The sequence below is a fragment of the Euleptes europaea genome, chromosome 15 (genome assembly GCF_029931775.1).
Source record: "Euleptes europaea isolate rEulEur1 chromosome 15, rEulEur1.hap1, whole genome shotgun sequence".
In the NCBI taxonomy this organism is placed as follows: domain Eukaryota; kingdom Metazoa; phylum Chordata; class Lepidosauria; order Squamata; family Sphaerodactylidae; genus Euleptes; species Euleptes europaea.
Window position 1 is genome coordinate 47,576,327 of NC_079326.1, and position 126,302 is coordinate 47,702,628.

The 126,302-nt window shown below is 47.1% G+C and overlaps 2 protein-coding genes across 2 annotated transcripts; both read left to right on the forward strand.

Annotated features, from left to right (window-relative positions):
• The first annotated feature begins 7,051 nt into the window (after positions 1-7,051).
• PLEKHM3 (pleckstrin homology domain containing M3) lies at positions 7,052-72,627 on the forward strand. The gene is made up of 7 exons (XM_056861503.1): positions 7,052-7,650; positions 14,065-14,991; positions 29,325-29,470; positions 38,933-39,126; positions 48,640-48,703; positions 58,764-58,921; positions 72,450-72,627. Exons 1-7 carry the CDS (start codon positions 7,053-7,055, stop codon positions 72,625-72,627), a joined length of 2,265 nt encoding a protein of 754 aa, XP_056717481.1. The 5' UTR covers position 7,052.
• Positions 72,628-110,822: 38,195 nt separating this feature from the next.
• On the forward strand, positions 110,823-112,589 carry FZD5 (frizzled class receptor 5). The gene has a single exon (XM_056861134.1). The coding sequence runs from the start codon at positions 110,823-110,825 to the stop codon at positions 112,557-112,559; it is 1,737 nt and encodes a 578-aa protein (XP_056717112.1). The 3' UTR covers positions 112,560-112,589.
• The last annotated feature ends 13,713 nt before the right edge of the window (positions 112,590-126,302 follow it).

Sequence of the window (126,302 nt, forward strand, 5' to 3'; positions counted from 1 at the left end):
ATTGAAGGCTTGGTTTTATGTCCTTGCAGGTTAATTTCTCCCCGTAAAAGTCTCACTGAATTTGTAACTATGGTTGCTTTGGAAGGCGGATTCAACGGCATTATACCCCACTGAAGTTGCTCCCCTCCACAACCCCTCCCCTCCTCACCCCTAAAATCTCCAGGCATTTCCTAACCTGGAGCTGGCAACTGCAGTTTCTGGGCAGTTGTGGAGCATGCCTTCCTCCTACTGTGGGAGTCTGAAATGTCCCTTGAAATCCTGTTCTTGAGGAATTGGGGACCCTAGGAACAGGATGTTGGGGCATTTCAGGCTGACACAAGATGGGGAGAGGCGGGAAAACCACACCTCGCAAGCAGAAGTCTTAGGCCTTTCATGCATGGCTGTTTCCCTCACAGTCACCCCTGCAACGACTTCGGGTCTTTGTTTTGATTATGCATGCTGATTCCGACCATCAGAGGTCGCCTCGCTCTCCCCCTGCGTTTCCCTGCATTTTTCCCATGTTTTGAGGGACCTGTTTTATCTCAAATTTGAAAAAGCGGGCAAGACGCGGGGAAACGTAGGGAGAGAGCAAGGCGACCTCTGACTGTTGGAGACGGCATGCATAATCAAAACAGGGTCCCGAATTCATTGGAGGGCTGACCGCGAGGGAAACAGCCATGCATAAAAGGCCTTTGCAACCGTGGAAGTGCTAGTCAGGACCCCAGCCGTTGTGTGAGTTCCACCCTGACCCCTCGTACACGTCTAAGTAGCAAATTGCACACTCAGCTGCCAATCCGGATGCATTCAGCTGGGGCTGGATTTGGCCAGGGGCTAAATATTTATGGCATGGGCAGTAACTAGGGTTGCCAACCTCCGGGTACTTGTAATTTTGTTATGAATACACTGTATTGATTAATTATTAGTGTGCTGTTATTTTGATTATCTCTCAGTACAGCACCAGGTGATTGTTATTTTGGTTTGCAACCTCCAGGTACTAGCTGGATATCTCCTGCTATTACAACTGATTTCCAGCCAATAGAGATCAGTTCACCTGGAGAAAATGGCTGCTTTGGCCATTAGACTCTATGGCATTCAAGTCCCTCCCCTCTCCAAACCCCACCCTCCTCAGGTTCAGCCCCAAAAAATCTCCAGGTATTTCCCAACCTGGAACTGGAAACCCTAGCAGTAACTTCAATGGAAGTGTGTTTACAATTCTTGCACGGTCCTTTCATTTCTGCAGTGATGTTCCTTCTTGTTAGGGAAAGGCAACTGGCAGTTTCCAACAGCTACGTTGGGAATGGTGGGGGTAGCATGGGAGGAACGCTGCTTAAAAGCCAGCCCCCTTTCTGGTAAGCGATAAATTTCAAGAAAGCCAAGAAGGTAATGTAACCTTCCCCCCTGCAATTGCTTCTGAGCATTGCTGTGCTTGTAGGCTTACTTAGGATGACAACATACAGGCCGCTGTGGAAAGGTCGCCGCTCCACATGACTTCCCCGGTGAGTCAGCGTGAGATGCTTTGCGCTGAGCCGTTTTGTCTTGCTGTAACTCCAGGCCAGCTGGAGCAGCTTCAAATCTGGAAGTCATCGTGAAGGAAGCAGGAAGTGATGCAAACTGCTAATCACTGGTGGTGGTTTCCACCCAGGAGGGATGTGGACACTGGGAAATAGTGAGAAAGCTAGCTTAGATACGTGGTCAGGTCTTAGATCTGTGCATGTGGTGTCTCGGCATCCGGGAGAGGTACCTTTTATATTGAGCAGAGGCTGGACAAGCACTTGTCAGGGATGCTCTAGGCTGATCCTGCATTAAGCAGGGGGTTGGACTAGATGGCCTGTATGGCCCGTTCCAACTCCATGATTCTAATTTCTGTGGTATATTTTCTGTTGGGAGCATTCCTTCTTGGTTTACTTCAGGACAGATTTGCTGCCTCCATGGAGCTTAGCTGAATATTGGGTTCACTGTGTGTATATGTAGGGGGCATCCAAGTCCCCCCCCCCCCAATAATGGCCGCATGATCAGAAAGGCATATTTGTGCTGGCCATGTGAATTTTTAAATAGATAACAGCGAAGTAACCAGGATCAGTCAGTATTAGTACTTGGTTGGGAGACTGGGTCACCATAAGTGAGTTTTAACTTGACTTATTATTCATCCAAACAAAAGAAGGCCAAAAAATGGTTTAATCAGCTGTATTGGTACAGATATAAGCCTACCCGGCCCTAGACTTTTTCTCTGTCCATCATAATTGCAGGAATTTGGCAATAGTAGTAGTAGAAGAAGAGTTGGTTTTTATATGGCAACTTTCTCTATCACTTAAGAGAGAATCAAACCGACCTACAATCACCTTCCCCTCCCCACAACAGACACCCTATGAGGCAGGTGGGGCTGAGAGAGCTCTAAGATAACTTTGACAAGCCCAAGGTCACCCAGCTGGCTTCATGTGCTAGGAGTGGGGAAACAAATCCAGTTCACAGATTAGCCTCCGTCGCTCATGTGGAGGAGTGGGGAATCAAACCCTCTTCTCCAAATCAGACTGCACTGCTCCAAGCCACCTCTCTTAACCACTACACCATGCTGTCTCTCTAGTGATTTTGGCATTTGTTTGTCAGCCTCCTGTTTTCTTGGAAGAAAATGGATTGTTCACCTTTTCAGAATCTGTCTTCTGTAAGATTTGGTCATTGGGATTCTCTGCATCATGGTGACAGAGCGACTTTGCTATTGCGCCATGATGCTGAGTCACCACTTTATGATCTGGAGCTGTCACATTTCTTCTGGCTATAAAATCGTTTTGGACAAACTTGAATGAATGGATGAGTGATGCAGGGGAACTGGAACAGAATTTTGTAACAGGATCAGGGGGATACCTACCAACCAAAGCGCCAGCTAATGCAAAAGGGTTGAATTGATTTAACTTTTAAAAGATGGCACTAATTTAATTGCTTGCTTAAATTTGTGGGAGTAAAATGGAGCGTCTCTGTGCAGCTACTTCAGTTACTGGTATTTGTTTGATCAGCATACATTGTTTATTGACTGGAAAAAAACATGTCGGGTGCCTTTCCTCCGTTGCAGGAAGAAAAAAGATTGTTTGTCACAGTTTCATTGGTACCAGAAGCTTTTCACAGGCAGCAGTTGAAACAGAAGCATTACAAATCAGGCGTGCAACCCGCGAGCGTGGATTTTCAGCATGGATTTATCAGCTGTGCTGACTGATGAATATGCTTCTCCGGAAGATAGTTGGCCTGTACCGTAAGGGATCTCTCAGATCCTGGAAGCAAAAAGACAATTTGTTCTAAAGAAAAAAAGAAATAGCAGATGCAGCTATTTAGATTTTGCCGTCCCTTTGTATTTCCAAGTGGTCCCAGTGTGCAACCTTAAAAAAAAAACCTCATTGGTTTCCTGCCCTCTTTTTCCATGAGCTTGTGAAATGTTCAGGGCGTACTCTTCCCCTCTCATGTCTCATGACTTACCGTATACTGCATCAGACCCTTGGTCCATCAAGGTCAGTATTGTCTACTAGCAGCTAGTGGGGCCTCATGCTGAGGTCCTTCATGTCACCCACAACCTGGTCCTTACAGGATATGCTGGGGATGGAACCTGGGACCTTTTTAGGGTTGCCAGCCTCCAGTTGAGGCCTGGAGATCCCCCAGAATTATAATTGCTCTCTATGTGACAGAGATCAGTTCCCTTGGAAAAAATGGTTGCAGAGAAGGAGAAGTTGGTTTTTATATGCCGACTTTCTTTACCACTTAAGGAAGAATCAAACCGGCTTACAATCACCTTCCCTTCCCCACAACAGGCACCTTGTGAGGTAGGTGGGGCTGAGAGAGTTTCGGAGAGGACTGTGACTGGCCCAAGGTCACCCTGCTGGCTTCATGTGGATGAGTGGGGAATCAAACCCGGTTCACCAGGTTAGAGTCCGCCGCTTATTTGGAGGAGAACTTGAACCAGCCACACTCTCTCAGCCTAAACTGCTTTACAGGGATGTTGTGACAGGGGAGGTGAGAACCTCGTTCACAGCACTGAACTCCTTGGAGGACAGTAAGGATGCCAGGTCCCCCCTGGCCACCAGTGGGGATGGGGGGGGTAGGCATGCCAGATCCAGGTTGGGAAATTCCTGGAGATTTGGGGATGGAACCTGGGATGGACAGAGACCTCAGTGGGGTATAAGGCCACGGAGTCCACCCCCTAAGAATCCATTTTATCCAGGAGAACTGATCTCTGTAGTCTGGAGATGAGCTGTAATACTAGGGGATCCCCAGGTCCAACCTGGAGGCTGGCATCCCTAGAATAAAGGCAGGCTCAAAACGTACCAAATAAATAGCCTAAGATGAAATCAGTAGGTATGGATGACTCTTGCACCGGGAGATGCTTAAGCGCCTGCTTTTTTACATGTAGGGCATTTCTAGGTAGCCCTGCCTGGGCACAGTGGAGGTGCTATTTAATGTTTCTCTTCTCCATACCTGTGGCTGTGGGGTGCGTCAGCCTGTACTTGTCCTTGCCGGTCTGCATACCTGGGTTTCGGTGATGGGTGCATAGGAGTGTCCGGTTGGGATCTTTTCCTTTCAGTGTTTTCTCTAGTTCCTTGTCACATGCTTCAGCAAACAGAGCTGGAAGCTACTGACATGGTGCCCAGCCAGTGAGATGTATTGGCTAGGGTGGCGGGTTTGTACATGAGGAAACCCTCATGCAGTCCCCTTATAGTACATTTTTAATCCTACCTTTCCTCCAAGGAGCTGGGGGCAGCAGTCGTTTGTTCTCCCCTCCTCCATTTTATCCTCAGGACAACAATCCTGTGAGGTAGATTAGGCTGAGCGGTCTTGACTGGCCCAGCCTCACCAAGTGAGCTTTGTGGCTGACGGGCATTTTGAACCCAGTTCCCAACGGTCTAACCACTAAGCAACACTGGTCATGAAGTTCACTAGATGACCTTCGGACTAACTTTTGCCTCAACCTGACAACGTTGTCAGATTCATCAGCGTGGTGTAGTGGTTAAGAGCAGTGGACTCTAATCTGGAGAACTGGGTTTGATTCCCCACTCCTGCACATGCAGCCTGCTGGGTGACCTTGGGCTAGACACAGCTCTCTCCGAACTCTCTCAGCCTCACCTACCTCACAAGGTGTCTGTTGTGGGGAGAGTAAGGGAAGGACATTGTAAGCCAGTTTGATTCTTCCTTAAAGATAGATAAAATCGACATATAAAACCCATCTCTTCTTTGTCTTCATTTTATGCTGTGTGAATTCTGGATGACTTGGTCTTGATTTGCTGATTGCAGTAAAAAAAAAAAAACCCTAGCAAAATCTTGAAGCATTTTTGTATTATGAGAAGAGACTTTTACACACAACAGCCTGCTCCAAGCAGACAGTAAAGATGCTCTTTATGGAGACTAGATGGAGTATCTCAGACAAAGGGTGGAATATAAATTAAATATATACATTTATTTGTTGTGTTTCCCCACCCTAGTAAGTCCCAGTCCCCCATTTTTTTCCCATCAAGCCACATCTGACTTCATCGAATCATAGAGTTGGAAGGGACCACCAGGGCCATCTGGTCCAAAAGCTCCTTAAACTGTGGGTTGCGACAAATTTGGGTCGTGTAACTGAATGGGGGTTGCGACAAATTTGGCAACAGTAAAAGAATTATTTTAAAATAAATTTATGATTTATTATCAGTAAATGTTTGATTTGTATACCTATTTTATATACCTATATACCCGGGGTCGCATAAAAATTTATTGGGCGAAAAGGGGTCGCGAGTGGAAAAAGTTTAAGAAACCCTGATCTAGTCCAACCCAAATGGCGACCCCTGGTGGGGTTTTCAAAGCAAGAGACGTTCAGAGATGGTTTGCCATTGCCTGGCTCCATGTCACAACCCTGATATTCCTTGGAGGACTCCCATCCAAATACTTGCCAGGGTTGACCCTTAGCTCCTGAGATCTGAGGAGATCAGGCTAGCCTGAGGAGATCAGGTCTTCCTGTTAGCTTTCTTCACTGTCCAGCTTTCACACCCATACGTAATAAAGGGAATAGATGGCATGAATTAATTTAATCTTGGTTGCCAGTGACACACCCTTACACTTAAGAATCTTTTCTAGCTCCTCCATGGCTGCCCTTCCCAGTCCCAATCTCCTTCTGATTTCTTGGCTGGAGTCTCCCTTTTTGTTGATAACGGAGCCAAGAAACAGAAAGTCTTAAACAATTTCAGTTTCCTCATTGTCCACCTTAAAGTTGAGTAATTCTCCAGTAGTCATTACTTTTGACTGTATAGGCATGCTGCTAGTAAATAGGGTTGCTAACCTCCGGGCGGGGCCTGGAGATCTCCCAGAATTACAATTCATCTCCAGACTACACGGGTGAATTCCCATGGAGGAAATGGCAGCTTTAGAGTGTGGACTCCATTCCATAACATTGCTGCTTAGCCCTCTCTCCTCCCAAAACACCACTTTCCCCAGGCACTGGCCCCAGATCTCCAGGAAATTCCCATGCTGGAGTTAGCAACCAGTAAGGCCTGCAAAACTTCACACTTCTCTGCTGGTGTTTCATGTGATCCAAAGTGCATGCAAGCACTGTATAAAGCAATTAATTATTATATTTTAATTCTAGGTAGTCATACCTGGCTTTTCTTGGGACCCAAATCATTCTGCCCTCCTCCATTTTTATCCTCACAGCAGCAACCCTGTGAGGGATGTTAGGTTGAGAGAAAGTGATTGGCCCAAGGTTACCCAGCAAGCTTCTGTGGCAGATTGAGGGTTTGAACCCAGATCCTGTTCCCGCTACAGAAAAACTGAACTTCACTAATACAACTTTCTGCCTTTTTTTTTTGCAGAAAAATCCAGATTCTGTGGATCCTTTCTTCTGAACAGCCGTGCCCCCACCCCACCCACCTTCGTTGGAATGGTAAACAAGATAAGCAATTCTTCGCAGGCACATTACCCAATGGAAGTCGACTCAAACTCCTGAAAGCAGATGCCGGAGCTTCTGCTAGTTGTGTGGTTCCCTTCACCTCCTGATTAAAGCAGTTTTTGAGTCCCATTCGACAAAATACCCACCCCAGCTCCAACTTTTCTGACCCCAAAACAAAATGGAGGCTTTAGAAGTTGACGATATCAGCCCAGCCTTGGAGGTAACTGAAGACTTCTTTAACACCTTCGATGCTAAGCTAGAGAGTGTGCCGCCGCCAAAGGTTTACGGGATTCAGGAGGTTCCAGAACTGGTCGGGCACGAAGGGTTTAACAAGATCACAGCCTGTGGGGACCTGAGGAACATCGCTTCTCTGGGGAAGAGCAGCCTCCTTTGGGAACGCTGCCAAAATGGACTTCTGGAAGCCAAAGCGGAGACGGCGTTTCCCGCCAAAGAGCATTTTGGTGTTCAACGGGGAACCGTTCCCGACAACCTCTCCTGGATGGAGCAGAAGGAGGACTCGACTTTTAACATCTTCAACATCGGCCAGAGGAGGAGGGACCGGCCCCATTCTGTGAACGACATCCTAGTGCAGAGCGAGGAAGCAGCTTTCAAGCCGGGCCATAACCGGTCACGCTCTGATATCAGCCGCGTAGACTGGGGGGTGGTCTTAAATGGGACCCCTCCACAGCAGCCATCCAGTCAAGGCAACAGAAACCCAAAGCTTACGTTTATGCCAGCTGGATTCCAAAAAGGAGAGGACCTTCAAGGGAACACTGGTAAATACTCCTGCCTCGCTGCAACTTACTTTTATGTTTAGTATTTATCTTTTCTGTGAAGAGGAGGCCAGTACAGTCAGGAAGAGAACTGGAGTGGGGAGGAGTTGTGGCTCAGGGGGAAGAGCCTTTGCTTTGCATGCAGAAGGTCCCAGGTTCAGTCCTTGGCATCTCCAGTTGAACGCTGGCTTTTGAGCTCTATCTGTGATGTGAAAGACCTCTACGTGACACCTTGAAAAGTCAGATTAGACAATACTGACCTGGGTACACCAATTCAAAGTGAGATGATGAGAGATGAAGTTCTACACTTGTTGGGGAAATTATAAACCTGTTAAGTTACCAGGTCCTATTGGCATATACCCAGGGGCTCTTAAAGAACTCAAATATGAAATTGTTGACCTACTAACCAATATAAGTAACTTTTTACTAAAACCAGCCACTGTACCAGAGGACTGGAGAGTAGCAAATGTTTTTTTTATTTTTATACTTTATATAAAATATATTTATAAAATATAAAATATTTATATAAAATATATTTTAAAATAATTTTATATTCTTTTTGCTATTAAGTCACAGCTGGCATGATTTTCAAGGTAAGAGATGTTCAGAGGTGGTTTGCCATTGCTTGCATCAGGCCCCTGGTATTCCTTGGAGGTCACCCAGCAAGTTTCCGAGGCAAAATGAAGATTTGAACCTTAGTTTCCCAGATCCTAGTCCAACCTCATTAACCACTACACCACGCTGACTCCCATAGTAAATGTTATACCAATTTTTAAACAGAGGTGCACAGGAAAACCAGGAAAGCTACAAGGATGATCAGGGTCTGGAGACCAATCCCTATGAGGAAAGGCTGAGGGAGTTGGGAATGTTCAGTCAGAAGAAGAGGAGGCTGAGGGGGGACATGATTGCTCTCTAAGTATTTGAAGGGCTGTCACCTAGAGGAGGGGGGAGGGAGCTATTCTTGCTGGCAGCAGAGGATAGGACTTGCAATAATGGGTTTAAATGGCAGGCGGAGAGGTATCGGCTGGATATTAGGAAAACTTTTTTTTTACAGTAAGAGTTCATCAGTGTTGTTCAACAATGGAATCAGCTACTGGGGAAGTGGTGAGCTCCCCCTCACTGGCAGTCTTTAAGCAGAGGCTGGACAAACATTTGTCAGGGCTGCTCTAGGCTGAACTTGCATTAAGCAGGGGGTTGGACTAGATGGCCTTTATGGCCCCTTCCAACTCTGATTCTATGAATACACACATTAAAGGTAAGATAACCTTTTACACATGGGGTGTTCTTAACAATGACAGCAGGGTGGATCCGTCCACTCTGCTCCGTAGGGTTAGAAGTTCTCCTCTAGCCAAAGGATCCTGCCTCTGACTTCAGTGGCTCCTACCCTGACTTCAATGGCTCAAGTTGAAGGAAAGATCCCCAGGCTGAATAAAAACCTACAGCTTGGCTGAGCAGAGCGGCTGGATCCGCTCCAACAGTTGTGGCGCAATCCTAAACAGAGTTACTCCCTTCTTAGGGGGCTAGTTGAATGGCCTTAACCGTACGTTATGTTCAGTAGTAAACTATCCACAACGCACACTTTGAAGGCACAGTTAAAACTGTAGTGCCCTTCTGTAATCACTGCAGCTCCTTGTCTGGCTAGCTGGCTAGTGGCTTTTTGGCCCTTGTGGGTATGGAACGAAGGAAGCGTTCAAGGACTGTAGTGGAGCAGGAGCTCTTGAAAGAGAGCTGGATGATTTCGTGGAGGATCTGTCTGGTCAACAGCCCTGAGATCTAGCTGGATCACACACGAATACCAGTCTTTGGAGGACCACCAACCACCGAATACAAGCTGCTCTGTGCCATTCGTCTTAGTTTTCCAGAGACACCTGGCGAGCTATAGTTGGAAGCCGTATCTTGGACTAGATGGAGCTTTGACTGGATCCAGAAAGGCCTTTCTTATATTTTTGTGTCATTTGCTAACCAGGACACCAATACAATACAAGCAAGCCCTGTAAACATCTCTGGCTTTGCTTTGGCCGCTTTCTGATTTCTTGTCTTTCAGCACCTGGGGAGATCCCACCCCCAAACACCCCAATGAGAAAAACGTTAGCCTCTCTAAGCACCTGCTTTCAAAATGTAGCCCATGCGCACACAACAAATTATGATGACACATAATACAAACAAGGCAAGGGGGTGTAATTTTCAGAATGAGAAATCCTGTTCTGTTCCCAGCTGGTGTTTACCCCCTCCCTTTCTATTTCTTCTTTTTGGTCCCCGTTTCTCAAGAAATTACTTTAAAAAAGAAGAAGAAGAGGCCACCCCAGACATGGGCTATTTACTGTGATTATCTCCTATTTTCGGTGATGGGCTCCGATTTGCTTGATTTAATTTCCTTGTTCGGCGAAAGCAATGGGAAAGGTGGCCCAGAATGCACTCAGTAGGAAGGTATTATGTAGCATTGGTACCTCAGGCAGGTGAGGGGGGCCGGGCCGGGGCGGGGGGAGCCGGACTGAGCGACGGCCGGCCCGGAGGGGAGGGGGGTAGTGATTGATACCCAGCCTGCCTGCACCAGCCACCCCCCTGGAGAATAGGCCCAGTTTTGAATTTTAATCAAGTGGGGGCCGCTGGTATTGTCCCGGTTTGGAGTGGGAGCGGACGAAACCAGTTCCTGGGAGCTGGAGAGGAGGGAGAACAGGGAGAATGGCTGGCTGTGATGGTGGAGTGGGGGAGAAAGGCTTTTCCTTGTCATTCAACAAAAGCCAGGCGAACCTCTTTAGTGGTGGGAGGGAGGGGTAATAGCAGGGGGGGGGGACCGGTTATGAATGTGGGAGAAACTCGAAGTGTCATCTGCGCTTGACAGAAAGGAGGAGGCCGAAGCCAAGTTGGGGTCTGGGCTGCAGCAGCCATGCTGTTTCGTTTATTGGATTAGCCGGGAGGGAAGATGGCTGTCGAATTCGTACCCATTATCTGCACTACAAAGGGATTAGTGTGGGTTTAAAGGAAATTAATGGCTTTTTGAGCCAGCACAGAAATCCTAATTAATATCGGGGCCAGAGATGGGAAGCAAATAAAATTGGCTTTTTCCCTTGCGCTCTTTTTCATCAATCTCCCAATACCTCTGTCTCTCTCTTTTGCATTTGGGTTGAATTTAATTATTCCCCTCCACCTTTCTGTAACTTCTTTGAATTGGACTTTTGGGGGTTTTTTTAGCCCTTTTGTGAGGCATACACCACTATTCATCTGCAGAAGGCAATAAAAGTTTGTTCGTTTGACTATTTCAGGTTTTTCAAAAAAACATTTCAAATTTCGTGTTGGTTGCAATTAAACTGCATTAACTCTCGGAAAAGACATATTGGCTAAAAATCCTATCATGTTAAATATGAATTTAACCTTTGGCCGTTCCGCAGTCAGTACTTCTTAGCTTATCCTGATTATAGGTGTGACAAAAAAAATGTTACCCTTCGTTATTCCAAACGAAGTAGGGTTACCAACTCTGGGTTGGGAAATTCCAGGGCTTGGGGTGGGGAGGGACCTCAGCAGGGTATAATGCCATAGAGTTCAACCTCCAAAGCAGTCATTTTCTCCAGGGGAACTGATCTCTCTAATCTGGAGGTCAGTTGTGATTTGGGGGATCTGCAGACCATTCCTGGAGGTTGGCAACCCTAATGCCATTAGCACTTGGGGTTACACACTGTCAATAGTGTGGCCCAACTTTGAGCTAAGGCTGGGGGACCAACTGTGTGTAAATATTCAATAAGACAATGCTTCAGTGACCGGGGAAAATGGTTTCTAAGCATAACACATAACCAGGGAATGCAAGATTGTCCAACAGACTTCACCCACCCCGCCAAATTAACCTTGGTCTCTGACCTCAAGTATGTGAGGGAGAATGTTACTCAAAATAAATCAGAACCTTTGCCTAGTAACCAGTAAACTGTTGACAATTGTTTTTTCCCCCATTTATGGCTTCCCATATACATATTTGTTCCTGTCATGGATAGAATTGAGGTGGCCCGAGGCATACCAGATGGCTTGTGGGAAGACATGCTGAATTTCTGGCCTTCTTCATATCTATTTTAAGAGCTTTTCATTGGCTGTGCAAATTGTCTGTGCATCTTGCAGACAGCTGCCAATCATGCTCACGTTTTGAAAAGCTAGTTCCAGGTTCGTAGGAGCACAATAGGGAAAGGAAGGGCTTGTTCCAATGGTGAGCCCTCGTCCTCAGACACTGAGTGAGAAGAGAAGCCACTGTACTAATCCTGTTATTTTAACTGACAGAGCTACAGGTAAAGTCTGTACACTTGCAAAAATCAGTTTTGTTGCAGGTAGAGTTCCCCGCCTGAGTCTTACCGTTGGGAGGGCCCTCACTAGGGTTGCCAGCTCCAGGTTGGGAAATACCTGGAGATTTTTGGAGCGGGGACTGAGGAGGGCAAGGTTTGGGGAGGGGAGGGACTTCAGTGCCATAGAGTCCAGTGGCCAAAGCATCCATTTTCTCCAGGTGAACTGATCTCTTATCAGCTGGAGATCAGTTGTAATAGCAGATCTCCAGCTAGTACCTGGAGGTTGGTAACCCTAGCCCTCACCTGTGATGTCACTTCTGGCCTGACCCAGAAGTAACTTTGTCATGTTGGGGCAATGTGTTAGTATTTGCCCAAATGTGTTAGCATTTGCCCCACACTCTATGGTTTACCTATATAGTTCTGGGCTAATGTGGAGTGTTGCTTGTGTACAATGACGTCGCTTCTGGACTGTGCCAGAAGTGATGTCATGGCATCCCCTTGACACCGATTGCCCCCCATCTCCCCTGTCACACACACCCCTTAGCGGCAGTCAGAGCTAGCAGAGGGCAGGAGGTCTCTCACTGAAGGGGAAAGTCTGTTTTCTTTAGTTGCAGGCCATTTCCACAGAGGGTTTTTTGCCCTGGGTTCAGCGCTATTGGGAAGAAGGTCTGTTTTGTTTTTGCTTCCCAATAGCAAGATGGTGCATTTGTGCACCTTCTGGGATGTCCCCTGATCTTTCCAAAACCTCAAGAAAATGACTGTGGGGTTTTTACTGCACCAATAACAGTCAGAACTTAAATTATAATTATTTTGTATTAGCTATAATAATTTTTGTTGTTAGGTTTGAAGCGATTAAGTTCCTCAAAGAATTGTACCAAACATTTTTATCCCTGGGGGCGACCATCCCTTCACCGCTTTCTTTCTGAAAAGTATTAGTTTTCCTATCGCGAGACAGCATTCCACTCTGCCGGGAATAGTTTCTGCTGGTAGTTTTCTCTTACGGTTTCTGCCTGAATGGATGGACCAAGTTACTTCAGGCTCGTGGCTGCAGAGGTATTGGGAAACGTGAGTGAAAAAAGTTAAAAGATTATAGACATAAAGAAGCAAACGGAACCCCCAAATACATGATGTTCTCAGTTGTGTGACTGGATATCAAGGGCTATACCCTTTGCTGGGGTTTCAATAAGTCGCCTGCAACTTCGTGGCACTTTACACTGTCACACATGCACACAGGGCAAAAACGCATGGTCGCTTTAGCCTCCTTTATTCCCTGTTTCAGCCAGGATTCAGCCAGGATCGAATGCACATTCGGCGAAACACATGCGTTCGATCCTGGCTGAATCCTGGCTGAAACAGGGAATAAAGGAGGCTAAAGCGACCGTGTATTTTCGCCCACATGCACACAACTTCATCCCGCCCCCTTCCACTTTTGTGGACAACAGCTTCCGAAGATAAGCAGCATGTGTACAACCTGTGTTGTGACGTTTTGCAAAATGGTCTCCAAATTATGCGCTTCACCTACAAACTGGCCATACTGTTCTAACTCATTGCGTACTTCTGATACTGATTCGGTTCTTTGCCAATCACTCACCCACCCTCCCTTTTGACTAATTTTGTATCGATCTCTCTCTGGCAGTTTTTGTTAATTTATTCATTAGATTTGTACCTCTGGCAGAGCTGGGCTCAGGGCGGTTTCCGTACACGTGGAATATACATTAATATTAAAAATATTCAACTGGTAGCTTTAAAACTATAAACCCTGTGCCCACACAAACCCATTCCGACCTCTGTGAAATTGGTGTGAATACCAACCCGGCCAGATTGAGCATTATAGAGAAAACTTAAGACTAGAATCATAGAGTTGGAAGGGACCACCAGGGTCATCTAGTCCAACCCCCTGCACAAAGCAGGAAATTCACAACTACCTCCCCCCACACACACACCCAGTGACCCCTACTCCATGCACAGAAGATAGCCAAGATGCCCTCCCTCTCATCATCTGCCTAAGGTCATAGAATCAGCATTGCTGACAGATGGCCATCTAGCCTCTGCTTAAAAACCTCCAGGGAAGGAGAGCTTACCACCTCCCGAGGAAGCCTATTCCACTGAGGAACTGCTTAAGAGCATTGATGTTTTCTTCTAAATTCTCTTTCAGAGCATAAGCCCGCATTCTCAAATATCCTGAAGAAAGGCTACCTAGAAACGAAGAACCGCCACGATGGCTACTGGCAGGCCTGTTACGCGGAACTCTCTCCCTGCAAACTATACCTGTATCCACTTGACCGAAGCGGCAACCAAACTCTCCCTACAGTCTATCTGCTTTTGCATTTCCAAAGCATCAACGTGGAAACCAAGGTAGTCGACGCGGTCCTCTTTGACAACTCACACCTCCAGCTCAAGGCGGAATCACCGTGGGAAGCCTTGGACTGGGGGCAGAAACTTTGGGAAGCCGTGCGTTCTTCGGTCCCGTCTTTCCTGAGGCCTCCGGGGGAGGTGGAGATCTCACAGAAGCTAGACAATGCTCAGTGTAGCCTCGCTCAGGATCGCAGCGCGTGGACGGAGCCTTCTGGGCGTTTCCAAGCGACGTCTTCGACCCCGAATATCAAAGACTACCAAACCGTTCTCAAATCAGGGACTCTTTATAGACTGACGCTCCAGAATAACTGGAAAGCGTTCCATTTTGTGCTCAGCCAGGCTTTCCTCATGGCTTTTCAGCCCGGCGGGTTTGACGAAGACCCCCTGTTGAGCTACAATATCGACACGTGCCTCTCGGTCCAGACTGACGTCCTGGATGATTGCGACTCATGCTTTCAGGTGATCTTTCCTCAAGACGTGCTGCGTCTGCGGGCGGAGACCCGCCAAAGAGCTCAGGAATGGATGGAGGCCTTGAAGTGTGGCACCAACGCGGCTAGAAGCGTGGGTTCCAACCTGCAAGTGACGCTCAGAAACAAAGCCCAAGACCCGTCTTGCAGGAAAGAGCTGCAAAGAATCAAGCGCCAGTCGGTTACCACCAGCTTCCTGAGCATCCTGACCACCTTGTCTTTGGAAAGAGGGCTGACGGCCCAGAGCTTCAAGTGTGCAGGTAAGCAAATGCAAAGAAGTAGGGTTGCCAGGTCCCTCTTTGCCACCGGCGGGAGGTTTTTGGGGTGGAACCTGAGGAAGGCGGGGTTTGGGAAGGGGAGGGACTTCAATGCCATTGAGTCCAATTGCCAAAGCAGCCATGTTCTCCAGGTGAACTGATCTCTATTGGGTGGAGATCAGTTGTAATAGCAGGAGATCTCCATCTAGTACCTGGAGGTTGGCAACCCTATATAGAAGATATGGGATGTGTACATCTTTGCAGGACATAAGAGTTCTCTGCTGATTTTCTTTTGCTGCTGTATCTTTCTCTGTGCCTTTGGCTTGTACTGACCTGGTTCGTGAATGCCTGGGCCAGGGGTCTTTTCAAAGTGGGGGGATGAGAAATGGGTTTGTGCCACGGTTGCTTTTATTATTATTATTTTTAAGGTCAACTTTGGGCAATAGTGTGGTCTTGGGAACGATTCAGACATGTCTTCCAGTTGCTGCCAAGCACAATGTCAGTTGATGTTCTCTCTGAATGTCTTTTTCAACTTGTAGCCCATCTTGAGGCCGCCAGATGGCAGGGGGAGTGGGATGTGGGCGACTGGGGAAGGGCTGTGGGTAGCTCAGTGGTAGAGCGTCTGCATGGCATGCAGAAGATCCCAGGTTCAATTCCCGGCATCTCCAGTTAAAGGGACTAGGCAAGTAGGTGATGCGAAAGACCTCTACCTGAGATCCTGGAGAGGCCGCTGGCGGTCTGAGTAGACAAGACTGACTTTGATGGACCAAGGGTCAGATTCAGCGTAAGGCAGCTTCATGTGTTCACGTGTCTCTTCAGGGTGTGTTGCAAGGGGAAGCAGCTGTGTAAAGCCTCAGCCATGTAGAAGTAAGGCTGTTCTGCACAGCAGTGGGAAACTTTTTTTAAGGCCGGTATTATGTACACATCATTTCTGGGGGAAACCTGGAAATGATATAGGGTAGCTCTAGGAACCACTAGAAACTCTAGGCTCTACCATAGAGTTTCTGGTGTTTCCCAGAGCTGCCCTATGTCACTGCCAGGTTCCCCCCCCTCAAAAAAAGTGGCATACGTGATGTTGTGGCCCACTCCAGAACCTACAGCAAGTTGCCAGACACAGCCTGACAACCCTATGCAGAAGAGGAAGGAAAATTGGCTTGCCTCTTGCTGTCTGTGCATGCAGCCTGCGCATCCCTGTCTTCCTCTGAAGAAGGAATGGTGTGCACCATTCTCCCCTCTCCCCATTTTGTCTGCACAACGGCCCTGGGAGGTAGGGTCTAAGGCCATGTTGGCGAGCCTATGGCACGCGTGCCGGACTTGGCACACCGAGCCCTCTCTGTGGGCACGCGCGGGTAAGTTGAGCAGCCATCGCGTCTGCCTTCCCTGGACTCCCCACCGCCCAGCTTAGGGGCTTTGAACAAACATTAATTGTTCAAAAGCATGCCAAATGCACACTTTTACTTTTCAATAAAAAGTTGTTTGTATCATTGAAAGCTCATTGTGTTTTTCTTTTAAGGCAAATGATGTCAATAATGTATGTGTTGTTTTTTTTCTAAACGAAAACCTCATTATTCAGGTTAAATTGCCATGTTGGCACTTTGCGATAAATAAGTGGGTTGCAGTTTGGGCACCCGGTCTCTAAAAGGTTCGCCGTCACTGGTCTAATATCACTCAGCGAGCTTCCATGGTGGAGAGGGAATCTAAACCTGAGTCGAGTCTAGCTACTGTATCACGAGGGCTGTGAAAATGTAGTTGCTCTTCAGGTCTGTGCAGGCTGGGGGTAGCCACTGTTTATCTGAAACGCAAGGGTGAGGGGTGTGCCAGGCAAGTGAGAAGGTCCTCAAATTGCTAGTCCCGTTGCTGAGAACATAAGAAAGGTCATGCTGGATCAGACCAAGGCCCATCAAGTCCAGCAGTCTGTTCATACAGTGGCCAGCCAGGTGCCTCTAAGAAGCCCACAAACAAGACAACTGCAGCAGCATTGTCCTGCCTGTGTTCCACAGGACCTAGTAATAATAGGCATGCTCCTCTGATCCTGGAGAGAATAGGTGTGTGTCATGACTAGCATCCATCTTCACTAGTAGCTATGGATAGCCCTCTCCTCCATGAACATGTCCACTCCCCTCTTAAAGCCTTCCAAGTTGGCAGCCATAACCACATCCTGGGGCAGGGAGTTCCACAGTTTCACTATGCATTGTGTGATGAAATACTTCCATTTATCTGTTTTTAATCTCTCACCCTCCGGCTTCAGCAGATGACCCCGCGTTTTGGCATTGTGAGAGAGGGAGAAAAGCTTCTCCCTGTCCACTCTCTCCAAACCATGCATAATTTTATAGACCTCTGTCATGTCTCCCCTTAACCTTCAGCCTGTAAGACTATGCCTGCCTGGGAGCCCCCTTTGTTGGCAAGGTGTGCTTTAAATCCTGTTTGCCTGTGGCTCTATTTACACAATTTGACCAAGAGCAAAGCGCTGCAGTTGAAAGAACCCCTGAAGTCGGGCACCGCTCTTGCCACTCTTCCGGAGCTTGCAGATCTCACCTTAATGAGCTGGGCAAAATAAAACACGGTCTCCCTTTCCCCGTGGCTTTTGCTTTATGTCTGCAATTTAAAGGGAGCTTCCTAGAGGAGCAGAAGCCAGAGTAAATGAAGGTAAACCAATGTGTGTGTGTGTTAAGTGCCGTCAAATCGCTTCCGACTCATGGTGACCCTATGAATGAAAGTCCTCCAAAATGTCCTATCTTTGACAGCCTTGCTCAGATCTTGCAAATTGAAGGCTGTGCCTTCCTTTATTGAGTCAATCCATCTCTTGTTGGGTCTTCCTCTTTTCCTGCTGCCCTCAACTTTTCCTATCATGACGGTCTTTTCCAGTGACTCTTGTCGTCTCATGACGTGACCAAAATACGATAGCCTCAGTTTAGTCATTTTAGCTTCTAGGGTCAGTTCAGGCTTGATTTGATCTATAACCCACTGATTTGTTTTTTTGGCAGTCCACGGAATCCGTTAACACTCTCCTCCAACACCACCTTTCAAAGGAATCTATTTTCTTCCTATCAGCTTTCTTCACTGACCAGCTTTCACACCCATACATAGTAATAGGGAATATGATGGCATGAATTAATCTAGTCTTGGTGGCCAGTGACACATCCTTACACTTCAAAATATTTTCTAGCTCCTTCATGGTAAACCAATACCGCTATACAAATATAAGTCTATTTTATATACTGAATATTTGCTTGGAGAACAGGAATAAGAATCAGTAAGACTTCAAAAGCAGCTAAGATTCTCCTGTGAAATTTAAAACGACAGACTTCTGAGGAAGCAAAAGTGAAACAAGGGGAAATCGCAAAACCTTGTCAAAACTTACGTATTTATGTTACAATATCTGTATAAAAGCTTATATATGTAATGGAGGTAACCATTAATTAATGTATATATAATGGACTTATATTTGTGTTCAGGTACCACTCCCCTCTTTATATATTGGTAGAGTAAATGAAGGTGGCAGTAAAAACTGTAAAAAGCGTCAGGCCTCTTTGGGACATATGGACCAGTTAATCGGAAGTTAGCTAGCAGAGCGATTACAAGCTGTGATTTGGGGGTTGGGGTTGGGGTTGTGTTTTTTTTATGTAGCTGTTGAGGGAGGACTGCCCAAGGACCCTTTGGGGGGCAACTGGGACGGAAACATACATAGAGGCACCTTGTTTGCTGTTGCCCAGGGATGTAGCCATGATTGACTCCAGCAGGGGGCAGTGTCAGTAAATCATCTCAGATATTTAAGGATAACTTACTTTCTGTTCAGTTGGGACCGGTTCAGGCAGGCAGGTTATTCCCCCTTCTTTTTTTTTCTATTGCTCACACCCTCAAGAAGAGAAACGTAGTGGGAACCCGGAGTACCCGCTTCAGCCAGCAATACTATGGCAGACAAGATGTGCAGTTGTGATAGCAAAAATCAGCTGGACGCATCTTTGCTCAGCCCGGTCGGCAAGTTAGTAGTCATTATTGATAGTCCACTTTTCTCACCAAACCTCAAGGTGGATTACGACATGTAAGTGAATGCAATGAGTAGGCTGAGACATCAGAACTTAAGAAAAGCCATGCTGGATCAGACCAAGGCCCATCCAGTCCAGCAGTCTGTTCACACAGTGGCCAACCAGGCGCCTCTAGGAAGCCCCCAAATAAGACGACTGCAGCAGCACCATCCTGCCTGTGTTCCAAAGCGCCTAATATAATAGGCATGCTCCTCTGATCCTGGAGAGAATAGGTATGCGTCATGACTAGTATTCGTTTTGACTAGTAGTCATGGATAGCCCTCTCTTCCATGAACATGTCCACTCCCCTCTTAAAGCCTTCCAAGTTGGCAGCCATCACCACACCCTGGGGCAGGGAGTTCCACAATTTAACTATGCGTTGTGTGAAGAAATCTGATGAGCCGTGTAATAAGGCTAGGATTGCGGAAATCTAGATCTCCTGTGTCATCTTCTGTCTCTGCCTCTTTTCAAATCTCTTCCCACTAAAGGAAAGCTTCACAGGCACTGGCAGGGGCTGTGGGGGGAGGCATTGGTTAAATAGTGGCATTTGTCCAGCTGGGATGGAAGAGACGGAGATTTGCTTTGCCTTCCTGATCTTTGTAATGGATGCATTCCAAATAGGGTTGCCAGCAGATGGGGAGGGGAGGGTTGCCAGATCCAGGTTGGGTCACTCCTGGAGAGTTGGGGATGGCGCCTAGGGAGGACAGGGACCTCATTGGAGTATAGTGCCAGAGTCCCCCCTCCAAAACATCATTTTTCTCTCCATGAGAACTGATCTCTGCAGTCTGGAGATGAGCTGTAATTCCAGAGGATCCCCAGGTCCCACTTAGAGGCTGGCATCCCGAATTCCAAACGTGCCAGCTGTTGACTGCTGCTTGGGTATGTGAAGCCAGAGGTGTAGCCTGGGTCTGTTCTGTTGCTGCCCTGCTGCAATGGAACTGCCTCCTAGAAGTGACACGGCAGACCCCTCGCCTCCGTGCCTCCCAGTAAAGCTGTAACACAGAGCTGGTTTGAAGAGCTTTGGGGGCCACTTGAATGGGCTCTGGCTCCTTTTTTGATTATGCATGTTAATAGGTGACTATTTTTGTACAGTATGCATTGTTGTTACCTATCTTGGGTAGGGTTGCCAACCTCCAGGTTCTAGCTGGAGATCTCCATCTATTACAACTGATCTCCAGCCGCTAGAGATCAGTTCACCTGGAGAAAGTGGCAGCTTTGGCCATTAGACTTTATGGCATTGGAGTCCCTCCCCTCCCCAAACCCCGCCCTCCTCAGGCTCCGCCCTGAAAACTTCCCGCCAATGGTGAAGAGGGGCCTGGCAACCCTTAGCGGATGCGCTATTTGCCATGTATTAATACCCTCGGTATTTCCCTACTGCACCTCCCCCCCCCCACCCATGGACCAAGACTTTCAAGTTTTGTCAAACCCATCTTTGTATCTACAGCACCATGATGCGCTAGTTAGTAGTTCCTAGTGGTAATTTGGACAAGGAGGAGTCATGTGCATGCATCTTAGCAAATACCCGTCGATATGTTCCTACGGGATCCCTGCCCCTCCCACGTGCCTATAAAGCGCTGGAGGATTTTCTGTCAGTTCTTGATATTTTTGCACTGTTGAAGTAAGAGGGAGACTGTATACTTCCTACATCACACTGACAGTCCTTCCCGCAAGAGTTTGTCCAGGGATGATTTGTGCGACTCGCATCCTAGCAGCAAACTCCCTCAGTCCTGACAGAGGTTTGTCGCGGAAACAGTGGCACCTTTCCCCGACGCAGGAGGCTCTTCCGCTAGCGGGAGTCGCCACCATGAGTGGAACCGCTCCCCATATCTCCTCCTGCCTTGGAGGAGGGGGCATGTAAAAATTTCCCAGGTTTCTGAAGGGAAAAGTGGAACCTTTCAGATAGTTAAATCATGACAGTGGCCATCATAACTAAAGACAACAGCTCAGAACTGAATTGGTTCCTGTGTGTGTGTGTGTGTGTGTGAGAGAGAACTGCCATCAAGTCACTTTCAACTCATGGCGACCCTATGGATCAATGTTCCTCCAAAACGTCCTATCCTTAACAGCCTTGCTCAGGTCTTGCAAATTGAGGGCCGTGGCTTCCTTTATAGAGTCCATCCAACTCTTGTTGGGTCTTCTGCTTTTCCTAGCATGACTGTCTTTTCCAGTGACTCTTGTCTTCTCATAATGTGACCAAAGTATGACAGCCTCAGTTTAGTCATTTTAGCTTCTCGGGTCAGTTCAGGCTTGATTTGATCTATAACCCACTGATTTGGTTTTTTGGCCGTCCACCGTATCCGTAACAATCTCCTCCAACACCCCATTTCAGAGGAATCTACTTTCTTCCTATCAGCTTTCTGATATACCTGACAGTATACGTAACAGTAAAAATATACGACAGTCCGGTCCTAATTAAAAATAATTAAAATTAATGTCCTTCAAAGTATCCTATCCTTAACAGCCTTGTTCAGGTCTTGCAAACTGAGGGCCGTGGCTTCCTTTTTAGGGTGAATCCATCTCATGTTGGGTCTTCCTCTTTTCCTGCCGCCTTCAACTTTTCCTAGCATGATTGTCTTTTCCAGTGACTTGGCTCCTAGCTGCGTTAAAGCTCAAGAGCAGCAAGTCCGCGCTGTGGTTTGAGGGTCAAAAGTGGTCGCTGGACGTCTGGACAGTATCTTTTTTTGTTTGTTCCCCCCATGCTGAAAAGCAGACTACTGATTTAACTTCACTGGGGCGGCTGTTTAACCCAACCGGCCCGCTGCCGGCGGCGGTGGTGGTGGTAATTTGGCCTTGGAGGCCTCAGGTCGGCGTCCTCCCGCTCTCTGCCCACACCCTCACCCACACAGCTGCAAAAGAGGGGGCAGCCTTTGTGGAGGTGGGGAAGGGGGGGGAGAAGAAGAAGCTGAAGAAGAAGAAGAAAAGTTTTGCTTCGAATTCTTCAGCCATTTAGTGCAAATTCCTGTAATTACCGTCATTGTGTCCCATCTGAATGGCCCATAATGCAGCAGAAGCCTTTCCTAATTGAGACCTTACAGGAGGTACAAATCCCTCCTTTGTCCGGCCTGACAAATTAGTGCCAGAAAGTGGCAGGAGCTGCACAAAGATGCGACTTAAGGCTACAGTAATAACCACTCTTGTTCTTCTGGGGGGAAGGGGGGGTGCGCGGAGACAGAACGGTCAACGTGGGGGGAAAAACCGAAGGTTTTTTTGTTTTGTTATGCATTCCCTTGACATGACGGGTACCTTAGGGCTGCTTTATTTATTTAGGAAAAGTGATTAAATAGTAATACAACAGAGCGAGCCATTGTCTGTCGGGCTGCCCCCCCACCCTCCAGACCCCCGTTGCCTTGGCTAATTGATTGACAATGGGACCTCTGAGAGAGGGGTTTGCTGGAAGGAATTGATGGGGAGAAGGTGTGTGTGTGTGTGTTTCTCTTGTGTTTTCTTTTTTCTTTTTCTTTCTCCCATTTCTTTCTTTGTCTGGACTTAGGATTTGGGGAGAGGGAAGACGGGTTCTGTGGGATTTTTTGGTTTTGTTTTGAATTGCACTCTGCCGTTTTTTCTCCCCTTTCTATTTAAAAGTTTTTTTTAAGCTCCCAGACAAACAGCTGACACTCAGAAGAGGGTAAAGAAGGATGTCTCTTTCGACAAGTTTATCTTGGGCGCCAGCGAGCATTTTTCCAGCCTCCTGTGAAAGCCGGGGCAGCCCTGTCAGGCTGAAAGATATGGGGGGAGGAAAGAGAGGAAGGGCAATTTGATTGTGGGTACCCTGGAATCGGAAGGGCAATTTGGAAAAACAAAACAAAAAAAGGAACAGAAGTCTTTGTTGGGCCTGGGAAATAGGCCTTGGTCATTCATAAGGGTAGCCCTGTAGGATCAGGCCAGTGGTCCATCTAGTCCAGCATCCTGTTTCACACAGCCCATCAGTAGGGTTGCCAACCTCCAGGTACTAGCTGGAGACCTGCTATTACAGCTGATCTCCAGCCAACAGAGATCAGTTCACCTGGAGAAAATGGCCGCTTTGGCAATCGGAGTCTATGGCATTGAAGTCCCTCCTCTCCCCAAACCCCGCCCTCCTCAGGCTGGTGGCCAAAAACCTCCCGCCGGTGGTGAAGAGGGACCTGGCAACCCTACCCATCAGATGACCTAAAGGGCCAACAAATGGCCCAGAGGCCTTCTCTTGATGTTACCTCCTGGCATAGAGGTAGAGTTGCCAGCTGCCTGGAGGGAAAACACATGAAGCTGTCTTGTACTGTATCAGAACCCTGGTCCATCGAAGTCAGTATTGTCTACTTAGATTGGCAGCGGCTCTCCAGGGTCTCAGGCAGGGGTCTTTCACATCACCTCCTTGCCTAGTGCCTTTAACTGGAGATGCCAGGGATTGAACCAGGGACCTTCTGCATGCCAAGCAGATGCTCTACCACTGAGCCACGGCCCCTCCCCTGTCCTTTGAATAGAGTCTTAATCAGGTGTTATTTACCAGATGATTATGTATTATATGTATCTTGGGGAGGGGCTGTGGCTCAGTGGTAGAGCATCTGCTTGGCATGCAGATGGTCCCAGGTGCAATCCCCAGCATCTCCAGTTAAAGGGATTAGGCAAGTAGGTGATGGGAAAGACCCCTGCCTGAGACCCTGGAGAGTCGGTGCCGGTCTGAGTAGACAATACTGACTTTGATATGGACCAAGGGTCTGATTCAGTACAAGGCAGCTTCATGGTTCATTATTTATTTATTTATCTCAATTTCGTGAAAAGTTTCAGCTTCCCATTTCCACACCATGTGTGCGTGTGTACAAAGTGCTAAGTCTCAGCCGACTTATGGTGACCCCTTATGGGGTTTTCAAGGCAAGAGACTAACAGAGGTGGTTTGCCAGTGCCTTCCTCTGTATAGAAACCCTGGACTTCCTTGGTGGTCTCCCATCCAAATACTAACCAGGGCTGACCCTGCTTAGCTTCTGAGATCTGATGAGATCAGTCTAGCCTGGGCCATCCAGGTCAGGGCTTTCCACATCTTAGGTTCCTATTAAAAGAACAAGACATTTACCGTTTCTTCCAGGCCTGCTGTCAACCCTGTTCAGTTCTCTGCATTTGGAGGTTCCCTTGAGTCATCATGGCTAGTAGCCCTTGATGGAACTCTCCTCCACGAATCTGTCTAACCCTCTTTTAAAGCCATCTCTGCTCACAGACATCACTATGTCCACTGGCAACGAATCCCACAATTTAACTATCCTTTTACTGTAGAACAACGAATCCTCCTCCTCCTCCTTCCTCCTCCTCCTCCTGTGGTATCCATTTTGTGGTTGTCTCCACATGTGGCTAGGGGTGCTAGGTCCCCCTTCCTTACCAGCGGGACCTTCGTTGTGCTGGAACGGGGGGGGGGGGAATGCTTCACTTCCAGATTTACCCTGTAAGTGACGGAAACACTCTAGCACATTCCTCCCCAAAAACTATGGTTTCCATAGAGTTTTGGGAGGAATGTGCTTGAGCGTCTCTGTAACTTCCAGGGTAAACCCAGAAGTGAAGTTATTTCCCCCCCCCCCTTCAGCTGGCCTTCACCTGCCCGCCGGCCAGCTGATGCTCAACGGGTAAACTGGTTGATTGATGGGCAATTGCCCACCACAACCAGGCAGTTGGGAAGCCTGCCTGTGGCAGCCATTTTGTTGTTGCCATTTTGTTGATGCGCCCTGTATCATAATTCTAAAAGTGCCTACAGGCTCCAAAAGGTTGGGGTACCTCCAGTTTAGGAACTTAAGATGTGACCCTGATCAATTTGTAGAATTTCTGTATTAGGGTTACTTTTGGTTATAATGAGCACCTGTGTCGTATTTGCTCACAATCCTATCCTGTATGAATTTATTTACTGTAAGCCACCAAGATTAGGTTAATTCATGCCATAGTATTCCCTATTACTGTGTATGGGTGTGAAAGCTGGACATTGAAGAAAGCTGATTGGAAGAACGTAGATGCCTTTGAAATGTGGTGTTGCAGAAGTGTTACGGATACCGTGGACTGCCAGAAAAAAAAAAGCAAATCAGTGGGTTCTAGATCAAATCAAGCCTGAACTGACCCTGGAAGCTAAAATGACTAAACTGAGGCTATCGTATTTTGGTCACGTCATGAGACGACAAGAGTCACTGGAAAAGACAGACATGCTAGGAAAAGTTGAGGGCAGCAGGAAAAGAGGAAGACCCAACAAGAGATGGATTGACTCAATAAAGGAAGCCACGGCCCTCAATTTGCAAGATCTGAGCAAGGCTGTCAAAGATAGGACATTTTGGAGGACAATGATTCATGGGGTCGCCATGAGTCGGAAGCGACTTGACGGCACTTAACACACACACACGCCTAAACATTTCACAGTTCATAAGAATTCAGTAACGCCATTGGGAGAGTACTTTTCCTGGTGAGGAATCCTGTAAACAAGGTCCAAAAACATATTTTAAATATGTTTTAGAGGGTTATATAGTGAAATTGCTCTAAATTTGAAGATGTTGGGAGCCGTGTGGAGGTAAGACATGGTGGAGGTAAGACATGTGGCAGGACATGCAGCAGCATGGTCCACATGTTTACTCAGAAGTGGCAAAACTTTCCAGTGGAACTTGTTTCTTCTGAGTTTGCTTAAGACTGCAACCTAAGCAGTTGCAGGAGGAAACGAACATCTCATTGTATGTAACGCTGGGTAAACATATAACGGAAGCCCGGTTTCCCCCATTGGTTTTGTTTCTCGTGAGTTCATCCTATGGACCCCATCGCTATACGACTTGCGTGCTATTTTTATTTTGGTGATTTAAATGTCTTGGATGCCAAATGCCTTGTTCACACCCTGTGGAAGCTTCCTGTTCCCAGGCAGCACGCATCGCCATGGGAAAGAACCGGCAGGAAAGGACCCTAAGAGAAAAGTGAAAACCTCTTAAGCAGGGTGAACCCAGCGCCACATGGAATTGAAGCCTTCATTTATACGTAGGGATGCCAAGTGGGTGGCTTCGGCAGGCAATTGCCTCCAATTCACCAGGCTGCTGGGGAGTGGGGATCGCACACGATGCGATCACAGAAAACTGGCGCTCCAAGGGTTAACCCGGAAGTGACGCGACCACGGCGCGTGTGGCTGCACGCGTGTTCGATTTCCCCAGACTCGCCCCCAAAAAAACTCCCACTGATGGAGAGGGGGGACTTGGCAACCCTGTTTATACAGTGCTTTAGAAGAGAGGTCCCCAAACCTTTTGAGTCATGGAGCACTTTTCAGGAGAGAAATTCATAAGGGAGCACTAATTTTCACCTAGCACCTATATACTAAACTGAATGACAAGCTGTTGTCATCGTCCTGATAGTGTACCTCCTGCATCCCGGTCCCAGGCACATCCGGCAAGTGGGGTAGCCCTTGTCTTCCTTCCCTGATCCCTTTCCACTTAACAAGCATAACCACTTGGAAGTTGCTCCTCCTCACTTTGTGTCACCTTTATCGCTACCGACAACTTTGCAGGCGGGAGAGTATGTGCGTGTGTAGCGTTGTAGGAGGGTTTTGCAATCCTGGCGCTATAAAACCCAGGCAATAAAAAGCCAGGTAGTTTCAAAGGTGAAGGTTTCCCCTACACCACGCTCATCTCTGCAGCGTAACAAAGATGTAGTATTTTGCTCTGGTTTTTTTTTTATTACCTTAGATTTTGATGTTTGCAAAAGCTTTGATTTGTTTCCCTTGTTCAGTGCAATGCAAATTGGCCAGCAATAAGAGAGGCAGCCAGGTTGTGGTTACAGGGCAACGCACCTTGGGAGACTGCAACACAGCAACATACTAGCAGTGCTTTATCCTTTCCCTTAAAACTGAATCGGGCATAGGGTTGCCAACCTCCAGGTGGGGTCTGGAGATCTCCCAGAATTACAATTGATCTGCAGAATACAGAGATCAGTTCCTCTGGAGAAAATGGCTGATTTGGAGGGTGGTCTCCGTGGCATTATGCCTTGTCCTCCCCAGGCTCCACCCCCAAATATCCAGGAATTTCCCAACTTGGTGCAGGTAACCCTACTTGGACAGCTTGCATATTTTTGATCCAATTTCCTTTTACCAGCTTCAACTGATCAGTCAGCTGCAGCCTTTCGTAGGTAGAAAAGATCTGGCCACTGTGGTTAGGGTTGCCGGATCCCTGTTTGCTACCAGCGGGAGGTTTTTGGGGCGGAGCCTGAGGAGGGTGGCTTTGGGGAGGGGAGGGGCCTCAACACCATAGAGTCCAATTGCCAAAGCGGCCATTTTCTCCAGGTGAACTAATCTCTATCGGCTGGAGATCAGTTGTAATAGCAGGAGATCTCCAGCTAGTACCTGGAGGTTGGCGACCCTAACTGTGATGCATGCCCTGGTTGCATCTAGATTAGACTACTGCAATGCACTCTACATGGGGCTGCCCTTGAAAAGTGTTCAGCTAGTAGAGAACGCTGCTGCTAGGTGTTGACTGGAGTGAGGCGTAGGGATCATGCCACTCCAGTCTTGGCCCATCGACGCTGGCTCCCAGTTTGTTTCCAGGCACAATTTAAGGTGCCGCTCTTGTCCTTCAAAGCTCTATATGGTTTGGGAGCAGGCGACAAGAGATCAGTTCCCCTGGAGAAAATGGCCACTTTGGCTGTTGGACTCTATGTCATGGAAATCTCTCCCCTCTCCAAACTCCGCACTCCTCAGGCTCCACCCCCAAATCTCCAGGTATTTCTCAGTCCGGGGCTTGGCAACCCTACTTGCATCCCTAAAACTGGTAATGAGAAGAAAACATTCTCCATTAACTTATAATTGTCATAAAAAAAAATCACATGGAAGACAATTGCACTGTAAGCTTTTGAATCCAGGCTGTGCGCTCTGTGAAAGCGTTCAGCCTCGTGTGGGAGCTCTGCCCCCTCAGCTCTCTTTCTGGTCCTCCTTTATTTTTTTGACAAATAGCTTAATTGGTGTCTGCTGCTGAGTTACATTTGTCCCCGTGCATCGCTTTGAACCTCATAACATCAAAGGAATCAACTGCTTTCATAACTCGATATGAAGGGGGGGGGGTCATAGAAATAACCGGCCTTGTAATATAAAACCTGCAAAGGGAAGAAAGTGCAAAGTGTGTGTGGTTTTATAGTTTAGCGTGTCGGGTGCAGGGGAGGGGGGGGGCGGAGACAGAGGCAGAGAGAGTCGGGGCCACCATGGGAAACTGTTAGCTGGCTTTGCGTCTTTCTTCCGAAGTTGCCCGTTCCGTAAATCTCTGAGCTACATAGCCTTTTGTGCATATTATACTCTGTGACCCGGGTCAGGAATGTGTCATCAAGGAAATGGAGGCCAAGTACAAGTCAAATAGTTATGCTGCACCAGAACAGTAGGGTTGCCAACCTCCAGGTGATGGCTGGAGATCTCCTGCTATTACAACTGAGCTCCAGGTGACAGGGATCAGTTCCCTTGGAGAAAATGGCTGTTTTGGAAGGTGGACCCTATGGCATTATACCCCACTGAAGTCCCTCCCCTCCCCAAACCCCACTGTCTATAGGCTCCACCACTAAAACAGTCTTTGATAATTGACACCTTGGGACTAGAGGAGGTGGCAGCTGCCTTGGCTGGCAATGGGGTTGCCAACCTCCAGGTACTAGCTGGAGATCTCCTGCTATTACAACTGATCTCCAGCTAATAGAGATTAGTTCCCCTGGAGAAAATGGCTGCTTTGGCAATTGGACTCTATGGCATTGAAGTCCCTCCCCTCCCCAAACCCCGCCCTCCTCAGGCTCCAACCCCAAAATCTCCCACCGGTGGCAAAGAGGGACCTGGCAATCCTGCCAAACTAGATCAGGACTGGGGTGGGGGTGGCTGCCTTGCGGGCCAGATAAGAGCCCTCTAGAAGAAGAGTTGGTTTTTATATGCCGACTTTCTCTACTACTTAAGGGAGACTCAAACCGGCTTACAATCACCTTCCCTTCCCCTCCCCACCACAGACACCCTGTGAGGTAGGTGGGGCTGAGAGAACTGTGACTAGCCCAAGGTCACCCAGCTGGCTTCGTGTGTAGGAGCGGGGAAACAAATCCAGTTCACCAGATTAGCCTCCGCCACTCATGTGGAAGAGCGGGGAATCAAACCCGGTTCTCCAGGTCTGAATCCACCGCTCCAAACCACCGCTCTTAACCACTACACTACGCTGGCTCTTAGGCCCTCCGGTCCTTATGTCTGACACCCCTGGTCTAGCGCTTAGTACCAAAAACTAATGTAAATATGTTCTTATGGAGACTTTTATTTCCCAGGACAGCGATTTAAGAATTCATCTTTTTTACAATAGTCCCGTCTCTTTTTCCTTCCTCCCCCATTGGCAGGCTGCCAGCGTTCCATAGGCCTATCCAGCGGCAAAGCAAAGGTCTGCAGCTACAGCGGCTGGTATTACTGCGGCTCCTGCCACGTGGACGACACCTTCCTCATTCCTGCACGGCTGGTTCATAACTGGGACACTTCAAAATACAAGGTATGGAGCTCGTTGGGCAACTGTGCTCTCAGGGGTGTCTTCTCAGTCTTAACGATGAGCGAAGGTATATGTTCAGTGCAAGTCTTGGGATATCTTTTTATTGTCATGGAATCATAGACTTGGAAGGGGCCAGACCGCCCATCTAGTCCACACACCCCCGGTTAATGCAGGGTCAGCTACAGCATCCCTGACAAGTGCTTGTCCAGCCGCTGCTTCAAGACTGCCAGAGAGGAGGAGCTCACCACCTCCCTAGGTAGCCTATTACACTGTCGAACAACTCTTACTGTAAAAGATTTCCCCCCTCATATCCAGCCAGTACCTTTCCGCCCTCAATTTAAACCCATTATTGCAAGTCCTATCCTCTGCTGCCAACAGGAACAGCTCCCTGCCCTCCTCTGAGTGACAGCCCTTCAGATACTTAAAGACAGCAATCATGTCTCCCCTCGACCTCCTTGTTTCCAGACTGAACGCTCCCAACTCCTTCAGCCTTTTCTCGTAGGGCTTGTTCTCCAGGCCCCCGATCATCCTGGTCGCTCTTCTCTGCACCCGCTCCATTCTGTCCACATCCTTTTTGAAGTGAGGCCTCCAGAACCGCACCTTAAGGACTAACACATTTTTATTCTAGCCAAATTTTCATAGTCTAGAGTCTGCTTGGCCAACTGCATCTGGAGAGTCCTCCCTAGTCAGATATTTATAGGTGCGTTTATAAAGACTTTATTTTTTAAAGCAAAGTAGTGTCAAAGGGCTGCTACAGTATGTTTAAAAGTGGGTTTCCAGAAGCATGGTAAGGTTAGAACTGGATCCCAATTTTAAAAGCTTGAGGATCACCGGGCTAAGAGCTTGAGATGTGAATCCGGAAGTCCCCAGTTCAAATGTCATCTCTATTATGAATTTGCTAGGAGGTTTTCGGCAGAACGCACCCCCCCCCTTTGCCTCTGCACTATGGACATCATAATGCAGAGCTGCCTTGTACCGTGAAGTATTTTAAACACTTTAAAATGCAAAATAATGCTGATTTAGATCTGCATCTTCCAATTGCAATTAAATTATGTTGAATACTTAGCTGTCACTGGTAAACTACTCCAGCGGCAAAATGATAGGCTTGAATATATTTCCCTGTGATGTCAATATTAATGTTTAGGCCAGGGTTGCCCAAACTTCGTAAGCGTGCGGGAACCCTTGGAGTCCTGACAAAGTGTGGTGGGTGCAGCCACAGAATGGTTGCCACAAACTGACTGTCATATTGGGTTGCCAGCTCCTGGTTGGGAAATAGCTGGAGATTTTGTGGGTGGCGCCTGAGGAGGGCGGGGTTTGGGGAGGGAAGGGACTTCAGTGCCATAGAGTCCAATTGCTGAGGCGGCCATTTTCTCCTGGGGAACTGATCTGTATCGGCTGGAGATCAGTTGTAATAGCAGGGACGGTGTCACTAGGCGCTGTGTTGGGGACCCCCTCTCTTACACTGTCAGAGAGGGCCAAACTAAGCATGACCTCAGGAGATAGCCCCCGCTGTTTTTTTAATTTTTTAAGAAGAAGAAGAGTTGGTTTTTATATGCCAACTTTCTCTATCACTTAAGGAAGAATCAAACTGGCTTACAATAACCTTCTCTTCCTCTCCCCTCCCCACAACAGACACCCTGTGAGGTAGGTGGGGCTAAGAGAGTGTGACTAGCCCAAGGTCACCCAACTGGCTTTATGTGTAGGAGTGGGGAAACAAACCCAGTTCACCAGATTAGCCTCCGCCGGTCATGTGGAGGAGTGGGGAATCAAACCCGGTTCTCCAGATCAGAGTCCATCGCTCCAAACCACCGCTCTTAACCACTACAGCTCTCCAGCGTGTTGTTGTTTGGGGGCTTAATTATGTGCGTGATACAAAATATGGCCAAGATGCAGGCCATATTTGTTGTAATGGAAAGAGATTCTGAAGGAAATCTGAACAGTGTGATCTATCAAGCAGTGCTATCAAAGTGGGGTTTTATTAATTATATCTTCATGTTGAGAAAAACTATTTGTGTAGGCCATACAGCATGTAGTAAAATAATTGATGCTAGAAGGTGAGAATCGACAATATTTTGATACTCCTATAAATCATATTTCTGTGTTAGGTAAACTGTCTTGACTTATATAGGCCATGTAGCTATGTAATTTATATGTATATAAGTAATTTTCTTTTTTTCTCTTTCTTTAACTGCTCTATTTTTCGAATATTCCCTTTCCCTGTATTTCCCTTACCCTTTTCCTTTATATTTAAAAAATGTAAAAAAAAAAATTAAAAGTGGGGTTTGATGCCAACTTTCTACCAACAAGATGACTCTGACAAACTTTTACACCAGCATTTTGTTTATTAGTCACGGTTGTTTCAGTTTTCGCCATGCCAAAATGTAACTTGGAAGTGGAATTTCAAACTTTTTTTTGAAAAGTGCATCTCAATTTTGACTTTCGGTGGCTATACAGGCTTTCTTGCAACTTTGGCGCTGTCTGTTCTAAGCACAGAAGGAACTGCACGGCGCATTTGTGGGCTTTTACTCTCCGTCCCTCCTTGCTGCTACCAGATGGAAATTAGAACCTGTTATTTTTCTCGCCAGCTATTCTGAGGCGTGTATAGGAATCAGGGTATGCCCCATATTTGGTAATGTTGACACAACTAGGCATGTCTTTTGATTTGTTTCGTCGGAGTTCCCTGTGCATGTGTAATGTCACTGGTGTTTTAGCGTCCTCCCGTTCGCTGGCTAAACATCTGATTGCTGCTGAAAGGTCTAAATCTTGCAAAAAGTTTAAGCTGGTGAGTCAGTATTTTGCCGAAGTCAGAAACTTGGTGTATTCTATTTGTCCTATTGTATGATTTAGAATTAGGCCAACTATATACTTCACAAACCTGAGTTCCCTGGAACTGGTAGGGAGTGTGGTTTTACTGTAGTTCTAACTGCATTATCGCAGAGAAAAGCTGTGTAATGTTGGTATTCTTCTCGTTGGGTGCACTGCAGAAAACCACACAGGGATACCTTGTAGGGTGGCCAGGTCCCTCTTCACCACTGGCAGGAGGTTTTTGGGGCGGAGCCTGATTAGGGTGGAGTTTGGGGAGGGGAGGGACTTCAATGCCAGAGAGTCCAATTGCCAAAGTGGCCATTTTCTCCAGGGGAACTAATCTCTGTCGGCTGGAAGATCAGTTGTAATAACAGGAGATCTCCAGCTATTACCTGGAAGTTCAAGTTAATCACTATATTACCAGCATACAATACAGATCTAAACAGATACAAAAATCCCAAGTACACGATACATACAAAACAAACGCGACCTAACAAGCTTATAATACTTGTATAACCTTGTTGGGTCGTGTTTGTTTTGTATGTATCGTGTACTTGGGATTTTTGTATCTGTTTAGATCTGTATTGTATGTTGGTAATATAGTGATTAACCTGAGCTACGTGTTGTTTCTTGTCTTGAGTTATCCTCATTACAGCATAGGGCAGGGGTCGCCAAACTCATTAGTCAAGAGAGCCAAATATCAACAGTACAACGATTGAGATTTCTTTTGAGAGCCAAATTTTTTAAACTCAAACTATATAGGTAGGTACACTGTTTATTAACTTAATAAACTTTAATTAAAATTTAGCAGAAGTGGAAACCAGTAGAGCACCTACTGCACAGTGGGGTGGTGAATGGCTGTGGGGAGAGTGTAAACCCCCCCCCCCAGTTCCTTTTGAAAGAGGCACAAAGTAGCAGGAAGAGGGGAAACCTGTAGTAATAGGCCAGGGGAGGACTAACAATTGCCAGACAAAAAGGCCCACTGTTTTCTCCCCACCACCACCATCACCCAGCGAGGGTCCAGACGTCCAGGGATCCCAGGCACAGAGGAAGAGGCCAGCAGGTCCCCGGTCTGTGTGTGTTCCATGCAAACAAACAAGGTGGAGATGCACAGTCCATCCATCCTCCCCCCCCCCCAAGGACATGCCAGTTCCCTCCTGGCCAGAGGGAGGGGCAGGTGCTCACCCCCCCACCATTCTGGGACCGACAGGCTCCAGATTCAGGGCAGGCAGGCGGGTGCCCTGGCAAGGTGGCTTGGATGGAGGAGCCCCCCCCCCCCAGCTGGGGGGCAGGCAGGCAGGGCCGCGCGCCCAGGCGGCTTCCACGGGGGGGGGGAGAGAAAGGAGAGTCCCCCAACTGCCCCTTCCTCCCTCGAGGCCACGGTGCCAGCCCCCTCCCCCCTCCCAGGGGTGGCCTGAGCACAGCCTTGGGCCCGCTCTGCAGCCCTGGGGGCGACAGCGGCCGTACCGAAAGAGAGGCCCGCGCGGCAGGGAGGGGGGAGGTGGCAGCCGCTGGGGCAGCTCGCTCTCTGCCTCCCCCTCCCCTCCGGCCTGCGGGCGGCCTCAAGCGAGAAAGGTGCTGCGCGGGGCTTCCTCATCTGGGGGAAGCACATCCAAAGCAATGAGAATTTCTCTCGAGCCTTTCTGAAGAGGGACTCGAGCCAACAGCAGAAGCCAAGAGGCAGCGGGTGGGCTTACCGTGCAAATATCGAAACGGCGGCTGCTCCCTCCGCTGCTTAAGAAACCCCCAATCCCCACAGCAGGCCAGCCAGCAGCAGCAGCACGTGGTCGCTCCTTTGTAATTCGAGTGCCTCCTGCAGACTTCTCCCCACAGCAGGCCCGCCAAGCAGCGGCATGTGGTCGCTCCTACGTAACCCAAGCGCCTCCTGCACAGACTCTCTCCCGCTACTCAGCCGGGCCCGGACATGGAAAGAGCCGCACTCAAGGGCTCAAAGAGCCGCATGCGGCTCGGGAGCCGCACTTTTGCAACCCCTGGCATAGGGTGTTATTTTTGGATTTCAGCCATTACCTGGAAGTTGGCAACCCTGGTACCTTGACTTGTTTAATAAGCTACGCTGAGACCAAGACTGTAGGCAGGCCTGGCTCACCTTATGATCTACCAGGTGATCTACTCACCTTATGCTCTACTCAATCTCGCAGCCATGTATGGCCCAACAGAAATGTGACTAAACACATTGGTTTGTATTCATCATGCAATACTGTTTACAAAACGGGTGACGTTGCTCTGACCAGCTCTGTACTTAGCAGCCCTGAATCTTAGGTTTGTCGACTCCGGGCTGGGAAGCTCCTAGAGATTTGGGAGGTGGAACCCGGGGAGGGGAAGGACCTCAGCGGGGTAGAATGCCGTAGAGTCCACCCTCCAAAGGAGCTACTCTGTATTGGCTCTCACACAATCTTAAAGACTGTGAGAAAGACGCACAAGGACCTTGGTCACTGCTACGCTAATTTCTTAGATGACTCTGTTGATGGTGCCTATATCCATTTCCCCCCCTCTACTTCCACCTTACAAATAAAGTAGGCTCTATTTTTGTTTTGTCTGAGTGCTGTAATTACTCCTCCGATAATAGCTTCGCACTCTCAGTGCTGTTTTTATCCGAGCCACATGCAACACATTAAAAGAGCACCCTGAGTGAGCGCAAATCAATATATCTGGAAAGATCCAAATATGCTGCTTAAGGAAAGAAATGGGATATAATGCTCTTATGATTTGTGATATTTTTGGCTTTGCCCATGTGTTGTCTCCCACAGTCTTGTCTCACGGTTGTGTTTCTTGCCGATGTTTTTAAAAGTGAACAAATCGAAAGCCGCATTTATTGCGGCTTATGGGTCCTGACCCATAAGCTTTCACTCATTTTATAGCCTCACCTGTATTTGAAAATGCACAGCTGCCTCATTGAAGGCACGTGGAATCGTTCGCCTGTTCTTATCGTGCCCCAATTGTTATTGGTCGTGTTTACATTCGAGGTAATCTCTTGCTATTAATAAAGAATTTATTTCCTAATCTATAGTAAAATAACACAATTTCCTTCGAACACCTGCAGGCAACACTTTTTGCTTATTCTCGGAATTGTTCTGTTCGGTGGGAAGTGCTGTTTTTGTGGAACGCTTAGAAAAAGCCTTTTTATAAATATGGGGCATGATGATGTCTATATTCCTTTATGATTCAGTGCAGGGGTCTCCAACTTGGTGCTCGTGGGCAACATGATGCCCGTTGACTCCTTTCCTGGTGCCCACCAAATATTTTTAGAAAGTAGGCATGGCCAGGTGGGGCTTCTGCCCAGCAAAGCTTCTGGTTAGCCAATGGAGAGTTGATTGGCTATGCAGATTTTTGAGGGTTTTTTTTTTTTTTGCCATCTTGTGGGCGTGGAGTAGGGGTCACGGGTGTGTGTGGAGGGGAGGTAGTTGTGAATTTCCTTCATTGTGCAGGGGGTTGGACTAGATGATCCTGGTGGTCCCTTCCAAATCTATGATTCTGTGACCCCTGGTCTAGTGTCCTTCTTGCAGTCTTCGGTTTACTTGAACTCTGGATTTGAAAACAATACGTAGAAATCAGACAATATCGTTTTGGAGGGCTTCGATGTGATACATCATTTGAGGTGGCTTGCATTATGATCATAATAGATCGATGCCACAATGTTCATGTGGCCTTTTCTCATGCTCAGTACTGTGCTGTTCAGTTGAATCGATTCATACGTTCCAGTGTCCGATCTTAAGTTACACAAAAGGTGGGGTAGTACAGAGGCTGCCAGGACCCAAGTTTGCAGTGTGTCCTGAGCTGGTAAACCTTGAGAGATGCCACCTCATGCTCTACCGCTATAGGATGAAATTGCAGAGAGATCGGGAAGCATTTTAACAACACTAGGCCAGAATGGGTCAGGTAATACTCCTTGATCCTTACAGAAGTTTCCATGTCAGAGTTATTTGCTGGCGTGAGGAATTAGGGGGGGGGCTGCTATCATGTACTGATCACCTTTGCATTGCCCCTTCATCAGCTGCCCAAAAGCCAGGCTTCACAATGGTCTTTTATGCATGGCTGTTTCACTCGCCATCACCCCTCCAATGATTTCGGGTGTTTGTTTGGATTATGGATGCCGTTTCCAACCATCAGAAGTCGCCTCGCTCCCCCCCCCCCCCGCTTTTTGCCCACGTTTTGAGAGACCTATTTTATCTCAAATTTGCAAACGCGGGCAAAATGCAGGGAAACACAGGGGGAGAGCGAGGCGACCTCTGACGGTTAGAAACGGCATGCATAATCAAAACAAAGATCTGAAGTCGTTGGAGGGGTGACGGCGAGTGAAAACAGCCATGCATAACAGACCAATGTCTGAGAATGTAAGCTGTGAAATCCATAGTTCAAGTCTTTTTGACTGCTTTAGGCATCCCTCAACTCCATTCCTCTCTTCCCTACCTATGATATAGAAATAATAATAATGGGCTACCTTAAAGGGATAGTATAAGGATGCGTGCGAACACTTGACATGCTGTATAGATGCTAAATAATCATATCAGTCACCGTTGAGCGGTCATAGTAGTCTGAACCAGCCTGTTAGTTTTTCCTGCAATCCTCAGTCAGGTGCTTTTGCACTTCCTTATTTCATGAAGTAATTATTCCCCATCATGACCTTCATACATTTTGGTGAGCTAAAATATGACATACTGTTGAGAGAGAGAAAGTTCTGCAAATGTAGACACCAGCACAGAATGGTGGAGGAAGGTATTTTATGATCAGTGGCGTTCCCACTGAGATGTCCTCTGTTCTTTTTGTTACTAATAAAGGTATCTCAGTGGGAATGCCATTAGGCATGAGAGATCTTCCTCCCTTAGAGCTTTAAAGACTAGCTGGTTGCCTGTGGCATGAGCAGTCCTAGAGCCTTCGTATTATTGAATTCAGGAAGAAAGTTGAGGAAGAAGGCTAACGATTCTTCAATTAGAGAAGTCAGCCCCAAGTAACTCTTCCCTTTATCCTCACAGAGGTGATGGATCACAGAAGTAAAGAATGAGAGGGCTTCTTCCATTCTCTTCTTTCTAGGGTTGCCAACCTCCGGGTACTAGCTGGAAATCTCTTGCTGTTACAACTTATCTCCAGCCAATAGAGATCAGTTCCACTGGAGGAAATGGCTGCTTTGGCAATTGGACTCTATGGCATTGAAGTCCCTCCTCTCCCCAAATGCCGCCCTCCTCAGGCTCCGCCCCAGAAACCTCCCACCGGTGGTGAAGAGGGACCTAGCAACCCTACTTCCCTCTATATGAGTTAGGAAAACAGACCTTCATTCTCAGGATTATTGTAATTCAGTCGTTCTTGGCGATCATCTGAATCCAATTGAGCGGGAAGGGAAAATACAAATATTCTTGCCTCTTTCAGTCTTCCATGAATTAACCCATATCTACTCTCTGCCTCGCTGTATGTCATAATCCATTAGCTTAACGATACAAAACTATGGTTTTTAGAGGCACTTCTGATTCCCCCCCCCCTTTTAAATCACTACTGCAGGTTTAAGGCCTGTGGGCGCCTTTACACAGCAATATCCTTATGTTATGGTTGCCAATCTCTAGGTATTAGCTGGCGATCTCCTGTTATTACAACTGATCTCCAGCCGATAGAGATCAGTTCCCCGGAGAAAATGGCCGCTTTGGCAATTGGACTCTATGGCATTGAAGTCCCTCCCCTCCCCAAATCCCGCCCTCCTCAGACTCCGCCCCAAAAATCTCCAGATATTTCCCAACCCGGAGCTGGCAACCCTACCTTTGCACTATGCCCAGAGGAAGGCAGAAAACCTTCTGGATCCCTGGTCAATCTGGTCTGGAGGGGGAAAAATTCCTGACCCCAAAGTGGCAATTGGCATTACCCTGGGAAAGTAAGAAACCGCCAAGAAGGCCAAGCACCGACTCATCCCTCCCTGCCCTCCCTCTCATGATCTGCCTAAGTTCACAGAATCAGCATGGTGATATCAGCATACATCAGTCACTTGGATGGTTGTTGTGTGAATGAGCAAGCTTAGGAAATACTACCTGGCTGGAGGTTGGGGTGAAGGCTTGATTGCAAATGAAAATTAAAACTCTTCTGCATCTGCAGTCATATCGCAGTTTGCTTGGTTACTGGGGCATCTTAAAGCACACACAGCTGTGTCATTGCCTCCTTAGGGAAATGTTTGTAGGCAATAGCCAAATAGCAGTGCAGATGTAAATGAAATTAATATCTGTCTCCAGATGGTATTCTGGGAAAGTCGCAGATCTCAAAACCACATTGCTTTGATCAAGCTGCATACTTTATCCATTCTTTGCTTGAGTGTTTAGGTAGCGGCAATTTCTTTAGTATGGGCATAATTAGTATATTCGGTAGAACGTACCATGAACCGAGTATTATGGTTACTGTGTTCACTTTTCTGTCTCTTCGCTAGCGCCAATATCCTTGGTATTACAACATTAAAGATTTACTTCAAGCATCTACATAACATTTCAAGTGTCACCCAATAAATAAAACGCGTCAAGATAAATTAGGTTGTGTTACAGCTTTAGACTGCTTAAGTGAAAACTTGGAGAAGATGGCTAAAGAGAGGGTATTGATTGCCTGTAAGCATTTAAAAGACTGTATTAGAAGCCGAGCTAAGTTTAATGGATCTTTTCCCCCTTCCCATTGTAGGTATCGAAGCAAGCCAAAGAGTTCCTGGAATATGTGTACGAAGAGCCCTTGATTGACATCCATCAGGAGAACCCGATGTTGTACAGACACGTTGAGCCGCTGGCAACCGTGGTTCGCCTGAGACAGCAGCTGAAATCCCTCCGAGCATATTTATTCAGCTGCCGAGCGGCGGTGGCTGAAGACCTGCGAAGGAGGTATGGAGAAGGGGTGGCAGAGGAGAACAAACTTCCTTTTGGTGGGGGGGCTCCCTCTCACTCCCCCCACCTCTTTCCTCACTTGTCCATCTCTCACTTCCTCTTCTTGGTTCCCATGACCCAGCAATTAAAGCGTTGGCCATTTGCGTCTCCCAAGGAGTTGTAACTAGATACTTTCAATACAGCGGAATTGTGTAGAGCCTTCAGAGATCTTTGATTCATCAGCATTTCACTGGTGGTGGGTTTTTTTTTGGGGGGGGGCTGATATTAGGAAGAGAAGGCCTAAACAAACCATCAGCCCTGCAAGCGGAATTAATTTAAAGTGTCCCTGGCACGATACGAATGTGTACAGTCATCGTAGACCAAGTGCGGAAACTGGAGACAAGTTATAAATAGGGTTGCCAGGTCCCTCTTCGCCACCGGCGGGAGGTTTTTGAGGGTGGAGCCTGAATAGGGCGGTGATTGGGGAGGAGAGGGACTTCAATGCCGTAGAGCCCAATGGCCAAAGTGGCCATTTTCTCCAGGTGCATTGATCTCTAGCGGCTGGAGATCAGTTGTAATAGCAGGAGATCTCCAGCTAGTACCTGGAGGTTGGCAACCCTAGGTATAAAGAAGGCGTGTGTAGCGGCCTGACAATAAGATCACTAGCCCACCTAGGTTAGTGTCGTCTACTGCAACTGTCAAGAGTTCTCTGAAGTCTAAAGAGAGGTCTTTGCCAGCTTTGCTACCTGCGAGACACCGGGTCACCTAGAACTTCCTGCATACAAAATGTGTAGCAAACATTTTGAAAACGCAGTCAGCTGCCATGGCAGAGCAGGGATTCAAACCCGGGTTTCTCAGATCCTCGTCTGACACTTTAACCAATTATGCCTCTGACACCCTCCGTGACCAGCGTTCTCCTGGAGTGAGAGAAAGATGGGGTGTAAAAAAGAAAAAAGAAAAAGTGATCTGGCTTACAGTTATCATCTTAAAGATAAAGGGTTGGGGAGGTAGGTGACCTTTGCTATTCCGGAGACAGCACATGTCAGTGCCTTGATTAATAATGTCAAGAACAACTGAAGGAAGACGCTTCTGACAGCCAAGATGCCAGACGTTAGTGACCAAAGGCCTGCTCTGAATGTTAGTCCTGTGTGCGGGTGAGAAAATGTGTATGAAGCAGTTATGCTGCGGCTTTGTGAGGGGAGAGCACATGAAGTACTTTAAACCTTAATACCTTGTTCCCTCACTTGCAACCGTTGTCAACATTCTCTTTTCCCCCTGCTGAACGTCCCACTGGCAATAGTGTCTCCTTCAATTAGTATAAAACTGGAGGTGGGGTTGGCTTATGAAGACCGCAGTTCAGGGGAAGCATCAGAGAAAGAAATTACCGCTTTTGATTAACACCAAAGCAAAAAAAAAAAAAAAAGGAGAAGAAGAAGAAAAAGGGAATGTTCTGATTAAAATAAAGAGGCAGGGAGGGCCCAACCGAGTCAATGAAGAGAGTCGAAGAAAAGAGATCAAAGGAAACAAAGAGAGAAAAGTAACTGGGCTTCAGGGCCTTGAAGCCGTGGGGCAAAGTGGGGGGGGGATGCGTGGATACTAGCTGGGGCATGAAGAGCCAGAGCTGATGGAAAAAGGTGACAGAAAAGAGTCCAGAGGAAACTGTGAAGAGGCATTCAGGGGAGCAGAGGAACAAAAGCAAACCTGAGAAAATAGGAACCATCAGAAGCTACAAAGGGGTGAAACAAAGGAGGATTAGAGTCTGAAGAAGGAGGAGAAGCCAGGGGGGTAGATGGAGGGTGGAAGACGGGTGTTGGGGTGAAGTTAGGATGTGGATTTTTTGAGAACTAAAATTATCAAAAAAATTTGTTAAAATCTATGAGAAACGTAAAGGGAGAGGGTAGAAGTTTTCTTCCTAGAGCAGTGATCAGAGGAGCATGCCGAATATATTGGAGCATGCTGAATATATCAGGTGCTGTGGTACACAGGCAGGATGGTGCTGCTGCGGTCGTCTTGTTTGGGGGCTTCCTAGAGGCCCCTGGTTGGCCACTGTGTGAACAGACTGCTGGACTTGATGGGCCTGGGTCTGATCCAGCAGGGCCTTTCTTATGTTCTTATTATAATTATATTATATATAATTATATTAGGTGCTGTGGAACACGGGCAGGATAATGCTGCTGCTGTCGTCTTGTTTGGGAGCTTCCTAGAGGCACCTGGTTGGCCACTGTGTGAACAGACTGCTGGACTTGATGGGCCTGGGTCTGATCCAGCAGGGCTTTTCTTATGTTCTTATGTACAATGTTTAAGAAGGGAAGTGGGAGATACCTCTTTAAATTATAAGAAGAAACCAAACTTGTTACGGATTAGATTAGAAAGAATACTCAGACATGTACCCTTTAGGTGCAGATTGGCACCTCTCATTTCTTGTCAGACAAACTGTAAATAGCCTTGGATCTGTAAAACCATTTCAGTCACCCCATAGCCTGTAGTACATCACAGGTGCTTTCAAACCCCTACTTCTGCTGTCATGAGGGTTGACGCACCGGCTCCGGGTATACATAATTCCAAAGCAGGACAGAACTGTGGCTTGCTGTTCTGGTTTCTAGGCAAATGATGGCTCGCCCAAACCCTGCCTTGCCTGTTTTGCATTTACTGCTGAATAGTGGCTTGTGCTAGTCCATGGGTTGGCATCTGGGTGTGTGTGTGTGGCAAATTCTTCGTGTTTCTCTACTTTGTGCTGGTCTGCCAGTTTCAATGAAGTATTTGAAAACTCAGACGTACGGCTGTTTATTTCTGTATTCTGAAGTACACATGAACACATGAAGCTGCCTTATACTGAATCAGACACTCGGTCCATCAAAGTCAGTACTGTCTACTCAGATGGGAAGCGGCTCTCCAGGGTCTCAGGCGGAGGTCTTTCCTTTTTTTAAAAAAATATTTTTTATTAATTTTTATAACAAAACATAAAAAAACAAATACAATAAAAATACAATAAAATATAACAAAAAACAATACAAAGGAGTATCTATATATACTTATTAATACATTCATAGTTACTTGGTTTTAAGACCAAAAAGATACCCCTTCGCCCCTCCACCCACCTTAAAATGTGACCCATCACCCGACTTCCGAAGAAGTGTCCTAACAGTTTTAAAAATATCTATCAACAGTAAATATAAAAATATTAAAACTAGTTTCTATAACTCACGAATTAAAGTAGTAAAATCCATTTTTGCCATTTTATCCCACTATGTGATGGCCTTTGCCCATGTTTTTTTAAATTCTTCCATATCTTTTCCGTGTAGGAATTCGGTTAATTTGGCCATCCTCATATACATCCATAATTTCTCTCTCCAGTCACGAATTGAAGGTTTTTTCACTTGCTTCCAAACTTTAGCTGTGGCGGAGGTCTTTCCCATCGCCTGCTTGCCTAGTCCTTTTAACTGGAGATGCCAGGGATTGAACCTGGGACCTTCTGCATGCCAAGCAGATGCTCTACAGACTGAGCCACACCCCCTCAGTAGTTGTCCATTCTACCACCTCAGCACTGAAGCATATCAGGATCACCTCATTCAGCTGTTGACGTGTAGCCCAGGGCTTCCTCAGTGCCTGTGGAGGATTGCCAACATTTCCCTTCAGTTCACTTCTAAGAAAGCACCTAAGGGCTTTTCCTGGGTTTCTTTTTACCTCACAGGGCATGAGCAGAGTTGTATCCCCCTTATAATTTTCCATCTTTATGATAAATGCATCACTGGTAAATAGATCACCAGGCTCTTACTGCTTCACAGTCCTTAAATAGCAGTGACTCTGTCTCAAGAACATGAGGTAACTTAAGGGTTTTGCTCTTTTTTCTTCTTGGTGAAACGCTTCTTGCTTCTGCCTCTTCATCTCGGTATGCCCACAGCCAGCAGTTCTGAATCCTGTCAGAATTTATATAAACAAACTGTTAATAGTGCTGTTTAGAGAGAATTAAGAGGAGACTTATTAGTCATGATGGCACCCTGTTGCTTTTACGGCATGGATAGCCTTTCCTTGAGGAAGAGAAAAATATGCTATGTTGTTGTTTTTGTCCCTTCTAGTGATCATTACCGTCCCTGCTCTTGGGTATTTCTGAAGCTCATGGCAAAATGGCTACCCAGGCTGTATACTGAATTTACTTTATGAAGCTCTCCTATATCTTGTCCTTGAATCCACATGTTAGGTGATAGAAACCAGCGAAAGTTGCTGTATTCTCCTTCAACGTGAAAATGTTTACAACGCTGACAGGGGCCCTCTTCATGAAGATTCCCAGATGCCTGTTGTATCGACTAGTTCCCCCAAAGGGGCTAGATGAACACACGAAGCTGCCTTATATTGAGTCAGCTCATTAGTCCACCAAGTCTTGTCTACTAGGGCTGGCAGCAGCTCTCGAAGGTCTCGAGCAGAAGTGTTTCACGTCAACTACTGCCTGGTTGTTTTCACTGACAGTGCCGGGGATTGAACTTGGGACCTTCTGCATGCCAAGCATGCACTCTTGCACTGAGCCACGTCCTCTCCCCAGATGACCGCCATGTAAAGACCATTGCTAAGGCATGAGGAGCAGAGATTATCTGTGACTAGCCAGAGGAGAGTGTTATGGATACTGTGGACTGCCAAAAAAAACCAACAAATCAGTGGGTTATAGATTAAATCAAGCCTGAACTGACCCTAGAAGCTAAAAGGACTAAACTGAGGATGTTGTAATTTGGTCCCATTATGAGAAGACAAGAGTCACTGGAAAAAACAGTCATACTAGGAGAAGTTGAAGGCAGCAGGAAAAGAGGAAGACCCAACAGGTCTTGCCCTTACTCAGCACTCTAGGTCTGCCTAGAAGTACGGGTGCAGTGGGGCATGATCCACTGTGCTATCAAGTCACAGTTGTCTTATGTTGACCCCGTAGGCTTTTCAAGGCAAGAAACATTCAGAGGTGGTTTGCCATTGCCTGCCTCTGCAATTCTGAGAGAACTGTGACTGGCCCAACATCCTCCAGCAGACTTCATGTGGAGGAGCTGGAAATTGAGCCAGCATGGCGTATAGGTTAAGAGCGGTAGACTCTAATCTGGAGAACTGGGTTTGATTCCCCACCCCTCCCATTATCTTAGGTGCTGTGGGACACAGGCAGGACAATGCTGCTGCAGTCGTCTTGTTTGTGGGCTTCCTGGAGGCACCTGGTTGGCCATCGTGTGAACAGACTGCTGGGCTTGATGGGCCTTGGTCTGATCTGGCATGGCCTTTCTTATGTTCTTATGAACACATGAAGCTGCCTTATACTGAATCAGACCCTTGGTGCATCAAAGTCAGTACTGTCTACTCAGTGGCTCCCCAGGGTCTCAGGCAGAGGTCTTTCACATCACCAACCTGCCTAGTCCCTTTAACTGGAGGTTCCGGGGATTGAACCTGGGACCTTTTGCATGCCAAGCGGAGGCTCTACCACTGAGCCACGGCCCCTCCCCTACGAGGTCTTGCAGCCTTGGAAGCAGTGGAGGCAGCTACCAGCAACTCTACAGGAAGCTTTCCTTCTGCGCGATATTCCTTTCACGCGGATGGCTGTTCAGCTAATAAATGCTGTAGATGTGTGAAGCGAAGCATCAGGGCTGGGCAGTTCAAGGAGAGAACTGCAGCAAGCGGTATAGTACCTAAGCAAATGCTAGGAAGTGCCCTTTCTCTCTGTGTCTCTCTCTTTTAATGCATGCTTTCTCCTTGAGACAGAATGTTTACCCCCCTCCCCTGTATTCTTTATCACCTCAGTTAGGAGCCTCCCGGCCAACTTCCTTCTGTAAACTCACTCAGCCCTCCGAAAGAAAATCAGAAATGGGGGTTTTGCTCTCCGGCGGGCATGCAGTCTTCCACGCAGCAGAGTTATCACAGGGAACTTCAGCGCAGCTTATTCTGTTTCACGTGCGGCGGAGAGAAATGAAATTGAGAGGTCGTTGTTACTAGAGACCGTAGAAAGCACCTTTGGTCTCTGGTCAGTCTGATGTGAGCTACAGAGTCACTGAAAAATCAGAGCGCTGATTTCTCTCTCTTCTTTGCGGGAAACGGGTGACGGGGCTTGCCCAAGTTACTCCTGTGTTCATACCCGTGTGCAAACATCTTATGTGAATTAACCTGACTTGGCAGTAATGTCTGATTAGGGTTGCCAACCTCCAGGTACTAGCTGGAGATCTCCTGATACTACAACTGATTTCCAGCTGATAGTAGGGTTGCCAGGTCTCTCTTTGCTACCGGCAGGGTTTGGGGAGGGGAGGGACTTCAATGTCATAGAGTCCAATGGTTAAAGCGGCCATTTTCTCCAGGTGATCTGATGGAGATCAGTTGTAATAGCAGGAAATCTCCAGCTATTACCTGGAGGTTCAAATAAACAAAATATACAAATCAATGTAGCCAGAGCAATAGGTTCAACACGCTGTAATGTCACTAACAGCGACTAATACAGTACAATGTAATGTTATAAAAAAACTACTATCACCATTTACATATTTACACAAGTATTGACATTACAACAAAAGTATAACCTCTCATGCACAGCTTATAGCTGGAAAATTGCACAATGCAGTACAATCCAAAAAAGACCAGTAACTTTATACCACGTAGGGTTTTCAAGGCAAGAAACTTTCAGAGGTGGTTTGCCATTGCCTGCCTCCGCGTGGGCTGAGAGAGCTCTAAGAGAACTGTGACTGGCCCAGGGTCACCCAGCAGGCTTCATGTGGAGGAGTGGGGAACCGAACCCGGTTCTCCAGATTAGAGTCCGCTGCTCTTAACCACTACACCATGCTGACTCCTTATCCCTACTACTTATTGTTAAATTATAAGGCATTGTCACTACTTTTATTTTCTTGGTCAACGTTGACATAGGCTTAGAGATCCTAGTAATGTTGTCCTCTTGCAGAACAGGGCATCCGCACGCATACACATCCCTTTGCCTCCATTCTGTTTCCAGAGGTCTGCTGACCCACAAGCTCAGTATATACTATTAAACTTATACTCTTTTTAAAAAGCAGAAGCAAATAATGTATGCTTGGTGGGGATGGGGTGGAGAAGCTGCTACCGGCAAGTACAATTTAAGAGCTTTTCATCCCCCGGGGTGGAATTAATCAGCACCATCCTGTGTGTCCTTTTTTCCCCACTTGGCAAGAGGGGATACAAGATGGCCAAGTCTTGCTGTTGATAAAATACTCGCCCAGTTTATTTTTATTATGAGTATCGAAATCTCTCTCTCAAAGTGTAGACAACTGGGTGAGGCAATGGCAAGCCATCAGTAAACCAGTCTGCCTAGTAAACGATGTGACATCACCCCATGGGTCAGTAATGACCTGGTGCTTGCACAGGGGACTGCCTTTACCTTTTACTCTCAAATATATATATATCCTCCACTGATACAAGAGCACTGGGTTAATTTGTCCCTACCTACCTGCCACCTGCCTTGAATTCTTTGCGCGGCGCTGTCAATGTACTCTGTGCTTATCGCATTTGTACTTTGGCTGGTAGCGTAAGGCTTAGGTAGGTTTATTTGTGGTCGTTTTGCCTGGCTGTCAGGGTGTTGAGTTGTTTGAAGAAAAACTGCCCAGGGTCCGTGACAAACGGCCTTTTAAATGCCCTCAGAGTATTTACGACCAGCCTAGCGACATAGCTACACACCCCTGCGACTTCGCCTCCGATGCGGGAAAACAAAACCTTATCTGCAGCTCAGTTTGCAGTAGGGAGCGCAAGCGATAACCTTTTGTTTGGGCAGATACATACCTGATCGGGCCAAGAGGTGAGGCTGGACGAAATGTCTGGTTTTATCTACGTGTCACTGTGGCGCTTCCAGCTAATTGCCAGGGGGATAAGAAACTGTCGCTGGAACTATGAACCTTCCATGGTTTGACCAGAGTAATGTTTTTCTATACATGAATTACTGCATTTACCCAAAAGGAAAGACTGTTTTTTTCCCCACGGGTCCCAGCAAGAAAAAGAGGATATCAACTTATACTTGTGTACAGTTTTCAAGTATGCACAGTAATAGACTTTTTGTGTGTAAGATTGGGAGAGTCCATCTTCCTTTGGGGTAAATACGGTAGCCCTGGGAGGCCAGATTACAGTGGTTTTCAGGCTTTCTGCCTTCAAGGAACCATTTCTAAATTGCCTCCTGTTTTTCTAGGGAGTTCAGTCCATGCCATTTTTATCTGGACACCAAGGTCCGGTACTTTACGTTTATTATTGTTACAGTCTTTGACCAGTAAAATGCATGTTCACATATATAAAACGTTCAAGTGAGGAAGAAAACAGTTTTCAGTGTGGCAACACCAGAAGACCAATTCATGATAATAGTAAGACCGTTTTACCACTTGTATAATTCCAGTGACAATGGGAGTATATAAATAAATCTATAACAGCTAAAATACAGTAAAATATAAATATTAAAAAATACAGTAAAATTATGAATACAAAATTTGAGATTTAAATTCATTTAGCATTTTTTCCATTGTACTTGCGGCAAACTTTATATACAAAGGCACAGAACTTAGCAACATTACTTTTCACCACGGTCCAGTACAACGTCCAGGAATCTCCATAAACTCTGAATAATCTCCTTAAATCTTATGGCTTGAAGAGTACCGTTGTTCCTTAGTAAGCATTAAAAAGGTAAAGGTCCCCTGTGCAAGCACCAGGTCATTCCTGACCCATGGGGTGACGTCACATCCCGATGTTTCCTAGGCAGACTTTGTTTGCGGGGTGGTTTGCCAGTGCCTTCCCCAGTTAGTAAGCGTTACCTGGTCCAATTTTGGATTTCTCCTTCTGCTGTTGTGCTGACTGAAGCATCCCTCCTAGTTTACTGCAGGGCGTAATTTTTCACCACAGACTCCAGTCCTAGTTGGGGGCTGAGGATTCATCCCCATTTTGTAGAGCTGGTGGGCCTCCCTCTGCCCCATCTGTTAGGATTTTTGTCTCCGTATTTAAGAACGTAAGAGAAGAACTGAACGTAAGAGAAGAGACCAGTGTTCCATGGTGGTCCCACATCATGTCTCTCGCACAGGGGTACTTGAGTGAGGGGAGTGAGCAAATGGCACATCCTGTTAAAGAGCTATGACCTAAGAGACTCCAGAGCTGTGACTTACTTAAGGCCGTCTGGGTGATGTTGAGCATTTGAACCAGCAAATCAAGATTCTGTTTTTCATCCTTAGATCATTTGGGGGTGTGTGTTAAGAATGATTGAGAAAGTATATGTAAAATGTTTAGAGCATTTTTGCAATTTTTCTTTTGCCATCAAGTTGCAGCCAACTTGTGGCAACACTGTGGGGGTTTTCAAGGCAAGAGATGTTCAGAGGTGGTTTGCTATTGCCTGCCTCTGCGTAGCAACTCTGGTGTTCCTTGGAGGTCTCCCATCTAAATACTGACCAGGGCCATCCCTTCATAGCTTCTGAGATCTGACGAGATCGGGCTAGCCTGGGCTATTAGTGCTATCAAAATACTGTAAACATTTGTACTTTGAAAAAATTGTGTAAGTGATCGATCTGTATTTTATTTTATTTTTAGAATTTTCCCCAGAGAATATCTTCTCCAGCAGATCCATCTGTATTCCCTTGCAGACCTACAGCAGGTAAGCAATTTCAGTTTGTCAAGATACTGTACTTTTGAGAGAGAAGAGGTGCTACTTAACAGTTTCTCTGTGTTTTGCTGAGTCTTCCCAAGCTGAAAAAGAAATCGCTTCCATGTAACAAGAGAACCAGTATCTTAGCCCTAATGATTTATTACCATTCATATAATTTTCGAATAAAATATAGAATGAGCTGGTGCCTTCTGAATAACATGGAGATGATCTAATTTCCACAAACCACCATGCAAAAAAGTTCTGTTCCCTTAGAGGAGGAACTGTGACTACTGTTGCCAGCAACGGGTTGGGAAATACCTGGAGGTTTTGGGGGTGTAGTCTGAGGAAGGCGGGGTTTGCAGAGGGGAGGGACTTCAATGCCATAGAGTCCAGTTGCCAAAGCAGCCATTTTCTCCAGGGGAACAGATTTTTATCACCTGGAGATCAGTTGTAATTGCGGGAGATCTCCAGCCACCACGTGGAGGCTGGCAACCCTAGCTGTGGCTCAGTGGTAGGGTATCTGCTTTGCATGCAGAAGGTCCCAGGTTCAATCCCTGGCATCTCCAGTTGAAAGGATCTGGTAATAGCTGAGGTGAAAAGATCTCCGTTTGTGAGATCCTGGAGAGCTGCTGTCGATTTCAGTAGACCAACGGGTACTCATCCACGGCTTGTGGACAGCCACATTTGTAATTACCATCAACCGAAGGAGCTTGCTTCCACCTCTGGCACATGGCCTGCATCTCAGGGAGCTTTGCAGCTTACTCATACCTCTGGCAGAAACCATCTGCCAACCACAAGGCCCACCAGACAAAGGCCTCGCCCACTTTCCTGGAATGTGGAGCAGGTGCCACGTGGCGGAACGGTGCTCAGAAGAGCATATACGGCGGGTCATAGAGCCATATTTGGCTCTTGAGCCTCTGCATGAGCATCACCTGGATTGCTATGCGGAGGCAGGCATTGGCAAGACACCTCTCTTGCCTTGGAAACCCTAGGGGGTTGCCATAAGTCAGCTGTGACTTGACGGCCCTTTCCACCACCACAAATATTATTAAAGGTTAAATGTTCTCCACATATGGATTGGGGCACACAAAGCCACCTACAAATACAGAGAAGTCTGTATTTGATCCCAAAATGCCTTGTTTTCAAGTTAGGCTTTCCCCTCTTATCAGTAAGCTTGTTCCTGAGCATTGAAACTAGTATCTTTGTAGCCTTTCGGAGGGGAAGGAGGTAGGGTATGTGCCACTAGCTTATTCTTGAAATATGACTTGTAGAACAGCAAGTTGCTCATCTGCCTCGCTACGAAACAGGAGCATATCTGGATTCCTGTACCCTACCACTGTAAACATTCTGTTGTATTACGTATACGTCTTTCCGTACTACTGCAAACATTATGTTATATTTTTGTATACATTTTCACTATTTGGCCACCTTTTGCTTTTCTTGTGCCAATCTTTGATGTTGTATAATGTAGTGATTAAGAACAGTGGACTCTAATCTGAAGAACCGGGTTTGATTCACCAGTCATCCACAAAAAGCCTGCTGGGTGACCTTGGGCTAGTCACAGTTCTTTCTGAACTCTCTCAGCCCCACCTGTTAGACCCACCTCTCTCTGAACTTTTTCAGCCCTCTCTCTGAACTTTTTCAGTCTGTTGTGGGGAGAGGAAGGGAAGGAGATTGTAAGCCGGTAGAGAAGGTCGGCATATAAAAACCAACTCTTCTTTTCCTTCTCCACTACTAACCTTCTTCTTCTACTACTACTACTATACTACCACTACTAACATTTGTGTCTCAGGGTTAGAGTTTCTGTTAAGTCTGGTTCTATGAATGAAAACTAGACAGGAATGATTTTTGGTATTGCACTTACTACTATTCAAGCTCAGTTGCTTTCCAAGTAGCAGTTACTCTGCTCTGCCCTTGCAGAGAAAGAAGAGGTTCCAAGAGCATGTGAGATGGTCCTTGTAGACCTAGACTTCCTTGCAAAGGCTGGATTGAAACACAACACAGGCAGGTGGCTCTCTAGAGCAGGAGGCTCTTAGAAGTGGGAGACTTTCCCAAGGCTCTGGCAAGCACAGCCAAAGTTGAGTGGTTGCCAGATCTTTCACAATTAGGGAAGAGAAAGACCAACTCTCTTTAATGATGGGTATCAGGCAATCTGGCAGCAGCTGCAGCTTATCTATTTGAACCCTTAAGATGTTTAGAGTGAGTAGCTGGAAATGTAAAAGCGTGAACTCAAACAAGTATATCTTGGATAAGAAAGGAAATCAAAGATAAAGGGGTGCTTTTGGTTGTAGCATCACTATTGTTTGTCTTTCTTTCTTTCTTTCTTTCTTTCTTTCTTTCTTTCTTTCTTTCTTTCTTTCTTTCTTTCTTTCTTTCTTTCTTTCTTTCTTTCTTTCGTAATGTGAAGTGCTAGTCTTAAAAGTCATCTGTTAAGTTAACACTTTTGCTCTGGTCTTTTAGGCCCGATGAACAACTGTGAGTTTGCTGGCTACTTGTGGAGTTTTAAACCACAGTTGATTCAGTGCATACCAAAAGGCTGGACATTTTTTAAAATCTAATTTTGTCCTTCAGCAGTTCTTCTGTGATATAGGAGAGAGTGCTGCCCATAAGTCAGTCTAAGGTAGGGTTGCCAGGTCCCTCTTTGCCACTGGCGGGAGGTTTTTGGGGCGGAGCCTGAGGAGGGTGGGGTTTGGGGAGGGGAGGGACTTCAATGCCATAGAGTCCAATTGCCAAAGCAGCCATTTTCTCCAGGTGAACTGATCTCTATCGGCTGGAGATCAGTTGTAATAGCAGGAGATCTCCAACTAGTACCTGGAGGTTGGCAACCCTACTCCTAGGCCTAGCTAAATTCTGGCTCTGTGGCTGAGGGGGCTTCATCACACCCTCTGGAGGGACTAGTGCCGAGGGCCGGCCCTGCTTGCCTTGTGGTAGACGTATCCAAGAGCGCTTCCAAATAGGGTTGCCAGGTCCCTCTTTGCAACCGGCAGGAGGTTTTTGGGGTGGAGCCTGAAGAGGGCGGGGTTTGGGGAGGGACTTCAATGTCATAGAGTCTAATTGCCGAAGTGGCCATTTTCTCCCGGTGAACTGATCTGTATCGGCTGGAGATCAGTTGTAATAACAGGAGATCTCCTGTCACCACCTGGAGGTTGGCAACCCTACTTCCAAACGTGACACCCCCCTTGGCAAAGAAAGGAGTTAACAGCCAGCCCTTGTGAGGCAACCGTTTCTTAATAAATGTTATCTTCACTGAAATAATTCAAATTGTGAACCGGGCGGTTGAAATTACGGCCTCTGTGTTGACTTAGAAAGAGCCTTATCTTGGATAGGATGATAATGATTAACACACACTGATTTACAAGGGTGGGGTCATAAGCTATTTGCCAGCTCAGACCGTCTTCCTGGTGGCGAGAGCACCTTGGTATGTAGGCCTGGTCACCTCTCTCACTTCAATGATTAACCCTAACCTGCAACCTCGCACAGTACTGTTCAGCCCCATTAAAATTGAGGGCAAATGGCAGTTTAACCTCTGTTTGTCAAAGTACATTTGCCTTTTCCTTGAGATGCCTGGCTCAAGGTTACCTGCCTTGAGGTAAAATCGTTGGTAAAGATTAAGGCGGCAAAGCAGGATCGGCGTGGCGACCAAAACTTGATATTTCTCACCTCTCGAGGATATTCCGTGCCGTTCATTTATTTTGGACACCCAAAAGGAAAAACTAGCAACTATGGCCAAATCTAAATCGCAATAACATGTAAGTTTCTTTAGCTCAACCACTATAAATAACATGTATGGTATACAAATTCTATATGTTTATTACTACACGATTAGATAACTAATAACACACTGTAGTTCCAATAATAGCAATCAAATAATAACGATGTAACAAGGTGTATAACATAGAAAGTCCAATTGGTAAAGTCTGAGGCCAAGGTTGGAAAGTCCCCACCTCCGAAACACTGGACTCCCTAGTGCAGGGGTCGGCAAAGTGCGGCTCCTGAGCCGCAAGTGGCTCTTCGGGCCCCTGAGTGCGGCTCTTCCCACGTGCGGGCTCGCAGGTCGCGAATGTTGGTCGAGACGGGGGGGGGGCGGGGGGGAACGAGACGAATACCACCATGGGGGCGGGAGAGAGTCTGTGCAGGAGGTCTTTTCCAGTGACTCTTGTCTTCTCATAATGTGACTAAAGTACGGCAGCCTCAGTTTAGCCATTTTAGCTTCCAGGGTCAGTACTGGCTTGATTTGATCTATAACCCACTGATTTGGTTTTTGGGCAGTCCTCAATATCAGTAACACTCCTCCAACACCACATTTCAAAGGAATCTACTTTATTCCTGCGTTTATACCCTTACTGCATTTATACCCTGCCTTATTCTCCACTGGGGTCCCAAAATTGCTGAGGACATTCTCCTGTTCTCCATTTTATCCTCACAACAATCCTATAAGGTAGGCTGAGAGCATGTAACTGGGCCAAGGTTACCCAGCAAGCCTCCATGGCAGGGCGGGGAAGCGAACCTGGGCCGCCCACATCCTAGTCCAGGGATCCTCAACCTTTTTGATTGCGTGGGAACCTTTGAAATTCTGACACAAGGTGGTGGGCCCAACCACAAAATGGCCACCATGAGAGGCGGAGCCAACCACAGAATGGCCACCATGAGAGGCGGAGCCACACACAAAGGAAGCCCAAGCGCAGGGGACAAGAGGAGCAATTTTTTAAAAAAATGTACTGGGAAAGAGGAGTGTGTGAGAGAGAATAAAACCAACACTGTTGTGGTAGCTGCCACCATAACAATATTACTTTAATTTGCACAGCCAATCAGAAGCCCTGTTGGGCAAGAGCCCCACCTGGTCACACCCACTTTCTAAAAACACTTGGTGGGCACCAGGAAAGGTATCGGCAGGCATCATGGTGCCCACAGACACCCCCTTGGGGACCCCTGTCTTAGTCTGACACTCTAACCACTATTTCATACCGCCTTTGCAGCTGGCAACAGGTTTTCTTTCCCCCATATAGATTTCTAGCTGTTCTGTGCTCCTTTTAAGCATACGCCCAACGCATTGTGAAAATACGGAGATAACATTCTTTGCATAGTGCAGATTTCAATGAGACTTCCTTAAGACCTTTTCTGAAGGAGCTGGCTGTGCTCATAGCTCCTGTGCCCAGTTTCTGTGTTTCTGTAAACAGAAGCTCGAGGTGTTTCTGAGCAGCCAAGCACACCTCTGGGGTGACAGAATGTTACAGTAACTATTAGACAACTCAACTCCGCGCTATATTTGCACAATGTTTTGCAAAACATGTTTGTTAAAAAAAGTCAGCATGCTACAAAATCATCAAAATGTAAGAAGTATTCACGACCATATTTCAAGTTGCTGCACATCAGTCTAAATGCTCAACTCGAAACACTAGAAATTGCCATTTTTACAAACGCTTGATAGATAAAATTGTCAGTGCACACCTTTAATCGCTTACTAGTTTACTTAAAACGAGCCCATTCATTGATTGACTTTTTTAAAACTTTCTAATATTCCTTAATAGAATAGAATGATAAAATCCCAGTAGAGAAAATCATACCTCTGTTAGGCTTAAGGAGCTGTCCAGAGGTTCTCCTGGTCAACAGAGGTCTTTTATGCATGACTGTTTCACTCGCCGTCACTCCTCGGATGATTTCGGGTCTTTGTGTGGATTATGCACACCATTTCTGACCGTCAGAGGTCACCTTGCCCTCCCCCTGTTTCCCTGCGTTTTGCCCGCATTTCCAGGGACCTGTTTTATCTTGAATTTGAAAACACGGGGAAAGGCAGGGGGAGAGCGAGGCGACCTCTGACGGTCGGAAACGGCGTTCATAATCAACACAAAGACCCAAAGTCGTCAGAGGGGTAACGGTGAATGAAACAGCCATGCATAAAAGACCAGACTTCAGTACAATCTCTTCCTGAATCTGAAAACACACCCATTAAAACGAGTCCCATCAGGTGGACTGCTTCATCTTCCAGATGCGTTCCAGTTGTGTACTCCAGGCAATCCTGTTCATAGCTGCATCCTTCCAGTTAGAAATACAATTCATTTGCCCCCTGATACCTGTACCAAGAAGCCCCTATTGCATTTATCTTTAGGTACCAGAAAACTGTGCTCCAATGTACAAATGGAGTCGGAAAGTGCCATCAAGTTGCAGCTGACTTATGGTGACCCCGGTAGGGTTTTTAAGACAAGAGACGAACAGAGGTGGTTTGCCATTGCCGGCCTCCGCGTAGCAATCTAGGACTTCCTCGGTGGTCTCCCATCCAAGTACTAACCAGGGCCGACCCTGCTTAGTTTCTGAGATCTGATGAAATCGAACTAGCCTGGGCCATCCAGGTCAGGGCTAAGTTCAAATACTGTTTTGCTCAAATGAGGCAGGTTTATGCATCGCTTTGCATTGTGTTTTGAACAGTTTCCTGTTATAGCCCAGGGGTTTGCAACCTCCAGAGCCAAATATGGTGATTTAAAAAAAGAAGAAAAAAAGAAAAGAAAATCAGATCATAGAATCATAGAGTTGGAAGGGATCACCAGGGTCATCTAGTCCAACCCCCTGCACAATGCAGGAAATTCCAAACTACCTCCCCCACCACATACACACCCAGTGACCCCTACTCCATGCCCAGAAGATGGCTAAGACGCCCTCCCTCTCATAATCTTCCTAAAGTCATAGAATCAGCATTGCTGACAGATGGCCATCAAGCCTCTGCTTAAAAATCTCCAGGGAAGGAGAGCCCACCACCTCCCGAGGAAGCCTTTAAGCTGAGGTGCTAGTATAACAAGTATGTGAAGGGAATGGCAGGCAAAGGACTAAATGGCTTCTTAGGGATGTTTTACAGAAACAGAAATTATAGAGGTGAACCATATTCCAGCTGTAATCGATGCACCTGTTCATGCCAATGCATTAAAACAATTGCAAAGGATGCTCCTCTGTTGTCAGATGGGGTGCGTGTGTGTGAGCCACTTCCTAATAAAGGACTAGCAACAGACACTGGTTGGACTGCACAAACCGTGTGGATCAACACGCCAGTTATCCGTAATTGCTCATATTTTCAGTTCTGCAAATGGACTTTCTTCTGCTGAGCTCACCCTCTGAATTTTGACATCATTTGGCTCTTGAATTATAAAAAACTTCAGATGTAGCCTGTTGGCTACAAAGAAAACTTGAGCATGGGGTGGGGGGAAGTGTGTTGAATTTAAGAACAGAAGACAAGCCCTGCTGGATCAGACCCAGGCCCATCAGGTCCAGCAGTCTGTTCACACAGTGGCCAACCAGGTGCCTCTAGGAAGCCCACAAACAAGACAACTGCAGCAGCATTGTCCTGCCTGTGTGCCACAGCACCTAATATAATCGGCCTGCTCCTCTGATCCTGGAGAGAATAGGCATGCATTACAACTAGTATCCATTTTGACTAGTAGCCATGAATAGCCCCCTCCTCCATGAACATGTCCACTCCCCTCTTAAAGCCTTCCAAGTTGGCAGCCATCACCACATCCTGGGGCAGGGAGTTCCACAATTTAACTATGTGATGTGTGAAGAAAATATTTCCTTTTATCTGTTTTGAATCTCTCACGCTTCAGCAGATGACCCCATATTCTAGTATTAAGAGAGAGGGAGAAGAGCTTCTCCCTGTCCACTCTCTCCACACCATGCATCATTTTATAGGCCTCTATCATGTCTCCCCTTAACCGCCTTCTTTCCAAACCAAACAGCCCTAAGCGTTTCAACCGCTCCTCATAGGGCAGTTGCTGTAGCAATCAACTTGATTATAGTTGATGCAGAATTTCAGTCTCCTTGTAGCAGATGTCTTTGTTTTTGTTTATTGGCAAGTAGGACTGCTATCACTAATGCATCTGCCATTTTCTCGCCTTTTTGGATGGGTGGGGGGAACCTAATTTCCCTTCAACTGGTTTAGACTTTTGACCCTCGTTACCTGATTGAGGGAAATTACACCTTTTAAAATTGCTTTTTGAGTATGACTGAGGCAGAGTCTCTTACAACGGTAGCAGTGTGGTGGTAGCCTTGAACCACACTTTCCTTCTGGCTTCCACGCCGCGACCTTTCTGAATTGTTCGAGGTTCAGCGTGAGGAACTCTTTCTATAGCAGGACACACAGAGAGCATCACCTCGCCCTTTAGCACTAACAGATGTCCCTCCGACATGACTAGCAATAACACTCCTGCTTCCTGCTGCCGCAGATGTTCTTAAAAGAATGGACGCTTTTCAACATTTCCATTCCGTGGCGGCAACCCAAGCAATTCCGATGAACTTCCTTTCCTGATGACATGTTTTCCCATTCATCATCTGAGCAGCAGTTTAGGTTGTAGTAGTCTATAGAAATAAACTTGGTAAATACTCTTAATAGAAGAAGAAGAGTTTATTTTTATATGCCGACTTTCTCTACCACTTAAGGGAGACTCAAACCGGCTTACAATCACCTTCCCCTCCCCTCCCCACAACAGACACCCTGTGAGGTGGGTGGGGCTGAGAGAGCTCTAAGAGAGCTGTGATTAGCCCAAGGTCACCCAGCTGACTTCATGTGTAGGAGCAGGGAAACCAACCCAGTTCACCAGATTAGCCTCCGCTGCTCATGTGGAGTGGGAAATCAAACCTGGTTCTCCAGATCAGAGTCTACCGCTCCAAATCACCGCTCTTAACCACTATACCATGCTGGCTCTTGTTGTTTCTGGCTTGACACTGAGCCTTATCAGAACTGCTCTAGTGTCTTGGTCCCCTGAAAATTTCAGATGCACATCACCTGTGGCTTGAAACCCAGAAAATGTTAATGGGGAGAAATTTGGTGCATTGATATGTTCCATTAAGTCGCTTCCGACTCATGGCGACCCTGTGAATCAACATCCTCCAAAATGTCCTGACAGCCTTGCTCAGGTCTTGCAAATTGAGGACCGTGGCTTCCTTTACTGAGTCAATCCATCTCTTGTTGGGTCTTCCTCTTTTCCTGCTGCCCTCAACTTTTCCTAGCATGACTGTCTTTTCTAGTGACTCTTGTCTTCTCATAATGTGACCAAAATACAATAGCCTCAGTTTAGTCATTTTAGCTTCTAGGGTCAGCTCAGGCTTGATTTGATCTAGAACCCACTGATTTGTTTTTTTTGGCAGTCCACGGCATTGATATAGCACACATTAAAAGGCGGGTTTCCATTTAAAAAGGCCATTGTATGATGCATACATAACTTCTTCTTTTTCTAAACGTGAACGCTATTGTAACTCCTGGTCTTGGTTATGCTTGAGAGCAGTCAGGTTGTCATTTGGGGTATAGTGGTTAAGAGCAAGTGTGGTGTAGTGGTTAAAGCTGTTACAGTCACCTTCCCTTTCCCTCCCCACAACAGGCACCCTGTGAGGTAGGTGGGGCTGAGAGAGCTCTAAGAGAACTGTGACTAACCCAAGGTCCCCCAGCTGGCTTCATGTACAGTAGTGGGGAAACCAACCCAGTTTGATAGATTAGCATTGGCCGCTCGTGTGGAGGAGTAGGGAATCAAACCCGGTTCTCCAGATTAGAGTCTACTGCTCCAAACCACCACGCTTAACCACTGCACCATGCTGGCTCTCATAAGGAATGTGAAAGGCTTCCACCGGAGACCCTGGAGATTAGCTGCCAGTCTGAGTAGAAGGACCAAGGGTCTTATTCAGGATAAGGCAGTTTCATGTGTTCATGTGACTCTTGAAAGCTTTTACCCTAGAAAATTTCATTGGCCCTTTAGGTGCTACTGGGCTTAGGGTTGCGAGGTCCCTCTTCACCACCAGTGGGAGGTTTTTGGGGCGGAGCCTGAGGAGGGCGGGGTTTGGGGAGGTGAGGGACTTCAATGCCATAGAGTCCAATTGCCAAAGCGGCCATTTTCTCCAGGTGAACTGATCTCTATCGGCTGGAGATCAGTTGTAATAGCAGGAGATCTGGAGGTTGGCAACCCTAACTGGATTTGAATTTGTCCTACTGCTGCAAACCGCCCATCTCAAACTGTGCTTGGTTCAGTTTGGTAATGAAAATCCTGTATTCTCTAGTGTTGATTCTGTCACTGCCTTGTTTCCCTTACCTTTTTAGGTTATTGAAGGGAAACTGGCCCCTTTCCTTGGGAAGGTAATCAAGTTTGCCACCTCCCATGTCTACAGCTGCAGCCTTTGTAGTCAAAAGGGATTCATCTGTGAGATCTGCAACAATGGAGAGATCCTCTACCCCTTTGAGGACATTTCTACAAGCAGGTAAACAACTGTGATTCCTTCACTCCGGTGCTGCCATTATCGTTCCTGTAGAAAAAGCTAACAGGGATGACTCAGTCTTTGCCAAGAGGCCTGGTCCATTTCCCAGCTTTCTGCATGAAGACCATTTTTTCTTTCTGCCCAGAATCACTTCTTGAGCCCTTCTTTGCCTGGCCAGATAAGGCTATCATGATTCAGCCAGATATGTTGCTAGTAGGGTTGCCAGGTCCCTCTTCCCCACCAGCGAGAGATTTTGGGGGCGGAGCCTGAGGACAGCGGGGTTTGGGGAGGGGAGGGACTTCAGTGCCATAGTGTCCAATTGCCATTTTCTCCAGGGGAACTGATCTCTATCGACTGGAGATCAGTTGTAATAGCAGGAGATCTGCAGCTAGTACCTGGAGGTTGGCAACCCTAAAGTTATCACATGATGACCATGCCCATCAAAGTGTCCTAGTTGGCTCCTACATTCATCCCTTCTATTACACTCTGGGCCCTGCCTACCTAGCAACCGCCAATGTACCAGAGTTAACTGGAAATGCCTCTTGTCTTCTTCTAGCCAGGCCTTAGGCTTCCCATATCTGCAGGGGGCCAACTGTGCAGAGGAAGACATTTGGATAGTAAGGCCATAAAACATACGTTGACACACAGTAAGGGCATGAGATCATAGAATAATAGTTGGAAGGTACCCCCAGGGTCATCTAGTCCAACCCCCTGCACAGTGCAGGAAATTCACAACTACCTCCCACACATACCCCCAGTGACCCCCTACTCGATGCCCAGAAGATGGCCAAGATGCCCTCCCTCTCATCATCTGCTTAAGGTCATAGAATCAGCATTGCTGACAGATGGCCATCTAACCTCTTCTTTAAAACCTCGAGGGAAGGAGAGCTCACCACCTCCTGAGGAAGCCTGCTCCACTGAGGAACAGCTCTAACTGTTAAAAAATTCTTCCTAATGTCTAGACCTAATGTCAGTTCACCTGGAGAAAATGGCCGCTTTGGCAATTGGACTCCATGGCATTGAAGTCCCTCCCCTCCCCAAACCCCACCCTCATGCTCCGCCCCAAAAATCTCCAGGTATTTCCCAACCCGCAGCCGGCAACCCTAGCTAATCTACATATGTGAATGAGCCACCCCAGTAAGCACTGCGGATACAGCTTTAGTTATCCCCTGAAATTTTATATCTATATTTATTCATTTTACAACATTTATACCTCGCCTTTCTGCCCTCGTAAGGGTCACCGAGGCGGCTAAACAATTAAAACAAACATAATAAAAACCACATCTTAAAAACTAAGAACAAGCACATCATTAGAGTAGTTAAAACCAGAGCTGAAATAGATACAAAAGCATGAAAACAATTAAAATGTTGGGCAGGAGGGAGGGATCGCTAAGGGAACGCCAAATGAAACAAAAAAAAAAGTTATTTTAGTTGTTCATCTGTGAGTTCTCAGGGGCTTGTGGGGCAAGGATCAGTTCTTAGAACCCACTACCAGTGTTGGGAGATGGCCAGGATCTTTTTGGCCAGCAGGCTACGGTGAGGGTTGTTTTCGGTACATCTGGAAGTAAGATTTCTGGGCCTGTGTAGCCAAGGCCAACCTTTACTGAGATTGCCAGCTCCTTCCAATTATTTGCCCAGTCTGTCCCTGGATTTCTTCCAGGGTTTGTTTGGCTTTTTTTTTTTAATGCAAAGTCAAAACCGTGGACACAGATTAAACAAGGCATTCTGCGGAATTATGTGCATACTAGCGAAAAAAGGAGCATTCGCAGAACAACCGCCTCTCGAAAAGAAAGTAATGAATGACAAAGTGTAAGAGCCAAGATTAAGGCCAAATAGGACAAGGAAGACTGATGAGGATAAAGAAAGGAACAAAATATTTGATGTACGAAAGCCTTGCCTAGTAAAGCGTACATGTAATTTGCCAACAGAATGTTTGATCGCTTACTAAGGGTGTGTTCTGTGCATGCAAACTGCAGGCTGAACACCCCAGACTTCTGAAATCCTTCGGGAGCTTTGTAATAGCTTCAAGATCTCTGAAAGCTGAGCATAACATGGTCCTTTGGTACTTCTGTAGGGTTGCCAACCTCCAGGTAGTAGCAGGAGATCTCCTGCTATTACAACTACTCTCCAGCCGATAGAGATCAGTTCACCTTTGGCAATTGGACTCTATGGCATTGAAGTCCCTCCCCTCTCCAAACCCCACCCTCTTCAGGCTCCGCCCCAAAAACCTCCCGCCGGTTGTGAAGAGGGACCTGGCAACCCTATACTTCCAGTACTTTGTACCTTTAATCTTCCTTGATTTCAAATATTCCCACATGATCTATCCACTTTCTCTCAAAATTATCCCCCTTTCCAGTCTTCCTCTTCCTTTCCTTCCGTATAGGAAAAGCTTGAGGCTTTTTTCCCCTCTAGAATATTTATCTGCCTCCTCTCAAGATACCCGCTTGGGGCTGCTCATAAACAATGCAATGAAGTCATAAAAACAATATACAGATTATCAGTATTCAAAAGAAGGCAGGGTCATAAAAACAGCGCAAAGCAACACTCAGTCGCCTAAAATTATATTCGTAATACAGTCCTCAAGTTAGAAAGCAGTTTCATCAAAACAGCTTTAAAAAAAGATGGAACCACTCAGTTAAAAGTCCAGGTTTTAAAGAAAATCTTTACCCGGTGATAGGGTTGCCAACTTCCATGTATGTCTCCCTGACTGAATGTTTATGTGTGTATACATGTGTATTAGGATAGTATACATGTGTATTAGGATAGTGTAATAGGTTAGCTTATGCATAGTGTTGTGTGTGTGTAGCTATTTATATAAATGTTTGCACTTTGTTAATAACTTTCGCATCTGTGCTGATTTCCAAACCATGTGGTACCGTACTAGTACAGTGGTGTCTTCTTCCTATAAACTTCCAGGATCTAGCTTAGGGTTCCCAAGTCCCTCTTCGCCAGCGGTGGGAGGTTTTTGGGGTGGAGCCTGAGAAGGGCAAGACTTGGGGAAGGGAGGGGAGGGACTTCAATGCCATAGAGTCCAATTGCCAAAGCGGCCATTTTCTCTAGATGAACTGGTCTCTATTGTCTGATCAGTTGTAATAGCAGGAGATCTCCACCTAGGACCTGGAAGTTGGCAAGCCTATACTAGCTGGAGATCTCCCGCTATTACAACTGATCTCCAGCCGATAGAGATCAGTTCACCTGGAGAAAATGGCGGCTTTGGCAACTGCACTCTATGGCATTGAAGTCCCTCCCCTTCTCAAACCCCGCCCTCCTCAGGCTCTGCCTCCAGCCAGTGGCCAAGAGGAACCTGGCAACCCTACCTGGTGGCTAGCAGAGAGTAAGGTATGTGCCAGACGAGCCTCAAGGATTAGAACATTCCAAAGGTGAGGTGCTACCAATGAAAAAGCCCTGTGTCTAGTTGCCAACCTGCCTTGCAGGGATAGCGTAGGGCCCAGGGCTTGGGGAAAGGATCTTAACTGGACAGATGCATGCAAGGTTTTCAAAATACAAAGAGGGGGGGGAAATACCCTTTTGCTTTTTAAAATTAGGATCTGGTTCTGTTAGAGGGAAGTTTTGGATTGAAAACGATGACTGAGATTCAGAGTGTCTTGAATACTTTCAAAAGCACCAGGCCAGCATCTGCCATAAATATACCTAGATAATTAAAGTCTGGAGCTCCGTTTTTATGTACTTTTTTTAAAAAAAATGTGGTTTGGGAATAGGGTTGCCAGCTCTGGGTTGCGAAATACCTGAAGAATTTGGGGGAGGGGGGAGTTTGAGTTTGAGGAGGGGAGGGGCTAAAATGGGGTACAGTGCCATAGTGTCCACCTTCCAGAGCAGCCATTTTCTCTAGGTAGGGTTGCCAGGTCCCTCTTTCCAACCAGCAGGAGATTTTTGGGACGGAGCCTGAGGAGGGCAGGGTTTGGGGAGGGACTTCAATGCCATAGAGTCCAATTGCCAAAGCGGCCATTTTCTCCAGGTAAACTGGTCTCTGTCGGCTGGAGGTCAGTTGTAATAGCAGGAGATCTCCTGCTACTATTTAGAGGTTGGCAACCCTATCCCCAGGTGAAGTGCTCTCTGTTCCCTGGCGATCAGTTGTAATAACGAGAGATCTCCAGCCACCACTTGGAAGTTGGCAGTCCTACTTGGGAGGGCATTCAGTGATAACGTTTAACACTTGGTAGGCGGCTGTGAATTGCAGGTTGGAAGAACCGCTGAATCACGATTCAAATAAATATTAGCATATCTGTCCCATGGGGGAAATGACTGGTGCCTTGGGAATGTTGCTACTCATCTCCACACGCCTGTATACAGCTATACTAAGCCTCAGCAAAATGAATGAGGCTGCGCTTGTATCAATGACAAGGCTTTAAAAGATATTTAGCTTCCCTCTAAAAGGGGGGCAGCAATATCAAACCCCAGCCATAAACTGCCTCCCCGAGAAAGTATTTGTACTGTATTAAAGAGCCCTCCCCCATTCAAGAAAGTTCTCGAATGATTGTAAAATTGTGTTTGTGTATCTTGTTTGCTTGCATGCCATTGCCTTGACCTTAATCTGGCTTGCTGGGGAAGAACTCCTATTCTGGATGGGGTGGGGAATGCATTTAGAGGAGGATCCACAGAGCTGTGTGTCTCAGGTGAAATATGCCAGAGGTTTCGGATTTGGACTTTTGCCTTCCTGTAACGGCACTTAACACACACACACAACACACTAAACTGAGGCTATCATATTTTGGTCACATTATGAGAAGACAAGAGTCACTGGAAAAGACAGTCATGCTAGGAAAAGTTGAGGGCAGCGGGAAAAGAGGAAGACCCAACAAGAGATGCATTGACTCAGTAAAGGAAGCCACAGCCCTCAATTTGCAAGACCTGACCTGAGCAAGGCTGTCAAAGATAGGACTTTTGGAGGACATTGATCCATAGGGTCGCCATGAGTCGACGGCACTTAACACACACACAACATTCACACAAGCTGTGGTGAAGTGGGAAATCCCTGAAAGAAAACGGCTCTGTTCCCAGATGTGATTTCTCTTCGCTTTCTGGTTGAGACGGACAAATCTTGGGAGGGAAGGATTCCTCTTCTCCCTCCCCCTCCCCCCCCCCAGTCTTCAAGAGCTGGAGTTTCCATTTGCAGGTGTTTGCTCAGCGTTCAATTTTTTTTTGTCAGTCCTTGAGCAAACAGAACTGAATACCTGGATAATGCACTCATCTGGCTTTGAATACACATATATTACACAGCCCTTTCTCACTAATCAGTGTGACACATTCCTTTGTTGGCCAAATGGCTCCAAAGCAAACACAATCATTTCACTTAATTAGCCGGGGGTTTGTGTGCCGTGCCCGGCGGCCGCCTTCCATCCGCTCCAGCAGTCCGTAACCCCCCCCCCCAATTCTGCTGTCTTAGCACTATTGTGAAATGCCCACAAATTATTACTATTCTTTTTTTTTTAATTGCCTGTTTTTGTCTACTTAAAAATAAAAACATCCCCGTTCCTGGATATTTTTTTCTCCGTCAAGCCGCAGCCGACTTATGGGAATCCTGGAGGGTTTGCAAGGCAAGAGACAGAGGTGGTTTCCCTTTGCCTGCCTCTGCGTAGCAACCCTGGACTTCCTTGGTGGTCTCCCATCCAGGCACTAGCCGTTGCCAACCCTGCTTACCTTCCAAGATCTGGGGAGAGCGGGCTGGCCTGGGCCACCCAAGCCAGGGTTTTTCTGGGTAGAAACATAAAAGTACAAGTGGGCTGCTGTTATGGATGGGTCTTCCTGATTTTACAGTTGTTGCCAAAAAATTGTATGCAGGGACTTGAACCTGTGGGCAATAGTGTTCTCTGGCATATGCATCCACTCCAACAGTCTGCAACCCCCCCCCCCCAATCCTGCTGTCTTAGCACTATTGAGCCAGTGTGATGTAGTGGTTAAGAGCGGTGGTTTGGAGCGGTGGACTCTGATCTGGAGAACCGGGTTTGATTCCCCACTCTCCACATGAGCGGCGGATGCTAATCTGGTGAACTGGATTTGTTTCCCCACTCCTACACACAAAGCCAGCTGGGTGACCTTGGGCAAGTCACATTCTCTCAGCCCCACCTACCTCACAGGGTGTCTGTTGTGGGGAGGGGAAGGGAAGGTGATTGTAAACCGGTTTGAGTCTCCCGTAAGTGGTAGAGAAAGTCGGCATATAAAAACCAACTCTTCTTCTTCTCCTTCTTCTCCTTCTGCTGCTGCTGCTGCTGCTGAAATCTGGCCCTGAGTTGCCTTTTTTTTTTTTTTGTCTGGCTTGGGCTGTTGTGATTTCTTCTGGTCCACCTTCCTGCCAGTCGTTGCTTTGGAAACCTGCTCCCCTGGCCCTTCTCCTTTGTGACCTTGGAGTCCTCCTCCTGTTATCGCTTGAGATTCTGACCCCTTGAGAACATCGAAGTGTAGACTCTGGAGACCATTCTGTGTGCAGGGCCACCCCGTTCATGGCTGTCATGCCCCTTCACCCCTTGTTCATTGCCTTCCATGTTCAGTTTTTTTGAGCATTAAGCTCCGCATGATGCTCTCACAAGCAGAGGGTGATAGGGGAAAGGCATCTTTTCAGGTTAGTGTTTTTAAGAACACTTTGCAAGTGTGTGGCAATGGGGTGTCTGGATATAACTTGTTTCTGTGACCCACTGACAGTTTGCCTTCCTGAATTTCACAGTTGTTCTTAGGCCTTTTACGCATGGCTGTTTCCCTCACAGTCACCCCTCCGACAACTTCAGGTCTTTGTGTTGATTATGCATGCCGTTTCTGACCCTTCAGTAGTCGCCTCACTCTCCCCCTGCATTTCCCCACATTTAGCCTGTGTTTTCAGAGATCCGTTTTATCTCGAATGTGAAAAGGCAGGCAAAACATAGGGAAACGCAGGGGGAGAGCAAGGCGACCTCTGACGGTCGGAAACGGCATGCATAATCTCAACAAAGACCCGAAGTCGTCGGAGGGATGAACACAAGTGCATAAAAGGCCTTTAGTATCTTTGAATAACTTTTAGGCAATCAGCATCTCACATAGGAGAGCATGCTGTGAAGAGTTACAGTCAAACGCGGCAGAGCAGACCGAGCACCAAACTCCTCACGATATGCAGTTTGGAACTGACATCTCTGTGGCTCCCAGGCAGAAGGGTTGCAGGGAAGCTGGTTAAGAACAGAGCGTGGGACAAAGAACCATGGAGACGTTTGGTGCGTGCCCTACAATTATCATCTCCCACATTGGTTATGAATACATAAAGCTGTCTTATACTGAATCAGACCCTTGGTCCATCAAAGTCAGTATTGTCTACTCAGACCGGCAGCAGCTCTCCAGGGTCTCAGGCAGAGGTCTTTCATATCACCTACTTGCCTAGTCCCTGTAACTGGAGATGCTGAGGATTGAACCAGGGACCTTCTGCGTGCCAAGCAGATGCTCTACCACTGAGCCACAGCCCCTCCCCTGTATCATGTAGCTCATTCTCAGACATGCACCCTTCAGCCCGATTCCCATAAAACGGGAAGACTTCCACTTGGAGAGCCGAAGTGACTTCGTTTCCCCCAGCACCACCCAAAACAATGGGCAGCGCAACACCCCGTCGCACCCCTGATGGCAGCTGAAAGCATGGGAAACCAAATGCCAGGAGTGGCTGCTTCTCTGTAGGACCGCCACAGGCAAGCCAAGGGCGTGAAGCAGTCTGTAGCTGCTTGTTCCTAAGTCCCCGTCGTTTTTATTCTGCTATGTGTCATCTTTAAAGCGTCAAAAGCCAGGCTTGCCTTTGTGCTTCTCTTCACAATGCCCTCGTCTGCGTGTTCCAAAGGATCTGAGGGGAGGAGGACAAAGGCTTTACCAATGACGAGAGTTGGGTAAATAAGTGAGATGAGGGCTTTGGTTCGAGGAACACCCTCTCTCCTAACACAGGTGCTCCTCATGGCTCTCAGATGTTCGAGCAGCAACCGACACCGCTTTGAGCATCCTTGACCTTGGCTCAGTGAGGTGGGCAGGTGTGCGTTTGAATCCGTCGTCGAAATTCTGGGTGGTGGAGCAGACGCCGAAAGCACCCTCATTGTCTTCCTTGGAGGAAGGTTGGCCACAGCTCAGCAGACTTCTCCCGCTTAAACGAGTTCAAGATTCGTGTTCCCCGTCATTTACCACTGAGCTGTGGTCACAGGGCCCTGACCTGGATGGCCCAGGCTAGCCTGATATCATCAGATCTCAGGAGCTAAGCAGAGTCGGTCCTGGCTAGTACTTGGATGGGAGACCACCAGGGAATACCAGGGTCGTGACACGGAGGCAGGCAATGGAAAACCACCTCTGATAGTCTCTCGCCTTGAAAACCCTACTGGGGTTGCCGTAAGTCAGCTGCCACTTGACAGCACTTTCCACACGCAGGGTCCAGAATCATGCTTAAGAAACTGAAATTCGGCAACTTACTGCATTTCATATTTCCTAGTCTCCCCCCCCCCCCAACTCCAGCTTCATGGTTTTTGCTTTGTTCTAACAATGGGCACATTTATATTTTTAAGGGAAGCGTTGGGCTAGTTTCAGATTTCTGTGGGGCTCAGGTAAGAGACCGGCCGTGGGGTCCTTGCCCCACCCACAGAAGCTGGGCTGGCTGGGACTGTCCCTCCCTACTTCCCGGATGCCACTTTCCTGCCGTTGCAGTCTGCCTCTTGCGGAAGGGGCCGAAATGGTAGCCACGCCATTGCTACCCCCAGTTGCTTGTGTGCCCGATGGTCCCCCCTGCCCCTGTCTCAGTGGATGGCAGTGAGGAAGAGATGGCCATTCCATTACATCCAGATTTGGTGGAGGGGCAAGCCTATAGCTGGTAGCTGCAGGTGCTGCTGTTCCTCATCCAGGAGGAAGTGAGTGGGGAAGAAAGTGGCAGTCAGGAGGAAAAGGGGAGCCGGTATCCAGCAGGAATTTCCAGCAGGGGTGTGCTCTTCGAGCTCTGCAGGTGCCCAGTGCTATCAGCCCTCACTCCCGTCCTTACAGCTATGATGCTTAAACGTACACTTCCTAAAAAGTGAAGTTCACGCACATTACTCAGAGGCAGATCATCTGCTTGGCATGCAGAAGGTCCCAGGTTCAATCCCTGGCATCTCCAGTTGAAAGGACCAGGCAGTAGGTGATGTGAAAGACCTCAGCCTGAGACCCTGGAGAGCCGCTGCTGGGCAGAGTAGACAATGCTGACCTTGATGGACCGAGGGTCTGATTCAGTATAAGGCAGCTTCATGTGTTCATGTGACAACCTTGTGTGTGTGTAACGTGCCGTCAAGTCATAGCCAACTTACGGAGACCCCATAGGGTTTTCAAGGCAAAAGATGAACAGAGGTGGTTTACCATTACCTGCCTCAGTGTAGCAACCCTGGACTTCCTTGGTGGTCACCCACCCAAGTACTAACCAGGGCTGACCTGGCTTAGCTTCTGAAATCTGACGAGAGCAGGCTAGCTGAGCCATACACATCAGGGTACAGTAAACTTGCATCTGCCAAAATATGTGTCCTTTAGGTTCTCTGAGGATCCGTGCTTGGCTGCTGCTTATTTGCTGGCAAACGAAGGTTTGAATAATATTTGGAAATGGCCTTAAGAGGAGGATGCTGGTTGGCAGTGGGAATATACGGATAGGCATCAAGATCCCTGGGGAGGGATGGGGAAAGATGCAGAGCACACAGCATTTCATCCCCAACATATTGGAAGCTTCATCCAAAAGACCACCATTTGTGTGATTTAGCAGCTTTCAGCAGAATCTGTCCACAGATTTTTCCCACCTTGCTTCCAGTGTGGTGGTGTGGTTAAGAGCGGTGGTTTGGAGCAGGGGACTTTAATCTGGAGAACTAGGCTTGATCCCCCACTCCTCCACATGAAGCCAGCTGGGTGACCTTGGGCTAGTCACAGCTCTCTCAGCTCCTCCTACCTCACAGGGTGTCTGTTGTGGGGAGGGGAAGGGAAGGTGATTGTAAGCCGGTTTGAATCTCCCTTAAGTGGTAGAGAAAGTCGGCATATCAAAACAAACTCTTCTTCTTCTTCCTCTTCCTCTCCCTCCTCCTCTTCTTCTTCTCACAACCATGAAAGCTTGAAGCTTTTTAAGAAGAAAAAAGAAGTGCAAGATTGACATGTTTTTGGGAGGGTATCTGGGATTTGTTACAGCCTACCAGATCCTGTACTAAATCGTCATGATAGTGAGGCAGATTCCCGCTCTGGCATTGTAGTTGGCTTGGGTTCATACATAAAACTCCTGCAAAAAAAAACCCTTGCGGATCTTGCATAGAATCCATTGAAGAGGTAGCTGAGCAATTGGAGTACTATTACTCAGAATGGCTTTCTCTCTAGGCATAGCCAATCCAATCGGTCGTTGCTAAGCAAACTTTGTCACTTACCCCAACCCAAGTTATGACGTTGCTGTGAGCTGGTTGGCCGTGTGACGGGCCCATGGCCCCTTCCTCGGCTCCAGCATCCTCCATTGGAGGCCAGGTCCATCACACCACCTGGACTCAGCGCATGCCCCTTCCCCACCCCACTCCCTCCTGCAGGCGCAACGGGTTTTTTCCATTCCCCCCCCCCCCGATCTTTGGCGTCTTCTGTTTACATCGCTACATGGAAGTTTGCACAGGCGTGCTGCTGTTTACAATCAGCAGCAGTGTGGAAAAGGAAACTGCTCCGTCTCCTGTGCTCCCTCAGTTGCCCCCACATCTCCTTCGTAGACCCACCCGGGGGAGCTCTTTGCTCTCTCCAACGCAGGGGGGGGGACCTCAAACATCTCCCCTGGTCCGTGCCGGTTTAGCCCTCCAGGAGACGAGGATTCCAAAACATCACGTCGAGTCATCTCATTCCACTGTTTTCTCGTAAAGTTTAGTCTCCATCTAGTTTCCTGTAATAAACAGACTGCAGCTTGTTTTAACCGTAACAGATACAACGAACAGTTGTTCTCCCTCTTTCCGACTTATGTTCTCCCTGGTATTCATAAATAGCGTCCTGTTGACCTGCCTTTCTTAGGTTAGACACAGTCCCTCAGTCTTTTCTGCCGTAGCTCACCGTCCATGCTGTTGGTCTTAGCTGGCATACAAGAATCGTCATTTGCCTGCAGAAGCTCCCACTGCCGGTCTCTAAGGTGCCACTAACTGAATGTTGTTCAGGAATGAGTCCCATCAAATTGTGGATTTTGCTTCTGACTCAACACTTACAGGATCAGGGTCCATGTTTTATTTTACTGTAGTTTCTATACAGAAATTCGTAATGAACTACTAAGCCCTTTGCAGACAAATAGACTAATGCTTCCAATTGCTGTAATGCTTCCTTTCGATTGAACAGTTGTTTGCCCCATGCTCTGGAGAAGGTAGCACAATTTTTAAAGATTGTTATAGAACGCCGCAAATCAGTTAAATCAATGGATGTATTAACTCGCAACACTATCTTATGCAAATGTCTTTTAACCATTTTGTAAGGTTGTATCTCAAATATTTATATTTTTATAAGCTACTGTATGTATGGTCATTTTATGCCAATAAAGGATTAGATGACTGGCTGGTATAGGATCAGGCTAAATAGGATAAATGAAGAATCTGCTCTTGCTGTCAGTCTTTCAGCCCATTCCTGAGAGCAGCAGCGGCTGCCGTGGGGGGAAAGGGGTTTTTATTTTTTTTAAAAAATGGGGGGAAAGGGGGACCCAGCAATGCTGTTGCATAAGGGGGAAATTCCCAGCTCGAAAGGGGTTGGGAAGCTCCCCAACGACAGCTTTGCCCTCAGGGACGCCTCCCTGAGCGCCAGTGCAGGGACTTGCACCGGAACAACTGCCGGAGCTGCCCTCCCAGTCCAGGGGGGTCGCCATGAGTGCCCCTACGCCAGCGTCCGTGCCAGTTTCCACAGCAGAAGAGGCACAGATGCCGGCGTAGGGGTCACGCCGCCTCCATAGGACCCTTGCCCCCCTCCCCTTAGGAATGCACTGTAACTGGTCTCAACTTGGGAAGGAAGTGGGAATAAAACCCAAACAGACCATTAAGTGAAGTGAAGATGCTGATTTGTGGAAGTTTTTGAGGTCCTGGCAGAAATGAACAAAATAGGATCCTGGATGCGGATGGTATTTTAGGGGATATCCCTTGAAAAAAATTCTTGAAGCCAGCCTTTCCCGATGGTCCTGGTTGTAATTGCACCTCACCCTCTCCTCTTACCAAGGAATAACAGTCATCGTTGGGAGTTGCAGAATCAATTTTTTTGCTATACCGGCACATTGTTTGAGCGATGTATTTGCTCTTAAATTTCAAAGCCATTCATCTCTCTTTCCTGCTCCCCCATTCCTGTGGAATGAATTTGGGTAGCTGAAGGCAGATGTGCTTCACTCTTCTGTCATCCTGTAGGCGTCCATTTTGACAAATTCCTGATAAGCTTTGACATTCTCCAGTTGACTATGAAGAATGCGGGGGGGGGGGGAAGAGGCGGGCGAAGGGAGAGAAAAGGAGTGGTCACAGACGAATGCAAAACTGATGCTGTCATCCATCGTTCCTCTCTAGCAAACCCCTACGAGAGGGGAATCGGCTTGGGAATGTCAGCATTAGTGTCAGATGGGGACAATTAAGATTTTAAAGGCCCTGCTGTTTTCCTTGGCTGTCATCTGGGCTCTCCGACTGGGGCCGACGCATGTCCAAAGAATAGGTAACATGCTGTAGTGAAGCTTGTAACAAACCCATGAGATTCCAAGATCACACGACTCCTAACAGTTGGAATCCCGCATTCTGTTATGTCTTTAAATCCCGTTGGCCGCAGGACAGCAACCTGCTGAACCATAGATGTAATCTGCAAACACGGAAGCCGTCTTTTCCTTCTCACCAATAAAAAATCACCACATATGCTGCCACAATAAATCTACTCAAATAAAACATAAATGATCACAGACCAATTTATCCTGGAGAGAATAGGTATGCATCATGACTAGTACCCATTTTTACTAGTAGCCATGAATATCCCTTTCCTCCATGAATATGTCCACTCCACTCTTAAAGCCTTCCAAGTTGGCAGCCATCTCCACATCCTGGGGCAGGGAGTTCCACAATTTAACTATGTGTTATGTGAAGATGTTGGGCTAGATGGACCACTGGTCTGATCCAGCAGGGCTCTTCTTGCATTCTTATTTTCCGGGCAATGGGGAGGGAAGTTAAAAACTTGTAAGGCAACTATCTGTTCGTTATTTTTTTAATATATATTTTATTGTTTTTATAAAGGGATACAGAAGGGAATAAAGGGAAAAGGATCAAGTCTATTTCTTCTTCCAAGCATTGCACAGTCTAAACTATCGTCAGATCTAAATAACATCAATTGTCATAAGTGTATGAACGTTATTAAATGCATTCGTTGAGTAATTTCTAAAGTAAATCTCTAAACTCATTATTTTTATTGAATATTCATGGCACGTGAATAATGATCATATAGAGGTTGCCATTTTAACTTAAACTCCTCCATTGAGTTCATTTTTAACGAGTGAGTTAATCTTTCCATTAATGCGAAGTGAAAAAGTTTACTGCTTTGTGTTTTTTTGGGGGGGGGGCTTTCACAGGTGTGAGAGCTGCGGTGCAATTTTCCATTCCGAATGCAAGGTGAAGTCTGTCCCGTGCCCCAGGTGCGTGCGGAGGGAGCTGCAGATGAAGCAGAAGTCTTTTTGGCAAAGGCTGAACTTGGACGAAAGCCTGGGAGAGGCGTGCAACGTGTTCGAACTCTCCTATCCGAACACTTGACTGGAAGGAGAAGACGCCGGCACCCTGCAAGGATCCCTTTTCCGACTGCGGAACAACCGTCGACGAGGCGACTTCACTCCGCCATGCAGAATCCTTTGCTGCAAAAAAAAAAAAAAAAAAGCTTAGCTTTGGGGTTGTGGAATATCCAGGGCCAAAGGTACCAAGAATGTGTAGAGCTGACGGAGGCGAAATAGCGTTCGCGAAATGTAGGCGACCCAGCTGGTCTTAAGCCAAATGTAGTTTACTTGAAATATATCCTTGTCTCTTTGCATTTGGTTTTCTGGTTAGAAACATCTGCTCTTGTATGTATTATTTATTATCATCCTTCCAAATGGAAGGTTTTGCGGAGTTAGTGGTGGCGGCAATATTTAAAGCCCATAGACTACTTTGGGGGCGAAGTCTGTGAATTAGTAGAGTTTCCCCCGTCCCAATTTAGAAAGTTGTTTTAGCGATCAGCTCTTAAGGACATTTTCCTCTCTCTCCCCCACCCCTTGTAAAAGTTTGCAGATATTTTCACTGACAAGATCAGCTTCTTAGAGGAGTACAAAAATTCATAAAATCCTTTCTAAGTACTGAAGCGACATCCAGTTTGCAGAGTAGTCACTCACAACTTTTAACCCACGCAGACGTTTCCCTTTCCTAATGTTATATCCGTTCTCTGTCCACACCTCTGACACAAACATACAGATTTTACCTTTGTGGGTGTTAAATTAGGATGTAGGATGAGTTAGTATTAGTGGTTTTTCTGAAATCTTTTCGAAACTTTCGTCCCAGCTTTGGGCACAATAATGACACAGTGGCCATTTATGCAGGGTCAGTTTTGATGCTCGCTCAAAGCTCTTTTTTTTAAATGCGACCTTTAAAATGTCTACTCACGGTCCCGATGCAAAAGGAGAAATCCCGCCCCCACCCTCCTGCTCCTTCGCTCCTTGGTTTGCAAAGCCATTGGCAATAGCCGTTTGCATAGCTAAGCTGTGTATGTGATTTTTCATGGATTCTTCGGTAAATGTTTCGGGGTAGAGTAAACACAAAAGGTCATGTTAAAGGGGCTCTTAAGAAATGCAAAGCAGGTATGCGCCGGCTTTGCAGTCACTTCCTAAATGGCGTTTCAGCGTGAAAAATGGAAAAAAATATGCGGGGCACTTCAGCCTGGAATGCTCTGCTAATTATCAACCATAAACGGCTAGTGTGTTTAGTATATCACAGGCTTGGCTGGGGGTGGGGGTTTCTGTCTGTTTTCTGCTTTGCCTTTTTGCTTCTTTACAGGATGTACAAATGCCTCCTACAGCCAGCGCCCAGGCCTTTGCACGTCTGCCCTCGAACAATGGGTGATTTCTCGTGTGGCCTCCAGTTCCGGTTCTAGAGCCAAAACGCACAAGACCCGAATTCTCAGTGAGTGCAGAGCAAAGGCAGGCTTTCGTATGACAACGTGATCCGCCATTGGCGGTTCGGAGAGTAGACGGACGTGTTCCTACCTGTATGACTCACCATGCATGTGGGTAATGCTTGTTGTTGTCTTAAGAACATAAGAAAGGCCATGCTGGATCAGACCAAGGTCCATCAAGTCCGTCCGTCTGTTCACACAGTGGCCAACCAGGTGCCTCTAGGAAGCTCATAAACAAGACGACTGCAGCACCATTGTCTTGCCTGTGTTCCACAGCACCCAATATAATAGGCATGCTCCTCTGAGACTAGAGAGAATAGGTATGCATCATGATTGGTATGCATCTTTTAGGTATGCATCATTTTAACTAGTAGCCATGAATACCCCTCTCCTCCATGAACATATCCGCTCCCCTCTTAAAACCTTGGGGCAGGGAGTTTCACAATTTAACTATACGTTGTGCGAAGAAATACTTCCTTTTATCTGTATTGAAGCTCTCCCCCTCCAGCTACAGCAGATGACCCCGCTTTCTGGTATGAGAGAGGGAGAAAAGCTTCTCCTTGTCCACTCTCTCCACACCATGCATCATTTTATAGATCTCTATCATGTCTCCCTTTATCCGCCTTCTTTCCAAGTCTTCTGTCTGAGCCCACTGTTTATGGGCCTTACCCAGGTGCAACTGGTAATGTTTGGATACTTTGACCAACTGGTAATGTTTGAATACTTTGACCAACCATCCCTAAACTGGGGTCCAGGAGTCCTCAGACTAGGAACCCAGTACTGAAGGAAGCATTTATTAAAGAAGCTACTTAGACTTACTGGCCCTGACCAAGATGAAGCCTGTAGCCTCAGATGGATCTTGTCCTGACGCAGGCTTCCCTAATCATATGGATGTAGAGCCCCCATCACAGTTTCTATTGGATTTCCCCATTGAACTATGGAAAGTCATAGCAGGCAAGGGAATTTCCAAGTCTCCAAGCAGTGGCCAGATCAAGGCTGCTGTCAAAAACACAAGAAACTTAGTAGGTTGACTTAATGTTACCCATATAATTTCATTAGCCTGTTTCCCCCACCGATACCAACACCACTAACAGCTCCCAAGATCCTTTATTATCTAGCACATTCCATATCTCAGTTTCTTTCTTTTTAATTACCAACATGCATGTAGTTAATATATTTGCAGGAAGCAAATACAGTGATATGACTGGAAAACAATTCATTTCAGCATGCGTACAACCTATTAATGCAAGCAGGTTTGCCATGTTGAGTCTGGCTTCGGCTTCTTAGGATCAAACTGGACCAGATATGAGAGATCTATGATTGGATCTCCTTTCTTTCAATGTCTCCAAAAAACAGGGGCAGACTAGGAAGGTATATATTATTCCTCCTCACCCCCTCCGCCCACGCTCCTTTTATGTTGCTGATATTAAATTCCCCTCTCTCCCTGAGCTGTTAACTCACTCCTGTTACAAAAATACAGATGCAACAATATTTTAAAAATGAAGGATCCTAATACCAAACTTCAATGTGCTTTTTAAACAGGAAGAAAAGTAAAAGCATCCAAATACAAATTTGAATTCAAGGGTCATTTACACATGCGAGTTTTACCGTATATACCCGTGTATAAGCCGACCCGCGTATAAGCCGAGGTGCCTAATTTCTCCCCAAAAATGGGGAAAAATTAGGCACCCGCGTATAAGCCGAGGGTCGGCTTATAACCCCTCCCCCCCCCGCAGGCTTACCTCAATCCAGGTGCGCAGGCCGGCGCCGGCCGGCAGGGTCCTCGCTGTGCCCGGCAGGGGCGGCGACGGGGCCTCCAGAGGCCTCTGGAGGCCCTTCCAGGCCGGCGCCAGCCGGCAGGGTCCTCGCTGCGCCCGGCAGGGGCGGCGACGGGGCCTCCAGAGGCCTCTGGAGGCCCTTCCAGGCCGGCGCCGGCCGGCAGCAGCCTCGCTGCGCCCGGCAGGGGCGGCGACGGGGCCTCCAGAGGCCTCTGGAGGCCCTTCCAGGGCGCTCCTGGCCGGGGGAAGCCACGCGGGCACGGCAGCAATGGCGGCGGAGGCGGCGATGGCGGCGGCGGTAAGTTCCCCCCTCCCTCCTCTCTCCCTCCCTCCCCCCTTCCCTACCGTATTGACCCGCGTATAAGCCGAGGCCGGCTTTTTCAGCCCTTTTTTTGGGCTGAAAAACTCGGCTTATACGCGAGTATATACGGTACCTGAAGTTCATTGCTGGCTGGACCCACACTTTCCTGTTGGGAATCTATAAACCAGCAGTCTCCAAGCTCAAATCAAGTCCCCACCCTGTAAATGCTGCTTTGTAATTGGCTTACTTGTAGTGCTTACTGTGAGAGAAACCCCCCCCCCAAAAACCCAATCACCACATTAAAAAGCATTTTAAGAACAACAACAAATCTGAAAGGGGGGGAGAAATCCAAACCTCGGTTTCAAAAAAATTTCTTCTGCTCAGAAAGAGCTCCCAGGAAGCAGGAAGGATTTGAATCCCCACCACTGGACATGCTGCTTTGTTAATTGGCTTTTAGCTAAACTAAGCTTGTGTATCCCACGCTTTGCCTTATGCATGGGGATTTCACCCGGGCTGAGTTCAGGGGAGAGGGAAGAATCGGGTTAACAGAGGAACGGGAAAGTCCGGGATTTGTGAGGGCTGGCAGCAAGGTCATCATTAATGGAGGGAAAACTCATGCATAACTCCCAGGAACCACCAAGAAAGACCAGGGGTGAACGTGAATGAAAATACTCATGCATAAAAGTCCTACGAGCCAGAGAAGGAAGCCTGATCAAGACAAGTGATAGGGAAAATGTCAGTTATGCTGAAATATAGTGTTTCTGTATTTAAAGCTTTAAAGAAAAGAACGGCAGCATCTAAGCATGACCGTTCATACTGCATTACAAAAATGATATATACAGGGATGACTCCTTACAAGTCATTCCTGGTGTCTGTACAGGTGTGTACGAATGTCTCACCTGTAAATAGCCCTTACGACAAACTCATAAATCTCTAGCGCCATCTGGGAAGCGTTGCTGTCCAGAAGTCTGTGAGATCATCAGTTGCGTGCATTATGCGTTAGTATAAATGCTTTGTAAATGTATTGAGATATGGGCGTAGCTCGAGTGAATTTTCCCCTCTTTGAAATATATAACTTCAGAAGCCAACAAAGCCAGACTTGTGCGCTAACAGAGCGGATGCATCTGAAAGCAATATCATGCAGTCATATCAATCATGGAAAGGAGAAAAAACAGCCGTTTAGAGAAGCGCATAGCACACTTGGCATTCTCGCTTGGCTGTGACGTATCTGGGTCCTCCCTGGCACTCCGAAACAGAGAGGCTTGTTCCCGTTTAACAAGGCACTTGGTTGCCTTTCTCAGCTCCTTCTAACATGAGACCACAGTGTCACTTTTCCTCCAGTTTTGCTTTTGCTTTGGTGGCTAATCCCCTTGCAAAGACCACCCAACGGGAACAAGAAAGAATCGCGTTTCCCAGGCACCATGATTTGTTAGGTACTAGTGGAATATATGGGAGGGAAGGTGGCATGATACAGCCCACACTTGTCAGATCTTGAAAGCTAAGCAGGGTTGGCCCTTGGAAGGCAGACCACCAAGGAAGACTCTGCAGAGGATGGCAACTGCAAACCACCCCTGCTTCTCACTTGCCTTGAAAGCCCCTTGCTGGGGTCGCCATAAGTTGGCTGTAACTTGATGGCACTTTACACACGCACACACACACACACACAGTAGAATATATGCGGGACATTCACTGTGTATCTTGCATTTGTATTTGGGACACAAATGTACAGTATGAGCCTCTTCTCTTTCAGCTGAACCAACTCACATCCACACCCACCGTTCCCCCTGAATCCCCTGGAGAAAATGGCTGCTTTGGAGGGTGGTCTATGGTATCGAACCATGCTGAGGTCCCTTCCGTCCCCAAACTCCACCCTCCCCAGGCTTCACCCCCAAAATCTCCAGGTGTTTCCCAACCCAGAGCTGTTGACCCTATCAGGGTCCCCTGTCTCCCAGGAGAAGTATTTCGTGGAGATCAGTGGGCTACAGCAGGAAGGGAGAGGCTCAACATTTCCATTCTGCCTTTGGAAAAAGTAGTCTGGATCCAACCCAGAAGTTGTCACTGTTTTGTGAGAGAACCCTTATATTTTTGAAGTTAATTATGGATACTGACTGGTTATGATCAAGTGACAGTGATTAGTTTATCTGTCATTTTATCATCTGAAATCTTTTATTTCTTAAAATCCCTTTTAACTCACTCAGCTGAGGCAATTATTTTAGACATCACCTCAGATCCAATGATCTCTTTGCTCAAGTCTTTCCTGCCCAGGAGCCTTCTTTGGCTAATCAGAACCCTACCGTGGTCCCAGGGATTTTCCCCCCAAAAGGGATTTTCTTTTTTTCTTTTAAGGGACCACACTAATCTTCTTTGTATCATTCCAATTTTAATATACGTGCTGCTGAAGCAACCACAAAAAGGGATTTCCAGAGTGTGGGGCCAGGTTGGAGGTATCTCTCACCAACATCTGGCAAGCCTCTGGGCTGATAAGGGATTTTGAGGGCAGTCCTGTCAACATTTTCCTGGGAGTAAGCCCCAGTTAGAGACAGTTCTTACAGTCAGAGGAATAAAAAAAAATACTTTAGGGAAGGGCATATTTGAACGCTCCCCAATCGTTTTTTAAAGAAACCCTCTACATTCACATGAGAGAAAACTGAATGTTGGGGGTAAGGGGTCAACCATGTTTCTTGACATCATGGGGTGGATCCAACCTTCCTGTAAGGAGCCTTCCTCCAACTTAAAATGGTTGTTCCTCCAAGCTGAAGGAAGTCTCCTTATACTGGAGGAAGTCCCCCAACTTGAGCCAAAAGGAAAGATGGCGTATAAATTTTTTAATTAATAAACACTGGAAATAAATATATCTTTCTCAGTGGAGTGGTGAGATAGGAATAAGAGCCACCCCTATGTGAAAAGGAGTGTCATCACATCTCAACCTTTATTAGGCAGACTATGTTGATGGGGTGGTTTGCCGTTGCCTTCCCCGGTCATCTACACTTTAACCCCAGCAAGCCAGGTACTCATTTTACTGACCTGGGACAGATGGAAAGCTGAATCAATTTTGAGCCAGCTACCTGAAACCGACTTCCGCCGGGATCGAACTCAGGTCATGAGCAGAATTTTCGACTGCAGTAATTGCAGCTTACCACTCTGCGTCATGGAGCTCCCTACCCCTATGTGAAGGGAGGGGTTTTCCCTCCCTGGGAGACCAATGAAACATGCTGCCTCATCGCCCACAACCTGAAAGCGGGGGCAAAACTATCATTTAATTCTGTTGAGCAATACATGGCTCTGAGATGACCCAAGGACCGTAGTAGAATTTCCATAATTTGCCTTAAAGCAGTGTACACAGATGCCGTTCTTCCCATTTTGGAGTCCCTATTCAAAGCTGCAGTCTGAAGGATTCTTACTAGGGAGCTAGAAGGGTTCATTGACACTTAGTAAATGTCCACAGGATCTGTGCTGCACATTGGCTCATTAAAGGGTGGGGTTCAGATTTTCCTCTGCGGAGTACATCTGAATGCATGTGAAATACGGTATGTAAAGAAGCATTCACGCTACTGGCATGTATGCTTCTTGAGTGTATGAAAATTCGGTGCCTTAAATTCTTCCAAAGACTGAAACACAAGCTTCCTGACAAATGCTTCACTTGATTATTTATTTTATTGATTGATATTTATTTTGGACCAGAGCACTACCAAGCCTGTTTTTTTTTCCTGTTTCCACTTTATTAGGGGTTAAGCAAAGAGACCGCTGCCCTATTTAGAAACCATTTTTTCCCCAAGGTGCATTAAATTAAGAGATTAACTTCACTAGAAACGAAGAGCGAAGTCACCCCCTGGCAAAAGGATTCTGGTGATTTGGTGATTCAGTCTAATCGCGAGGTTGTTTGAAAGCAGGTCCACGTGCTGTATATTGCACCTACCTCTAACATTTTCCAAATGTATGTCCTTTTTGAAGCTTAGAAATATAGAAACATAGAGCTGGAAGGGATCTCAAAGATCATCTAGTCCAACCCGCTGCACATCGCAGGAAATTTACAACTACCTGTCCCCCGCTCCCCTTGTGACCCCTGCTTTACACCCAGAGGAAGGCAAAAAACCTCCAGGATCCTTGGCCAATCTGGCCTGAAGGAAAATTCCTTCCTGACCCCAAAGTAGCTGGGCGTATAAGAAAGGGCCACAAGAGCCGAGCATGGACTTTTCCTTTCCTGCCCTCCTTCTCATGATCTGCCTAAGTTCACAGAATCAGCCTGGCTGTCAGATGGCCATCTAGCCTCTGCTTGAAAACCACCAAAGAAGGATAACCCACCACCTCCCAATGAAGCCTGTTCCACTGAGGAACAGCTCCGACTGTCAGGAAGTTCTTCCTAATATTTACCTGAAAACTCTTTTGATTTAATTTCAACAACCCGTTGGTTAAATTCAACCCGATGTTCTGGGGCAACAGAAAACAACTCTGCTCCATCCTCTATATGACAGCCCTTCAAAAACTTGAACATGGCTATCATATCACCTTTCAGTTGTCTCCTCTCCATGCAAAAATACCCAGCTCCTTCATCCTTTCCTCATAGAACATGGTCTCCTGACCCCTCGCCATCTTTGTTGCCCTCCTCTGGACACGTTCCACCTTCTCAACATACGGTGCCCAGAACTGAACACAATACTCCCAAGTGAGGTCTAACCAGATCCATTAATTCTATAATTCTGCAGGTTTTAGATTTCCCTTTCACACACCTTTAAAGCAGCCCAAATACAAGGATGTTACCAAGCATCCAAACATTTCTGGACCATATATAAAAATTGTAATGACATATTTTCTAAAAGCTTACTGTTAACCTGAAGATGCTGTTCCCCTCTGCATACAGGCAAGGGCAGACTTTCTTCAGTGTGGTTGTGCTACCAAAGGCTTCCTGGAAGTCTAATGTATATAAATATAAAGCTGCTTAAAATTGGGAGGTATTGCAGTTATTTTAACGTCAGATGCTTTACTGCCTTTTGACTCTGATCCTGACAAAAGCATTCATTCATTGTAGAGTTAAATTAAGTTGCTCCTCCAACATAATTTATTACTTGTTCAAATTAATCATCTCATTAGTCCAGGGGTGGGGAACGTCTGGCCCAGGGGTCATTTAAGGCCCGCAAAATCGTTTGGTCTGGCCCTTCATGAGTCCTGGCAAATCTCTATCTCAGAAGGATCTAAGACTGGTGATTCGCCCCCTCCCACAGACAGGAATAGCCTCTATTCAAGGCGGATGTGAGTTTGTTTTGCCAAGAAAAGGAACCTTTTTCCTTGCAGAAGAGTCCTTAGCTATGGAACTGCTAGGACCGCCCAAGAAACTGTGTTAACCCTTTCCCACCCGGGCCATGGAGAAATGTATTCCCTCTGTACTACAAGAGGGCTGGGGGTGGAAGTGGCGACAATGGAGGGGTTAAAGGGGGCAGGGTCAGAATGTGTGTGTGTGTGTGGGGGTGAGTTCTTAGCCAGTGTGTCCTCATTTCATCCCTGCAGGCGGAGGTAGCAGGAGTCGGCTGTAGAATCTGGCTCCGACCATGCGGAGCAGGAGCAACTCTGGGGTGCAGCTGAACAGCTACGTCCAGCTGGTGCAACAGACTTATCCTGTACCACCAGGTGGGCAAGTGCACCACTGGTTGGATGCCTGCCCATGCGGGGGGGGGGTCATCTGGGCAGCTGCCTGCTTGGGGCTTGGTCGGCTAATTTTTAAGTTGATAATTTTGTTTGGCCCGTGAATGATGTTATAAATATCCAAATGGCCCTTGGCAGAAAAAAGGTTCCCCACCCCTGCAGTAGTCAATAGAATCAGAGGATTAATAAAGGCAATTAATGTATCGACCTGATTCAGATCGGCATCTGATAAACCCTTCCAGATGTATCCATTTGTTTCCCCTAAATGTTATGTCAAGTTCATAAGTTTAGATAACTGATTGTTGCCGTTAAAACGATTTGATTGTTACTAGCAAAATAAGCTGCTCTGAAATTTCCTGTGAAGAGCTGTGTACTGTTAACTAACACAGTTCCAGACCTCTAGACGAACTGAACTGCACTAGTGAAAATTTCCTCATGTATATGCATCATAAAGGAGTTGGGAATTGTATGCCTTGATTTCCTTTGTGCGAGCCCTGCCGCAGCTTATGGCTTTTCCCATAAGCAGATTTAAACTACCAATGTGAAAAAAGCTGGCTTTTTAAAATTCTGTGCTTGTATAAAGGAAATACTATTTACTGCTGCTAAATTAAACTAAGAATTGCTTGGTTTTGGGGGGAGGCAGGAGCTTGTATCCAACCACAGGTTTCCAAAGATTTATGGCCGCTTCTTTCTTTGGAAAGAAGGGGTGGTGATTCTCATTGATTCCTCTCTCCCTCTGCAGACACCCTTTTTGCCCCATGTTGTTCCTGAGGGTTCAGTGACCCCCGGAACAAAATTTGGTGGTGGTGGTGGGGACTTAGAGGTCTGCAGAGGAAGGGAGAAATACAAGATCCGTTCTGTGAGCAGATCTCATTGGATACAAGCCAATCTTTCTTTTCCTCTTTGTAAACACTTGAAAAACCTGTTATTGCGTCGATATCCTTAATTTATTAATACATGTGGCATGACTGTTTAAAACTGTTTTTTTGTAAAGCTAGTCAATAGGCTTTATTTCTTATTAAAATGTATAATGTTTCACTCATGCAAGTTAGGTTATATATTGACAATGTATGTAGGTCTCTAATGAAACGTGCCTGTCGGCCGCCGGTTCCTATTGTAAAACAGGAAACTCTCAATAAACCCCAAAAGATAAGCTTGTCATAATTGTCTTTATTGAAACCCTGTTGTATGCAGGGTCTCCTATAAATAGGGTATTTGGCTTAAGCCTTGAATCAACTTACTTTGGGTGCAGTAAGCCTGCAAGCCCTCTATATCTTCCACCTCTGCTTTTAAAGGGATGGAATTTCAAATGCCCAAGAGAATTTCTCACCTCTGCAGCATCCTCTGTAGTTCCTAGCCAGTGTGGTGTAGTGGTTAAGAGCAGCAGACTCTAATCTGGAGAACCGGGTTTGATTTCCCACTCCTCCACATGAGCGGCGGACTCTAATCTGGTGAACTAGGTTGGTGACCTTGGGCTAGTCACAATTCTCTCTGAACTCTCTCATCCTTATCTACATCACAGGTTGTCTGTTGTGGGGAGAGGAAGGGAAGGCGATTGTAAGCCAGTTTGATTCTCCTTAAAAGGTAGAGAAAGTCAGCTTATAAAAACCAACTCTTCTTTTTCTTCTTCTCCTTCTGTTTCAGTTTAGTGAAAGTAGCCAGCTCTGAGCGCTTTTGAGCATCAGACAGTGGCTCGGATCTGGCGGAGCATTTCCACAGGCAGATATGTTTCTGCTCATAGAGCGCAACTTTCTCACCTCTTCCCTCCCGCTGCTCCTCAAAATATCCCTCCCCAAATGCTATTCCTGACGGTCCCGTCACCAGGAGCAGCGTTTGGGGAAATTTTTCGAGCTGCAGTGGGAAAGGAGTGGGGGAAAGTCACAACCTGTGAGCATCAGGATTGCTGCCCAAAGACAGATTCTGTTGGATCCAAGCCAATTTCTACAGCCTTTAGAGGAGACACGGCCATCACTGGGTAGTTGAAGCATCAAGTTATAACTGCTGCCAGTAAGACGGTTGCTCACATTCAACCCCACAAGCAGAGAATTCGTATGAATTCACGCAACTCTCCTCAGGAGAGGCAGCTTACACACTGTGTTATGTGGTGAACAACATACTTCTGTCTCTGTTCTTGGGATAAGGCTAAAAGTTTACCCAGTTTCAGCATCCCCTTTCGTAGTCAGATTATCCTTCCAGTAGCTGGGGGACCTTCACTGAGGTGTTCATACCTTCCAAATTAATATGGCAACTCCTTCCGTGTGCCAATGTCATGCCAACATTGAATCTCTGATGTGCAGGGCCCACTTAGAGCTCAACTTTAGGGGAGGGGCTGTGGCTCAGTGGTAGAGCATCTGCTTGGCATGCAGAAGTTCCCAGGTTCAATCCCCGGCATCTCCAGTTAAAAGGACTAGGCAAGTAGGTGATGTGAAAGACCTCTGCCTGAGACCCTGGAGAGCTGCTACCGGTCTGAGTAGACAATACTGACTTTGATGGACCAAGGGTCTGGTTCAGTATAAGGCAGCTTTATGTGTTCATGTGTTCACATCATTCTGAACCTAAAAACAACATCTGTTCCCCGGATTTAATCTAAGGATAACAAATGCAAGCACATGGGTGAAACATATCCAAATCTATGCGAGAGGAAGGGGCAGAAGCCACACAAACGATATAGTATCAGAACTTGCACAGAGTCACATCTGAGAATTCAATTCCCATAATCCAAGGTCTAATGTGGATTCATTTCCCACACGTCTCTTACAGCCCTCGACAAGCATGAGATCTATGAGACTTAATTCATTTGTGGTTCAGATGGTCAATGTGACCATAATCGTTCAAAACATGGAGTTAAAAGGAGCTGGCAGGAAAATGCAGGGGTCAACTGAGGTATTCCTGTACCCTAAGGGTCTACCCTAAGGGTCAGGTGACAGATTTAGCAGAATTCTTATTTCCTTATGTTTTTCCTTGTCTTTTCACCCCTGGGGGTGAGGGTAGTAATAATTTACCGCTCCCGTCTTATCTTCACAGCAACTCCGTGAGGTAAACAGGAGCTGAAAAATAGTATCCAGCCCAAGGTCAGCCTATGAACTTCATGCCTGAGTCGACAGTTAAATCCAAATCTTCCTAGGCTACCATCACATGGGTTATTTGCCCCAGTTTGGATGCTATTGGGAAGTGGGGTTTTTTCTTGCTTCCCCACATAATTATAGTGCTTTGGTGTACCTCCCAGGTTTTCCCAATCTTTCTTGTGTTCTATCCCAAACCTGCCTTGCAGCAATATTTGGGGAAAGATGTTGTGGCCCCCATGTTCGTAGGAATGCCTGGATCTTCCTGAATCCACCCACACTGATGCAATTTCCCCTGCCCCAGTTCCCTCCTCCTTGTCATTTCTCCTGCCACTGGAGGACTTTTTATTTGTTTGCTTTTAATTGAAAACTGAATATCATTATAATGTTATAACAACCTGTTAGATTTTCTGAATCCCCAACTTCCTTTCCTTTCCTTTTTTTTTTTTTAAAGGTACATTTCTAGCCCCTTTTGTTGTAGAAGTAAACATTTCCCTTTATATCTTAACCCTGAAAGGGGATAGAGACTTGATTTTTTTAATGAAAGCTAGGAATTCAGAGAATCTGATATACAGATTACTACAATGTTATAACTATAAAGATATTCCAGTGGTAATTTTAAAAACCCAGAAACGACCCTGGTGGCATGGGAGGGGAGAAGAGAACAGATGCTTCGAGGGGACCAGATCAGAGAAAATGCATGAAACCCGGCCATATGGAAGCCCCACTGCTGCTTCTCTGTACTGGTAGCCACAGGCTAATCCTACAAGTAGGGTGGCCAGCCCTGGGTTGAGCAATACTTGGAGATTTTGGGGGTAGGGGTGGAGGAACCTGGGGAGGGCAAGGTTTGATGGTGGGAGGGACCTCATCATCAGGATATAATGCCATAGAGTCCCCCCTCCAAAGCAGCCATTTCCTCCAAGGGAACTGATCCTGCTCACCTGAAGGTCAATTGTAATAGTGGGAGATCTCCAGAAGCCATATGGAGGCTGGCAACCCTACCTACAAGCCCATTCCATATAGAAAATACAGAAGTCCACCACTTAAAGGGTACCATCACCAGCCAGCAAATTGTCAATGATTTAGTTTATTATTATATTTTACCATCACAGCATGGTGATGTTTGTATCTTGTGTCCCAGTCCCGCTTGCTTTCCCACAGAATGAACACATGAAGCTGCCTTATACTGAATCAGACCCTTGGTCCATCAAAGTCAGTATTGTCTACTCAGACCGGCAGCGGCTCTCCAGGGTCTCAGGCAGAGGTCTTTCACATCACCCTCTTGCCTAGTCCCTTTAACTGGAGATGCCGGGGATTGAACCTGGGACCTTCTGCATGCTGAGCAGATCCTCTGCCACTGAGACACTGCCCCTCCCCTATTGTTGCAATCAAGTGCTGGGTTTGGTGTTGTTTTCTGTGCTGTATCTAGTCTTCACCATGGAATAAGTAGCAGGAGCTGGAGAAAAAATTGATAACCCCAAGGTATATCGGATCATGGTAGAAATAGATTGCTGGACTACTTGACTGTGTAGCTAATCTCTTGCTATAGACTAAGGAAGATGTGGGCTTTATCAGCTTTTTATTAAGCTCTGTTACTTTCATTGGGAAGGAGTGTTTTTGGGGAAAGGCTGGGTGACTGAGGTGGGCACTGAAAGAGCACTTTGGCTGTTTCTGCTGTTCAGATGCAATCCTAGCTGGTATAGTCTAAAATTCCTACCACCTGATGAGTGTTGATTGACTCTTCTGTGAAAGGAAGTCCTGGTTTTGTTCTGGTTCCTAATAAAAAAATCCCATAACAATTGGCATTAAATGGATCCATTGTTTGCAGCAGCTGAGATTTTTCGAAGGCTTAAAGGATTTGCCAACTGCCCTGTTTGTGCATTGATAGGGGGAAAAATATGCACCTCCTTTTCTGCATAGCTACAGTTCAGGCAAGAACTAGATAGAACAGTTCAGGAAACTAGATAGTTTTCATCGTTATCATTTTAACCTGCAGGCCTTTCTCACAAGGGCCTATTTTGCAAGACTATCAGGCCAACCACATGTTCACAATACTGTGCATTCAAATGAGGCAAACACACGATTTGCATGAAACGTGGCTCTAGACGTGCCTCCTACACAGTTTTTGCTGAAAATCTGGACAAGGCTACCATATAGCTGCTGCCTAACATTTTTCCAAGGTAGATGGCTAAGAAGACAAAAGTAATGACTACAGGAGAATTACACAACTTTAAGGTTAACAATGAGGAAATTGAAATTATTGAAGACTTTCTGTTTCTTGGCTCCATCATCAACCAAAGGGGAGACTGCAGCCAAGAAATCAGAAGGAGCTTGGGACTGGGAAGGGCAGCCACGAAAGAGCTAGAAATGATTCTGAAGTGTAAGGATGTGTCACTGGCCACCAAGATCAAGTTAATTCATGCCATCGTATTCCCTATTACTATGTATGGGTGTGAAAGCTGGACAATGAAGAAAGCTGACAGGAAGAAAGTAGATTCCTTTGAAATGTGGTGTTGGAGGAGAGTGTTACGGATACCGTGGGCTGCCAAAAAAACAACCAAATCAGTGGGTTATAGATCAAATCAGACCTGAACTGACCTTAGAAGCTAAAATGACTAAACTGAGGCTATCGTATTTTGGTCACATTATGAGAAGGCAAGAGTCACTAGAAAAGACAGTCATGCTAGGAAAAGTTGAGGGCAGCAGGAAAAGAGGAAGACCCAACAAGAGATGGATGGACTCAATAAAGGAAGCCATGGCCCTCAATTTGCAAGACCTGAGCATGGCTGTCAAAGATAGGACATTTTGGAGGACATTGATTCATAGGGCCGCCATGAGTCGGAAGCAACTTGATGGCACTTAACACACGCCAGAGAGATGGCTAAACTGGCCATTGTGAGCCCAAGCTGAGTTGCTGTGAATCCGCCTGCACCAAGTTTCACTGGAAGATTACCTGATAATATTCTCGTAGGTAAAGAGCCCCTGCTGAACACATGACATGAGCACCAAGCTGATAATGGAAAGTTTACACTAAATGGGGTGACCATGCAGTCAGTACTTGCAAAGGTGAAAACTAACACCTGGCTTCCCACAGAAGAAGAGTTGGTTTATATATGCTGAGTTTCTCTACCTTTTAAAAGGAGAATCAAACCGGCTTACAATCTCCTTCCATTTCTTTCCCCACAACAGACACCCTGTGAGGTAGGTGAGGCTGAGAGAGTTCAGAGAGAACTACGACTAGCCCAAGGTCGTCCAGCTGGCTTCATGTCTAGGAGCGGGGAATCAAACCCGGTTCTCCAGATTAGAGTCCACTGCTCCTAACCACTACACCATGCAAGACAAGGAAAAACTGTCTCTGAACCGTAATATAATCCTAGGGTTGCCAGGTCCCTCTTCACCACTGGCAGGAGATTTTTGGGGTGGAGCCTGAGGAGGGCGGGGTTTGGAGAGGGGAGGAACTTCAATGCCATATAGTCTGATCGCCAAAGTGGCCTTTTTCTTCAGGTGAACTGATCTCTATCGGCTGGAGATCAGTTGTAACAGCAGGAGATCTCCAGCTAGTACCTGGAGGATGGCAATCCTACTTCCAGGAACAGTTGTAAGTTTAAATCCTAGGTTTAAAGGGAGTTTTATTGTATGATGTTCTAGTGTTTCATTAATATGGTTATAAGAAAAGACCACCCAACCCTACCCAAGCGACTCCGGTTCTGCCCTTTCTTTTGGGAAAAAAAAATCAGTTCTTGCAAGTGTTATTTGGACTTCATACTGACAAGGAAACCAGCCCGATAAAGAGCAGTGTGTTAATGTTTGACTAGAACAACATGAGCCATGTGGCATTCCCATGTGTCATTGGCCAAACTCCCTGTTCTGTCGCAACACTTTGCTTAATAACAACCCAGGACAAGAACCTGGCGGGAGCTCAGCTGTGTGCCGGCGTGAACTTCTTTTTTAGTACAACAGCTTGGTTCACACCTCACAACAAACCATGGTGTGCCACTGTGCCTGCGCATCTGGTAGGATTGCCATCTCTGGGTTGGGAAATACCTGGAGATTTTAGAGGAGGAGCCTGAGGAGGGTGGGGTTTGGGGAGGGGAGGGACATCATTGCCATAGGGGAGGGACATCTAATTGCCAAAGCGGCCATTTTCTCCAGGTGAACTGATCTCTATCGGCTGGAGATCAGTAGTAATAGCAGGAGATCTCCAGCAAGTACCTGGAGGTTGGCAACCCTAGCATCTGGGGAACTGTCTGGCTTTCTCACTCCCTTCTCCCTTGCCCTTCTTCACTCCCCTTATGTACAGCCAGATAATTAGACACGGCTGGGTTTGCCACAAACTGTATTTGCTGTTGCAAATTGACCTGCTAACAATTAAAATCAATGGAATGAATGGAGAATAGGTCTACCAATGGGTGTTTGCTGTGACAGCTACCTGTACTGCTATGCTTAGAGATGCCGCATGGTTTCTGAGTGTAAGGTACTAGGGACAGATCTAGGGTGTCCAGGTCCCTCTTCACCACCGGCGGGAGGTTTTTGGGGTGGAGCCTGAGGAGGGCGGGGTTTGGGGAGGGGTGGGACTTCAATGCCATAGAGTCCAATTGCCAAAGTAGCCCTTTTCTCCAGGGGAACAGGTCTGAGATAAGTTGTAATAGCAGGAGATCGCAGCTAGTACCTGGAGGCTGGCAACCCTAGACGGATCACAGGGGAAGAGCTCTTGCGTTCAAGCATTGATTGTGAACTTTCCATATGGCTGCTGTTGGCGTAGGTCGGTCTGATCCAGCGAAACAATTCTGGTGTTGTTCTGCTCCTCAAGAGGTTTCGAGTAGCCTCTTAAAATGTTGTTCCTTATATCCATCCCAATTTTTCATCAGGATGGCATTTATGAAATATGTTTAGTAAAACTAGCATGATTCAAGGGTGTGTGTGTCTCTCTCTCCTGCCTGCAGATAGATGAAATACAACAATGAATCAACAGAATCATCAATATCCACACATAAGGCCAAGTCTTGCAATTCATGGTCGGGCGGTGTTGGTGTTGGAGCAGTGCACCAACTCTCTTACTCAGTGGTCTTTTATGCATGGCTGTTTCCCATCCGGAGAATCCACCCTCCAAAGCATTCATTTTATACAGGGAAGTGGATCTCTGTAGTCTGGAGATGAGGTGTGATTCTGGGGGATCTCCAGGTCCCACCTGGAGGCTGACATCCTTTGTTCCCTAGTACCTCCCCCTCACAACCCCCTGCACTTCCAAAGATTTCCAGGAAAGAATGATTGAACTGGTTGAAGTCCGTAGCGTAAATATGCCCTTCAAGTTGAACATACTCAGAGCTTGTTTGCCAGTGGTGGAGCTGGATCTCATATCTTCTTATTTCTCAACCATTGTGAAATCCTGTAAGTATCAGGCTGTAATATTACTCTAGAGGAGGTGGCCAGTGCAGCAGGCACGGGTATAGCACAGATTCTGTTTTGTAACTAGGATTGCCAGGTCCCTCTTCGCCACCGGTGGGAGGTTTTGGGGGTGGAGCCTGAGGAGGGCAGGGTTTGGGGAGGGGAGGGACTTCAATGCCATAGAGTCCAATTGCCAAAGCGGCCATTTTCTCCAGGTGAACTGATCTCTTTCAGGAGCTCTCCAGCTAGTACCAGTATCTGAAGAAGTGAGCTGTGGCTCATGAAAGCTCATACCCTGCCAGAAAATATTTTTGTTAGTCTTTAAGGTGCTACTGGACTCTTGCTCTTTTCTACTTCCATAGAAATCTGTTCACCTGGAGAAAATGGCCACTTTGGCAACTGGACTCTGTGGCCTTGAAGTCCCTCCCCTCCCCAAACCCCGCCTCCTCAGGCTCCGTCCCAAAAACCTCCTGCCGGTGGGGAAGAGGGACCTGGCAACCATATATCCTGCCCTTGTAACAACTGAGTTTGATGCCCCTGCATTATGGGGATTCTGCCTTATAGCCAAGAGAAACTCAGAATCATGCCTCTGGAATCTCCACACTCCATACCACCCGTTTGCACAGCTAAGGGGGAATTACCCCCATAGTGAATTTTGGGGTTAATTGGTGGGTAAGGACAGGATAATTCTTCCCCTCATTTTAATGCAAAATTTTAAAACACTCCACCACATTTTTATTTATACTTACACATATTAGGGTTGCCAGTAGGGTTGCCAACCTCTAGGTACTAGCTGGAGATCTCCTGCTATTATAATTGATCTCCAGCCGATAGAGATCAGTTCACCTGGAGAAAGTGGCAGTTTTGTCCATTGGACTCTATGGCATTGGAGTCCCTCCCCTCCCCAAACCCCGCCAGCTTCAGGCTCCGCCCCCAAAACCTCCCGCCGGTGGTGAAGAGGGATCTGGCAACCCTAGTTGCCAGCCTCCAGGTGGTGCCTGGAGATCAGTTTCCCTGGAGAAAATACCTGATTTGGAGGGGGGGGGGAACGGGACTCTATGGCATTGTGCTAGGGTTGCTAACCTCCAGGAGGTGGCTGGAGATCTCCCTCTATTACAACTGATCTCCAGGTGACAGAGATCAGTTCACCTGGAGAAAAGGACCGCATCGGAAGGTGGACTCTATGACATTGTACCCTGATGAAGCCCCTTCCCTCCCCAAACCCCACTTTCCCCAGGCTGCACCCTAAAAATATCCAAGTATTTCCCCACTCAGAGCTGGCAACCCTAACATACACACAGCCTTCAACAAAGTGCTTACTCAGGGCATGCAAAGGGGAGAAAGGAACTTTTCAAGATTTCATAACAAGGAAAATGTTGACTCCTCCAAACTGGACCCAAATGCCACAATCTAGCGAACAACTCTGCTTGCGTAACAAGCCGTGGGCTTTTGGAGAAAAATAAAATCCAATTTACCTGTGTGTCCCCCCCCCCCCCCCGCTTCAAATAAAAGTCTGAATAGGTCACCAGAGAATGGGTCAGGGGATGAAGCGCGGCTACCTCCGCGGGCCCCTGCTTCATTTCTTTTCAAACCCACCCACCCCCTGCTCTAGTGGCTCGGAGAGGGGAGGAAAAGTTGGAAGCCGCCACTAAAGTGTTCTTTGCACAGTTCGCTCACTAATGATGATTAAGCCGTGGTTCGCTTTTGTGTCCCACGGGGGAGCCTTCAATGAGACGCTGCCTCTTAGGCCTTTCATGAGGTTGGCCTACCCCCTTGAATAGCAGACGTCTTCTCCCCCGCTTCTTTTCCCATATTAGCCGTCCCCCCCTCCCCTCTGCCTTTCCTCCCCTCCTTTCCCCCTATTTTCTTTAGATGCCCCCCCCCCCCAACTTCTTTCTTTACTTTTCTGGTAGCATTTTTTTTTTGTCCATGTTGTGTAAGGCCCTAAATGAATCTTGACTGCCCCCACGGCCGACTGGAGAAGCACAAAAGCCGCCGGTTCCCCCAGCTCCAACTCCATTGTGCGGCCTAAGAATGGACTAATTGGCAATGACAATCGGGCTGGTGGGGACGAAAGCGTGGGCTGGGTGGGGGGCTTGGTTCCCCCTCTATTTTTAAAAAATCTGCAAGCCCACTAAATAAAATAATAATAATAAAAAAAAACCATCAAAGAAGGTGAGATGGAAAGCTCAAGGTTCGGCAAGGGCCGGCGAGGAGGGGAGCGCTTTGTAAACCGCTAAGTTGTTTCGGTTGGGTCAGGCAGCACCTAGAAAACGCACAACCACAATAAAATGCTTGTTGTTGGAGGGGGGAAGGTAAGGAGGGGGACGCAAGCAGGTTCGTTGGGGTCTCGGCATGTGGCGGGGGTGCCACTTCCATGCTCCTGGGAAAAGGACGCACACAAAACCCGAGGGCGACTGGTGACCTCCGTCCGGAGCTTCTCAAAGCTTTGCCAGCCTCCAGGTGGAGCCCTGGAGAGTAGGGTTGCCAACCTCCAGGTACTAGCTGGAGATCTCCTGCTATTGCAACTGATCTCCAGCCGATAGAGATCAGTCCACCTGGAGAAAATGGCCGCTTTGGCCATTGGACTCTATGACATTGAAGTCCCTCCCCTCCACAAACCACGCCCTCCTCAGGCTCCGCACCAAAAATCCCCCGCCAGTGGCGAAGAGGGACCTGGCAACCCTAGTCACAACACAGGGCATTTAAGCGGCCTGGTTGCAACATTTTCAAAATATTGTTTTTAATCATCCTTAACATTAAATAACAATATATTACAATACAGTTTTACAACCTTTAGTGATTCTAGTCAATCAAATATATCAATAATACCAAAGCATAACACTCCTTTAAAGCAATTTCTGTTCAGTCTTAACATTTCTATCTCACCCAGATTCACATATGGTGCAATCTTATCTTGGACTTTATCGTTCTAGTACTTAAGGAACATGCAGCAGTTCTCCACATATTTGTCAGGGACAATTAGCTCTTTAAATCTCCCGTAACATGTTAATTCTACCATTAATAAAACTTTCCGTATGCTCAAACGCTGCTCCTTCATACCTGGCAAATCAAGTCTGGCTGCAGTTCTCGAAAAGCATTTGCACGAAGAGAGAACCTTCTTGAACGTCAGCCTATTTTAAGTAAATAATGCATGTTCCCTTAAAAAACTTCTAAAATACACAATAGCTTTTAACACAGCGGACCCTAATTGATTTGAAGGACCCATTTAGATTCTGTTGAATCAATAAATGTGGGGGAAGGGAGAAAGTGACTTCATAGGTGCTTCTATCATTCACAGATGCAGAGTCAGTGCTAGACTGTTATTTACACAACAAATATCGACTGGCTTTCCTTGACCCAAAATAATTTATCACTTCAGTTTCTCAAATGGGAGCCTCACTTTACTCTTTCAGAGAAACTATGCTTAACCAAACATACGCCCTCACTCTCACGCACTGACATATTGAAAGAAGGGAAAACCGATCGTCCCAAAACCCAGACGAGAAGACCATTATGATGCACCCTGGCGTTAAACATTGCCTGAAATTTACAACAGACGTTTGTTCACACAATCGCTTCGCACAAGCAACAAGGCCTTTGCATGGGGGCATGCAAAATGGGAAGAGGAAGGTTGGAATTCAAGACGAAGAGCTCCAAAATAATTAGGGGCTCTTTTGTCGGAAGGTTTCATCGTTCTACTTTGATATAAACTCTCTGCCACCCTTAAGATAAAAGTTATCAGGGCCAAAAGGTCAAAACCTCTGCTCGGGACTGATTTTCCCACAATGCTCTCCTAAAGGTTCCATCTTACATTCCCTTCTTTGTACCCTCTGCCGTTGCACAACAAGGTAAGCGACTATGTAAACTAGGTAAGTGACTATGTAAACTTCTTACAGTAAATTACCAGTGTCCTTTTAGGGAAGAGGCTAGGGTTGCCAACCTCCAGGTGGTATCCTAGCCAGGAACCAGTATGCGGTATATTGCATGAAACTGCCTTTTGGGGCAGTAGGATCAGTACCTACCTAACAGGAGACTGTACCAACCTAGCTTCCTTTGAAATGTGGTGTTGGAGGAGAGCGTTACGGATTCTGTGGACTGCCAAAAAAACCGAATCAGTGGGTTATAGATCAAATCAAGCCTGAACTGACCCTAGAAGCTGAAATGACTAAACTGAGGCTGTCGTATTTTGGTCATGTCATGAGACGACAAGAGTCACTGGAAAAGACCGTCATGATAGGAAAAGTTGAGGGCAGCAGGAAAAGAGGAAGACCCAACAAGAGATGGATTGACTCAATATAGGAAGCCACAGCCTTCAAGTTGCAAGATCTGAACAAGGCTGTCAAAGATAGGACATTTTGGAGAACTTTCATTCATAGGGTCGCCATGAGTCGGAAGCAACTTGACGGCACTTAACACACACTCTCGCACACACACCAACCTATAGGTTGCAGGCCATTGATGATATTCCATGAATATATGTAATTGAAGAGGAACTGATGAAGACATAAGAACATTAACGGCCGTCTTCCCCTTCAACGTGACATGTTTTCCCTTCAACCTGACATGTGCTGACAGGTGCCACATTGGCAATCACTAGTATAGATCCTGATCATGTGGACAGAGTTCATGGCAGAATCTAGTACTAGGTTAGATTAAGGTTTTGAAATATCAACCCTTCTGCCAAAAGACTTTGGCAAAAATGAGTAACATTATGATAGTATCTCAAACTGGTAGAACTGATTTGAGTTCACAATTTGCTACAAATCCCTATTGATACACCCCAGATAATATAAATATATGCAAACTTTCCTGTCACACAGGATGCTTCATCAGGCAGAATGGGTGCAGAGCTGCAAATGCAAAAAACGTTCACTACCTAGGACGAAGAAGAAGAAGAAGAAGAATTGGTTTTCATACCCCGCTTTTCTCTACCTTTAAGAAGTCTCAAAGTGGTTTACAATCACCTTTCCTTCCCCTCTCCACAACAGGCACCCTGTGAGGTGGGTGGGGCTGAGAGAGATCTGAGAGAACTGTGACTAGCCCAAGGTCACCCAGCAGGCTTCATGTGGAGGAGTGGGGAATCAAACCCAGTTCTCCAGGTTAGAGTCTGCTGCTCTTAATCACTATACCACGCTGGCTCATACGTTATACAGCCCTGGAAAGTTGCATATTATAGTTCTTACTCAGAGTTTTGTCTCAAGCAACCAAAAATTAAATGCTTGCATTTTAAATACGAGGTTATATAGGTGTAACAATTGCATTTCTAATTTGCTTTACTGATTCAGTGTAATCTGAAAAGGTGTCTATTTCACCAGCAGAAGTCAATCTGGTAAATATCCCCCTTCTACCTCTTAGTGCGTAACTGGCAATATCTCCCTAGTTAAGATGAGCAAGGCATAAGATTGCTGTTTCAGAGGCAGGGATTAACAGATCTTGTCAAAAAATGTCCCTACTGTAAATAAGAATAGATAAAAATAGTTACCCAGATCTTCACAGGAGTTATGCATCTGAATCCCTTGGGCTTTTGTAAAATCCCATCAATGGGAAAATCTCCATACTCATCTTTTCTGAGGATGGGTCGAAGAATGAGTTTAGGAAAAAGAATTGAAGATTGTATGCCTGATTTATGCAGGCTAATGGCTTCATCTCCATGCTTACCATAGGGTTCCAATTATATTCATTCTTTGAAAAAAAAAAAGACAGTTTTCTTTAATGAGACAGAAGTTAAGAGCCTGAACTGTGAACCAGAAAGAAATCTTACTTTCGCCATAAACCTATTCACTAGATGACTTTAACAAGTCAAAATCTCTCACACTTGAATCTGCCCTATTCCAAGTTGGACCATTGGTCTATCAAGGATAATATTCTATACTCTTGAGTTCTCCAGGTTCCCAGGTAGATGTCTTTCGCCTCACGTCCGCCTGAGGCTTTTAACTCGAGATCTTGGCACATATAAACCACATAATTCCTCCAGTGGAACAGCATTTCCATTTGCAAAAGGGGCAGTAGCTATTTCCACTGATTCCCCCCCCCTCGCAGCGCACACCCTCACTTCGAATCCTATGCTAGTCCAGAGAGTTTGCTAACCTGCAAACAAAATTTGGGAGTTGGACGGTTTGGTGGCTGGCAGCAGGAGAGGGAAGCAGGAAAATCCCATTCCATTAAGTCCAAGGATGGTGGGATATCATCACACCATTGGGACTCGAACCTTGGACACACACCACTTCTGGAAGCACTGCAATTCGAGGGCAAGAAGTAGAGAGAGAGGATCTATGTTGTTGCTAAGACCATATGAAGGTTTCAGCAATGTCATGGATGGGCAACTCCTAGCACATGTGCTGAATGGTGACACCCCAGACTGTTCTGTTCAGCATGGCAGCTCCCTTGTTTCACTCCGATGTAGTTAAGCCAAGCAAGACGAGAGCACAGCTTCATGGCTCTTTTTCACCCTGGAGTGCTGACGTCATCAATTGGAGCTCCCTTCCGGCCTCTACCTAGGATTGCCAGCTCCAGGTTGGGAAATACCTGGAGATTTTGGGGGTGGAGCCTGAGGAGGGCGGGTTTTGGAGAGGGGAGGGTCTTCAATGCCATAGAGTCCAATTGCCAAAGTGGCCATTTTCTCCAGGGGAACTGGTCTCTGTCGCCTGGAGATCAGTTGTAATAGCTGGAGATCTCCAGCCACCACCTGGAGGTTGGCAACCCTAGCAGGATGGTATAGCCCAACCTCATCAGATCTTAGAAGCTAAGCAGTGTTGGTACTTGGATGGGAGACCACCAAGGAAGCCCCATGATTATGGAACAAGCTCCTCAGGGAGGTGCGCCTGGCCCCCTCACTTTCCATCCTTAGGAGGCATCTGAAGATGGTTTTACTTAGGACTATGTTGGTTAAAGCAGTCCTCAACTGTGATTTTAAAATTTGATTTTATGTATTTTTATGTATTCTGATAAATTTTATTTATATTGTAAGCTGCCTTGAGCTCCATAAGGAAGACAGGTGGTTAATAAATGTTTTAAATAAATACATCAGTAAATAAGACTCTGCAGAAAAAAAGACAAGGGCAAGCCACCTCTGCTTCTCACTTGCCTTGAAAACCCCTTGCTGGGGTTGCCATAAGTCAGTTGCGAACATAGAATAATAGAGGTGGTACCACTGGGGTCATCTAGTCCAACCCCCTGGGCAAAGCAGGACTACCTCCCCCCCACACGCACACCCCAGTGACACCTACTCCCATGCCCAGAAGATGCCCAAGATGCCCTCCCTTTCATGATCTGCCTAAAGTCATAGAGTTGTCTCCCCTCCCCAAACAGTGCTGCAGAAGCTGCTGTAGGTGATGCCTGGTCTCCAAAGTCAGATACAGAGTTGACCACAGTGGGGGAATGTGAGGCTTTACTCTGACCTTTGGACTAAACCTCAGCAGAGGCAACAAGTGGCAAAGGTAAACAGTGGCAAAGTTTGCAGTGACCGCTGCAAACTTCACTCTCGTTCCAACACCTGACTCTCCGGCCAGTGTTTGTCTCAGAAATAATTTCGTCACAGCCATTCTGAATTTTGGACTGCATGCAGAATTGAAACTTTTACCAACATCCCATCATATTTGTATGTGTCAAGGAGCCTTGGGTTGCAATCCCCACCCCTAAAAAAAACTCAGCTTCCTTATGGTAAAGAAAACCAGCAATAATGAGCGGAAAAGCACTTTGCTGCTTTCCCTAAACCTTAGTAACTGTAATGTGACTGTTCATCTGGTTTTCTGCCATAGGACCCCACAGCTCCTACAGAAACTCGTTCAAGTGCCAAGTGTTTTGCCCACATAGTTGTGTGGAAATGACACGTTGGCCTGATGCTGCTCGATATTTCAGAAGCAAAAGAGAGCCGAGCTGGCCAACTTGAATAGTAAAAATCAAGAGATAGTTGGTGCATTGGGTGGGACATGTTTAGACTATGATATTTTCCTAGGGTTGCCGACCTCCAGGTACTAGCTGGAGATCTACTGCTATTTACAACTGATCTCCAGCCGGTATAGATCAGTCCACCTGCAGAAAATGGCCGCTTCCACAATTGGACTCTATGGCATTGAAGTCCCTCCCCTCCCAAACCCCACCCTTCTCAAATTCCGCCCCAAAAATCTCCAGGTATTTCCTAACCTGGAGCTGGCAACCCTATATTTTACAGATCCCTCTGATGAAGCATATGTGAAACACAGAGGGGTCTCAGAGTAGATTAAAATTAATTCTCCTACTGCACCAATTCTCCCCTTTTTTTTTGCTCCATGCTTGGCCCTCCTTTTCTTGCATCTTGAGGAGACCCATCCCTTTGGCATCAATCTTACTCTGGCAGAATGTGTTTCCCTAAACATTTCCCTTAATCTTGCCAGTTCTAGTGCCCCTAGGGCATCCCTTTCTTTACAGCCTTGTCTCCCTTGAATCAAATGGCATGCTAGGTAGATACAAATCACCTATTTTTGCCACCAGAATTACAAAGAGCAATGCATACTCCTGTAGAAGAAAGCTTGTCCTTTATGAATCGCTGGCTTGGATCCTAGAGAAAAATTCTGCTAATGGAAGGGTTGGCAAATGAGATCAGTCCACTCTCTGGCAGCAGCCCTCTGACTCTTGCGTCAAGCTTTGCCCAAGGGTCTCCCAGGAGCAGCATTTTGGGGATGAATTCGGGCTGCAGCAGGAAGGGGAACTGAGGAAATTCCTCTTATCAGTGGGTAGTTACAGAGGGTAGTTGTATTGGTCTGCAGTAGAAAAGCTAGATTTGAACCCAGTAGACCTACAAGAATTTTGGGGTATAAGCTTTGACTCTTAAAAGCTTATACTCCAACATGCTTGTTGGTCTCTAAGGTGATACTGGACTCAGATCTAGCTGTTCCAAGATCCAAGCCATTTTATTCCTGAAGAACTCACATATTTTACTGCAGTCATCCTTGTGACCCTGAACATTAAACCAACACTATTTATTCTTTAAAGTTATATCCCAACTTTCTACCAAATGTAATTTTAAAAACAACTTTTTTATCCTTTTTAAAAAGTCGTGCTCTAATGTAGTGGTTAGCATATCAGACTAATATCTGGCAGACCAGGGTTCGAATCCCCGCTCCACCATGAAGCTCGCTAGGTGACCTTGGTCCAGTCTAGCCTCCGTCTCAGGGTTGTTGTGAGGACAGAACAATGCATGGCACTCTGAACTCCTTATAGGAAAGGTGACATTAAAAACATAACCGAGTTCACAGGTCCAGATTTTCTTATCACTGCATCGCCATGATGGAAAACCTAAATTTCTGCCTCCCATGAAGCTCTTCAAGGAACCACTGTTATCCCCAGGTTACAGATGTGGAGGCTGAGACTGACAGAAAACGGCTGGCCTAAGGCTATCCTGCAAGTTTTTGGCTTGAGCAGAGACTTGAACAAAGGGCACTACACAAACTGCCTGTGTTTAAATAGCCTAATTCATCAGATTGTCTTCTGGAAGGGTAGAAGTCTCGACAAGCCCATGAAAACTTGCCTGATCAAAATGCTTACTTTTGATATAGTATACTGTGTAAAGAGAGCCTTACAATTCTTCCCTTTTTATCCTCTTAACAAAACCGGAGGTCAATGAGACGTCACGACCGAACTGAAATTTGTTTGTGAGAAGCACGACGGTGACGTTTTGCCCTCACGTCCTCCCTGGTTATCGGGCATGCATCACGAGATCTGTGCTTGGAGCTCAATTTCCAGGCAAACAGGTGTCAATTTGGATTGGGATCGCAGCACACAAGTAAAAGGAGTTTAAGGATCGACTGAGCTTCCCCCACACACCTGCAATGGTCTGGGGGTGCACAGATTTACCCATAGAGTGGGATTCTAAAACTGCAAATTTGGGGAAACTGAGGTTAGATCGAAGACTTCCTAATGAGGGGATGTGAGGGAGCTAGAGGATAAAACAGTCTTGTTCTCCTCATAAACTCTTTATTTTATGAAGTTGGGCTATATGCTGAGCTTCCATACACAGAGCAACCAGCTCTTTCCACCACCGCTCGTTTAGGTGGTGGGAGAATTAACAAAAAAAAAAATATAACATTATTTCCAGGAAAAACCCAGAAATTACATCATGTCACTCTAGGAAATGCTGGAAACTCTAAGGTAAAACCATAGTTTCCAGTGATTCCTAGAGTGGTATGATGTCATGTCCAGTTTTCTTGGAAGTGATGTCACATTTTGTGCCCCCTACTTCCTGTAATTTATCATATGATCAAGGATAAAGGCCTACAAACAGCCTTTTGGATATTACAGGAACCTTCCAGACTAATTCTGGAATTTTCAGCTGTAATAATAATAATAATAAAAACATAACATGAAAAGGGATGATATAAAGAAGTGCACGCAAAGAGAATTTTGAAGCTATTTATTAGGTTCACCACTTCTTCTTTCATATACCCTTCGTTGATCTTACCAGAAAAGTAATGGTTAAGGGCTGGACAATATACACAATACATACAACATACACAAATATTACTTCTCAGATGTTGGCAAATGCATGCTTTACAGTGTACAACAATTATTTATTTAGATATTTATACCTCGCTTTTCTCCCCACAGGAGACCCAAAGTTGCTTATAACATCACACTTCCTTTTTGTTCTCACAACAACCCTGTGAGGTAGGCTAGGCTGAGAGAAAGTGACTGGCCCAATGCCACCCAGCAAGCTTCCATGGCAGAGTGGAGTTTGAAATCAAGGCCTCCCGGGTCCTAGTTTAACACTCTGACCATTACGCCACGCTGACGCTAGCAATATATCCCACCCCCAACTTCCAAAAACCCCTCATGAAGAGGCAATGGTGGGAATATGTCTACTTCCTGAACCTCTGTCTCTGGTGCACTTTAGAGTACATAGATTCATTAGGCCTGCTAGCTAAATGAATCCTCAGACTACATGCAGAGGCAGTCTATCTTTGACTACCAATTGCTGGGGAAGAGATAGTGGAGTAGGGCTGTTACTTTTGTGTCCCAGTTAGCACTCTGGTTACCCACCACTGGAAACAAGATACAGATGCTACATCTGTACATCTACTACAGATGGATGTTGGGTCTAATCCAGCACGGCTCTTCAGAAATAGCTACCTTTGTTTATAGCTGTTTCATAAGAACCTAGGAAGAACCATACTGGATCAGACCCAGGCCCATCAAGTCCAGCAGTCTGATCACATAGCGGCCAACCAGGTGCCTCAAGGAAGCCCACAAGCAAGACGACTGCAGCAGCACCGTCCTGCCTGTGCTCCACAGCACCTTATATAATAGGCACGCTCCTCTGATCCTGGAGAGAATAGGCATGAGTCATGACTAGTATTCATTTTGACTAGTAGCCATGGATAGCCCTATCCTGCATGAATATGTCCACTCCCCTCTCAAAGCCTTCCAATTTGGCAGCTATCATCATATCCTGGGGCAGGGAGTTCCACAAGGTAACTATGCGTTGTGTGAAGAAATGCTTCCTTTTATCTGTTTTTCGTTGCCACCCAGGAATTAACTCAGTCCTGTGATACTGGCAGTTTGTTGTCAGTGTGACGGTAGATTCAAGCATTCCCCGATCTGAAAAGGGGAAGAGCTGTCGTGGAAGATTTCTGTGCTGTGCTCCCGTGCAACAGGCAGCAGTTCAGCCGGTGTAGCACCCCCAACAAAGGCATCTCCTATGTCAGAGGAAGCCGCACATGTGGAATTTTTCTTTTGCCCATCACACATCTCTTAAAAGTCTGCCCAGGGGCAAAAAACAAAACTGCAAACAAAACCCAAACCCAGTGATAACATTACCCTACTATACAAGTTTCGTTAAAAGAAAATGTGACCTCCTTTGAGCTGTAGGAACACTTTTGGCTGTCAAATGTGATCATCCCAAAGGAGTGATAAAACGAGCGAACGTTTCTTCTCCTTTCTGACAATCGGTACGGGAATGGCCAGGCATTTGCAAGCGAGCGGCAAATTAATCCCCGACGTCTTCGGCGAGGGGAAATTTGGCTATGAAAACGGGAATATCCTGCATGGGGAAACGGGAAAGAGTTGAAACCCTTCGAACGGACCGGGAAGGAGAAAAGCACATGTTGAAAAGGTTAATAGGTTATACAGTACCTTCACCTTTCCACTTCACTAACTCGATGTGCTCCTTCTCTCCCATTCAGGCAGCCCGAAGCCAGCCTCCCAGCATAATAGACGGCATGTTTATAAAAAGCAGATTGATGTAGCATTAAGCCTTTCTCAAGCTGTTTACACACTGGGGGTGAATTAGGGCTGGCATTTTCGTTCAGAGGAACACAGTTTTGTATGGAATACAGCCAAGCCTTTGTCATGGGGCTTTTGCGTCAAGGTGTGTCGTGTGGAAGTTTTGTTCGGGACATTTTCTAAAAAAACTGTTTACAGACCAAGGGGTGGGGGTGGGGGGGAACAAGAGACCTCCAACTTGAATCTTCCTTTGTTCCGGCGCGTTTGGAAAGCGTGCCCACGGGGGAATCTGAATACATCTCTCTGGCTTGGACCCAAGATATCTATCCGTACACTAAGCTGAACTAGGCTGGGGCCTTGATAGACCACCTTGAGGTAGCCGGCCTCAGTTATTCTCCTGTAAAATGGGCGTAGCGACGACAGCCATTGCAGGGCTGTTGTGAGGCTTCAGAGAAGAAGACAACACTGATTCTCACCCAACCAACCAATCAAATTTAGTGGATAACCAGCAGTAAGCAATAGGTCCCCGGGCATAAAACACATAGCTTGTTTATGTGGTTAATGCAGTAATTCCTGAAATACGTACCACAACCCATTTTAGTTTGCTGTTAGAGAAAGATTAACATATATGGGGAAGGAAGAAATGAAATAGTTGAAGACTCCTGTGAGCCAAAACACCAAAAAAAGCTACCTGTTGAAACTTGGCACGATTGAATGCTTTGGCTTACCTGCTTTCAATCAGTCACTACTCGCAAGAGGACAATTTCGCCCTGTTGTCTGCATGGGGTGCCATCTGATCACTTCTGGTTAGGGTTGCCAACCTCCAAGTAATAGCTGGAGATCTCCCGCTGTTACAACTGATCTCCAGCCAATAGAGATCAGTTCACCTGGAGAAAATGGCTGCTTTGGCAGTTGGACTCTATGGCATTTAAGTCCCTCCCCTGCCCAAACCCCGTCCTCCTCAGGCTCCACTCCAAAAATCTCCAGGTATTTCCCAACCCGGAGTTGGCAACCCTACTTCCGATGCAGATATGCAACAGAATTATCTGACCTCAGAGGTGGTTGAATGTTGTGTCTCTGCATGCTTCTTTGTTTTGGATTTGCCTTCTCCTAATCAAGAGGCATATCTAGAAGAGTTGCTCACACCCATACATTCTTGTATGCACAATGAGTAGGAATTCCTCTGGATACAGGTACATTGTACTCCTACGGACTCAAAAAGGGAAGCTTTTCAAGTAAAGAGTGAAATGTGCCCCCCCCATTCCAATTCAGAAAAAGTCTGACATCAGAAACCACAACATTCATAAACCAGCGGGGGGACATTTTAACCTTCCAGGACTTTTACCTGCTGATTTAAGAGTAGTGGTTCTCTTACAAAAGGGATTTCAAAGTGAGATTAGAGAGACTGCTGAATTACAACTAATAATGAAGCTCAAGACTATGCATTCTCCAGGACTTAATAGAGATCTGGGATTCCTGTCTCATTACCAGTGCTGATTTCTCCACGCTTACTACCCCTCTGCATATCACACCTAATCCAATCACGCCTGCTAATGTCATTTACTTGCTTTTTACATTTACACTGCCTTTGTGTGTCTAATTCACTGTTGTAGGGCAAGGAACTTTGGAGATCAATACGAGTGAATGTATAACTTAAGCCATGAGCTCTAGGGGAAAGTGAGCCACTCACGGGCTTTGAGAAGTGACCATCAGTGTACAATGTAGCATAAACTACATGGAATTGGTGATCTCTGGTAAGAATTAGGAAAGAGACAGGCACCAGAAAATCCTTCCCACAGTTCGAGGTAGCTTTGAATCTCCAATTGCTCAAAGCCAGCACACAGCGTTACATCCTGCAAGCCCATTCATAAACCTGTTCGTGGGCTGGATTGTGGTCCGGGTGTCTTGAAAAGGGGCCATGGTATCCTCCACAATTTAGCATTTATCTTTCTTTGGGATAAGAATGACAAAGCACCAGTAAAGTGCTATCGAGATTATTTATCACGATTATATCATTGCCTGTGGCAACTTCCCCCATTCCTATACCCACCCTAGACGTATGAGTACCATCCTAACTAAACTTATACCCTTCTAAGCCCACTGACTTCCATGCGTTTAGAAGGGTGTCACTCTGCTTAGGATGGCACTGTAAATCTTTTCCAAGGCTGGCTTTCTGCTGGGTTTATGTCTGCTGCACAAGCTATTGTTTTTTTGGAGAGGAAATCTCCCCCTCCCATTCAAAGGGGGAGAGGGAGACCAAGGAAGATAATGCAAATGGGCCAGAAGGCCAAGATTGCTTCTTTGCATCTCTGTGGGCACCACAGGTAATTTTATTTCCAGACAACACTTTAATTAACAGCCTTTAGCCACTATAGAGAGGTGCTAAGTGCTCTAAGTTGAAGATGATTACCACCTCTTCTCAATGCTCGATTGTGCGCAACATAATACAGGGGAACTCCCCACCGTTGCTCAAAAGCCTTATAAGGGAAATATTTCCACATACAGGTTTGCTGGCCCTCGTCCAAGTTTGTCACCCAAGCCCTCAAAGTTTCAAGAAACCAATTTTTCTGACGGCGAAACTATCCAATTTGGTGAAAGGCAGATCAATGGAAGAATCCCAGAAGAGATGGATATCTTATGTTGATTACATAGAGTGGAAATCATAATCTAGGTAGAAGGGTGGAGATATATTAGTGCATAACAGAATGGTAATATAAAGTAGACTCCTTTGAAATGTGGTGTTGGAGGAGAGTGTTACGGATACCATAGACTGCAAAAAACAAAACAAATCAGTGGGTTATAGATCAAATCAAGCCTGAACTGACCCTAGAAGCTAAAATGACTGAACTGAGGCTGTCGCATTTTGGTCACATTATGAGAAGACAAGAGTCACTAGAAAAGACCATGATGCTAGGAAAGGTTGAGGGCAGCAGGAAAAGAGGAAGACCTAACAAGAGATGGGGGGTTACCGCACTTGTATTCCCAGGAATGTATTAAGAGTTTGAAAATGTTATAAAAAATACTGTTCGCACTTTCTATGTATTCCCACCAATGTATTAAGAGTTTGAAAATGTTATAAAAAATACTGATCGCACTTTGTTTGGCCCCTTTAGCTGTGAAGACGTCTTCCAACCATTTATTAGCCGTGGTATCCAAAAACCCTTTTAAAGCGATGTTTTTTATAACATTTTCAAACTCTTAATACATCGCTGGGAATACAAAGTGCTATAACCCCCATGGATTGACTCAATAAAGGAAGCCACAGCCCTCAATTTGCAAGACCTGAGCAAGGCTGTCAAAGATAGGACATTTTGGAGGACATTGATTCATCGGGTCGCCATAAGTTGGAAGCGACTTGACTGCACTTAACACACACACACACAATATAAAGGAAGTAGATTTTTGGCATATGTGAAATAGTCTAGTGTGGAGCAGTAATAAAAGTATAGCATCGATCAAAAGCTACGATAAAAATGGATAAAATTATTTGCAAAGAAAAGTGAGATATGAATTGTATTAAGCATTGTATTGATAGTTAGCTAGGCTGTGGAAACAATGATGAACCCTTGGAAGATTGATGATACTATATGTATGGGAATGAATGAGTTTGTTATGTTTGACCTCTCTGAAAACTTTCATTAAAAATATTTTTTTAAAAATAAACCCATTTTTCATCTTAACAGGCTTTTCCTACCATTTGCAAAATGTAGGTATGGCCTGATGTAAACAGACCACTATTCAAGTGCAAACCAAGGCTGGTTTGCCGCTGTAACAGCATCCAAAGATTATTTTCCTGTGCAGAGACGGAGATGGCATTGTTCTTGGTTATAAAAAAAGAAAAGACATTTGAACTTCTTGAATTGCTCAATAGAACTGACGGGTGTTCATTTTAGACAAACAAAATATTTCTTCACTCAACGTACATTCAGCTTACCAGTTTAAATAACTTTAGAAGGGGGTTCGACATCATTATGGAGGAGGGGTCCATGGACAGCTATTATTAACTGCTAAATGGAACCTCTGTGTTCAGAGGCATTCTACCACTGAATATCACTTGCTGGGGCGGGGGGAAACAGTGGTGGAGGGCTGTTCACTTTGTGCTTCTTAGAAGCATCTGGCTCGCCCCTGTTGGAAATATCACGCTGGTCTTGATGGATCCTTTGTTTGATCCAGCAGGGCTCTTCCTGCGATTTTATCAAGAGCACTGTGTATATCCTCAAAATCAAAACAAAATATCCTTTTTTTTTTTTTTTTGCTCAGATCATGGGGACCAGCTCATGTACACCTGTTTTTAATCTGAATATATATGAAAACATACTTATTGACTTAGTTCAAAAATATCATTTTATATTCTAATAATAAAGTCAGTCAAATCTGAGTATACTTAAATACGGTGACAGGAGCTGTGAAGGGGCAAGACATCTTTTTACAAACTTAAAAAGGGCCTCAAGTTTGCAGAAAAATGTGAAATCTAAAAAAAAAAACATTGGTGTTTTTAAAAAAAACAACAACCCAAAACTGATAATAGGGGCACCTGTAGCTTTAAGCAACAGATTCCCTCAATGGCTGTTGCTAGGCAACCACAGTGTTCCAGGCTTGGTGGAGGGGGCAAGGTCCTTTCCAGGCCTATTTTGGCCTTTGAGAGAGGACTCATTGGGGCAAGGCCTGCTAGGTTGCCAGCTTGAGTTTGGGAAATTCCTGGATAATTTTTGTGGCCGGAGTCTGAGTAGGGGAAGGGGAGAGGCCTCAGCCAGATATAATGCCATAGAGTCCACCTTCCAAACCAGTCATTTTCTCCAGGGGAACAGATCTCTGTTGTTTGGAGTTCAGTTGTAATTCTGGGAGATCTCCAAAGTCCCACTTGGAGGCTGGCAACCTAAGTCCTGGAAGCAGTCTCTGGATGACTTGATACCACCCGATGTATATGATTCAACTAGGCCTGGTGGCCTGCTGCTGTTCAACAGCAGCCACCCTATGAAAACCAGCGTGGTGTAGCAGTTAGCGCTTCGGAGTAGGGTCTAGGAGGCCCAGGTTTGAATCCCCATCTTGCTGTGGAAGCTCACTGGGTGATTTTGGACCCATCACATACTTTCAGCCTAACCTACCTCGCAGGGGTGTTGTGTGGATAAAAAGTAGAGGAGAATTATGTAAGCTGCTTTGATCCCCACTGTAGAGAAAGGTGGGGTATGAACTGAAGTAAATAAACAATAATATAGCTGAAGATGAGAGACAGATAAATGGTAGGTTGAATGGCTGAGAAGAAGAGAATTGCTATTTATGCATGGGAGTTTTTGCCTTGGATTTGCCACTCTCTAGATGCACATTTTCCCCATCCGAATCCTCAAAACTCTGCTTGTGGGCTTATTGTTGGGGTCTCCAGATCAGAGTCCACCGCTCTTAACTACTACACCATGCTGGCTCTGTGAGCCAAGGTGCGATTGCCTGCTGCTGCTTAGCGACACTGGACTCACTTACCGATCTCCCGTGCAAGTACCACTGGTCGGGGGGGGGGGGGTGACCCTGCATATCTTCCGAGATCTGACATGATCGGGCTAGCCTGGGGCAACCAGATCAGGGCTCAGCAGGATTTATGCATATGTATAAAGTTATGCATAAATATGCATCGGATTGCAGTCATGGGATCATGATCGAATTAAAACATGAGCTTCCCCCAGAGGGTTTCATTAGCGATGGTTGTGATGAAACTGGATTTGCAACCAAGCAGAGCAAGCAACAGTTTAGGCCTCAGATTATTATGGGGTGTGTGTGTCTCTAAATCCAAAAGAGTTTACTACACTTTGGCCATTTATGCATGGGAGGTTTTGCCTTGGATTTGCCGCTCTCTAGATGCACATTTTTCCCATCCGAATTCTCCAAACTCTACATGGGGGCTTTTTTTTTTTGGCCACTTATGCATGGGAGGTTTTTGCGTTGGATGGGAAACTTGGATGGAGTTTCTGAGTTTTTAATTGGGATTTTATTGTTTTAAATGAAGAATTTATGCTTAATTTTGCTATTGGTTATTTACGATGTATTTTAAATGATGTTACCTGCTCTGAGTCTGGCTCAGGCAGGCTACAAATCGAAAAATAAATAAATACTTACATTAATAAATCTCTTTTCCAAGCACAAGAAAAGCCCTGCTGGGTCAGACCCCAGCATCTACTTTCCGACAGTGGAAAGGCAGGTGGGAAGGGGACCTGGCCCGCTGACCCCCTCCCCCTGCTACGGGTCTTCAGAGGTATACTGCCTCTGAACGTGGAAGCTCCACCGGACGGCTGCCGTGGAAAGACAGGTGGGAAGGGGACCTGGCCCGCTGACCCCCTCCCCCTGCTACAGGTCTTCAGAGGTATACTCAGGGTCGGTGCTACCATTAAGCAAACTAGGCGGTCACCTAAGGCGTAGACCTCAGAGGGGTGCAGAACTGGCCAGAGGGGCAGTTTTAAATTGATTCGTTTCTTAGAAAAAAATGCAACTGACAATTTATATTTTTTATTTTAAGATAAGTACCACAACAGTGCTATGGAATACAATTAATTATAATCTCTTATAAAAAGTTTTGTGCTTTTATTTTTTCTATAAGACATCTGTTTTTGGAAACTGGTTGGCAATGGGGGGGGGAGCACAAGCAGTTAGCCTTGCGTAGGGCACAAAAATGACTGGCACCGGCCCTGGGTATACTGCCTCTGAATGTGGAAGCTCCACTGGACGGCTGCAGTGGAAAGGGGACCTGGCCTGCTGACCCCCTCCCCCCATCCCCGTCTTCACAGGTATACCGCCTCTGAACGTGGAAGCTCCACTGGGCGGCTGCAGTGGAAAGGCAGGTGGGAAGGGGACCTGGCCCGCTGATCCCCCTCCCCCCACCACAGGTCTTCACAGGTATACTGCCTCTGAACGTGGAAGCTCCACCGGACGGCTGCAGCAGAAAGGCAGGTGGGAAGGGGACCTGGCCTCCCCCTCCACAGGTGTTCAAAGGTATACTGCCTCTGAACGTGGAGGCTCCACTGGACGGCTGCAGTGGAAAGGTGGGAAGGTCTTCAGAGGTACACTGCCTCTGGAAAGGCAGATGGGAAGGGGACCTGGCCTCCCCCCGCCACAGGTGTTCAGAGGTACACTGCCTCTGAACATGGAAGTGTTCAGCCACTGGGTGGCTGCAGTGGAAAGGCAGGTGGGAAGGGGACCTGGCCTCTTCCAGCCACAGGTGTTCAGAGGTATACTGCCTCTGAACATGGAAGCTCCGCGCGGCTGCAGTGGAAAGGTCTTCAGAGGTACACTGCCTCTGAACACGGAAGCTCCACCGGACGGCTGCAGCGGAAAGGCAGGTGAGAAGGGGACCTGGCCTCCCCCCACCACAGATGTTCAGAGGTATACTGCCTCTGAACATGGAAGCTCCACAGGACGGCTGCAGTGGAAAGGTGGGAAGATCTTCAGAGGTATGCCTCTGGAAAGGCAGGTGGGAAGGGGACCTGGCCTCCCTCTGCCACAGATGTTCAGAGGTATACTGCCTCTGAACGTGGAGGCTCCACAGGACGGCTGCAGTGGAAAGGTGGGAAGGTCTTCAGAGGTACACTGCCTCTGGAAAGGCAGGTGGGAAGGGGACCTGGCCTCCCCCTGCCACAGGTGTTCAGAGGTACACTGCCTCTGAACATGGAGGCTCCACCGGGCGGCTGCAGCGGAAAGGCGCCCCCGCGCCGCGCCTGCCGGGACTTGCCCGCCCCAGACGGCGGCGGCGGCGGCGGCAGCAACAGGGGCGGGGCGGGGGCGTGCCTGCGGGCGGGGCGTGGGCGGGGCGCGGGGGCGTGTCCGGCGGCGGTGGGCGGGCCCGGCAGGCGCGCGGCGCACTAGAGCGCAGGTGGCTCCGGCGAGGCGCGCCAGTGGCCGGCGGGGCGTCGGGGGAGAAGGAGCCCGTGGCCCGCCGCTGCCGCCCGCCGCCTCCGCGTGGTCCCGCCGCCCCGTGCGTTCCATCCGCAGCGCGCCGGAGGATGCCCGGCCGGCCCGGGCGGCGTAGGGCCGTCTGCCGGCCCCCTGCAGCTCCACGCGGGCGGCCCGGGGGCGCGGGCGAGCGGCTGCAGGGCGCCCCGCGCCGCCTGCCGGAGTGAAGCGGCGGATCGGGGCCGGCGGAGGGACTTTTGCAGAGTTTCCCCGGGCGACTTTCCCCTCCTGCTCCCGGGATGGCGGCGGCGGCGTGGCCGGGCTGGGCGCGCCCGCCCTGGGCGGCTGCGGACGGGGCTTGGACGGGGTGAGCCCGGTGCGCGGTGTCTTCCTCCTCCTCCTCTTCCTCCGGAGGAAAGCTTGCGCGGCCGCGGGAGCGCGCGCGGAGCATGTGCGCCCTGGGAGACGCGGCCCGCGCGCATCGGGTCCCTCTGCCGGAGGGTCGCTGAGCTGCTCCCCCCCCTTTTGCTTGCCCCCCCATCCCACCCCCTTCGCCAGCGGGACCCCCCGCGGGGGCCATGGCCGGCTTGGGCCCCAGCCTGGGAGACACCACCCTGCTCGGCCTCTGGCTGCTGCTGCTGGAAGCCCCGGCCCTGGTGCCCGCCGCCTCCAAAGCCATCGTCTGCCAGGAGATCACGGTGCCCATGTGCAAGGGCATCGGCTACAACCTGACCTACATGCCCAACCAGTTCAACCACCACACCCAGGAAGAGGCGGGCCTGGAGGTCCACCAGTTCTGGCCCCTGGTGGTGATCCAGTGCTCGCCGGACCTCAAGTTCTTCCTCTGCAGCATGTACACCCCCATCTGCCTGCTGGACTACGCCAAGCCCCTGCCGCCCTGCCGGTCGGTGTGCGAGAGGGCCAAGGCCGGCTGCTCGCCCCTGATGCGCCAGTACGGGTTCGCCTGGCCAGAGCGCATGAACTGCGACAAGCTGCCTGTCCTGGGGGACGCCGAGATGCTGTGCATGGATTATAACCGGACCGAGGCCACCACCTCGGCCCCGTCCTTCGCCAAGCCCACCCGCCCCTCCAAAAGCGGGCATAAAAGCCTCACCCCCTTGACGGGCCGGCACCCTCCGGGGGACTGCAGGAGGGCCTGCGAGTGCCGAGAGCCCCTGGTCTCGATCTCCAAAGAAACCCACCCGCTCTACAACAAGATCGAGACGGGCAACGTCCGCAACTGCGCCGTCCCCTGCTACCAGCCCTACTTCACCCAAGACGAGAAGACCTTCGCCACCTTCTGGATCGGCCTGTGGTCCGTCCTGTGCTTCATCTCCACCTTCACCACCGTGGCCACTTTCCTGATCGACATGGAGAGGTTCAAGTACCCGGAGCGCCCCATCATCTTCCTGTCCGCCTGCTACCTCTTTGTGTCCATTGGCTACATCATCCGGCTGGTGGTGGGCCACGCCAGCGTGGCCTGCAACCAAGATTACAACCACATCCACTACGAGACCACGGGGCCGGCCCTCTGCACCGTGGTCTTCCTCTTGATCTACTTCTTTGGCATGGCCAGCTCCATCTGGTGGGTCATCTTATCCCTCACCTGGTTCCTGGCGGCCGGGATGAAATGGGGGAACGAGGCCATCGCCAGCTACTCCCAGTATTTCCACATGGCCGCTTGGCTGATCCCCAGCATCAAGTCCATTGCCGTGCTGGCCCTGAGCTCGGTGGATGGCGATCCGGTGGCGGGCATCTGCTACGTGGGCAACCAGAACCTCGACAAGCTCCGGGGTTTCGTCCTGGCGCCTTTGGTGGTGTACCTTTTCACCGGGACCATGTTTCTGCTGGCTGGGTTCGTGTCCCTCTTCAGGATCCGGAGCGTTATCAAACAAGGAGGCACCAAAACGGACAAGCTGGAGAAGCTGATGATCCGGATAGGGATCTTCACGGTCCTGTACACCGTCCCGGCGACCATCGTGGTGGCCTGCTACATCTACGAGCAGCACTACCGGGAGAAGTGGGAACTCGCTCAGAACTGCTCCTGCCCTGGGGACAAACAGAAACCGAAGCCCGATTACGCCATCTTCATGTTGAAGTACTTCATGTGCCTGGTGGTGGGGATCACCTCGGGGGTCTGGATTTGGTCGGGCAAGACCCTCGAGTCATGGCGGCGGTTCACAGGGAGGTGTTGCCAGAGTGGCAAGCCCACCGGCACACCCATGTACAGCGAAGCCAACGCGGCTCTGACGGCAAGGACCGGGGTGCCCAGTTCGGCTTCCTACCATAAACAAGCCCCGTTCTCCCATGTATGAAAAAGCACCTTGCTTGTTGGGAGCAGGTAAGCGTGGTGTGACTTGAGTTTCCGACTGGAAAGATTCCAGGCAGAGAACCGGGGCTTTCTCTCAGGTCTGCTCCGAGAGAGACTCTTTGTGCTGTCTGTGATGTCTGACTTGGCCTCTGGTGTTCGCTTAACTATTTAATTTGAGAAACGATGGGTTTCGGATCCGTTCCTCTCGGCCGAACTGGGAGATTGTGTCAGACAGATGTTGGCTGCTGGTTCCTAGCAGCAGGACTTTTCAAATCTGTGTTAATGCCGTCTTTGTTTATTTCAGCAACGTGCGCGCACAAACTACTGTAAGTTGAAATACAAAATAACCGATGGGGAGGGAGGATCCGCTTGTGAAGCAGACTCCAGTTTCAGATTTTTATTTTTGGAGGGCTTAAATCCACCCTCATCACTTTTGACACCCGTCCATGCCAAATCTCATGCCAGGCAGCCTCAGAAAGGATCTTGGCGTGGGTACTAGTTTCTCCTCTGTAGCAGCGAGGAAGGAGTTTAAAATAAAAAGTAGGAAGGGCAGCACCTCCGTTTTGGTGAGGATGCCCCAAGGAAGCCCTTGCCAGACCCAGAAAGCACATAACATCATCACGCTCACCGTTCCCGCTTTCTTTGCTAAAAGAAACATGCATTGGGTCTTCCTAACATAATGCCTGAAAGCTACTTTTAAACGTCACTGAGCTTTGCAAATGATTCCTCTCTCTCTGTCCTGGTGCACTGGACCTTTCCAAAACAAAGACGCGGTGTGGAGGGGGTGGTGGTGATAGTCTTGTAAATCCAGAGCTGGTAAACAGGTTTCCTCAAAGTTAATTTGAATGCTTCATCCCTTTTGGCATAAGGGGAGGGACCCAGACGGCAACTGGGATGCCGCGGTAAGGGTATTGTTTATTTTGTTTCGACCTAGTCCTGAAGCTGGCTTCCCGCTCTCATGCAAGTTTATTCTGAAACGAGGCTCCCTGAATCCAGTGGGGCTTACTCCCAAGTAATTACGCCCCGGAGCCTTAAAAAGCATGGGGGGGATTTGATTCCCTAGAACCGCTTCCTCCACCACACCTGTCCGTTTTTGCATCTGCTGTCCTGCTTGCCGCTCGTGGGGTTTTATGGTTTTAATGTTTGGCTGCTATTTGTAAAAGGGGAAAAAAAGATGGGATCAATACCAGAAATCTATGTGAGCGTATATCTGTGAAGTATGGTTTTTTTTATGCCCCCCTCCCCAGTAGAAAATAGGACTCTAACCCCTCCTGCGGTCTTCAGAAGTTGAAGTAGCAGGGCCAAAAACAAAATATGTGGGCAAGGACAATCATGGCCCCCTCTCTTTGCAGAGGGGGCTCAGCTCCATCTGGGCTTTGGAGCACCGGCTGCAGAGACACCGTCCAGGTCTTACCCTTTGTAAGCCGACCCCTCCCCACTAACACAAAGCAGTATTAGGATCTGGCAGTGTGTGCACTCCAAGGCAAAAACGCTTGCACTTTAAACATGAACGAGAAATTTCTGCTCATCAGCTTATTCGTAAGAGTGGTAGTTTGGAGCGGTGGACTCTGATCTGGAGAACCGGGTTTGATTCCCCACTCCTCCACATGAGTGGTGGATGCTGATCTGGTGAACCGGGTTGGTTTCCCCCACTCCTCCACATGAAGCCAGCTGGGTGACCTTGGGCTAGTCACAGCTCTCTTAGAGCTCTTTCAGCCCCACCTCCCTTGCAGGGTGTCTATTGTGCGGAGGCGAAGGGAAGGCGATTGTAAGCCGGTTTGATTCTGCCTTAAGTGGTAGAGAAAGTCGGCATATAAAAACCAACTCTTCTATGACACGTTGAATCTGCACAGAGGATGACAGTTTTATTGACCTCTGACCAAACAGATAGTTAAAAGATGCTGCTCTGGGAGAGGCTTGGACAGAACTCAACCTCTGGGAATGGCATGAAGAGAGGGAGATGTAGGTCCCCCCTCCCCCAGCCAGGACCTAAGGGTAACCCCCTGCACCAACCTAGAGTACCGAGCGTACGTGGGTAAGGGCATTGCTGCAACCATGGGGTTGTTTTGCCTTTCTGTGAGCTGACTGGCTTGAGTATGTCCCAGCACTTGGTGCGCCCTACATGCTCAAATGCGCTGTCACAGATCAAATCCTGCAGGGAGAATTTTCACATCCTTCCCAGACAATCCATTTTCATTGGGATTTGTGTGTCTCTCTTCCTTCCCCTTACTCCACCAGAAGAAGTTAAGGACTTGCAAAACACTGTCTTCTGCAGGAAGCAACAGGGTTGAAAGTACTTGATACTGGTTAGACTACACCCGGGATTGGAGAGAAAAATCCAAATTCAGTGCTGTGGCTTCGATCCTGCTGAACATTTCCATGGACAGGATTCCTGTTTACAGAGGGTGGTTTGCTTGGCTTCCGCTCCTGGAAGCCCCCAACGGCCCCTGAAATGCTGCTTCTGGGAGATGGGGGGGTCGCCCCCCCCCAGGGACAGCATGAATCATAGAATCATAGAGTTGGAAGGGACCACCAGGGTAATCTAGTCCAACCCCCTGCCCAAGGGGGGAGCCTGAGGTCTACAGCAGGCAGCTGGAATACGTGGAAACTGCCCTCTCTGTCATTGGCAGTCCTCAGCTGGATCCATCGTGGTGTAGTGGTTAAGAGTGGTGGTTGGGAGCGGTGGAGTCTGAGCTGGAGAACCGGGTTTGATTCCTCACTCCTCCACATGAGCAGCGGAGGCTAATCTGGTGAACTGGATTTGTTTCCCCACCTCCTCCACACGAAGCCAGCTGGGTAACCTTGGGCAAGTCACACTCAGCCCCACCTACCTCACAGGGTGTCTGTTGTGGGGAGGGGAAGGGAAGGTGATTGTAAGCCGGTTTGAGTCTCCCTTAAGGGGTAGAGAAAGTCGGCATATAAAAACCAACTCTTCTTCTTGTTATCTTTGGCATCATGTTCTAACCCTAAATCTGTATAGGGAGTGGGGAGATCCTACCTGACAGGTGCTGATGGTATTTGACAATCTTCTGGCTGCTTCTAGCCCCACAGATCTGCAGACAAGGTACTTGCTCCATAAGTATGACAGAAATTAGCATGAATTACTGCCGCTAGGCAGGGAGCATATTTCAAAGTAACTTTAATTGCTGGTTGAAGGCGCCTACCATGGAGCAAAGACGGCCTCAGGGCTTTCTGGTATTGAGGCACCAAGGCACGGCACTCGAGGGACAGAATCACTTTACCCCCCACATCTCTGTGGTACACACTGTTTGCCTCACATGGGCAATACAAGCAGCAGCCTCATTACATTCAATACTGGAAGCGCCAGTCAGTGCTGCGCTGTGACTGAGAGGCCTCAGTGGCCTTAAGCCCTCTTCGTGCTTTTGCGTACAGTGCATGGAAGATTTGTTAGAAGAAACTGCAGGGTGGCGTTGGCTGTACCTATAGCTTATTTAAAAAACACACAGACGCACACAGAGGTTGGCTTTTTTTTTACCATAAATAGTACTCAGCAGTTGCTCCTAGATCCACCGTCAGAAGGAAACCATACGATGACCTTTTCCTTTGCTGGAGTCTTTGTAGAATGGTACAGAATACCTGGACTGCTGCACTAAACATTAAGGGCACGATCCAGAGACCTGGCCATTTCTAACCTGGCTAGTGTGGTGTAGTAGTTAAGAGCGGCGGACTCTAGTCTGGAGAACCGGGATCAATTCCCCACTCTTCCACATGAAGCCTGACGGGTGACTTTGGGTCAGTCACGGCTCTCTCAGAACTCAGCCCACATGGTGGCAGGCAACGGCAAACCCCCTCCGAACGTCTCTTGCCTTGAAAACCCTACGGGACCTGGCAACAGACAGGTCCACTCACTTTAAGATCTTTTGTATGCCTTTACTACCAGTAAGAAGATTGCCCTAGGCATTGTGCTAGTGATACAAGGTTAATAACCATCCAGTTCAGCAATTTTGCAGGAAAACTAATAGACACACCGTTCCTTGAAAGTGACAATCCACGTTATGGGATTAAACACGATCGGGACAGACAATACTTTATTTAATGCCAGCAATCAACTAACAAGAGTAATGCATTCTCCCTCACAGGGGTCTAATGGGTGTGAAAAAACATTTACACCTTTAAGGAGGCATTTGCAGTTGTTATTGCCAGTTTCCACAAAGCATGTTGGCTGCACACAAGGCACTCTTAAAGAAGCTCCCCAGTTTTTAATTCAGTGCAAAGGGAGGGGAGGGAGAACAGCTACCGCAGTAGCAACATCTTTCTATCACCTGTGCAAAGTCCACAATGTGCTCTACAGACACCCAAACAGACCTTGGGTTCTTGTGGTTGGTTGTTCCGGCTACAAACTCTGACTGTCCCCACAAATCAAATCAACGCAGACACAACTTTTCATTTGGGGAAAGCGATTTGTTTGCTTCATATGTAACAGAAGGGGGCTGGTGGATATCTGAAAATTCTCCTCTCTCAGAACTATAATTCATATGCGTCACGTCTTAGAGCCAGCGCTGTGTAGTGGTTAAGAGCGGTGGTTTGGAGCTGTGGACTCTGATCTGGAGAACAGGGTTTGATTCCCCACTTCTCCACATGAGCTGCGGAGGCTAACTGGATTTGTGTCCCTGCTCCTACACCTGAAGCCAGCTGGGTGACCTTGGGCAAGTCACACTCTCTCAGCCCCACCTACCTCACAGGGTGTCTGTTGTGGGGAGGGGAAGGGAAGGTGATTGTAAGCTGGTTTGAGTCTCCCTTAAGTGGTAGAGAAAGTCGGCATATAAAAACCAACTCTTCTTCTTTTTTGTTTTTTATTGGAAGTGTGTGGCTGGATTGGATGAACCTTTGGCTCTCCTGATGTGCAGTTCAACCATCTGGACACATATTAAGCATGGTCTGTTAATAATTTAAGAGGTGAAATCTTCAGTGTTGCACAACTAGGGTTACTGTCAGTGAAAAGTACAAAACTGAGCAAGGTATTGCTAGATGCTAAAGGGGGAAAGCAGGGGAAAAATCAGTTTTTTGTTGCTTGTTTTCTGGCTTTCAATACACTTTCAAAATACACATTAGTTTCATCACTGGCCGGATACATTTGGATCCAGACACGTCATAAAGCGATAACGTGTGCAGGACAGAACTTCATTGTGTCCCAGACAGTAAGAGAGTTGTATTAAAAGAATTAATTTTGTATATACAGAATCTGTAGTGAACTTTTGATACAGGTTGGAAGCAGGTTGGAGGTCTCTGAGGACGGGGATGCGGTTTTAGGCATCAGTCACAGGATGGAGGAACCAGGGCATTCAATTCGTTTTACTTGATGTCAAATTCATGTGTAGGTCCCTGCTGCTCTTTTCAATTGTGCCTTCTGTAGATCACGCTTTTACATACTTCTTGCAATATGATTTAACAAAATCATGCCAAAAGATGGTGTGTTTTTTTTCTAAAGGACAGACTAGCTGATTCTGTAAAAAAGCTTTAAAGAGGAAATAAACCACCTTCAAACTGTCACCTTAATTCTTGCCTAGATATGATTATTGCAACGACTTCCTAATACGAGAAAACAAAAAATGGTTTGAGACTTACTAAAGATCAGATTTAAGTTATTTGCTGTGGCATTCCCTGTACAGGGCTGCTTAAAAAATCAGATTGCCCGCTAGTAAAATAGCAATTGTGCAAAAATTATACACAGGTGATTTTTGTGTGTGTACCGTGGACTGCCCAAAAAACAAATCAGTGGGTTCTTGATCAAATCAAGCCTGAACTGACCCTAGAAGCTAAAATGACTCACATGAGACGACAAGAGTCACTGGAAAAGACAGTCATGCTAGGAAAAGTTGAGGGCAGCAGGAAAAGAGGAAGACCCAACACGAGATGGATTGACTCAATAAAGGAAGCCACAGCCTTCAATTTGCAAGATCTGAGCAAGGCTGTCAAAGATAGGACATTTTGGAGGACATTGATTCATAGGGTCGCCATGAGTCGGAAGCGACTTGACGGCACTTAACACACTCCAATGCACTGCTGTAACTCATGAAATCTCTTTAAACTCCGCACCAAACCCCCACATTTGGTGTGAAGACACACATAGCCAACCTGCCAAAGAGACACAAACCGCACAGCTCAAAGAATTTTTTTTTAAAAAGGGGCTTTTTTAAAAAAGAAAAGATTTTCACTGTATCCATACTGTAGCCACCCATTTCAAGATCATATGTTCCTAAATATAACTCTGTTCTGTTACATTTTGTGGAATCGCGAAGGAAATTTGAGCTTGTTTTTGGAGACTGGACAGAGGAGAGTTACGAGAAGAACTGAAGACAAGCATAGTTGTGTTTTTCTAGTTTGTGATTGTGGTGAAAAGAAAAAAACAGTAAGGGGGGGGAACAAGAATGTATTTGTTCTGGAAAGGAAACACTCCATAAACAATTGAGGCATTTCTGCTCCGTAGCAACGGATTGGGGGTGAGAGAAGCTTAGGGACTCTTCAGGAAGGTACCCAGGAGGTAAATATTCCTTCAACAAAAGATCTCCAAGGAGTCCTCCCTGCCAGGCCCCGAGTTTCTGAAGCAGTCTCAACATGAAACATTTACCTCCCTTGCAGATCTTCTTACATTGGTACAGCAGAAAACAAGCAACCAACATTACTAAACCAAGCCCCCCGAGACTGCCTAAAAGCTATCATGTCCTGTGTCCCCCCACCCCTTTTACATGAAAATGTCAGATTGAGATGCACACGTTCAGTTTCGGCGTCACGTGTGTGACCAGCGAATGCCCCTATAGTCAACCAAAATGGGGTTAAATAAAAAAAGGTTAAGCGGCCACAGGGAGATTGAATACCAGAACATGCAGCGGGTGCTGAGGCTGCATGGTTTCGTGGTTAGAGTAGAACCAAAGTTCCAATCCTGACTCAGCCTGCCCTACCACACAGGGTTGTTGTGCGGAAAAAATGCAGGAGAAGAAAACGATGTATGCCACTCTGGGAGTTCAGGAGATTACAGCATACATTTCAAATCACTGGGTTGGTTCCTGAGGCTCATTTGGCAATTGGACTCTATGGCGTTGAAGCCCCCCCCTCCTCAGGCTCCGCCCCCAAAACCTCCTGCCGACGGCGAAGAGGGACCTGGCAACCCTAACCCAAAGTATCTTACCTCTTCTGTTTTAGCCTTACAACAATCCTGTGAGGTAGGTTACGCAGAGTGACCAGCTCCTGGTTCTCCCAGCAAGCTTCCACGGCAGAGTGGGGTTTGAACCTGGTTCTCCCAGATTCTTGTCCAAAACTCAAACCGCTAGTTCACACTGGCTTTCAGCTGCCCCTCCTTGCTGGGAGCCTTTTATTCTTGGGAGACGTCTGCCTGAACTGCAAAAGTCATGCAGGTTACTCAGATGAGTTGTGTAGTGGTCACTGCCGGAGCTGGCCACGTTGTGTAGGTGTGTGGAGGCCACTGCAGGCCTGAGCAATATGTGTGGCTTCACATCATCCTGTAGCCACTTCCCTATCAGGGTGAGTTGCGCAAACTGCATGGGAACCTGTTGCCTAGGAATTGCTGCTGGCCCAGGCCCAGGTGAGTCCTACCTCCAGGGCAGGTAGGGTTGCCAGGTCCCTCTTTGCCATCGTCGGGAGGATTTTGGGGCGGAGCTTGAGGAGGGCGAGGTTTGGGGAGGGACTTCAATGCCATAGAGTCCAATGGCCAAAGCGGCCATTTTCTCCAGGGGAACTGATCTCTATTGGCTGGAGATCAGTTGTAATAGCGGGAGCTCTCCAGCCACCACCTGGAGGTTGGCAGCCCTAAGGGGCAATGGGGAGCAGGGATAGCCTGCAAGGTCAAAACAGCCCTGGAAAGCCCCTCCCTCCAGTCTGAAACCAAGGGTTTTAGGCTGGTAATATTGTGGTTACCTAGCAATCCCCACAATGGCTACTGAGCTCTCCCTGCTTAAAGGTACAGGTGCTGCTTCTATAATTGGGGTGGGGACCCCCTCTTTTTTACTTCAGTTTTTTATGCAAAGCTGGGGATTTTTTTCTCTGGTTTGTAGGAAGATGTCTTCTGTATGTTAAGGGACATAACCATCACTTAACTCCCGCAGATGGCGTGACATTATAAGATATATTGATGCGATATGAACGCCAGAAAATAACTTTCTAGATAATAACTATGATTATGGGTTCCGAAGAACAAACAGATGTGCAAACAGCCACAGTTGCTGATAATCCATTGGGTTTAAAGTGTTGAACATACACAATATCATAATGCATACAACAATCCTGTGAGGAAAAGCCACTGCTAACGCTGGGATGTTTTCTGCAATGCCTAAAAGACACAACAGCTAGATTAGGATCTGGACCCAGCAGCATGAACTAAAGGTGAGTGGAAGACTACTGGTCTCGGAGGGTCTAAGACGCCGTGGTTCCACGCTTCCTTCCAGAAAGAATGGCTTGGATCCAGCAACGCACAAGCGGAAGAGTAAATGGACTCAGTGTCGTTCCATTTGTGCAAGCCCTTCTGCAATGCCTCGTTCTTTCCTCCTTATTAAAGTGCCAAGAAACTGGTTGCACAAGAAAGAAATGCAACTGGGGACGTAACAAGATTAACTCCGTACAAGAAGAAGAGTTGGTTTTTATATGCCGACTTTCTCTACCACTTAAGGGAGACTCAAACCGGTTTACAATCACCTTCCCTTCCCCTCCCCACAACAGACACCCTGTGAGGTAGGTGGGGCTGAGAACGCTCAAAGAGAACTGTGACTAGCCCAAGGTCACCCAGCTGGCTTCACATGTAGGAGTGGGGAAACAAATTCAGTTCACCAGATTAGCATCCGCCACTCATGCGGAGGAGTTTGGAATCGAACCCGGTTCTCCAGATCAGACTCCAAGGCTACAACCACTGCTCTTAACCACTACACTACCCTGGCTCATCACAAGTGGATACTGTAGTCTTTTCCTTGTGTTCCCTTTCATGAAAGAACTCTACTGGAAGCAGAAATTTTGTGCTAGATTCAACCCTGCACCCATCTACCTCTCCATGTATAGGCCCCCAAATTACACAACTGTAACCTACAACAGAAAGCCCGTATGGTGTAGTGGTTAACGTGTCAGACTAAGACCAGGGAAACCCAGGTTCGAATCCCCGCTTGCACCATGGAAGCTTGCTGGGTGTCCCTGGGCCAGTCACACATTCTCAGCCTCAACCCTGGCAAGTATTTGGATGGGAGACCTTCAAGAAATACCAGGGTGACCCGGAGGCAGGCAATGGCAAACCACCTCTGAACAGCTCTTCCCTTCAAACCCTACAGGGTCGCCCATAAGTCAGCTGTGACTTCATGGCAAAACAGACACACAAGCTGCAACATCTGAATGCCGCTCAGGTCAGTAGGAAAAAGCCAAGAAGACGAAGGAGAGTTGGTTTTTATATGCCGACTTTCTCTACCAGTTAAGGCAGAATCAAATCAGCTTAGAATCACCTTCCCCTCCCCACAACAGCCACCCTCACAAATCCCGTTCCATTGTTAACTCGATTCTTCCCTCTCCCCTGTGCTCAGCACAGGTGAAATCCCCGTGTATAAGGCAAAGTGCAGGACACACAAGCTAAGTTATCTCACAGCCAATTACAAAGCAGCATGTCCACAGGCGGGGATTCAAATACTTCCCGCTTCCTTGCATCTTTCTGAGCAGAAGAAAGGCTTTTAAACCCCCCTTCTTTTCAGATTGCTCCGGTTTTTATATTCTTAAAATGCTTTTTATGTGGCAATCGGGTTTGGGGAGGGGGAGGGAACTTTTCTCTCACTACAGCCAATTACGAAGCAACATTTCAAGGGGCATGGATTCAAATACTTCCTGATTCAAGCTTGGAGACTGCTGGTGCATAGATTCCCAGCAGGAAAGTGTGTGTCCAGCGAGCAACTAACCTCAGGTAAAACTGCCATGCATAAATGACCCTAGTTTACTTGCCAGGTTGGTTGTGAAGCTAGGAATGATATTCAGAGTTTAACAGATAGGCGAGCATTGCGTCAAAATGCAAAGTATAAATTAGCCCTCTGGTTCTTCCACCTGGATGAATCCAAGCGTTATAAGGGGGAAAACAAGCTTATCTGCTGCGAGACAACACAGAAGATAAATAGGCAGCCTTCCTCTATGGAAGGAAACTCTTCTTGAGGCCATGGATCTTCTCGCAGTGACTCCGGAAAAGCCTCAAAATACAAGGAAGGAAGGAGTATTTTAGTATGCCCACATGCGATAATGCTCGGCACTCAGGCAGACAAAACCGAACTGTGAGAGAACCATTCAGACGGATCCCAATGGAACTTAACAAAACAGGTATTTAGGACAGTGAACATTTGAGAGCTGATCTACACCATCGCGATATCTACCCTATTTTACAAAAACAGTGCTAGTGGGGGAACCACCAAGAGAACCACACTGGTCTTCACAGGAGGGTGTGCAAATGATAATCTTGCGGTTGGGGGGACAGATATCTTGCTCACTCGTAACTGAATAGTCCTGGATTGCCATTTCCATGCAGTTCTAGGATGGTCAAATGCCATATACAGCCAAGGAGAGATGGTTTTTAATATGCCAGCTTTCTCTACCTCTTAAGGAAGAATCAAACCAGCTTACAATCCCCTTCCTCTCCTCACAACAGACACCCTGTGAAGTAGGTGGGGCTGAGAGAGTTCAGAGAGAGCTGTGACAAGCCCAAGGTCAACCAGCCGGCTTCATGTGGAGGTGTGGGTAAACCAACCTGCTTCACGGCCGCTCATGTGGAAGAGCGGGGAATCAAACCCAGTTCTTCAGGTTAGAGTCCACTGCTTTTAACCACTACACCACGCTGGCCCTCCAATGCCCTGGGATCACACTCTACCCAGTGAAACCAACCTGTTTTATGCAGGGAACGGGATCTGCAACATATATATAAAAGGAAAGGTTCGGGGAAGACACCCCCCCACTCGATGTCTTGCAGGGTTGCTAGGAGCTGCTGTCCCACCAAATTCTTACGAATGGGCAGCTTTCTGTGTCAGGACCCTGCATCGTTCCCACGTCAGACTCTTGTCTGTCACCGGTAATGACATTAGCACAGAGTCACGGTTCCAGTAGTGATCTACGTGCCATTTTGAACCTGGCCCCCTCCACTTCTACTTGAACATTCACCTCCCACCCTTCAATTGCTTGATGCTTCAGAGGCGACATTTATCCCGTCGCACAAGCACATGTCCTCTACCTGCCAAACCTACTTGAAGAGGTTTCAATATGTAATTACCTTGGAAACAAAAAAGCCACACTCCTATACGAAGGGCAAGAGGGTGAGCCACTCAAGAGCATTCTCTCCCCCGCCCCCCACTATATCTTGACCTCCGGCTGAACCTCCAACTAACCTCGTGACGAAATTTAAAAAGGTATCTTCGTGCAGTGAAAAAGAACGGGGGCAAAACTTGCACGTACCTTGTTGGCTCACCATGAGCTGAGAGCCAGCGTGATGTAGTGGTTAAGAGTGGTGGTTTGGAGCGGTGGAGTCTGAGCTGGAGAACCGGGTTTGATTCCCCACTCCTCCTCCACAAGAGTGGCGGAGGCTAATCTGGTGAACTGGATTTGTTTCCCCACTCCTACACGAGGCCAGCTGGGTGACCTTGGTCTAGTCGCACTCTCTCAAGATGACCTACCTCACAGGGTGTCTGTTGCAGGGAGGGGAAGGTGATTGTAAGCTGGTTTGATTTTTCCTTAAGTGGTAGGGAAAGTCGGCATATAAAAACCAACTCTTCTTCAAGAGCTCTTCTCTGCGGCAGGAAAAAGCTACTATCACATTGTGACGTGCTGCACGACTGAAATTCCACTACAGCTCTTTGAGGATGAATGTACAGCTATTGCACAATTTCCTCCCATGTTTTCCAAGAATCCCCCCCAACTTGGTCTACCTTGATCTCATCAGATCTCAGAAGCGAAGCCGGGTCGGCCCTGGTTACTACCTGGATGGGAGGCCACCAAGAAAGTCCAGGGTTGCTACGCAGAGGCAGGCAAGGACAAACCACCTCTGAACGTCTCTTGCCTTGAAAACCCCACAGGGTCACCGAGAGTCAGCTGTGACTAGACAGAAGAATTGGTTTTTATATGCCGACTTTTTCTGTCACTTAAGAATCAAACCAGCTTACAATCACCTTCCCCACAACAGACCCTGCGAGATAGGTTGGGCTGAGAGAGCTGTGACTAGCCCAAGTTCACCCAGCTGGCTTTGTGTGGCGGAGTGGGGAAACAAATCCAGTTCACCAGAATAGCCTCCGCAGCTCATGTGGAGGAGTGGGGAATCAAACCCGGTTCTCCAGAACAGACTCCACTGATCCAAACCACCAATCTTAACCACTACACCACAGCAACCGGGATCTGAAAGGGTCAACTTGCATCCAAGCGAGCAAGCTTGAGACCAGGCAGCCAACCCTACTGAGCTCTTGGGGACTAGCTCACAAGGTTAAACGTGCGGGCACCTGCAGCTTGAAAAGACCCTAATGGGCAAGGGGGTGAATCCAACCACCCTCCAAGTAGCCTTCCCCTAGTGTACAGTGCCTTCCTCCAACTTAAGGGGCTCTTCCAATGGGTACAAACCCCTTAGATTGGAGGGAAGGCTTTGAGCTTCGGCCAAAAGGAAAGGTGGGGTGTTAAAAACTTTGTTGAGTGGAGTGGTAGGAGAGGGGGAAGATCCACCCCAAGGTTCTCCCCCCCACAACCAAGCATGGTGTAGTGGTTAAGAGCGGTTGTTTGGAGCCGTGGACTCTGAACTGGAGAACCAGGTTGGTTTCCCCACTCCTCCACATGAAGCCAGCTGGGTGGCCTTGGGCTAGTCACAGCTCGGTTAAAGCTCTCTCAGCCCCACCTCACAGGGTGTCTGTTGTCGGGAGGGGAAGAGAAGGTGATTGTAAGCCAGTTTGATTCTTCCTTAAGTGGTAGAGGAAGTTGGCATATAAAAACCAACTCTTCTTTTTCCGCTGGAGTGAGCGGGGGATCTACGGCAGCCACATTTTGCCGAGGCTGCTGGGAGCTGATCCTGTGGCTTTAATCCAATTGGGAGGTGGGGAATGTACCTTCGGGCAGAGAAAACACAAAAAAACGCTGACACCTGGTCTTAATTAAAATAGAGTTTATTATTAGCTTCTCTCTTTTAATACAAACATGAGAAAGGGAAAAGCCACCTGAAGATGTAGCATTTGTTTCCAAAATTTAATTTTGTGATCAATACCTGAAGCCGCAGACCGTAGACTGCCCACCTGGAGCCGGTCGGCTAAAATACTGCATGAGGCAAACAGTCCAAGTGCCAGGGGACACCCGCGGGGGCGAGCGGGGCATGGGATCCATGGAGCCTCAAGGCACCGGACCGAAAGAGGAGGCTGTATGGGAGTCGGCGTGACGCCCACCAGATGAGGGAGGTTGTCAAAAGGGCAAATTGCCAGACTGTCCTGACCCAGAAGCAAGGAGCTACCCAGTTTTAGGCATAGGATTTTTTTGTTTTTAGCTTCTCGTAAATTGTTGTTCTGGACCAGCAAACTTATTCTAGAAGAAAAGCCAATTTTAGAAGTTGACTCCCGGAGCAAGTGGCATTAAATACTATACTTTTGACTGTTTTAAAAGCAGTTATACAAATTGAGGGTCATTGTATCATCCCCCAAACAAGTGAAGGACCCTCAACACTGTTTCCAATTTAAGGCCTTGTGAAAACTGGGGTGGGATGGAAGATAAAAGCATGCCTGTCCCCCCTATAACCACTTGAAAATTT

Bases quoted from the DNA above. Each gene is read 5' to 3' on its own strand.
- PLEKHM3 (XM_056861503.1), top strand. From the start codon at position 7,053: ATGGAGGCTTTAGAAGTTGACGATATCAGCCCAGCCTTGGAGGTAACT. The intron at 14,992-29,324 runs GTAAGCAAATGC...CCCCATTGGCAG, and splicing joins CCAGAGCTTCAAGTGTGCAG to GCTGCCAGCGTTCCATAGGC. The intron at 58,922-72,449 runs GTAAACAACTGT...GGGCTTTCACAG, and splicing joins GAGGACATTTCTACAAGCAG to GTGTGAGAGCTGCGGTGCAA.
- FZD5 (XM_056861134.1), top strand. From the start codon at position 110,823: ATGGCCGGCTTGGGCCCCAGCCTGGGAGACACCACCCTGCTCGGCCTC.